General features: G+C 39.4%; 1 protein-coding gene across 3 annotated transcripts; it reads left to right on the plus strand.

Moving 5' to 3' along the window:
- Positions 1-8261: 8261 nt before the first annotated feature.
- PIK3C3 (phosphatidylinositol 3-kinase catalytic subunit type 3) lies at positions 8262-91175 on the plus strand. Of its 3 annotated transcripts, XM_013299644.3 has the most exons (26): positions 8262-8430; positions 10223-10411; positions 10909-11052; positions 13240-13372; positions 20604-20690; positions 22791-22886; positions 29268-29339; positions 29766-29855; positions 30428-30532; positions 30847-30939; positions 31587-31772; positions 33100-33254; positions 34499-34586; positions 35794-35861; positions 38934-39039; positions 39868-39984; positions 41559-41690; positions 43312-43440; positions 43767-43836; positions 44511-44575; positions 47620-47704; positions 48801-48875; positions 60534-60702; positions 66295-66385; positions 83369-83494; positions 90409-91175. In XM_013299644.3, the coding sequence occupies exons 1-26, from the start codon at positions 8363-8365 to the stop codon at positions 90421-90423; spliced, it is 2754 nt and encodes a 917-aa protein (XP_013155098.2). In that variant the 5' UTR covers positions 8262-8362; the 3' UTR covers positions 90424-91175. The 3 variants fall into 3 exon arrangements, 2 of the variants coding, with proteins under 2 accessions (XP_013155098.2, XP_013155099.2); XM_013299645.3 differs by lacking the exon at positions 29766-29855 and having other exon boundaries at positions 8264-8430; XR_008744770.1 differs by lacking the exons at positions 60534-60702; positions 90409-91175.
- The last annotated feature ends 53004 nt before the right edge of the window (positions 91176-144179 follow it).

Raw genomic sequence — 144179 nt, forward strand, 5'->3', positions numbered from 1 at the left:
CCATATTCATTTACATGTCTGTCTTTATCAGTCACTGCTGTATTTGCATCTCACCCTGGATAAAAGGTTAGCAAAGGCATTTATAATGAACACTTCCATTTTAAAACATTTAAATAGTCTGTAGTATAAATTGCATATTCTAACTGACTGCTCTGGTGTGAATTTCTGATTCCACTGAAAGGAAGAACGGCAGTATTTACCGTGTTTATGCAACATCTTCCTTTGCTTAATACCAGATTTGTCTGTGTCAAGGCTAAACCAGGATTAGCAGCAGAAACACTAAATGATGTTAGAATTCATGCAGTCCTGTCTAGCCCATGTAGAACACAGAGATACTGGTAACATCAGAAAAACCCAAACCAAAACAAACAGTTGTCATCAGTCCAATCTCTAAAACCAGGAGTTTCACATTAAAGATAAGTGCTGTCTAATGGCTGGAAAACAAGCCCAGAAATCAAGGCTTATCTCCCCTGTTCCTAACTCAGCTCGTGGTTCATCTGTCAGGAGCTAATGAAGGCTGAATACTGAGTATCCAGAATACTGAAATCCAGTGATTTCATCCAGAATTCTGTGACTTTGGGTTTTCTGAGCAGTCTGCCCGTACAACTTGTTCCTGAGCCCTGTAGGGTCAATTATGGTTTTGTCATCAGCTTCAGCTGCAGAAGAAAGCATTGAACTTTATATTCCCTGTATCTCAGCACCTCCCATCTGCGACATGGAAGCAACAAAATCCACTGCACCCTGAACAACTGGGAGGTGCCTGGTGCTTAGAGAACCAACACTTGCAGTGTGCTCTTTAGTGATGTGGTAGTTACAGAGAAAATACATAAACCTCAGCTTAAGGGTGAGAGATTCAGGTCATTTAATATTGGTTTATAAAAGCAGTGTTTTATACAAGTAGGTCATCTAGGTTCCCTTCACAATTTTTTCAGACAAACAAGATTGCGAACAGTGGCACATGCCCCCTCACACAATTGAAGGTGTGATTATATTGCTCATAAATGTTACTGTCCTCTTCCCTTGACTCTAATTTTGTCTTTACATGCATGGTCAAAACCTGTTTGTGTTGGGTACTTTTTTTTAAAAAATAGAAAGTTGCTATTGTTGCTTCTTATTTGGAACAACTTAAAAGAGATGTTCAGCTACTTTGGGGAAGCACGGGGTGCAGGTGAAAATATGACCCACTCTTATAAAAGAGTCAAACTTGTTTCCCCTAAGTTAGTTGAAAGTGATGTGCCCTCATTCCCATGGCAAGGAACATTACCTTTAGTGCAGCTGACAAGTTTTTCAAGGTGTTTCTGCACATCCTGTAGGGAAAGTAAATTGTCATCAAAATTGAAAATTCAGAATATGGTGGTTTTTTTTTTTTTTCCCCTGAAGGTCCTTAGGGCTCTTGAAATGCTAAGTAGAAAACTGAGCTCAATGCATATGGAGGAGATTTTCATATTTTAAAAGACAGACAGAGTGTCAGCCGGCAGACACAGCAACTCCAAGAATCTTCAAAAAGGCAGAAGCAGAAAAGTTTACTGCTTGTTCGGCGGACATATTATTTTAGCCTGTGTTCTGCAGATTGAGAGGCAGATTGCCTAGGGTCAGAGGGTGACCCTGCCCTGCAGCATAAGTATTATTCCTTTTTTTTTTTTTTTTAAGTGCAAATTTACATTTGGCTGCAACCTGCCTCCTTAATGACAGATCAGCCTTTTGTGCAGGTATAAGCTCTGATTGATGGGGCGTGGATATAGGAGAGGAGAACGGAGAAAACAAGTTTATAAATTTGACATAAGATTTGAATCGCAGCAGGAACTCTGCCAGTCTCCTTAGGCATAAAATTGGACTGGCTGGAGATATGTACTGCATGTGTGATGTTTCAGCACTTACTGCTTTCATTATATCTTTACTTACTCACTTAACAGACTACTGAATTTGCAAAATCTGGTGGAGTGGATTTTTTTAAAATAAATTTTATGATGGGAGAGGGGGAGGAAGAATTGGAAAAACCTGAAAATTACATACCAGATCTTCATCTCATGTAATCCATTACCATTTAATTAATTTCACTGGACTTACACTGTTTTTCTCTAGCTGATGACCTGACTCAGTATTTTTGTTTTTCTTTAGCTTCCTTGCACACCCCCACCCCCACCCCCTGCTTCTGAACAGGCTGTTGACATTTCATGTTTCCTATTATTATTACTATTCCTTCCCTTTCTTTGTTTGGGAATTATATGCCTTATTGACTAAACAGCATTAGAAAACTAAAGTTAATGGGCCAGACTCTTCCCTAGTGTAACTTTATTGAGTTCAAGTTATATAGTGATGAATGAGTTCAGGGACTTCTCCAAAGAGGGTTATTGCAAAGGCTGATTCTATAATAAAAGTGAAGTCCACAGCTTTGTTGTCATTTCAATGGAAATTAAATGTTGCAAGAAGCACAGTGCTTTTGTCTTCAGCTGATGTGATGAAACCTGAGGATACTGAGCACAAAAGGTAAAATCGTCCCTTGTTTTAGTGGATTAGAACAAATCCTTTAATATTATCATGAGTGCATTTAATAATGCTCCTGTCCATGTCCACCTGTTCCCTGGGGCACTCTGAGTTGTATGGCCAACCCGAATGGACATCTTCTCCACTCTATCTCTATCAATGGCAACTGAGGGAAGGGCTTATCAACTGGTATGACATCTGCCCCAAGAGCAAAGTGAGACTGTGAGGATCTGGCTCACTTAAAATAGCAGAAATGCAGCACCAATCTGGATCAGACTCAGAATAAATGGACTTTTATGGATGAGACAGAAAAAAGAATGTTGTTCCTAACCAAGTGTGGTTTAGGACAAGCTTCTTATGGTTTTCATGTAGCTGAAATCCTTTTTACTTGTAAGTGGAACTTACTGAGACAGTTAGTGCTGGTAATCATAAAAGACAAGACTGAATGTGTGGAGAGATGCCTGCAAGTCCTGGGTTTCTTTCTGTTGTTCTTAGACAGAAGTCTGGTGAAACAAGAACCTGGGAAGTTTATTCAGCAGTAGTATCACTTAGCGAGAAAAGGCCTGGCACACACAAGACTGAAAATACTGTACTTCTTGCTGTAGTATTTAGGAGCTAAGTCCTGCAATATCAAAGCACAGTAGATATGCAGGAGGGTAGATGACTTCTTCCTCCAAGAACTCTAATCTAAATGTAACAGTTGTTAGTTATGGAAAAATCTAAAATCAGCTGGAAAGTGAACCTTGTTAGGTGAAAACATCATTCCAGAAACCTCAGTTATTGGTGCTCCGAGTTTTTGAATAGAGCTTTATGCATGGCTTCATTTTATGTAGATGAGAATCCACAGGGCCACCCTTGTGAGAGCCTCAGCTCTCTGCAGGGGTATATGCTGCTGTCCAAACACTGTTTGACTTTGGACATTTGCTCCCTGCCTCAGATGGTCTAGATCTGAATGTTTTCTGAGCACGTTACAGGGGCAGCTTTATTCCAAGGCTAGAATTGTGAGAAGGATCAGCTTATGGACCCAAGTGATATTACTAAATCTGAACTTAACTCCAAATTAATGTAATGTTGGTTTTCTTTTTTTTTTAACAGCTAACTGTTGTTCTGCATGGGTACTTAAAATAATTCAGTATCTACAGTATATGAATCAATGACCTTTTAATGTACCTATAAATAAATGTAAAACGTACATTTGAGGAAAGAACAGGTGTGTTCTCTTCTTACACCCCATTCTTATCCATTTTTAAAGGAAATATGATAACGTTAACCGCCTCTCCATCATGGTCCCGAAAACACGCCTGTTATTCTGGTATCTGAACAGCAGAAACTCTCTCTGCTATACATCCAGTATGTAAAGTATTTCTCGGGACAATACTAGAGGGGAAAAAGGCAGTTTCCAACTTGGTTTTATTCCAGTTCATTAATGACCGGAAGTCACTACCATCCAACAGATGTACTAAGGTTATGTATAGTTCTTAGCTGTCTCAGTCCGGTTTCTAGTGAACAGATGACCACATCCAGTAAATATGAAACAAAGCAAGTCTGACAATGCAGCTACTTTCAGCAGCTTTGCTGAAGGTCTTTACCAAGAACATAGGATCTAGCTGAACATCTGAACTGATCAGTCCTCTTGCTTATCGTGGTAGTCTCACCCGCAGAAAATAGATAGTATAAGAGGAGGCAATGCCGTCCTCTGGAAGATGATATATATTTCTTACTAGGATTGTGAAGTTACATATTTCTCTGTGGTTATCAATTGAACATGAACTGTGAGTGATACTTTCACTTCAAAACAAGAAAAATAGCTCCATTCCCTCCAAAGAGAATTGTGTCAGCAGCAGAGCTCTCTATTGCTCCCACTGTTTTCTTGATGCTGCACCTCATCAGGCTTCCAGGACCTGACAAACTATCAGACTGAAAAAAGAAAAGAAATGGTGGAGATTTTAATGCATAAGCAAAGCAATGAAGAGTGTCAATCTCATGCTTGCTAGAGGTTTTCCAACGACAAGAATGGCATAATATCAGTAAGTAACTAAATCTAGGTGTAGCTAGCCAGTTACTTACACCTTCATGAGAAAAAAAAAATAGATTTCTTTTCGTGTATATTTCTTCAAAAACTTCATAAACACTCACATATCTTGAGTTAAATTGGTGTTTCAAGATCAAACACTCAGGTAAATGTTAGGGCATAGGAACATGTGGTTGGGCTATGCTGTGGCAGAAAGCCAGGACCTGTCCCACTGCCCCAGCCAGACAGCAGGGCAGACTGGGTGGTAGCCACAGCAGCTCCAGCCCTGGACATCAGGCACCTGCGTGGGGATGGGACATTAACCCAAAAGCAGGAGTTGGCTCAGTGGAGCCCATGGCTGGGCCAGGCAGGGCTGTGGTGGAGCATGACATTGGTATCTATTATGTAGCTGGGACATGGAACAATCTGAAATGGGGTCCTGGGCCATGAGCAGGGGAGATTGGTGACCATTAAGGCCTATTAGTCCTGCAGGTCCCTCTCAGTTTCACACTGTCTGGAAGGGACAGATCCTCTTTTTCTGTTGGCACGATGAAGGTCTGAGTTTGCTTTACAACATACTTGGAGCATCAGCAATCTTGACACTCTGGTTCTCTTCCAGAACTTGTTTCTGCTATCATGTATGTGCAGTTGCCTGTGCAGTGTATGTGCTAATTCACTCCTGGACTGCCTTCTGGTATATACTTATAAGTCTCCTTAAAGGAGAAACCCAGTTAGAGTTGTCAGGAGAGTTTGCTTATGGATGTGCTGCAGATCAGTAATAGGAGAACAGATGTGCCTTGTTTGACACCCAGGACTTGGAATAATCCTGCCCTATTTCACTAGACCAGAAACACTCAACAACCACAATGTGCCTTCATGCCATGCCCTAGATGACACACTACAAAAACCTTCCTGCAGGCTGCAAAACAACCCTTGCATTACATCAGGCACTTTGAGCTGGAAAAGGCACACATAAATAATTGTGTCTTTTGGCCACAAGAGTGGTCGCTGAAGCTTAGAGAAGAGACGGATCAAATATTATTGCAGCTGGGCTACAGATGGACCAGTCTGCAGGGGCCAAATCAAGACAGGGTAGATATGAATCACACGTACTGCTTACTTCAGGGGTAACCGCCTACGGTGATTCTTTTCAACAGTATAGATGTTGCCATGAATGCAGAGTGCCCTGAAGGATCCACAGAAGTGGCAGCAGAGAGTAAATGGGATAATACCCTTATCTAGCTCTGCATCTGCTCCATACCAAATGTCCCTGTTCAGCTTTAGTATACTACCTCAGTTGTAGCTGTGTGGCATGTCCTGCAGACACTGCACCCGCTTAGACATCTGTCACCTCTGGAAAGATACGTGTCAGCAGTGTAGGCAATGATTCCCAGATACGGATGGTATGTTCATCCTTCAAGGTGAAAAATACTCTTCCTATCTGCCCCTATGGCAGTGTTTGAGAACTTACAAATGTAAGGTGATTAATATGAGAAAGTAGTATGAAGTGACATTTTGGATTGAAATTGCATCTTTCTACAATTTTATTGTCAAAAATGTCTTTCCTAAACATCTTTTCTTCTCTTTTGCCTCCCACAGAGCTAATTTACTTATTTAGCTGGACACACTGGAATCTGAGAAAGTTGGGAAATATACCACTTTAAAAACTTTTTTTAATGCCAACTTCAGAGGTTCTCTGTAATTTTTTCTCTCAGTTATTTTTTTGAGAAACAAACACACCTTGAATGATGACCTAAAAATGTCTCTGTAATGGTGAAATTGATGATGAGATTATTTAACTGATACTGGTAATTCCATTAACTGAAAAATGATCCAACTTTTTCTTGAGCTATATACTAAAACAGGTACACACATATGAATAGGCTCACTATTTGTGTACACACAAAGATATACATTGCTTAGCTTTAAAAATGTGAGATGTATTTGTCTTTTAAATTTTTACAGTTTTATGTTTTATTTCTTCTTCACAGCCAAGAAGAGCAATACGTGTTTATCTTTGTTATGGAAAGCAGAGATTTTATGTAAAAAACTGGGCTGGAACCAAACTAACAAACAGAAGCCATCAAAAATTACAACACAGACAATAAATGAATAGCAGATGCCAGAACTATAGAAACTGTAAATGTGATCAAGAAGTAATAAAACGAGATACAAAAAGCTGGATAAAAGATTATATTTTAAAATTTTTTAAAAAGTTTTTTTAACATCATCTGTGCCAAGGAATTTGGTAATTTATTTATGTTCATTTTTTGCACTGATGACACATGCCAGCTTGGCACTGCTGGAAAGCAAAGGCTTCATTTTAGTATATATAGCTGTGGGTCACAGCCTCCTCTAATTTCCTAGCTGTTTTGTAGGAAAGGGAAAAAAAAGAAAAGAATTCCTGGTCACAGCACCTGAGGGGAAAAAAAAATAGTGCTGAGGCAAAACTGTACTTTTTTCCTTAAAGAAGTGTTCCTCCTTTGCTTTGGCCTCTTCCTGCATTGCTGCTGACTTGTAAGAGAAGAGTATTAGTGATGACATACCTTTCCAGATCCACCTGTTAATGGTTCTTACTGTGAAAAGGGAGGAAAATGTGCTGGTTCCAAACAATTATTATTTTTTTTTTAATATGAGCTGTATATGCTGGGAGAGAGCACCTCTGTCTTGGTGCTACCTCAGGACTAGCGCTGCTCTATGTATACTGAGCTACACCAAAACAGCACTTTTTATACTTTTTTTCAGCAGCGCTGAGAAGTTCAGCAGTTGTGGTGAATCATAAAACACAAACCTTACCTTTCGTGAGCCTTGGCTGCTTTGCCTACATAGAATAAGCGTAGGATAGTAATGGCGTGTACAGTTTTTGACACTTAAAGTGCCTGCAATCCTTATTAACTCTCGAAACACTAAGTTTTGTTTAAAATAATAAAATTATTTACAATATGTAAGTTGTGGGTGATTTTCAGTTGCCTGTGTCAGATGCAGAGCCACTCTGAATTTATATTTTACAATTAATTTTTTCCTGCAATGTGATAATCACTGATCACCTACTGCTGCGGACAGCTAAGGTTTCAGGAAAAATGAAACAAATGAGCAAAAAATACTCCCAAAGTAAGTGTGGCAAGACTCATGATAAAATCGCCACGATGAATTCAGCGATCAACCTGTACTGTCCTCATCCTGTGCAGCACATCTGCACAGCGTCGGGGCAATTGCCATTTCTCCTCAGCCTCCTCCAGGAGTGTCAGTAATGTAAAGGAAAAATCGTTCACTCTAAAATTACCCTGGGTCTGAATTGCCCTGGAAAAAACCATTAAGTCATACAGCCCCTTAGCCTCACAGAAGTAGCACCTGCCTTCTGAGGCACAGAAGGGTTTTGGACACCGGGGACTTGTCTGCAGTGTGGAGAATCGCAGTCTGAGGAGATAGTGTGAAATGTAGGTGAAGTGTTGGGCACTGAGCAGGGGTCACAGCCCTGACACCTTCAGACACATCACGATGGAGGCTGCTCCCGCGCAGCCCACCCCTCTCTGCCTTCGGGTGGGAGAACCCGCCATCTCGCACATAGCTGAGGTAGCGGCCATCTTGCCATGCCTCTCAGGGTGGCCGCCATCTTGCGTGCCGTACAGCCGGCGGCAACCATGGCAGTGAGAGAGATGTGGGCGCAGCCATCTTGTGGCCGCCCACTCGGTAGACGTAATGGCGGCCATCTTGATACAGGTCCATTACAGCGTGAGGCGGTGGCCTTGCTTCCCTGAAGCAAGATGGCGGCGGCGCATGCTCAGAGCGAGGGGGCGCTGATTGCCGCGGGCGGTTGTAGAGGCCTCAGCGCCGCTGAGCGGCGGTCGGGGACTGGCGACAGCAGCCATGGGCGAGACCGAGAAGCTTTATTATGTTTATAGCTGCGACCTGGACATTAACGTGCAGCTGAAGATGTAAGTGAGGGGGACCGGGGCTTGCAGCGTCCCCCTGCTCCGCAACGGGCGGCCAGGGCTGTGTGGGAAGCGGCCCGGTCGCTGCCGGCTTGGGGGGGGGGGGGGGGCTGGGCCACCCGCCTGTTCGCCGGGCCAGCGCAGGGTCCCGGAGCCTGGCTTTCCCACAGCAGTGCGGTTAGGGAGCTGGCTCTGCCTCCCCTCAGCAGCACCGGGAGCTCCTGGCTGCCGCCTGTTCCCTCAGGGCTGCCGGGCGGAGGTAGCGCTGCCACGTCCCTGTCAGCGTCCCCCGCGGCCGAGCGGCCCGTGGGCCGGGTAGGGATGGCGGCGGGAGGGCCGGGGGTGTAAGCTCTGCTCAGAGCGAGTTGTAAACGTGCACGGCCTTGGCTCCTGGCGTGCAGGGCGGTGCGTTACGGCAAAAATTGATTTGTCAGTTCAGCGCACCTGTCTCTGGTAAACTTTTCCCCTGCTGCTGTCACAGCTCACCCCTCAGTGTTAGGGGACGGACATAATCTTTCTCCTGCTTGTTTACGTGCTCCTTTGAAAGCTGGTTACTTTTAATCAGGTTCTTTGTTGTAGGCAAGTCGAGGTGTTGCAGCGTATGTACGTGCCTAACTGGGTATATGGGAAGCACTCCTGTTGGAGCTGGCATTATCACATTTTCTGGTTCATGTTTTAATTTTTAAGTTTGGAATTTTTCTGCCTCACAGCAGTGAGATGTTTACACTTGTGTAGGAGTGACGTGGCTGGCTTTAAAACGTAGTATATCTAATGTTGGTACATTAAGGTATATTGCAGTTTTTTTGGAAAACTTAACTTGGGGAAGCTTATTTGGGGTTCTTTAACTTCTGGATGGAAGATGATATCAGAAGTCAGATGGATGTGTCATTTTTGCTAATGCATTCTGCCAAACAAAACCCAAAAATATAACCAGTTTTTGTTTTGTTTGGTGTTTTTTTTGTTTGTTTTGTTTGTGTGTGTGTGTGCGTGCATTGGAGTATATGATGTGTTGGAATGTGCTGTGGAAACTTGTTCCATCAACTGAAGTGGTTTTGTGCTACTGATTTTTGTTTGCTGGAAGACTGATCTTGCGTGTTTTCCCATCACCACCATAATTCCTTTTTTGTTTTCACATGTGCATCCAGAGACAGATATTTAAACTGCATGATTGTTTTCATTGTGGTATAGCTGAGGCCTGAGAAATGTCATCTTTTTACTTTAGCATTCTGCAAATTGTTGCAAGGCTTTATTCAAGTTCAATTTGAATAGTCTTCTTAGTTGAACTAAGTTGGTTTGTTGTTGATTTGAGAAATGACTGTTATCTAAAGCCAGTCTTACGTTTCACATTTCATTCGGCTTAAAAATAAGGCTTCTTTTATAATGTGGTTTTGGTTTGGGTTTTTTTCCAAACAGTATTTGGAGCACATGTAATCTGATGTTTCGTTTGGTTTTTTAGTAATAGCACTGTACGTAGTTTCATTGTTGCCCTGCTTATTGTACCTCATTTGATGCTGTTTGAGAATATACAGGTTGTACAAGAAGTAGTAGTTCTTTCCTCCCCTGCTCTTTCCGCGCACTCACATGCCCCTTCCCACAAGTCAGTAGAGAAATAAATTCTGTATTTGTTCATCATTTCATGGCCTGAATTTCTCTCTGATGTTTGGATTTCACTACCACCTAGTAATGCAGAGTGAGGATAGCCTCAGTATTGGGCAATCAAAATATAAGCTATAGAAATCTAATAGGATTTTTTACTGTGGATAAAATACATTTTGGGTTATTTATCTCCCCGCAGAGGAAGTCTGGAAGGCAAAAGAGAACAGAAGAGTTACAAAGCTCTCTTAGAAGATCCAATGCTGAAGTTCTCAGGACTGTATCAAGAAACTTGCTCTGACTTGTATGTAACTTGTCAGGTGTTTGCAGAAGGGAAGCCTCTTGCTCTTCCAGTTAGAACTTCCTACAAGGCTTTTAGCACTAGATGGAAGTAAGTGACTGCCTTTTATTTCATATTGCTCTTAGTCACTGGGGCATCAAGTTATATAAATAAATATGCATGGGTTTTATTTGTTGGAAAGATTTGATTTCAAGAAACAAATGACTTATGTTTCTTGAAGTCTCTGTGTGGTTATTAAGTATTACCCTGACATCACAAAATCAGCGTTTTTGTGTAATGGGGAAAGTGATAAAATTGTTACTTGTGTGTTTGGCATGGCTTACTACTTAATTTCTGGGGCCTGGACTAGCATGTTTTCATACTGTTTACTGGACAGACTAATCTTTGATACTTAGTTATCAAACCAGAGTATTTTTCCTTAGGTCTCAGGCCTTTTAATCATGCTCAAGATGAGTATTTGCGGGTTTAAAACCTACAGGAAAGTAGTCCAACTGCCCTTAGAAATTTATATTCTAAGGAAAATCTGAGTTATATAAAGTAATGTGAATTCTAAGGCTTTATGACTAACAAGAAGTGTTTCTTTGCAGCTGGAATGAGTGGCTGAAACTGCCTGTGAAGTATCCAGACTTGCCTCGCAATTCACAAGTGGCTCTGACCATCTGGGATGTGTATGGACCTGGTAAAGCAGTTCCTGTGGGAGGAACAACAGTCTCACTCTTTGGGAAATACGGGTATACTGCTTTTTCTTCTGTGGTACAGATTTGAAGCTAGCAGTACTTATGAGAGGTGTTTTTTGTTTGTATTTTTGTAAACGAGTTTAACTGTTCTGTGTCTGAAAAATCAGATGCGTAGATGATCTGTTCTGTTTCTTCCAGAGTGCAGCTTCATACATGCTGCAGTGTTGTAAAAAAAGTCTTCTCTTGTATAACACCAAAATTTAGTCTTTTTGGTTTTTAAGATCTGTAAGCTTGGATTTTAGAATAGAAAATCCTGAAACCGCTTTGTATTTATACTTCAGTAATGCATGGGAGCCAGTACTGATTACTTAACATAATTGATTTAATTGGCTTGCAATTGAGTTGTTAATGCAGTCTTATTTATAAGGAATAAAATGTAACTCAGTAAATAAGGAATTTTCAAAATTAATCATCTGTGATCCACTAGAGGGTGGATTTAGTAAATTTGTAGATGATAATGCTGATATGGGAAGGATTACAAGTGGGCTGGAAGGTGAACGATGCATCAAAAGGATCTTGACTAAAGGAACTGAAAAAAAAAGGATGCACTTTTAAAAAAAGCATGAGACACTGGTACTTTTTGCAGTTGATTGTAGTCAAATACAGAATGGGGAGCAGCTGCCCAGGAAAACGGAGGAAAAGATTTGTGCTTTAGAGCAAATCTTAAGTTTTGCATGATCCAGCATTGCGATGCTCTTGTGAAATGTGCAAAGAGTATTGGATATATGAACAGGTTACAAGTATGCACGTCAGGGACAATGTTGTATCCTTCTCCATACTCATCCACTTGGCTGGGATACATTCAGTTCTATATAATTGACTTTAAGCAAGTTGCTGACTTCTGGGAGTCTAAGGGAATCAGTATCATTGAACATCTAGCAGATGGGTGTGGTGGAGGAAGAGTAAAGTGTAGTGAGGCTGAAAAGACTCTAGGAACACTTTTATAGTGTGTAGATTATGTTGGAAAATGGGTGTAAGTAGCCTTTTTTATCTTGTCAGATGGTAAGAAGTAATAAGCTGAACTGAAGTACAGGAAGAGTTTAGGTTACATTAGGAAAGCTGTTCTAATGATGCCTGAATGCAGAAAATGACGGTAGAGAGAGGTTGCATCTCTCTTGTTGAAGACAAAAAGATTGATGTTGTCTTAGGGCAGGAAATTGAACTGGATCAATTAGACTGTGCTCCAAGAACTGCTGGTAGTTTTTAAGGCATTGGAGCATAGTTCCTGGAAAAAGATACGGTTTATAAATGAAATTTACTTTTTATTTCCAGCATGTGGGGCCTGGGGGAAGTAAATGGGGAGAAAGCAACAAATAATTTTGGAATTTTGTATTTGCTTGTAAATGGAAACCCTTGTAGTACTATTCCACAAAGTGATGCATAAATTCAATGTCAAGAGGTCCTTCTAGTTGGCATTTCTCATTTTTAATGGTTGACTCTTTAGTGTTGCTTCCAGTTGTATTTACCTGAAGTTGTTAGAGTGAAGCGATCAGTTCTTACTGGCAAAAGCAATGCACTTGATTTCTTGGAGCATCTTTTATAGGTGGATCAGCACAAATATGCAAAGGAAGCACAGTTTCACAGAGGAAAGATGTGGTCAGTTACCCTGCAAAGTTCTGTTCACTGCACAGTTTCAATTACCAATTCAATTTCAAGCATAGATGGAGAAAATGGTGTGTTGAGGGTTGTGGGATATTTTTTTTTTTGGCAGCTTGGAAGGCTGCTTTGTATCAGTTGACCTTCAAATGAAACTTAGGTAGTTTTTTACTTGAATTTTTTTCAGACTGGCAGACCTAAAGTCAGTATTATAATTTGCAAGTCAAGAGGAATACTTTCTGCTTCATTACAAATAATAAAACTATGAAGGTCAGGCTCTGTCCTTAGTTTGTATGTTGTACCACCCCACTGACTTTGGGAATTACCCATTTTTCTTCCACTTGCCAAATAAGTTATCTCAGACTTACTAATTTTCTTTTGAACATCCTGGGCCAATAAAAATGAAGGCTGCAGAGGGCATAAGGTGTGAGGCGCTTTTGCAGTTCAGTTAAATTATGCATGGCAGTGCATGTTTGTAGATTTGGCAAAGGAAACTACTTCATTTTCTTGCTGCTGCTGTACTTCGATTCATGACAGCTGTATTATTTTGAATTTACTGAAGCAATTCTGCATTTTTCCCTGCAGTATGTTTCGTCAAGGAATGCATGATTTGAAAGTCTGGCCCAACGTAGAAGCTGATGGCTCAGAGCCCACCAAAACTCCTGGGAGAACCAGCAGCAGCACAGTCTCTGAAGATCAAATGAGCCGCTTGGCAAAGGTAATGAAATAGCAAGTAACCTTTTAAGATGTATGTGAAAAGCTTGCACTTTCACTGGAATGAAGACAGGCTTGTCATCTTGTTTTCTCATGTGAAAGCTATCTTCTTTTGATTGTTTAGCTATTTGACAGCATTTATTCAAATGAGTAAACTAGGTCATACTCATTTACTTCTGAAGTATTTTTTTAAAAGGGGACATATAAATACCTTTTAATACACATAGCATTCCCTTGTGACAACATCCTAATTCTTTGTAAAGAATGAAAATGTCAACATGCCTTGATACTTGAAGCCAAAATTCCATCAGGTTCAGTAAGAGCAGCTTCTAACTAATTTATGAGGACAGACTGCTTTTTTCAGTAGCCATCCTTCAGGTTTAAGGCTGTCTGGTGTAGTGTTCAGATGTGTATGACAATACCTCTACATAAGAAAGAGTTTGAATAGAACTGCAAAAATTAACCGAAGTTTCAATCATTAAAGCTCATGAATACATGTGTGTATTAGTATTTTATTCTCCCAGCATGATGGCAGAGTGTATTTTTGCTATCAAAGCTACTTCTGGAATGTAACAGTAGTGTTAGTTCTTGATTATTTTTTTTATTTGATTTTTTTGATCAGCTTTATCAGCTGATCTCTCATTCTTCAGGTAAGCTTACCCCAAGCTTGCCAAATTGCTCAACCCACTGAGCGTCCTTTCTTCTTAATCTTGGTCTCCTAGTTTTCATCCTCAACTTTGTGCAGCTCCTAGTGGAGGATAAGTCCAGTGCCATAAATATGTCCATTTCCTCATCTAGAGATTTATCACAGCAGTAAACCAACTTTCATTTAGGGTCTCTCTTTTATTAGTGTAGTTCACCTTGAATTTATAATAGAAAATCATTAAAGCTTTCTGCCAGTGGTGGTGCCCCATTTCTTGATGATGGTAGAATAAATCCCCTCTGGCCTAAGGAAGCTCTGTAGACAGACACTAAATATCAAGGCTTGTTTATAGTTCATTGAATGGTTGCATGAGGTACACAGTGTGTCTCTCAGAAAGGGTTTTGAAGTGTAGGCCTTCTCGTGTTAGTTCTGATGTGCAAACATGACCATACCATAGTGTCTTTTACTCTTCCCTTCCCTTCTTTTTGCTCCGTAGCTCAAGAAATACAAATAATGTAATTTATTTCTGTCTTAAAGTACCTGGGTCTGTTCTAGCCTGTTCTTCTGGTATGTGGGAGATGAAGGCTCAAAGCCTCTGAGGAAGGGACAGGAATTCTCCTTTCACATCTTGATTAAACTTTATAGTTAATAGCTGATAAAAAGCTGATAACGTAAGTGCCCCCATTCTTCTCTTCTGAAAGCTGTGTTGGGAGATAGTAATTCCTGAGAGAGTTTTTTCACTGGTATGTTGTTGTGTTCATTTACAAAAGCATTTTACCACCAGATACCAGTGAAGTGAATGGGATTTCTGGGTAGTGGTCTGTGAGAGCTTTGACTTGCACAGCTGTTTGCATAGCAGATGAGGTTCTTGTGATGTATCATTCCTAAATAGCCATTGTTCGAACACAATCAGCTTCAGTTTTTTAATGACTTACTCATCAATTGCTGAATGCTGCCTGATGCTACTCTGTGTGAAGGTATATTGAAATATAGGTAAGAGGAGTAGGACTAATTAAATACAAGATGAATCCCTGTGGATTCTGTTAGTTTTGGTTTAGTTTTTTCTGTTTGTTGAGCAGACATATAATTTGTGTTATGGTATTGAATGATGTCTGGTACTAGAGGCCAGGTTAATGTCCTCCAGATAATGAGTAACTTCTAAGAGCTTGCTAAAGGACCTTTTACCATCTAAAATATTCTTATATATAAATATACTATATTCTTGACAGGCTTTTGAGTTTGTGTGTGTGTATGTGTGTGGTACTTATAGAGAATTTTTGTAAAATCAATGACTTACTGCTATCCTTTTACCTTAAATTGATGCTATAGCAAGCCTTTCATTTCATGTTGAGATGCCATATAGTTGTGCTCTTACAAAACATTTGACTATTGCTTGTAAAATTGCTATGGATGAAAAAGGCATGAGTTTGCATCCTGGAGGTCATCATGAATGTGTCTTTTTCCTGTACTTATGCTGTGGTGGAGAGACAGGACGCAGCTTGATGCAAGCAAATGTCGATTTATTGTACAGAAGCACGAGTTTATATACACTTTCAGAAGCTGCGTGTTTTAAACAGATTGGTTCTTGAAGCTAAGCATTGCATACTAGGCAATCCCTGATTGGTGGTAAACTACCATCCATTAACAGCAAGGTGTTACCTCTCCTTGGCGCCATCCTTGGTGCCATCCGTCCCCCACTCCCCTATGCTCTCTCAGCATGACTCATCATGTTAATTGTTGTGTCTATACAAGCTTGAGCACATTCCCCTCAGCTAACTGATTGCCGCGCATGGTCCTAATTTCCAGCCCGCTCCTGCATACTTAGGGAATATTAATGGCTATTCCACTTTTGTGGAATACCTTAGCACATTCAAATGTAAATGACATAAAGATGTTTCTCCCATGAGTGGTGTGTTAATTTATTCTACTTAAACAAAAATTACTCTTTTAAGTTCTTTTTGATCAATTTATTTCCTTCACACCTTCTACTGGCTGAAGGAAAATGGATAATAACAATGGTGAGATAGTATCTAAAGGGGTGCCTCTTATTTAGTAGCAGATGAGTGCTTCTTTCCCTGAAGGGCATGCAGTATTTTCTCTGTTAAGCTTTATGTATTAATGGAAGAGAACGGCTCTTTGTGTCTGTGTGTGTGTATGTATGTTTACAGATCTTCTGGGTCTTGTATGCAGTCCTATCTAGCTGCTGTGTTACAGATTTTCTTGTCTACCGGGGAGGTTTGCAGCTCTAAGAGGTTAATAATTTTCCTCTTAAACATACATAATGAGATTTTTCTTTGTTCTCTAGTGTAGTGAATAAGAAAACAAACTTAGAATTTGTTAGACCAAGGTATCTAACATTATGTTTGCCAAGCCTTTGATAAGTGCTATCCTAAATCTGTGTATCGGTGCCGCATGTGAATATGTGGTATTTTGAGAATTTTGATGTATTGGTTTAAGGTAGTGAAGATGAGGGCTACCTTGAGTAAGAAAAAATATTTTCATTAGATAAAAAAACCAACATAAGGAGTAATTTAGAAGTGGCTAAAATGGTGGACATGTAAAGGTAAGAAATTTCTTCATTGCTGAGAATGAGCAGACCTTTTCTGTGAACTAGGTAGGACATTTGTGAAAGTGATGATGTCCTGCCTGCCTGAAACAGCATTTTGGGTTATAACTGGTCTGCATGCTGCTGTTCTCTACCTTTGAAATATATTATATAGTTGATATGGAGAAATAGTGTGAAATGGGGACAATGGACATCGACTGTGATTGTATATGTCTGCTCAAGGAATGTGGGTATGGTGACTGGTCATGGGTGAGGTGTCTGGTCACATAGGCACACAGCCTTGAGGAGACGCCTAGAGTTTGAGGAGACGCCTGCCCTTCTTCCTCTAACAAAGGGGCTATTTTAAAAAAGAATGAGAAAAGTATGAGAGATATTCCAATGCTATCTAGAGGGAGGGAGTGCTAAGTCTCCTTGCTGAAGAAGATCAGATGGTCACAAGAAAATGAATCACCTACAAACCTGCAAGACCACCACATTCCAGGCAAAGGACTGATAAGCTAATTAACATACAAAGCGGGTTTAGGTAATGAATATGTATAGGCATTAATTGAATATTCATTTGTTTTACTGTATAAATGTGAGATGGTTCGTCACTTTGGGCATGCGCGCTTGTGGAGGAGCAATCCCCTGTGCATCTGCGCGCAATAAACATACCTACTTTATAACTTTCGAGTTATAGAGTCTAATTCCGCACGTCATAGTCACATATAAGGCAAAGGCTGAGTCTTGTGTTATCCTGTTAGTACAATCCTAGCACATCCTGTCTCTAATATTGCTGAGATAGAGTGTGATTAACTGGCTACAGAACCATAACTGTGCTCCTGTTACAGTCTTGCTGATAAGTTAAAAGAACCCAGACACTGAGTTTCTGTGCTTTGGTTACATCCCATATCCTGAAACATAATTGAGTATTATACTTTGTCACCCTCCCTGCCTTTCCTTTTCCTTTTTTGCTGTTAAGTTTCTGAAGTATATTGAAGCTAATCTGAAGATTATTTGTCCCAGAGTTTATTGGAGACAACACAAATGAAAAAAAGCCCCTATTGTGTACTGAATGGAGTTAATTCCTAGAAGTTACAGTGATCTTCCAAGGTTTGCAGCAAAATATTATTACATCTGTCAAGCTATACTGTGGTCTAGAGCTTAAAGTAATGTGAGGTGAATCAGCTGCTTTAAGCAAACAGTCTCAGAGTTGTTATGGGATTATTTTTTGTGTTTCATGGAACAAGTTCAGAACAAGGTCATCCAATACTCATGGCTTCTTAAAATGTTCTTAGCAGATCTGGAAATAAGTTTAAAAGAAAAAGGGCAGGATTTTCCTCCCAGCTGAGTAGCTTTTTGACTGCTTTTTAAATTGTAACTGCTTTTGATTAGTTCTTTACTTTGTAGAGGCAGTAACTATAGTTATTATATAGGAAAATTTTAAACCTCATCTCTGCTAGACTTAGTAGGAACTGATTTAAAGAACGAAGTCAAAATTTCTTAGTGACTAAGTATCCTTTATTGACAGCGCTGGATGCACGGGGGATCCTTCCGCCTAACGTGCATACCCGAAGTGACAATCCATCTCACATTTATACAGTAAAACAAATGAATATTCAATTAACGCCTATACATATTCATTACCTAAACCCGCTTACTCTCGCTTTGTATGTTAATTAGCTTATCAGTCCTTTGCCTGGAATGTGATGGTCTTGCAGGTTTGTAGGTGATTCCTGTCCTTGTGACCATCTGATCTTCTTCAGCAAGAAGACTTAGCACTCCCTCCCTCTAGGTAACATTGGAATGTCTCTCATCCTTTTTTTATCCTTTTTATAAATAGCCCCTTTGTTAGAGGAAGAAGGGCAGGTGTCTCCTCAAGGCTGTGTGCCTATGTGACCAGACCCTCACCCATGACCAGTCACCATACCCACATTCCTGAGTAGACATATACAATCACAGTCGATGTCCATTGTCCCCATTTCACACTATTTCTCCATATCAGAACCAACAATCAGAAAAGCTGATTTAAGGTATGTATTTGTGAAGTGAGCAAGTATTGGCATTCAGAGCTAAATGTCATGCTTGCTTTTGTAAGTAATCTGCCTTAAATTTTAATTCAGGTTTTGAGAAGGGCGCAGAGGCCATGGTGTGGGCTGTACTGTATTCTCGCTCTTTCTAACAAACTGTTTCCAAGAAAACTAAATAGGAATTATTTTTTTTTTCCTACTTAGAGGCAAGAACCAGTATCCAAAGTCTTGTTAGACCATAACACCAAACTAACCTCTAGGGAGGTGAATAAGGAGGAAAAAAACACCCACCCAAACCACAGAGCAATGAACTTGTCTTAAACAGCAACTTTTGTGGAAAGTGAGCAAGCAAGATGATCTGTTGTTGGATATGAAGGGGCAGTTGATCAGAGTTTTAAAAGACAAGGATAAACGTTTACCAGCTGATCTCTGATAGATAATTCCACTGACACAAGAACACTGATAGAGGGAGACTGCAGAACACTGAAATTTCATTTCACTAATGATTTTAATGGCTGTTTACAGTCTTTTGGAGACTAGACAATTATTTGCTTGTTTTGCCAGTATTGCTTCTAAGATGTAAAAAGCTATTTGATTCTGCATAATTTCTGAAGCTCAACTTCGTGTGAGTTTGTCATGTGTGTGTTCTCCATATGAGTCAGGATCTGTACCTGGACATGAAGTTGATGCTTTTCTGAGAGTACATCGTGATGGGGTTTGTATTTAGCCTTGTACTGCTAAGATATCCATTTACTAGGAATTTGACTGAGGATAATGAAACAGTACTACTGGTGAAGGTGTGAACTCTTGACCTTTTTTGCTTCACAGTGATCTGACAAACTGTGCTACCTAGACAACTCCCTTAAGTCTTCTGTGTCTTTTTTTTTTTCTTTTTTTTTTTTGTGTAAACCTCTTTTCCAGTTCTATGTGGGAGGAGTAGGCTGTTGTGTTCTCCTGCATACAATACCTTCCATTCATATGCTCTCCTAGGTCTCTTTGTATATTGCCTGTCCTCTAGCTGTCAACTGGGCAAGAAATGGCAGTTGTTGTGACTGTATGGCATGTTCAGATTTAAATGCTTATGGGTGGGCAGGTTGCCCACAGAACAAAGCTGATGAAGTATTAGTTGTAACCCTTTTCTTAATAGGAATAATTTTGAGGATGTCTTCACTAGCTATTTTCTAGACAGGTAACTGATTTCTTTGAAATATGAAAGAATGTTTTCTAGTCCCTTTGCGTCTCTTGTGTATTGCAGGACTTACTGATATTTTTTTGTGTGGAGCACTTGTGATTTCTTAGGAGCTGAAAAGATTATTCCAACTCCTATTTGTGTGGTCTTCTGCTGAATTTTTCATAAACTGTTGTGTGTCAGTGCATCTGAAACTACAAGTAGTATAGCTCGTATCTTCTTTTCCTCTCTTCTACTGATAGGCAGTCCTTTAAACAACTCTTTCCTTGCTATTACTAGACCAATATGTAGACGTAGGAGTAAAACTTGAGCTACTTTTCAGATGACTAAGAGGAGAGGGAGAACTTGTGACTTGCTGTAAGTATTAACTGACATTTTGCAATGTTTAAGTCCAGTCTGAAAACTTGTTTAGGTAAGGCGAACAAGGGCAGAATTACTCAATTTGGATAGTTTTTGAAATATCTTTTTGTTTGACTTGGTAAATTTTTATGAAACTTAGTAATGCAAAAAAGGAAATATCTTCACTGTGTGACTTTGCTTAAAAAAAATAGGTTCCTGTTTTTAATGTCTTGAAAAGGCAAAGGTGATGTGCTTTGGATGTGGTTTTGGTCTTTGCTGTTACTGGTATTTTAAGTAGTAGGATTATATTTTTATGGCATGGCTTATCTGTTTACAAGGATCTACTGTGCATGTACTGTACAAGTATTTTTTCCAGTTCTTTTATTCTCTGTCCCGCCCCCCTCCCTTTCATGTTAGTGTCTGTGTTAAATTTTTATAATCTTTTTCTTGTTCTGAGCAATGTGAATGTTGTCATGTTTTTTCGTGCAGCTCACAAAGTCTCATCGACAAGGTCACATGGTGAAAGTGGACTGGCTGGACAGACTGACCTTTAGAGAAATAGAAATGATTAATGAGGTATGTCATCATACATCGGACTTTTAATTCTTTTTTTTTTTTTTCCTGAATCTTGCTAATATGGAACCTTTGCTTTCTTAGGAGACTAACTCTTAAGTATTTCTCCAATTTTTCTTGTACCACCAGTGTATATGATAAAAGGAAAAGGAAAAAATAATTCTTTAAGCTTCCAAAGTTGAATTTACTTTGGCAATAATGAGAATTGTAGAATGGTTTGGGTTAGAAGGGATCTTTAAAGCTCACTTAGTCCAATCCCCCTGCAGTGAGCATGGCCATCTTCAACTAGATCGGGTTGCTCGGAGCCCCATCCAGCCTGACCTTGAATATTTCCAAGGGTGCGTCTTCTACCACCTCTCTGGGCAACCCGTTTCAGATTTTCAGCACTCAATGAGAGTAAATGAGTACAACTCTTATATCTAGTCTAAATCTACCATCTTTCAGTTTAAAACCATTCCCCCTTGCCCTATCGCTACAGGCCCTACTAAGAAGTCTGTTCCCATCTTTACGATAAGCCCCCTTTTTAGGCACTGGAAGGTGCTACATGGTCTCTCTGGAGCCTTCTCTTCTCCAGGCTCAACAACCCCAGCTCTCTCAGCCTGACTTTGTAGGAGAGGTGCTCCAGCCTCTGATCATTTTCCTGGCCTCCTCTGAACTTGCTTCAACAGAGCCATGTCCTTCTTGTGTTGGGGGCCTCAGAGCTGAATGCAGTACTGCAGGTGGGGTCTCACGAGAGCAGAGGAGGAGAATCCCCTCCCTCGCCCTGCTGGTCACGCTTCTTTTGATGCATCCCAGGATATGGTTGGCTTTCTGGGCTTCGAGCACACATTGCATGCTCATATCCAGTGGTTTATCCACTAGAATAGACAGCTATCTTACATGTTTTCAACTTCAAGTGAACTTGATCACAGAAAACAGAATTTAACAACTTGGAATAGCTTGGAACAAGTGCTGTTAGGTATGATGAGCTTAACTCTAGGATTTAGATTCTGATGTGAAGCTTTTTGGACATATAGTCTGTTCCTTGGTTTTAGACCTGTTCAGCTTTATTGGTTTTGATTTTTGGGTGCTGAGGAGAAACACTTATAAGATTTGAATGAATAGTTAAAAAAAATAAAATCCGGTAGTTAAATACCTGAATGAGATGTTAACCGTCATTGAGAAAAATCACCCCCAACTGTTAACTTACTGGATCTTGCACTACAGCTCTTATGTTGTTTTCTGCTTTGTGTGCTGAGAATATTGTTGTCTGACTTATAACTACACCTCTGGGAATCTGATTATTTTTGAACTTAAATGAATTATGAGTATTTCTTTAGAGTTCAGCCTATCCAGGTTTTTTTGTCTCCTTCTCTTAGTTTCTGTAAAAATGTGCAAATCTAAAAATTACCGTTTGCCAGAGCTGTGCCTTAAATGCAGAGCAACTCTGCCTGTGCTGGGAAGTCAATCCATTATTAACACATGAAACAAACTTGAGTTGCTCATTATTAATGGGGATGCTTATTTTTTTTATTAAATGTGTGTTCCTGGTGGTGTTTATATATAACTTCTTGTTTCCCACCTAGACTTTAAAATTCTAAGCACTTTTTTCAAGGTAAAGCATTTAAAAAACGCATACATAAGCAAATCTTCATCTGAAAGTGAATGAGCTGCAAATTTAATCGTTTAGTCCAAGTGTAATTTGTCTCTTTCATGGTTTTATAAAAAAAAGTTGTTCTTTTTTTTTGTCTTCTGTTTTTTCAGTGACATGCATAATTGTGTGTAATGATTAAAAACAAAAATCCCAGCTGTCATCTGGTTATTCTTCATTGCCTTTATTCAGACCTTTAGCCCACCATCACAAGCCATTGATAAAAATAATTTTATCTGTTACGTGTGGATGTTTATCATTCACTGGGAATGTGAGGAAGTAAGAATGTCAGGAAGAAGATTATATGGTCTTGAGTAGTACTATGAAATGATTAACTGACTAATTGATACAACAACTGATAATCTAATTAATCAGTTACAGCATAAAGGAAGTAGGGTAATTGTTGTATTGAGAATGCTGAAAATTGATGCACTTTAATATATGATACACATCTGTGGTGGATCTCTCCTCAGAGGGAAAAACGAAGTTCTAATTTTATGTACCTGATGATTGAATTCCGTTGCGTCAAGTGTGATGATAAAGAATATGGAATAGTTTACTACGAAAAGGTATGTGCCTAGCAGGCTTTATGGTCTTCTTTAAAAATCAGCTTATGCACCTAAAATGGATGGGTTTTTCTGCTGAGGTGAAATATTCTGCTGCAGGATAGCGGCAGACAGCTGTCAGTGGCAACTGTTTATGTACATAAAAATCAAATACTGTAGATGCAACAGGATTGCAGAAGTCAATCATTCATGTAATACAGTTCAAGATTACAGAATTTAGTAAGTGTGAGTGATTAAAAACTTTTTGATTTATGGTTTCTTCAGTCATCCAGCAGTACTTTCAGAGTAGCTGTATGTAAAATTACGTCTTGTATCAGGAAGAAATGTACCATTATTTATTGGTAACTTTAGAAAAGGTAAGTTATTAAAACTTTGCCCAGGAGCTCTGCTGGTAAACGTTTTCTCTAAAATGAACAAATACAAAAAGTTTAGTTTTTCATGCTGCAAATGCTTTGGAAGTCAATTAAGTAAGACTTCTGGATTGAATGTCTTGCATCTTTTCTTCCTGTTTACAAAACAGGTCTCCAAATCAGTGCCTTTAGTGTTTTTTTTATGAGTTCAAATTTAATGAAACGAAGGATTAATAGTGTGCTTAAGACATCAGTGTGGCATTGCCAGGCATTATCAGTACTTAGATAATAAGATAATATAGAAAGTGTGTAGTGTGGAAAGACCCATTAAAATAGAAGAAGCAGTATATGTATAATCTGTTGCTTTTTTTAAAAAAAAACAACATTGTTACTAATTGCCTTTTAAAATTTTCAACCTGTTTAGATTCATAGGAAGTCAGAAAATTACTGAATAATGCAGATTTATGGGAAAGAGAAAGAAGGTAGAGAGACTGGAGCCCTGTTGAGATCAGAGGCACTAACTGTAAGCAGCATCTATTCTGAGAATTAAAAAAAATCTGTGATTCAGAATGCAGTTTGTTAATAAAATGGATTGCAAACATTTCTGTGTATGTGACAACATTACCAGTTGATCTGGACAGAAGAACTGGGATCTAATCTAAGATTCTTGAAGAAGGTAGTGAAAAATACAGTAATAAATTGCAAAAAGCAGGATTCCACCAAAAGTACTCTGAGGAGACACAAATCAGAATCTACCTCAACTGTATGATCTACTGCAAGTTAAAGCTTATGAATCTTTAGAAAAACTGCTTAAATGCTATTATTCTAGCCCTTTTGAATTAAGGTGTTATGAGTATCTGGAACTATTACAAACAGTAGTCTTAGAATTTAACAGAGATGTCACTGCATGAGAAGTTACGGTTGTTTTTCAAATTGCTGTGGTCATAACAAAAATGAGTGGCTGTTTGAGAAGTTTTTTAAGCCGTTGTAAGAGCTGTGTCTTGCAGACAAGGTATATAAATAGTACATGGGGATGTCCATGCGCTGTCCAGGTATCTCATGTAGTGGTGGTAGCTGCCTTTGTAATGCTTCTGGAGGAAGCAGCAGATCTACTTGGGACTCAGTGTCTCCTCCCACAGTCTGAGGCAAATGTGGGGTGTGTTTAGGGGGATGAAGTTTTGTTGTGGATTTTTTTTTTACTTTCTTATTTGTTTTTGTTGTGGTTTTTGTTTGCTTTTTCTTTTTTTGGGCGTGAGGGTGTTGTGGGGGAGGCTGGTGGTTTGGTTTTTGTGGGGTTTTTTTCCTATTTTTTAGTTTTGTGGTGGATTTTGGTAATTTTGACGAAACTGTGCCTTAGGCAGATGTGTAGGTTAGTTTTTTAGCATTTCTTTTAGCTGACTGGAGTCGACAATGGGACTCTCCCCACCCTTCCAAGTCTTTTTGCCTTTAGAAGGGCTAGTTTCATAGCACTTGTATACACTTATTCTTAGAACCAGCTATTGCAGAGGACCTTCGGATTACAAAACTCCCTTGTGTTACAAAACAGAATGAAACCTATAATGTGTCAGATTCCTCCGTGAAACAAAATAAAGTTACTTACTTTAGTGGAAATCAAGGAAATATTTTTCTGGGGAGCATAATGGAATATGATCAAAATACTGAAACATTTTACTAACCATTTTTACATTAGAATGACCTGTACTTTTCACAGGTTCAAACTGATGAACATGACTACTGTGTGGCTTTGTGTCCTGATGATCGTTTTAATTTTTATAGCTGAATGTGACATTCCTAAAAATGATTTCTTTCCCTTAGCTTACCTCCAGAAACCTCCCATTATAGATTAATTATTCCTGATTTACACATAATACTTTTTTGTCATCATTATGTTTTTTCAGATGGGCAAGGTGTGGGAAAGAAGGTCCAGACTTCAAGCATGCATCTCTCTTTTAACAGATGTTTCTGAAGCATGTTAAAAGTGCATGGAACAAAATAACTGTGAATTGGTTGCTCTTGTGGAAATGAAGTAATTGAATGTGTAATAGTACATATTAAAGCTATACCTAACTGCGGTTTGAGGGATTTGTTGTTACAAAGTAGCTTTTCAAGAAGTTCTTGATCCTTGTCTGGCAGCAGTAGGAAACTACTTAAATTAATGCCCATCTTCTCAGTTTTGTCATGCTTCCAATTACAGCGTACAGTATACGTATCTGGCATCACCAATCCAGTACATTGAGTCTAATGAAAGCAGGTTCTGTTGTCACCTGCCTGTGACCGATAGTCGAAGTGGAGATTACTTGTCACAGTTTTCTTGATAAATTTGTTTTCAAGTGTTTACGAAGAACTAGCCTGTTAAACAGTGGCGGATAGAATTTGAGATTCTTTCACTCAGCGTTCAATTACAATGAAGTGGCAGTGGCTTTTTCCGTGTTCTCTGTGAACTTAATTTTAATACAGCATTCAAGATGTGAAGGATAGCGGTCTGCTATTAACGAGAGCATCGCTTCTGGTTCTACATTTAGGCAAAAAATCAGTGTGATTTTCCAAGTGAAAATAACACCAGCATTTATCATTAATGTTTTCTTGTGCAGATTTCAAGTGGAACCGTTGTTCAAATGAATAAACTGATTGCACTGCTCCATCTAGTTTTTTGTTGTTGTTTTTTTTTAAGAAAGTCTGATTATCAGAGCCTTTTTGACGGCTTAAAAGAAAGAAAAAATAGTGTCTATAGCATTGGAGGTCTGGTTTTGCTGGGTTTTTTTTTGTGTGGGAGAAGTTGGATCCCATTGGCATTACTTGAAATGATGTTTTGAGTAAAGAATAAGATAAATAGAACCTCCTTCTTTATTGATGTTGTGAAACAGATTTTCAGGAGAGTCAGAACAACCTTGCTGATTCAGAGTAGTCTTCAAATTTTATAGACTTTTTAAAACGGACTCTACATACATACTAACCTTAATGTAGTAAAATACCTCTAAAGCTCTATAAGGTAGTAGTATTAAGCAAGTTAATACTTTGTAGTATTGATGCTGCTTTTGTTTCCCAGTGGCAAAATAGCTGGTTATCTCAGGTTCTGGCTCTGCTAGCAAGTAGTGCAGCCAAGAGGAGCAGATTTACAGAGTGAAGGGGTTGCTGAAGGCTCAGTGTCTGCACTGTATTTTATGCTTGGGACTAGATTTAATCAAGTCCCATGAGCTTGAATGACTGTTGACAGTGGGAAGTTACTAGGTATTGCTAAAAGTTCCCAGATGTGAACTAAAGCTCACTGGATGAGGATGATCAGGACACTTCAAAAGCACCCACCTGACCAAATTCTAATGCTAATTTAGTATTGACCCTCAGTTGTGGTGCAGTAAGTTTGTGTGGCCAGGGTTACAGTCCAGGTATGAGGAGAATTAGAGCTGCGTGTTAATGTAATCTGAGGGCAAGTTAAACAATTGACATCTTTCACAGGTAAACTAATGGCATTGTCCTTTCTTGATGATTTCGTTAAACTGTTCTGAAAATGTTGTTAATCCTTGATACTGTAACTTGTCCCACCAATGCTTGGCAAAATTTGGTTTCATAGCAAGTTTTGCTTCAAGCTTGCAGCTTTGTTCTAGAATGTAATAAAATGGAGGGAAGTTTTCTTACCTCTTAAGCTGAGTAACTAGAGCTTTTGAGCTTGGCTTGTCAGCATAATCTATGTTTGAGGAGTTTAAAGAACAGTCATTATAATATTTCATTTGAAAGGTTAAAAAGAAGATGGCAGCGATGAGTTCAGAAGTCATTCTTCTGTCACTAGTTTTGTAAAAATTCCCCAGTCTTTGGTTTAGAGGGTATTATAAACATTTTGACATGAGGCACTGGAAGACTGCATTTTTTTAGTTTTGTAAGTAAGCAAATTTTTGGCAACTGTACTTTTGTCATTCTGATCCTTGTAAGGTCTGAGTTGGTAATAGGTGTCATAGGCTTTTGATCGTGGGGTAGGTGTCCCATGTTTAGCAGCCTAAAAGATTTATCAGACTCCTCTTTTACAGCTATTTTGTCTGAATCTTTTCACTGTGAGAAAGTGTATATAGGGATATAGATGTTAGAAACAGTTTGGTAGACATTAGAACATTTATTGGTTGCTAATGAATCTACTCTCCTGTGTCAAGTTTTTTCCTACAGTGTTGTTATGCGAAGGGTCTAAACAGTGGAAACTTGTTTGTCACTGGGGTATTGGTAATTTGTTGTTTTATAGAGGTTAAATCAAATTGCAGCCTTATTATGTTTTTCATTAGGACAATAACCAATTAGTAGATAGAAATTGGTCTGGCATCTCTTGTCATCAGATGTGTTTTATTTTCAGAAGGATTACACACAGAGATTTATTTTTTTAATGCAGTTTGACTTTGTAAAACTAGTATAATGTGATCTGGAGGTTCTGTCTGAGGTGGCAAAGGTTTTAGTACAATGAATCTGTCACTGTGGCTTCAACTTAGTTCAGGCTACTTTTACAGTGATACATTAGTATTTTATTATAATTGAAATACTTTGGGAGTACTATTGGATTAAAGCTAAGTTCAGTATTGAGGCAGTATGCTTTTAAAACAGGGAAACTGTAAGCAAATGTCCTCTTTCTCCTTATCAGTGTTTGCATGCATACTTAAAGACTAATGGGAAAAGCAATCCTCCTCACATTCTGCAGGGATCATCAGCCACAGCCAGATTGTAGGTAGATTTCCTTTAACTTGGAGTGATGTGTGTGTAGTTATTGTCATTATTTTGGCTGTATAATTGTTACTTCAGAAAGGCATAGCACACTAAGAAATGCAGTGGAAGTGTCTTCCTGAATGTGGATTTTAATAAGAAGAAACCTTTTACTGTAGTCAGCAACACTAAATTTATGTAGCTAGGAAAAAAAAAAAAAGTTTCTTCTGAAAGGTTAATGGCAATGTTCACTCCTGTGTCTTGTTGGTGATGAATAATTTTGTTACTCCTTTTGATACAAGCCCCTCAGTCTTTTATGATTTTCGGAGATAACTTTCAAAGCAAAACCATCCCAATAGGCATATTTGGTTGGAAAAGTAGGAGGGGAAAAAAAAAAAAGAGGGTGAGGGCAGAAGCAAAACCCCAACAAGTTATTTCAAAACTTATGTTATTGAGGAATCTGTTGATACGTCAAAAAGGCTTTTTTTCTGAGCTGTAATTTACTCCAGAATAAATGAGAACAAACTAAGTATAAATACGGCATAGCACATATTATGCTGCTGTTGTCATGGTTTTTCTGTTTTACTGTTTTATACTATCTTTTAAATGAAATGTTCTTCTGTATATAATGTCAATTAATGTTTAATTACACTTCTAAGGTAAAAAATCCCAACCAGACAAAACCTGAACTGCTGGGTATGACTGGAAGATGGAAACAGTGTTGCTGTTCTTGGCCTGTTGTGACAGGCTTTGTATTTTTTTCTTTGTGCCTGGCTCAAACAGGCTTTTAGCTTCTCCTTTTCCTTATGTATGCAGCAGCAGGTTAGACTCCCCTAAGGAAAATTAGCAGGCTCCTGTCATACTGCTCCGGAGCATGACAGCACAAACTTTTAGAAGAGACTGTCACATTCCATGTGGAACCTGTATACAGACACACCTATATCTTCATAAATTAATCTCTCTTAAACTATTAGGAGATATTTTCTGCATCATGGCTGTTATTTCTAGGAAGTGGTTTATTTCCAGTGGAAATATGGGCGCTGATTTGGTTTCTTTTTGTGCTGCCAGAGGATGCATGTAATAATTAAGGCAAATTTCTCCACACACCTGTGTGCCAGCATGGTAGTGGGTTGCCAAGCTGCATCTCCTTAGATGAACTTTCATTTGTCTTCCCACCTTGTTTGTCATCTGGCAAAAACTAACAAGACAAAGAATCCATTTCTTATTTTCTGTTTTCCCCTTTATAACTTAAAAAGTGAGCAAGGTGTAGTTGCATAATTCACAATGCGTTAATATGACATGTTATTTTTTTTCCTAAAACTTTAGATGTTTAATAGACTTCTAACTTTTTGTCATTCAGGACGGTGATGAGTCATCTCCAATTTTAACAAGTTCTGAAATTGTTAAGATTCCAGATCCCCAGATGTCTATGGTAAGCATGCTCCATGTAATGCAATTTGTATTATAATGTTTTTTGTTGAAGTTTCCCTAAATGCAGATGAAAGCTTGCCTATATCGCTGTCTTCAGTATTTTAAAATTCCAGTGGAAAGATGTATTTGACCACTTGAGAAATGTCAGTGGGTTTGAATTTTAAAGTTGTTTTTCTGAAGTTGCTAGATTAAAATATAAGAATTGATTTCATGTTTACATTCATCTCTTCCTTTCCATATCTAATGTGCTTGCTTCTGAGATGTAGGGAAGCCAGGAGGGGGAACTGTTGGCAAAAGAGGTCAGAGGGTGGGAATAAAGGTAAGAGGGAGTTGAAAAAGAGAGATTTAGAGGATGGTGCAGTAACTCTTGGTCACTTTGTTAAAATATTTTCTCCCTACACTCTCTTGTATGTTGTTTTCCATGTAGACAGTGCCTAAGTACAGTTCTAGAAAAGATTTCCATTATTGTGGATGCCAATTCAGTGGGACTGGTATTGGCAGCTTTGGGAACCTTAATGTAAGTGGGCTTCTACTGGCGACACTGTTTGAGCACTGTGTAATCTAACACTGCAAGAGCAAGTCTGACTGCTGAAAACTGCCTTGGCTGCTGAAATCTTGTTGACACTGTGGCTCCTATTGTGGCTCCTACTGTTGCTAACATAATATTAACAGTGGGAAAACTTTTTGAGATGTTTTTCTTGCATACAAAGCTTTATACTGCAAACATAATCTTAAGTAATGTTTATAAAGTGGCTAGCACGTAAGTACTGAGAAATCATGGATGTGTTGACTGAAACGCTTACATTTTGCAGCAATTCACCAAAAGGCAAAGCAGGGTTTGTAAATTTTGTGAAGTAAAAAACCAAACCAAAACCTCAAAATTCCGAAAAACCCTCCTCATATTATTGAAGATTTTTCTAAAATAACCACAAAAAAGGCAATCCAGAAGACACCGTAGTTTTAGATGTGATTTTAATTGCCATGCATTTTTCAAGATACTGATAAGTCTTTGCTAGATGGTTTCATTTCAGTAGTAATTTTCTTTGGAGTTTGAGCATTTGTAAGTGCTAACTTGCCCTCTGCATTTAGGAGAACTTAGTAGAAAGCAAACATCACAAGCTTGCTCGAAGTTTAAGGAGTGGACCTTCTGACCATGATCTGAAGCCTAATGCAGCTACGCGAGATCAGCTTAATGTAAGTCAGTCATATGAAGGCTAAATTAAATTTTATTAGGTAGGTTGTCTTAATATATGGTGAAAATTTAAGGAAAATACAGTTCGTTTCAGTTTATAGAAAGTTATTAATGAAGAAATGTTGTAATCAACCACGTAACCATTGTTACGCATCTCCATGATAGCATGAGAACTTTGCACGGTTGGAAAGATTTTTTTTCCCCTAGCTATTTTTGTGTGTTGTTAGTGTTGTGCTTTGTCACAGTGTAGTCTGTTAATGTGTTGATTATGTCTGTTCATGCTTTTCAACTCACTTTCTGACTATGTATCTAATAGATCATAGTGAGTTACCCACCAACAAAGCAGCTAACATACGAGGAACAAGATCTAGTCTGGAAATTCAGATATTACCTTACTAATCAGGAGAAGGTAAGTTGAATGATTTGAGTGGACTTATTTTTGCAAGAGGTGCTTCATCAGGCACTTGTTCTACAACATCCTGTCCTTGCAGAGATACAGAGCTTCAGTGTCTTAGAAGCTAGTCAAGATTATTTTAAACTTATGTTACTGTTCTAAAAATTAGTGACTGTTTTTTCCTCTTAAATCATGTGAACTGGCTGTTACTACAGCAGTCTTTCTACAAATACTGGCTGTCAGCTTAAAATACCAGTATGGCCAATGTTGTCTTCAGCAAAGAAAAATTATGAGAGAAGCTTCTTCACCCGTTTTAGACGAAGGATAGCAGGATACCAGGATAAGTAGCACCACACCAAAAGCCCAAGTAAATTGAATAAATAATTCCCCAGCAACAGGCATTTTTTATGTAGTGGTAATTGTGGTAGAGCAGTAACCGCTGGCTTTACATTTTACTTAAGACAACTTCGCTGCAGGTTTTCTGGGACATGTTAAAACAATCCAGTATTGTATTGCCACTTAAATCAATAAGGCCTCCCAGGTCTGTGTTTATGTATGTATAGTCTGAATCTAGTTCTAAGTAAAGTGAAACACTTAATTTCTGAAATCATTTTTTCAGCTTGGATTTTCACTGATGAATTGTCCAATCTCTTTCTGTTTAGGCCTTGACAAAATTCTTAAAATGTGTCAACTGGGACCTACCACAAGAGGCAAAGCAAGCACTGGAGCTGTTGGGCAAATGGAAGCCCATGGATGTGGAAGACTCTCTAGAACTTCTGTCGTCTCACTTCACCAACCCAACAGTTCGGTGCTATGCTGTTGCCAGGCTTCAGCAGGCTGATGATGAGGTATTCATTGGTCTGTGGGTACATGTGAAGTTAGCTGGTGTCACAATTTTTAGTCTCATTGAGTACTTTTGAAATGTTTGCTATTTTTTAAGACATTTAAGTGAATAACATTGATGGAATAAAAAATTATCACTATGATGCTATGTACTAGAAGTTCTTTATGGAGCAAAGTCTTCATGTTATTAAATGGCCCTCATTGATAATTGCTTTAGTGTGACCAGCCAGTGATAGCTGGTTTTGACAAACAAAGTAAACCAACCCTATGTTCTTCCCAGAAGCCAGTGATAAATTTGGAATGGTAACCTCCATAAAAGTGCTCTGAACTTAAATAGTCTTCTAAAAGATTTTCAACAAATCCGCCTGGTAAATTGAAGCAGTATATCATCATACTCTTTTGCTAAAGAAAGTGAGTAGAAGAGCATCTGTGGAAATAAGGTGTTTCTAATTGTATACTGATTAGAATATGATGAGCTGTGATTTATGAGTGGAACCCACTTATTAGATGCTAATCTGTTAAATTTTAATTATTTATTTTCTTTTGACAGTAAAAAAAAACCCCAACTTACTCATTTCCGTAACTCTTGAATCCTTGGCAATCAATAGAGTTTAAAATAGGGAGCATAAATATATCAAATTTTTGCAAGCCTACCTCAATAGACAAGGTCATACTACTTTGACTTTAAAAATGTACCTTTTATAAAACATTTGAAGGGAACTAAACAGAACAAAATGAATAGTCGAGGGAACAACTTCATTATAAACAGCAAGTGAATAAAATTATGTTCTTCAATCTAAAATAGATCAGATGTGGGTTTCAAGGATCCCCAGCTACACAAGGTATTAAAAAACCCCCAAAACTTCATAAGAGAGATGAGAATATGAATTACTGGTACCATGGTCTAGATTTTATGCTTGAATTTTCTTCTTGGAGCGAAAAACTTAAGGGTTTATGTTGTGGACACTGGAAGCAAGTAGGGCAGCTTAACTAAAGAGAACTTTCAGAATCGCATTTGAATTTTTACTTAATTAGCACTTACTACCTCTGAGTAACAAAAAAGTAGTAGTGTAGTAATTCAGTATTTTTTGGGAGTCAAAATCCATCCTACATGAATTTTTCTACTGTATATTGCTTGCTAGAGAGACCCCAATTCCTGATCTCTAGGTCACTGTATTGTAGGTCACTAAACCCTAAGTTTTTCTATCAATTAGAATTTTCAAAACATGGTTTTCATATGGTCCTAGCCAGCTTTAACTGACCCCCTTAACTAATTTTGTGTTGGTTTTTGCTTTGTTTATTTTGTTTGCTTTTTTTTTTTTCCTTTATGAGGATTTGCTGATGTATCTGCTACAGTTAGTCCAGGCACTCAAATATGAAAACTTTGATGACATAAAGAATGGACTGGAACCTAGCAAGAGGGACTGTCAAGGTTCGATGTCAGAAAGCATGACAACATCTGGAACTAATGGTGCTGAAATAGACAGGTAAGAAGCTTAGATTTCCAGTAGAAAGGCAGAAACATGTAACATTTTAAGCCCTCAGATTCTTTCTCCTTTTTAGTAACCGTTGCATATGCAGCATCCTATTTTATAATCCCAAGTGGTGACATAAAATTAAAAAAATTAACCCCTGAGGTTTCATGGAATGTGTTTCCTGACTACAGATAGTTTAGAGCAAACATTCTTAATCTTGAAGTTGTGGCCTTGACCTTACTGCATGAAAGGAAGACAACTTCTGGAGAGCACAGGAAAAACACTGGCATTGCTTCTTTCTGTCCTTGCAAAAGTTAGGATGTCTTCACTGAAATTGTATGAGGCTCCACTTCCAAATTCATCAAATAATATGGATCTAAAAGTCCAGTCAGTCTGAAATGGAAATAGATTTCTTCCTGCTCCTGTAAAAGAAGGTGTAGAGAGAGTTCTGTGCATGTAAAAGAGCTGACGGAGCACAATTTTTATTCTTGCAGGAATCCAAAAGAAAGACTGAAATATCTAATTAATACAGTATTGAGCAAAGTGTAAACAAACCTGGTTAACTGAAGTCTCCTGTGAATATTCAATACAAATTTCCAGGATTTTTAGTTTTAAGCTTCAGTGTTTAATCACTTAGGGTTTATTTTAGTATTACAAGTGTATTGCTTCTATTGATCTTGCTACTAAGCTGTAGAGTGGGTGTCCTGGCATGTATGGTGTATTTGAGGCTGCAGCAACACTTAGACATTAGTAGAGCTGTCTGATTACTTCCTTTCAGGTAAATTTACTGTCTGATAATTTCTTCTTGCAAGCATTGGGTTTGTCTACTGTTATGTGTAATTGCATTACAGAGATGAGTGCTTGCAGGTGTTGTGTAGTAGCAAATTCATCTTAATAACATTTAAAAAAGCTTATCCTGAAAATGCATATTTGCTAAGTTCCCATCTATGTCTGCTTGTTTTTTGTGGAAGATAAACAAAATGCTGAGTTTGGTGTAAGTGAATGTCCTTCACAGCCGTAAACTATGTGGCTATCAAGGCACAGATTTTTGCCATTTTTAGGAACTACAGCTGTCAAAATTGCTGTTCATGCAGTTTGTTCTGAAACAGAATTGAGATACTGTCTTCAAAGATACTTCTAGTTTTCTGAATTTATTATGTTGTAGAAATGAAAATGCATTGCTATTTTCATGCATGCCCCTTTCCCCTCAAGCAAGAGCTTTGAATCATGCCAGTTACATGTTTTCCTTTATGTAGTTCCCAGATCATGAGTCCTATTCCACCTGTTTCCTCACTGCCTCTTACTTCTAAGACAAAGGAGCTTGCAGACAATGAAAACCTTGATGTAAGTCAAATGCTTTACCTTCTGTTTTTCATACATTTAATTTTTTTTTAGTGATCTGGTACTGGTTTTAGTTTTTGTTTGTGACTATTTTAAATCTTTGTACTGTATCTTGCTGAATGAAGAATATAAATGTAAACTAAACATTAAGAAAATAACAATAGCTTATCTGCATTTTTGTTTACAGATTTTTTTCAGATATTTTACAGATTCTTACAGATAATTTATGTAGACGGTCAGACTCTCCAAAACTGGGTGACTGGGCATTGAATTGTTCATAAAATTACAGTACTCTCCTTTAAAGGAGAAAACTACTGCAAAGGCTATCCACATAGTCATTAGATATTGAGAGTTGCATGTGTTTGAGGTATTTTAAAGCAGGTTTTTTGATGGAAAAGTTACCCAAATGTTTTAGTCTCTGCAGACTGTTCTTCCTGTAGCCATTCTTTGGTGTTGGTGTCATCTTCGTTGAACCTAAGCTATGTTGGTTTGCATCTGCCAAGGATTATGTTCAATTTATACCACAAGTAGAAGAGTAGTAATAAGAATGGGACTGCAGGCAAGGAAAGATAGAAGGTAGACAGTTTGAGGGAATCGGATTTTAATCTGATGTGCGGTTAATTGTTCTTTGTACTGAAGATCAATTCCCTGTTATTAATCTTTTTGAGTCTCAGTACTGCATAGAAAATAAGCCTCAAATTGAGCATGTCAGTGAAGGTACACAGATTTCTTGTTAGGGAAAATACTAAACCTTGAAAAAGCAGCTACATGGTGTGTATCTTCTACAGATATTTTTTTAATGTAGAATTTAAAGAGGTTCAGATCTTCTGGATGCAAAACAGGGTAGCAAATCCCTTTCAGGGTTGACACGCAGCGGGAGAAAATTGCATAGGAGGAGAGTGTAAGATACTGTAAATATAAACTATATTAAAGGTCTGTTGTTGCAAAACATCATGTACTTTTGACATGTTGGTAAATGTAATACTGTAATAGCATGCCTTTTTTTATATGTAGTGTTGTTGCTGGATTTGGAGAAATAAGAAAACTATTATGATTAAATATTAGGTTGGATTTGAGTCACATTTTAGAGGAGAATATATCTCTCAAAATTTCTTGCATTTATGTGGGCTGTTTCCTTAAATTTGTGTGTCTCTCAACTGTTTATAGACTCCTTTATAATTTAATTTTGTTCTTCTTAAATCCCTTCCAGCAAGATCTTTGCACTTTCTTGATATCACGAGCATGCAAAAATTCCATGTTGGCAAACTACTTGTATTGGTATGTTAGAAACTGTTTATTCATACTATATCAATGTGTAATTGAAATCAAAGCTATAATGCCCAGAAGGATGCACAGCAAAAGACGACCTGTCTTTAGAACTTCAGAATTTAGTTTTCTTACAGGATGGAGTAGTAGATTTAAAACAGTATGTGCTTGAACAGAATAATTAGTAAAAGGAGGGTGCTGGTTTTTAGTGTTTTACCATTAGAGAAAGGAAGTAGATTTGTAGGACATTCAGTACAGTGTTACAAAAAAAAAAAAGCCCAATTATAATTTATAGGTTGCCATTCAAATTGTTTATGGTGGTGGGGAGTAGATAAAGTTCATCTTCTGCTCTGCTTTTCTGATTGGTTTGTGTTTATAATTTTTGACAGTGTTGGCTAGAATATTTAAGTTATGCACTTTATTAATCAATAGTGTACTTTATGAAAGTTCATAAAGCACTAATTTTTTTGTGCTAACCTAATTATTTTTCCTGATTCCGTTTCTGGTTATCTTACGATCACAAACACAACATCATTGCAGATGTGTGCTTTATTAGGGGGAACTTTAGTTGTGTGTGAACTCTTTAATTTTTCTAGATAGTGGAGAGGTAAGATTACTTAGTTAAGTGGTTTAAAAATTAAATTAGATGTCTAAATTAGTCATCTGCATGCCTTCTGAGTAAGCAGTTGCATATAGGAATTATTTCATTTGAAGAAAGCTGAGATGAATAGAGCTGTACTTTGTGAAAGTGTGTTTATGTGTATATATTAATGTACATATATATGCATATACACAACACATACAGCTGTTTACTTACGTATACACATATTCTAAAATGGAGAGATTAGGTGCCTTTTACATGGCTAAACTTAAGTCAGTTCTTATTTGCATCCTTTGTAGATGCATCTCATTTAAAATAACTAGTAAACATGATCCTATGTTAATATGCTATGAATATTAACCACTGATAAGTCATGAATTTGGAATGGAACGTTCTATGTGATGTAAATCCGCCAAACTGTTCCTATAAAATTCTGAAAAGAATCTTAAACCTATCCTGAGAATGATTCTATTTGTAAATGTCTCAAAGTTTCATTGCTTTTTCATTAGCTTGAATTTAAGATGTTTAAAGTGCATGAGAACTACAGCTCATGAGTGTACATAACTTCTGTCACAGTAGTCAACGATAATGTTTGGCTTCAGGAAAAAGTACTATTAAATTTAAATTAATAAAGTAATTGTGGGCTGAATCGATATGGGTAGAAGCCAAATGCTTGACCTAATCAAATATTCTCTATTAAGACAAGTGTTAGTAGGTTAGCTTATTTCTATCACATTGATAGAAACTGTGCACTTCTATTTCGGCAACATCTCAGGCATTCAGTCTATAGAAAGTTCAAACATCCAGAAGTTTTTGTCTTATACCTTAAAAAACACCACAGACAAAGCAACCAAAAATAAATAACAAAAACCCCACCAAACGAAAACCCCCAGTCAATTTATTCTTTTTCTTTACAGACATCTCAATTTCTCAGTGACAAAATACAAATGTTGCAGCCACTGTTTGAGCTGACGTACCCATAAATCCTCTTGACTGCTGATCGATTGCTTGTTTCAACTATCCGGACACAGCATGCACCTAAAATAATCAATGGAAAAAGTCCAATAACCCTTGAAAATCAAACCTTCTGCTCAGTCCCATGTCACTGTAAAGCTCTCCTATCCTTATACTGTAACAGTGGCTACAGAAGTCAGTGCTGCTGCTTTTTCTGTCTCTTTGCATGTATGAGACACGTATCCCAAGTATGAGGCATTACTCTTACTCCTTTGTTGCAAGATAGCTCGGAGAAACTTATCTAGGGCTTTTTAACAAATGAAGATGAAAATGGCATGTTTCCATTCATTACTTCCTGTTTTCCTTGAAGTTTTGGTGCACAAATTTTGTAAATATGGACTTATTTTTATACACACATTACTGCAATCTAATTTTGTCACTTTAGTGAGGGAACAGTGTAGAACAATATATTAACAAAGTCCTAGAAGTAATCTTTAGTTATGGAATCATTGATATAAGTGTCATGGCATGTTACATCTGCCTTATTTTAATTTATAGTATGTTACTTATAAACAAGACCATTTATATATATTTATAACTTAAAGTTATTTATAAATAAGGCTAGTCAAATTTGATCAGCTGCAAATGATAGACCTCTAGTCTTGTCCCATAATCATTTAGTTGTGAAGAGATTCTACAGAAGAGAAGGGGTAATTCTAGCTGTCAGCATAAAGTCCAAGTCTGTGTGTTTGAATATGTAGTCACTTCTGAATCTAAATACAGTGTTTGAGAATCAACTTGACTTGCTAATTTCTTACTTTTTTTTTTATCTAGTGGGTTTATTTGTTTTTTTCTGGGTAGTAATAGGAGATACATTGATCAACAGAAAGACAGCCCTCTGTGGATAGCTGCTTTTTATTTGACTGTGTGTAGAAATTAGCACAAAAGCATTCCAAACAACTGCTTATCATATCAAAATAAATTTTCAGTATAACTGTCCCGAATTGTACTGTTTAAATGTCATGCCCAAATCATAATTTTAGAAATGAAAAATTATTTTGGGATGTAGACTTTGCAGAACTACTTCAGGACCAATATTGTCTCTTCCACCATTGCTAATGGTAAAACAGGGAGCAGGTGGGAAGAGACTCTTCTTGTTTTTACAAGTATTCTTGAATAGCAAGTTTGCAGCCACTGCATTATGTAGGAGGTAGTAGCACAGTGGAATGCCTGCTCCTCCCACGTGTACTGCTGGGTTGGAGTTTGTTCTTGTGATCTGGACTTCTGACTTGTCCTGTTTGAGGGATGCCACTTCACTGTAAGTGAAAGACCTCAGAAACTTTGATAGGCTCTCCTGATCCAGGTGGGAATTGGTGACTGCAATTTTTGAGAGTTCATCTGTTGGTTGAGATACAGATCTATTCAAAGAGGGACTTTTAGTTCCAGGCCTTTAATACAGGGCTAATGTATCTCACTCAAACTGTGTAGCACCGGGATACAGCATAACTTGGTTTGTTTTTATTCTGCAGGTATGTAATAGTGGAGTGTGAAGACCAAGACACTCAGCAGAGGGACCCAAAGACTCACGAAATGTACTTAAATGTGATGAGAAGATTTAGTCAGGCTTTGCTGAAGGTAATGCCTGTATGCAAGGAAATACATAGTGGTTTGGGATAGTAATTCTTTAAAAAGGCACAGGTGTGTAGGAGGATGACAGCTTTTTCTGTCCTATGTATTGAAATTTGAAAGCTTCTACTGCTTGAATTTGAGTTTGTAGTAAACCAGAGAAATTACTGAAAAAGAAAACAAGTATTGAGAACTTTTCTCTTGTTTTATTGCTTGTTCCTGGTTGTAACATGCAGGACCTAAAATTATCTGCCTTGTGTACGGAGTCTTTTTTATTTACTATTTCTTTATTGGAAGTACTTGTCCTTACGGTAAAAATTGAGACGAGACCTATCTTCTGGGTTCACAAAAAGTGCGGTTCTGTTTATCGGCAGCAGAGGGTGCTAGAGCAGCAGGAAAAAAAAAACCACCAGAAAACGTGTATTGCAAGCTCTAACTTGTAGCAGATGTACAGTCTTTCCTGATTTTCGTGTATCTCACACTGTATTAATTCTGACTTTAGGTATGTTATTCAAATATGACTCTTATGCTTAATAAGAATATTTCTTGTGCTTATCCTTACTAACTTATTTTGGCTGTGTGAATAGGTTTGTCATGCATGACTGTTCCTCACTGAAATTGTTGATGCAAATTGAAGTGTACTGGTAGGTCAGATAACTGATTGCCAGCTACAGTGATTCTGATAGCATTTTACAGAAAATACCTTTCAAATTGACAGGAAATTGATCATTATTCACTTACCTCTTAGAAGCCCAAAGGTCTAAGCATAAAGGAATAATTTCTAGGTAAAATAATTACAGAACAAAGAACTAATTCTGTTTCTTTTAATTCATTTAGGGTGATAAGTCTGTCAGAGTTATGCGTTCATTGTTGGCAGCCCAGCAGACATTTGTAGATCGGCTGGTTCACGTAATGAAAGCAGTGCAGCGTGAAAGTGGGAACCGTAAGAAAAAGGTAACTAAAGGATTGGGAAACTTATCTCTAGCTAGAATTTGACAATAGGAATGTTAGTTTTTCACTAAAAGTTCTTAGCACTGAGACTTATAACAGATGTCTATCTGTTCTGTAATAATTTTAGCCAAGTCTAAACAAACTTCGGAAGAGTTTAGATGGGTCAAAGTTCCAAGGTGTTCTGAAAGGTTGTAGATGATAAACAGAAGAGACCATTGAGAAAAATCTTGCAATATTTTCACAAAAAGAAGATATGAGAATAGTTGATGATGTAACAGTGACTAAGTTGTGGGCGACATAGGAAGGTAGCAGAGGTCATTATGGTGTGAGAATTAAGCCAGGGTAGATAATAAAGTTTGACTAGCAGCAACATTTCATTTTTTGCAAGCACAACAAAACTGTTCTTTTATAAGGTATGTGTTTAGCAGAACTTTGCCTTCTGTTGCATGTTCAGGAAAATTATTTCCATCATGGGTGCATTTTAAAAAGCTTTGTCCTTAGGATATTTTAGGTGAACTTGACAGATGGGTATGCGGAGAAAGCAAGAACGCCAAAGGGGATTTCTGTTCATGTATTTTCCTCTGACACACATCAGTATTTTCAAACATGGATTTTTCAATGTAATGGCTTTTGTCACCTTCTTTCTTTAAATCGGGGGAGGGGGTGTGTGTGTATATTTGCGCAGGAAAATGAAGCTTCAGTGTTGCATAATTTTTATGAGATTTTGTGAATGTTCTACATATCAGTAAAAAGGTACAATCACTAAAAGGGGAGGAGGGTTTTTCAATTCAGAAGAGTATATTTCCTGCTTGCACAACACATTGTTAGCGTTGTGTCATACATATTTTTGTATCTGCTATGATATTTCTGTAAAACTAAGGACTGCATGGCTTTCATTTTGGGATTAAAATCTAGCTAGCAGCAATTGACTGCTAGAACTATTACTAGCAGTAGTGGGCTACCTTGCTGTGAGTTTATGCCTCTTACATTCAGTAGGAGAAAAGACGAGAGACTTTTATGTGTTCAACATTTATTATGTAGGATATCAAGTGTAAAGTACTAGAAAATTGACTGGTATTGTGTTTCTGGTAACTACAGATGTAGGAATGTAGAGGAAGCCCTGAAATCAGACCTGTGCAAGCTGTTGGCAATTTGGTTCATTGGTGGTAGGGGATTTCCTTCAGTTCAGGGATTATAAAGGATCAGAGATAAAAGACTTGAATCAAGTTTCTGAAACAGAGCTAACATTTGATACTAGTATGGAAAACGTAATTCTGCCACTTGTGCAGGCAATTTAGAAATAAATTTTTGTAAGACTTACACCTGGCACTTATAAAATTGCTTGAATATACTCATACTAGGTGGAATATGTGCTTCCTTATTCAGGTTACTGCATAAAGAGAAATTTTGATTTCACTGGATTCTAAGAGCAAAACCTTGATTCTTTGGAAGAGTAAAGAATTGAATAAATTGGATACTTATTATTAATACGTCCTTTGTTAAGAGACTTTTCAACTGTTGCTATATGCCTAGTAGGTGGTTTGTTTGGTGTTTTAAATAAGTTTTTATTCTTTCAGAATGAGAGGCTTCAGGCATTGTTAGCAGATAATGAAAAGATGAATTTAGCAGATATGGAACTTATTCCACTTCCTCTGGAACCACAGGTGAAAATTAAAGGGATAATCCCTGAAAAAGCCACACTCTTCAAGGTAAATGACGTCTTCTGAACAGCTGAAATACACATTTTATGAGTGCTAAGCTTAAAATAATCAACTGAAAGATTTAAAGGGGCTGACATAGTTGAGGCTGATAAACAGTCAACATACTGTTGAAAAGGCTGGGGTTATTTTGCTTCCTTTTCTACTTGGAATGTAAGTTATTGCCAGTATCTAGTGATGTAGGACCTCTTCATAAATTTACTTTCAACTCATAGGTGACTGTGATGTAATTTTAAGATGGCCAAAATGTGCTTTACAAGTCAGGCCTGTATCTAGTAGGCATCCTCTGCCAGTTAAAAAATGTGCAAGCTGCTGTGATGACCAGTGTTAATCCGTCACCTCTACTAGGTCATAAATTTATTATGCCCAGTATGGTCAAACTGTGACAGGCTACTTGTTGACTGTGATATAATTTGTATTTACTTAAAATCAGAGATGAACTTTTTTTGCGTAGTCTTCTATCATAACATCTCTTGGTTTTTCAGCTTTGGCTTGCTTCTTTATATACCAGTTAGTCTCTTTGAAGAGTACACTTTTTCAGTTGCATGGTCTTGCACCTCAGGTTGGAGGCAACATTGGAAAGATCTTGTCATGAAAACAAGGTTTTGCAAATGTCAGTCAGCTTTTAGCAGGAATGTAATTTAAGGGTTGGGGGAAGAATGTTGACAAAAAGACTGCTGGAACAAAACCTAACTATTTCCTACCAAAAATAATACCTTGACTTGAAACATTCACTGCATGTGAAAATCTAATGTAACTGCTCAAATACCAAACTCTGTATCATTGCTTTTTTTTGTTGTTGTTGTTGATTTGGTTTTGAGGGAAGTGACTTGGTCAGTTGCAGTAGATGAAATCATTCATTCAGGTAATTGATTTCCTTCAACCCATTTTATGCAGAGAAATTGCAGGCAATTAAATTGGCTTTCTTAACAAACAATGTAAAAAGGCATTTTTGCTTTTACTAAATAGATTAAGGAAGCAATTAGTTGTTTAAGATGTCTTGCCCCTAGCATTTCTTTGATGTTTATTCTATAATTGTGTCTCTTTTTGATCTGGTCAGTTTAAATTTGTTTTGTTGTGACCTTTTGCATAGTGCTTCTATGTTGATTGGAATTACATGCGTACACACAAAACTTGAATATTTATATCCTTTCCTCTTCTGCTGCTGAGGATGGGGGGAGCGTGGGGAGTGGGGGAAGTATCCTTCACATTCCTTGCTAAAAAAGAAAAAAGAGGGAAGACTCTAAGGTATTTTTTTAAAAAGTATGCCTACATCACATTTAGGTAGCTGGAAGTGGTATGTTCTAACTGTTCAGTCCTAGACACTGAGTAGCTTCTTTTATAAGCTTCAGAATTGCTTCTTTGCTACCAAACTTGAAGAACACGGAAAGAGTTCTGGTGATCACTGACACTGGTGGTATTCAGATGGGACTAGTCTAAATCTTTTTGTAACTGGCTTTGATACAAGTATCCTGTGACCTGATACTTGCTTAATTCACTTCTGATCTACAGTGCAGTAAACAAAGATTTGTATTTTAGAACTCTGCTGTAGAAACATCTTAATACGAATGTTACTGTGAACCGGTTTAGTAGAGTAAGTTTCCTTTTCCAGAGTGCCTTAATGCCCGCTCAGTTATTCTTCAAGACAGAAGATGGAGGCAAATATCCTGTAATTTTTAAGCATGGTGATGATTTGCGTCAAGATCAACTTATTCTTCAGATTATTTCACTCATGGATAAGGTGAGAATTGTTAATTCACGTCCTTGTCCCTCTGTGTTCTTGATTTTTTTTCCTTGTCTAGAGCAAGGCTGTTAAAAACTGTTACTGCATCCTATGTTTCTAATACATTTAAGAATTCTCAAATCTTAGTTGGCTTTTTTTCTTTTCTTTATAGACATGCAATGATCCTGCATAGATGTAAATAAATTGACAAACAGGCTTTCACTCATTACTAATTTCAGTGAAGAACAGTGGAGATCAACATCCAACACAAATTGCTTTTTGGAATAGAAGCTGCCTTTTTGTTGCATTCATTTTTACTTTTTGTGTTGTTGTTTTCCCCCCAGCTGTTAAGAAAAGAGAATCTGGATTTGAAGCTGACGCCCTATAAAGTGCTGGCAACTAGTACAAAACATGGTATGAATACTTCTGTTTCCTAAAACTACAGCAATGGGAGGAATCTTCCCCCTCTCTTCATAGACTGTGTTGTGACACAGTCTGTTTTCATCAGAGGTTTTTTGCTTACATATAGCATTCTAAAAAGGAGCTCAAATGTGTAAGTAAATATTGTAATACAAGTCATGGAGTGACCTGAGTGACTACAGTATTGCACAGGTGACTCAACTATCTTAATTAAAAGAATCCTGGTCTGCATTTTGGACTATGTGAAAATCAGTAGTCTTATCTTTGCTGCTAGCTTGTGGTGTAATCTTGGACAAATAGCTTACAACACTCCTATTTATAGATCTTTGTATGAAGTGGGGGGGAAAAGAACAAGACAAAACAAAATCAGACTTGTCTTTGCTTTTAGGTACATTCTGGACAACTATTTAGAAAGCCACTGATTTTCTTTCTCTTCTCATGAAGACTTGGAACAACAGACCTTTTGCAAGCTAGTTTGGTGTTAATGACAAGTTGCTTTAAAACTACTGAAGGCAGAAAATTGGGGCAAAACATGTTTGGTGTTTCTTTGCTGAGAAGCAATTGATTGAAACTGTGTATTAGCATTGTCCTTTAATAAACATGTGTTACAGAGTGCCTTGAAAGCTGTATGCATTGGAGACTTTATTTTTGGTTGTTTTCTGTCACAGGCTTCATGCAGTTTATTCAGTCAGTACCAGTTGCAGAAGTTCTTGCTACAGAAGAAAGTATACAGGTATGTGATGGGGGATTTTTAAGTCTTCTAGTGATTAGTATAAAAAAACAGTATAATTTGCAGGCTTAGATCTCCTACAAAAGTCTTTAGTCTCTCAGCTGAATTTTGTATCTGTTAGAAGACAAATTGTGTCTTGAAACATTCACAGCAGATTTTTTGCTTTAAAAAAATACACTTAAATCACCACAAGTATTTCATGTCCTAAAACCAATACTGTTTAAATAATTAAAGTGTAATTTTAGTTGTGCTATTGAACGTCTGGCTTTGCTGTAACGATGAACGGAGGGTGCATGACACTTTTCTGTAGGGTTTTGTTTTAAAGTGTTTCTGTCATTCATTCAGTAGTTTTGCCTAGATACCTTGTCCAAGTATGTCTTACTGATATTTTTTTGATGGAACAGCTTAATAGTTTGTTCATATACTTTCTGAAGTCTGTTTCCCTGCCATGGTGGATGTATAGATACTGTGTAGGGTTTTGTTTTGTTTTGTTTTTTTACTTTAGCAAATTTTCTGTAACTGTCATGGAATTGAGTAGGGACATGTAATTGAGTAGTGGCACATAAAATTCATGCTAGTTTCAAGCACAACACACAAGCTGTGAGGCAGAGCTCAGCTGGTTGATATACATCTTGGAATGTTGTTATCTAACTACATATAACTAATAAGTTTTTAAGTGAAAACACAGCATGTTTATGTTGGATTCAATTTGTCACAGTACTTTTTTCCCTTTTTTTGTAGTTTACACTGGACACTTGCATTGTTCATAGCTCAGTAGCAGGGAGCCAAAGCAAAGAGCTCCCAGCTACTATAAACTACATATATTAAAAATACATAGATTAAAAAATACTCAGTATTTGACATTATCATTTGTTTAACAAATAAGCATATCAAGTGCTTATCTTCTTATCATTATCAGACAATGACCAGCATCAAGCTGCATAAGATTTTTTTGAGCTTCCCATTCCATAAAGGGAGTGATAAGGTACATGTACACATTCAGTAATCACACAGTTTAGAAAGTGTTTTCTTGGAAGTCCTTTGTAAACTTGGAAATGTACTGTTTATATTCTAGTCCATTACATGTTTTTATAAAGTAATACATGTAGTGTTGCTTGTGAAATTGTCATTTTGCAGTTATTTATAATATCATATTCTAAGCTGAAATAGGTGCCTGCTGTTTTACTCGCTGTGCAGGCGTAAGGAACAATTCTTCCTGTGAAAAATGCTAATCTAGACAGACAAGATGCCAAAGAATGTGATCTGACATTACTTCACAGATCAATAGCAAAATACATTATAGAGCTCTGATTTCCTGTACCAAAGCATGATAAAATAGATAGGCATTGTAGGTTACTTGGGAAGACAAAACTCCCTAACTCTGAATGTTGCCGTTATCCCCTTCCTCCTCATTCCCCCAGCTTTATATGCTGAGTGTGACATCTTATGGTACAGAATATCCCTGTGGTCAGTTGGGGTCAGCTGTCCCAGCTGTGTCCCCTCCCAGCTTCTTGTGCACCCCCTGCCTACTTTCTTGGTAGGACATGAGAAGTTGAAAAGTCCTTGACTTAGTCGTTGCTGTATAGTATTTATACTAAAACATCAGTGTTATGAATGTTATTCTCATCCTAAATTCAAAACCACAGTAGTGTATCTGCTACTGGTAAGAAAATTAGCTATCCTAGTTGAAGCAAGGACAAAACTGAATGAATGTTTTTAGGTGTGTGAAAGTTTGGTTTATTCTTTTTGTAAATGTTCATCTTGGGTGTCACAGCTGTTGTAATAAAGATGAACACTGTATATAAACATGAAAAAATGTTTCACTTCTGAAAAGATTTAAAGCAAATAATCTAGTATTGGCTGATAATACAGATGTGCAGGGAATAAAAAGTGTTACCTGCTATCAACAGTCTCGAAATTACAGTTCATGTTTTGGAGGTGTTTCTGTTCCACCTCTGCAGTTTAGCGTTTGGATGGTCTGAAGTCTGTGTTTTTCTGTTGGTTTTGGTTTTGAGTGCAGTTTTGTTGTTTGTTTTTACATACACCATGTAAAATTTTGGAGCACTGAAATACACCTCTCTAGTATCCTGTTAACCAGTTAAAAATTCCCTTCCGCGTTTTGCTTAGGGATTTCATTTAACGGAATCTTTCTACCCTGTCAGCTTTTTCTAACATCTCAGAAGGGCTTATTTCTGTGTAAGCAGAGATAATTAGAGCTTCCTCTAGGTCTTAAAACTATGATACACATTACAACAGGACTGCTTTTCTAGCAAAACTTTCTTAAGCAGCCTGCAGATACTTTCCTTCGGTACCACTCCTCTTTTATTAAGACTCCTTTCATTTTGTCATGATTTTAGTCATATGTCATCCAGATGCCTACAAAGCGCCTCTTACAGTGCTTGCTTAAATTTGTGTTTGCTTACTGGAAGAAACTTGTGCTATCTTGGATTCAATTTAGCTATCTTTTGTCTCAGTCAAGACAAAAACAGTTTCCTTCTGAGTAGTGGGAAGGACTGTTTTAGCCCTGTCCACATTTCATAGAAAATGTGAAGGTTCCATTTGATGACTTAGATTTTCATTTTAAACTCAGTAGCACTCAGTTATATTGTGGAATAGGGAGACCTGTAACAATGATAAACCTTACAAGAATGCGTGTCCCAGATTTAGTTACTAATCTAGACCGTTAGGCCTGTTTTAGTTTTGCATGATCTGGACTGAACAGTTTCCTGTGGAACTATTTGTACTCATTAATTAATAACTTTTCAATGCATTATTGATTTTCTGAAACTGTTAATAAAATAAACTGCTTTTCAGTTTGAACTTCAGATCTGTTTCTTTTGCGTATAAGAATGAGATGATTAAGGTAAAATAGATAAAAGCAATATAAAATTAAATTATATTTTACTGGGTTTTTTGGGAGGAGTTGCTAGTTTAACGGATTGTAATAATGGCCATTTGTGGTCTTGACATAAATCTTCTTTTCTACCAGTTCTAAAGATCTTGTTTCAGGTCATGTGGAATAACTATGTTAATGACTTCCCCTGCAGAACTTCTTCAGAAAACATGCACCTAGTGAGACTGGCCCTCATGGAATAAGTGCAGAGGTGATGGACACATACGTTAAGAGCTGCGGTAAGTTACAGGCTTACAGCTGGTAACTTATTATCTGAAGGTATATAGGACAGGGCTGATGAGGTATTAAGACATTTTCAGTTCAGATGACTGCAGATAGGGCACTATGCATGTACTTCCTGTCAGAATCCCTGTGAATAGTTTTAAGCTTGGCATGTCATACACAGTTCATCTCCTCAGTGCTCTTTTTGTTCTCCTTAAAGGAGACTGGAAGTTAAATACTTTTTGCTTTCTAGCAATAATCTTACCTCTGTCCCCTCCACATCATGAGTTAGGATCTTTATAATGCAGGGAGATGTAAGGCATTTGTATAATAATAAATCATCTGTATTTAAGGTAGAAAATTTCCATTTCTTTTTAAAACATTGGGTTCTCTGGGGATGAGGCTACATGCAGCGCAGTGTTCCATTTGGATGACAAGAAAAAGTGGTAGTGTAGTTCTTGTTCAGTAAAATGACAGCAGTATTGAAATACCACTTTTCCATTCTAAAAAATAATAATAATTAAAAAAAAAAAAAGGTTTTCGCTTCACAGTATCTTTTCTTTTCCCCTTCTCTTTCTGATGCCACATACTTTAGAACTGATTCACGCTGTTCTGGTTATCTGGTTAGAGGGTGAAAGTGACAATTTAAAAAGTTCAATACTGCCTGGCTTACTGCTGAGTTTGTGAATACTGCTGATAATATGCATTCAGATTTGTATCAATGTCTAATGCTTGTTTTACAGGTGTCTAAAATACTTCAGTGCAAAATGGTTATGCTCATTTTGCTCAGAACACTTCCTCTTCCTTTGAAGTATCTTAATCCTAATATTGAACGAATTTAGGCTTTTAGTGTTAGGCATGTAATTGTGTGGTAAGAAATTAAAATCTATGTAGTACTGAATAAATTTCAGAGTTTTAATTTGTTCATTTAAATGTTCTTCATAGTACTGATAATGTGGATTATTCTTCATCAGTACCACCTCTGCTCCCAGTTTGCATGGTATATTTATTACTAGTGAACAAGAACTAAGATAAGGCGGCTGTTAATTGTGTGGAACTTGTTGCTCTCCAGGAAAGGTGCTTATATTCATGTTTATAATTTACTTGTTACAGCTGGTTATTGTGTAATTACTTACATCCTTGGAGTTGGAGATAGACATCTGGATAATCTTTTGCTAACAAAAACAGGTAATTCTTTTTAGTAGTGTAATTTTATAACAGCAGTTGATTAATTTCTAATGTGTCGGTACTGTTTTGCTCCATTTCCTTTTGACTATAACCCACTTGAGTATTGTAGATTAGAATATATTTTTAAATGTAAAGTTACATTGTTTCATCTAAGGTAATATTTGATGCGGTAAATCAAAGTTTAGGTTTAAGCTATTAAACTGTTTTAAATTAGTGTGAGGTTGCAGTCAAAGAATAAGAACAAGTAGACTAATGACTAATTGCTCTCTAAACACATTAGTATACAAGATATAATGTGTATCTGATGTGGTTTTGGTGTCAGTTTAAGAGACTTTTATGTTTCTGCAGGTAGCATAAATTCAACTTAACCTCAACACAGACATGTTTATAAATACTGGGGGTTTTGTATAGTTTTCAGCTGGCTTATTTGAAAGGCCTGTGTTCTACTGTCACATTTTTTTCCATTTGAAAACTGGATGTGTAAGTTTTTTCTTTGTTAAACGCAAAAATTTTCTTGAGTGATGCTACCTCTTTTGAAAGTAGTATGGGCCCAGTATATGGTAGAATTTGACTGCCTTTACCTAAGATCAAGAGAGATTTCATTGTTATCTTAAACTTGGATAAAATAATAGTTACTTTTTTTTCAGAAATCTTGGTCCAAAGCTTTAAAAAAAGGATGCATTAAGAAGTATTTGTAAAATGACCCCAACCCCAGGTATCCTAATTGTGCTTACCAGGCCATTTAATTTTCATTAAATTGTTACATTCCTGTTCAGTAGCTTTTTTTAACATGCTATCAGAAAGCAAATTCAAGGTCTAATAATTAGATGCCAGTTATATTTTAATAGTTGCCAAATAATTCTGCTTTTTTAATGTATGCTATTCCAAATACAGTAGGTGGTTAGACAAGTATTATCAGTAGTCGTATGGAATTAGCTATTATCTTGATGACTTCACTGAGTTGTCCATGTGAATTCTTGTCTGAAATTTGACTTTCTTTTAATCAAAATCGTTCTGTGAGTTGTCCAGGTCTGTATGTTTTTCTAAGAAATTTACGTGTTATGTCCCAGAAGTGGGAATGTCAAGTGAGGCCTGTCAGTAGGATTCACTTAAGCATTTTCTATTCCCTAAGAATCTTGTGTTCTTGATGAAAACAAACCACTTTACACAAAAATCCAAGTGTTTCATCATCAGTCTAACTGAGCTGGCTGGACTGTTTAGCTCCAATTGAGATTTTATATAGATAGATAGATAGATATTTAAGCCTTTTTAAACACAAAGAAGGAAACAGGCTCTTTAGTGTCCTGCTCAATACAAATTCAGAACTGCAGGAGAGAAAGTAGAAGTTACTGTTTAATCAAGTACATCCTTTAATTTGCAGCAGAACCCATGTATCTTGAAAGTTCAAAATAGCAATATGCATTCTGACGCTCCTTAACTTGTTCTAACTTTTTAAATATTTTTTGTTGCCCTCTTTACAGATTCAGTAATAGACCAAGTAGAGTGAATAACTCTAATGGTAAATTAATAGAAGATTTCTCTACCAGAGGAAGTGAAGGATTTGAAAATTAAGCTACTTCAACTATTAAAATCAATGGCTTGGGGTGGAGGGAAGTTGAAGTGTTTTACTTGAAAATTAATTTGTATGTAGCTGCATGAACTTCATAGTTTCAACAAAGAAAAACATACCTTGTGGAGGAGAAAACTTTTGGTGGTTTTGTTTGTTGTTTTGGTTCATTTGCTTGGTTGCTTTTGAGCTACAGCTTCCCACAGGAGTTTGATTCCTTGAATACCTTCATTACATAATGATGAAGAGTTAGGAGTTGTGGCTAAGTGTTTATAATAGTGAAATGTTTATTAAATAGAAACATGTAAACAGAATACATGTAAATTAAATGGAAACATGTAAATAAAAAAGTAATTTTTAATATCCATGTGCAAGGCTTCCATGTGGAAGTTTACAGGTAAGGCTGAAGCATTTATAAGTTTGAATCAGCATGCTCTGTATGAAAGGCTAGAAAATTTAACTATTGGGCCTTGGTTAGAGTAAAAGGTCTCGCTCTAAGTGCGTGGGGTAGCAACTAAAGCCAGCGTATTTTTCCTTACCTGGTTGGAAGTGTATAAATGGGCATTTAAAAATCTGTCTTGATTTTTCGTCTGCCTTGTCTGTCATTTGTCTAAGGTGAGAGGTATAAATTTTTCACTAGCAGGCACTGCTTGCATGGTTAGAGTAGTAGTATTTTAGTGTTTTGTTGTGGGATAAAATACATCTTACCTTTCTGTTAAAAAGTAACAGCACAGTGGTGGTTTGGCTTGGTGGAAGAATTTAAACAGTACAGCAGAGGGCAGTGCAGATCTACGGTAGTTTCTGAAACTGTTTTCATCTGCTACCTATGCTCTGTCACATACAGAGTGAGATCTTTTTGAGCTACCAAGAGAAATTCTTAGGTTCCACGTACAACAAAGGCTTACTAAAAATGCTTGTTTCTTGCTACTAAGAATCCCTTAGACTTAAAGTTGGAAAAAGCTAACTTAATTCTTCTGTTGAAGAATGGAAGCTATATGTACCTTTCTTCAAAATTGCATGGCCGTATATGCATCCTTTCTTGATGATAATTATTTAATGAATTGAAGCTTTCCAACAGGGTAAAGAATGCTGAGTACCAGCAGTGGATTCACATACTTTTCTTGGATGTATATGGCAATAACATATGGTTACCTTTTTTGGCTCTACTTTTTAGCTTGGTGGATGTAGCCACATGTATGTTGGACTTCTTCCTATAGAATTATTGCATTATCTTCTAATATACAGATGTCTGTTTATAATAGATATGGTGTAATTTAAATATTAATAGATATTGAAGTTCTTAAAACCAAATTGTTTCCCATTCAGTGTTAGAAATGTATTTTTTTGCCCTATAGGATGAACATGTCGGGTCAAGTAATTTCTGTTGTCTTTCGTGACTGTTTTATGCCTGTAGTTCTGGAAGTAGGGTGACTGCCTTTAAGTCATCTTAAACAAGATACCTAGGCTTTCAGATTTTTAAATGCTGTCCCATTATACTTAAAGGACAGCTGCAGAAGTTTGCTTGGAAAGGAATATAGGGAACCTTCTGTCAAAACATCCCTAATCTGTGAGTGCTGTTAAAACTTACAAGTACGCTTGCATCTGTTTCACAAATGTGCATTAGCTTGTACCCTGAAGGTCACATTATATAGTTGCTGTTGCATGACAGGAATATTTGTTTTCTCTGAGAGCTTTCAACTTCCTACTTCTCTTGAAGATGAAAAATGTTATCAATTGCTAAGTTTTAATTTCTAGTTTCCAAATTATTAAGAGCAGGTATTACTGTGACTTGTAAATAACAAGACACTGGCAGCTGAATACTCAGCTTTAAGTAACATCAGTGCCTTGCTGTAGAATTACAGACCGATATGTATATAAATACCAGCATCTGACTTACCAGCTAATGTGCCCTTTGTTGCCTTGGAAGGAAGAGCTGGGTCATTGTGAAGCTGGATTGTGATACACAAGTTGCAGCATGTCCACTTACATGTCCAGTTAACTTTCGTGTAATATGTGTTATGTTAGTAACGTCATGTCTTCCTTTGAAACTACTCTCATTTGTTCCACTGGTTTTGACTGTAGAGTTGTGATTTAGCTACTTATCTTACACCTGGCATGGATGTCTTCATGATTGCTAGGCCTTTTAAAGTCTTAGGACAATCAGTACAGTCAAGCTTAGGTAGTGTTTGAGTTATGATAGACAAGTGAAGTCTCCTGTCCCATTTTGAGATATCTTAATAACTTGCTTTATCAGCAGACAGAGGTTTCGTAAAGGTCCTGTCATATTTGCAGGCTGTGTGTAGATATTTTAGGATATCCTAGATGTTGAAAAGGCATTCTTGAGCAGCACTGCATGTGTGTGTCTGACCAACTAATGCTCATCTTAGTGACTGGCCAGATGAATCTTTCAGTAACCTTTGGGGACCTACATGTAAATTGAAGTCCTCGTTATAGGTTCCCTAAATACAGGCACTTTGATCTGAACTCTACACCTGAAACTGCTGTAGCAGTAGAAAAAAATGCTACTTGGATAAAATTAGGTTATTAATATCTGAGGGCAGGTCAAAGACTGAGGGCTTGAAAACCACATTTGCTTTTAGCATCATGTGTAGATAGGTGAAAGAAGTGGGCTGTCTTCTCATGTAATGCTTAGAGGTAGAGCTATGGTCTGTCTTCAGTGTGAAGTGCAGCAGTTGACATCTGATTTATTCTTCAGTCTCAGAAAGGGTTGGCAGGTAAGACAGCAAAGATCTGAATAGTTCCATATGTGAGATGACACCATGTATTTGTACTTGCAGTGCTTTGCAGTTAAAACCATCTCTCCCAAAGCAGGTTGAAAGATGACAAAAGTGAAAAAGTATAGGATACAAACCCTTCTGCTATATCAGTGCTTAGATGAGTGTATTTATAAATATTATTAATGTTGCAAACTACTTTAGTATGTAAAATGCAGTGGAATTTTTAAGTATGTTTTTAAACGTTACTGGTCTTGATAAAGGAACATCTTTTAAAAAAAAAAAAAAATAAAAAAACCCTTAGCACATACTGTTACCCTTTAGATTTCTCTCTGCAACTCTAATTTGTGTGATGCCTGCCAAAAATAATATAAACTTCTAGCTGTTGGTCAGCTAAAACATTTTCTTATATAGGTATCTTGAACAGTATTTCTCATTGAACAATACTTACCTGACATCACCTTTTTTTTTCTTATACGCCTTCATGGAGTGTATTTTGAGAATGAACAGCTTGAGGTGTGAGGGGGAAAAATTACAGTTCTTAGTACAAGCTGGGCGCTTATCTGTTATATGGATGATGATGATAAACTTTACCTCCAGCTCTTGCTGCATACTGAGTTTAAAACCTGTATCTTGAATAAGTCCCTAATGTTTCATGCTACTTTCTTCCGTTTTTGTGCAATCTTAGAAAATTTACAATGTGTAGCTGGTTACAAGTGGTGTCAATAAATTAGGCGTTCTGATTTTTTTAACATGGCAGTGCTCTGTTAGCAAAGGAGAAATTTTGGTAACATTACAATTTGTTGTGAAGCTAGGAAACCACCCCATCCATCCACTCATTTTCATCAGAGAAATTTTTATCCTATTGCTTCAATTTTAAAATAAGAATCCAGTTAAAATGGTCACTAAATTCTACTTCTCTACAGGCCAGGTTAAAATTAGTGGCAGTTGTAGTTTACAGAAAGTACATTATAATTCAGTGCTGCAGGTTTTTGTGTTTGGGTTGGGGGTTTTCTTCCCCTCTTCCCAAACATGGGAAAAGGTCCATTTGAAATAATTTGTAGAAGTTTCTTACCTGTTAAAAGACGGTTGCCACCAGACTTAAAATTGGTTTACTACTTGCATCTGATTTGCCTTATGTTCTGCATTTTGTTTAAGGATTTCAGAGTTCTGTGCAGGTTTTCAGTAGTTTTCCCTAACAGTTCTCTGGTGAAATAAAACAACTTCTGTGCTGCTATATGGGAACGTTCTCTTGTATTAAAATCTAGGCATTAGCAGTAAAAGTGATGGACAAGTCAGCCTGTTGGGCTAGAGTTAGATGTTACTGGCTATTGCAAGCATCAGATACCAATTTTTAGTCTCCTCAGGTATGTGCTTCATTTAATCAAAGATCACTCTTAAGGCTGAAAGGAACTCAGATGGACTTTCAAATCCCTCATGCCCTGACTGCTACTCAGGGAAAGTTTTCATGTTTGATGCCATTTCCTCGGAACTCTCCAAGGGCCTGTCCTCTATATTCCATATGTTAGAAAACCAGGTGTTCAGTAGAAAAATGTAGTCAACATTGGGGAGGGGGGCACTTAAACATATAAAAGAGTATTAGCTTTTAGGTTTTGAACAAATTACTTTCTCTGTGTATGCTGTGTTATTGCATGTGCCTGGAAACATCTTGTCCTCTTCCAGTCAGTAAATGCCTCGATTCTTGCTTTTTCCACAGTGAAGTAGCTTAATTGAGGAGTGGAGAGTGATTATTAGGGCACTGTTTTTGAAGAAGAGACACTCCATTAAAAGTCTTTCCAGCAGAGATTTTGTTCCTGCTTCCTGAAAGCGTGCCAGTGTAATCTTGCGGACTTTGAGGAGTGAGCCACTTTCAGCATCAGAAATGTTTGTCCGAAGCTGTGTATCTTGAACTATATGTTCTTGTGCTGTCCCACCAAGGAGGGAGGAGTGACTCAGATTTGCTGGTTCTGTTGGTCGGAATAGGGTATACACAATACCAGAGGTCCATAGGTGAACAAAGACTGTTATTTCATAGTTAGGCTCATTGGTAGATAATTGGGTAGCAGAAATTCTTATCGCTTGCCATGCATATAAAGTTTCATGCCTTGCGTTACTAGAAAAAGGTAGAAGATAAGGAGAAAAAGAGGAGTGGGTGTGGGGGGAAGAGAGGGGGAGATCACCAGTTCTGGATCCAGTGCCAGGCCTGTCTGAGGGGTGTTTTTTGTAGGAGCACTCATCCAGAAGTCCCTTTATGTGTTACCCCTCCTAAAATATCACTTGCCTTCCTCTTTTATTCCTATCGTTCAATGTGGACTACCTTACTAAAATCAGCCTCACTTGCCTTGTAAATTAGCACACATGCTCCTTACAGGCATGGGAGGGGGGAGGGGCAAGTCTTTTTGGTCTTGAATTCAGTCAGTGTTCACATTCTCCCCCTGCCGCGTTTACCTTTCCCCCAGCTACTGCAGAAATCCGCTGACTTCGCTGCTTCTGGAGCCGTTATTCAGGGTTTAGCAGGCTGTTCCCTCTTAGCAGACTTAGTTCATACAAAGTAACCTTTTGTTGATCTTCCCAGTGTTTGAGACATTCCTGCAGTATCTGATTCCTTCCTTGCCAGGCTCAGGGCATCTCTACCCCCTGTTCCCTTAACGAGTTTCATCACCTGCTGACTGCACTCTTACCAGCTTTCCTAGGTGTTAGATTGTTTTTCCAGTTGGTCTCCTACATGTATAGATGCCTACACAGAAGTCCAGCTCCTAGCCTTGAGACAGGGCAGGAAGTTCTTGCATATTTGTCTGTGGTCTCAAGGTATTTCCTGAATTGTTATGTTTTGTTTTCTCAGATGCCTAAAATCCCCATTTTTATAGGGAATGCAGATTTTTAAATAGGTGCCTAAAGGTTTCAGTGTCTAAATGTTAGAAAGCCAAGGCCTTTGTATCTAGCTCTGCAAGAATGTAAGAATCTCAGAGGATGAAATCTGTTTCACCTGTTGTCTAAAGTAACTGCTCTTTTAGTTTAAAAGTGGACTTGAACAAAAAAAACCCATCACCCATATGGCTTAGCTGTCATTCAGGAACACTAATAAACCAAAACTAGAAGTCCAGTTTTGCCTTTCAGCATGACTGATTAGGAGCCCTTTAAATTGAGATGTAATAGATCTGAAGAAAATGGATTAGAAGCTGAGGTCTGAGAGACTCACATGATGGTCTGAGAGACTGAACGGTATGTGTTATGGCACTGGCACTATGTGTATATTGAAGGAAGGAAATGTAATAGTTTTATAAAACATAGAAGTTCAAAGCCTTTAGAAAAATACCGTTACACAAAGTTCACAAGCAGTCTTAATTTGCCAGGAGGATAGATGATAAGTGTATATAAATACCACACTGAGTATGAATTGTTACTCACGGTGAAGGTGATGAGGCACTGGAACAGGTTGCCCAAAGAGGTTGTAGAGTCTCCATCCTCGGAGATACTCAGAAACCATCCAGACATAGTCCTGGGCAAGGCAGCCCAGCAGGCCCTGTTCAACCAGGAGGTTGGACCAGATGTCCTTCAGAGGTCCCTTCCAAGTTCAACCGTTGTTTATAAAGGTTTAAAGAGTCGTCTTCTAAATTCAGTTGAGAAGGTATGCTTTTTCTCAGCCAAGTTACGTAACTTTCAGGAATTTTCAAATACAAACCACAGAAATCGTGTGACACTCCGGAACTAAAAAACCTCACTCAATACCTGCCCAAATGAGATGCTGATTCTCCTGTAGACTGTTTCTCAGCTGTGATTACTAGACAAGGTCGTTTTTTAAGTATTGTCATATACTTAAAGGCTGACAGATTTCAAATGTGTACAGTTTTGAGGAACTGTGCTCTTGAAGAAAAATACATGTTTAAATTTGTTGCTGGCAGTTTTTGCCTCTGTACAGATGTGTATCAGGAGTGATTGCTAACATCGGAGACAATATGCTATTCACAATGAAAGTCAACTCTTACAGACTAAAAATTCTTACTAAATGTATTTTTGTCCTCTTAAATTACAATTTCAGTAATTTCTAGATCAGGGTGATGTTTGTTTGTTTGTTTGTTTGTTTGATGTTCATATAATCTGCAACAGTGGTCCGAGTGTTGATATTCCTATTTTTATCCTGCTTTTTCTGCTACTACTAGTATTTTCTGGCACTACACCTTATCAAATAGGTACCAGAAACTTTCTCCAGTCTTGCTCTTATGAGAGAGCTTATACTGAGTGGTAGTCTAATCATTGCATTCATTAATATCGTGAAAGTGGGATGCTCAATGTTATGCCTTGATACAAATTTCACTTGGGATTGTCACTTGAGCTACTTGCAACTTTTTATCTTAGATTATACGTTTTCCAATAGTCAAGTTTATTAAATTGATGATTATTTATAAATAACAATGTAAATATTATAAAATATGTATAAAGACTATATACATCCTATATATATACTAATATAAATAATAATAATATAAGCTTCACTGAATTTTTAGTACTACATATACAACCAATTTCATTTGTCCAAAGCAGGCTTGCTGTTCAGTTGTTCACACTGTAATAAGGTCCTTGAGGAGAATGTAAGTCAGGCTTTTCCACAGAAAGCTCTAGAACTGCAGTACTCCCTCATGCTGCCTGGTAGTCTGTACTGTGTAGCATCCTCAGGCCAGCACCTAGGGGAACCTTCTGTAATACGGTATACTGGTTTGATTGAACCTGGAGAAGCTGCACAAATGAAAATGAGTTGTCTATTTAATACGTAAATTTGAAAAATGATTTAATGTATTTAAATGAAAGCTTTTGACATACATTTTGAGTCAGCTAAAAGTCTACCAAATTTTGAAGTACAGCTAGGAAAGCTATAATGCTAATGCAGGATGGCCTCATCTTATACTTTCTTTTACACTTGATTCCTAAAAATGCGTAAGTACAGTATTTGATATCTAATTTATATGAACCTATATCAGTCAGCTCTTAAAACGCTTTTGAATGTTTTAGGTGCATCATTTTTTACCAATTTAAATTATTAATCATTGCCTCTTACTGCCTATCTCTAGAGCAAACTAAAAAAAGGATTTAATTACTACCACAAGAGTTTCTGTTTTATTCAAAATGTTGTCTCTTGACTCTTCAAGGTGACAGGTTTGAATAATTGAACAGAAAACAGACCCCCCAAACTTTTTAATTAAACATTTCTTGTAACTTAAGGGTGAGAGGGGTTGTATATATCAGAGCGCCTACTTCAAGAAGTTAGTGCTCTAAAAGAAACTCCTGTAACAGCCTGAAAAACTATTGAAGGAACGGAGGGTTTGTTTTTTTTTTTTTTTTTAGCACAATAGGTATGCAAAATGTAATGGTTGTGGCATTTATCAACTAGCATATACTTTGCCTGCTTATTAAGCATCCTTGTGATCTCCCTTAGAAAATTGACTGTGATGGAATTTGTTTCTTGGGTTGAAGAAGAGTGCTTATGAGAGATCTCAAGCAGCCTTCTCTGATAGAACATTATTATTCAATGAAATGGTCAAAGAGGGGTGACTAATTGAAAAATACTGACTGTTCTTTTTGCCCCCCCCCGCCCCCCCCCCCCCAAGAGTGCTGAATACCTAAGTTTATGGTTAAAGTGAATACAGATGCTTCAGGTTAAGATACCGCTTGGCAAACAGTGTTCTGTCCATAATACTGTTCGGTTCCGTAATTCTGAAGCAAGACTCTGTATGTTCTGTGCTGTGACTGTCAGATAACAATCATGCTAATAATTTTCTACTTCCTTGTTTAAGAGATCTTCCATCTTGTATCTACATTTCATCCTCCTCTATAATTAGTCATATAAGATTTAAATTCATTAATGTCACTGGGTAGCTTCGCTTTGGATGCAAAACCTTTTGGTTCAAATATACATCAGCTTTTTGTGCCTCTTAATTTACGTCCTGACTACTCATTACTGCAAAGCTCAGGAAGATGGTTTCTCTCTGTCCTAAGGAAATCGCTTAACAGATTTCATTTATATGCATATTGTAAAAAATGTATTTAATATAAATATTTCTTGCATATCTGCATTCTTACTATCTTTTTGTAATGCAGCTCTGGTATGGCCCAATTCATTGTTTAAATGATGCATTTCAAACTGAAAATTTGTTTGCAGAACACTTTCAGAAACTTCTTTTTGCTTTGTGGGATCAGTATTTTCCACTTGAGCCAAGAATGTTCCTAGAAACTGCTTCCTAAGAGTTACGAATTTTCATTTTCTGTTGACAACAGAATTTTCCTATTTTCTGTTGACAACATTTTAGTTTGTGTATTTATATAATATTTAATCTTCAGATTATCTGGAAGGTTTTTGGAAACTTGCTAGTGTTTCAGTTATTCTTTTTACCACCTATTGCTTCTCACATGGTTTAGTACTATTGGAAGACAATGCAGTGAATACTCACCAACAAATATCTGAGCAATATTGTAAACAGCATGGCAGCACACAAGCTCTTCATAAGAAGGGAAGTGCTTTGTGCATTTGAAGCAAGATATATATAAGTTTTTGTCAAGTTAATGCTGCAGATACATTTTATATGTAGTCGTTGATCTGAGAAGGGAAAGGTAATGATCAACTCATAGAACTCTTGCATTTTAGTACTGAAAAAACAAAAGACAGACTTTGGCACATGGGAAATAAAATTTCAAATTTAGAATCATAGTGATGTTTCTTCAGTATGTATGAAAACTGTTGATAAATGTTAATCTTACTCAAATAACTAGGAAGAATTTTGAAATGGCTTTGAAATCTTCTTTGTTATTTAGCAGCTTCAAAAGGTCACTCATAGGATCATGAGTCTTGTTTTCCTTTTAGTAAATTTAAAACAACTAAAATAAGATACTTCATGCCACAGAAACAAAATGGGATACTAAAATTAATGCAGTTTGTGTGTTAATATTGTAATTTGCCAACAAATTCTAAAGAAAGCACAAAGAACTAGTAGTGTCTATTATATAACTGTGCATTTAGTATCTACTGACCAGTTTCAATATTCAGTCTTTGTGTATGTATTCCATGTAAAAAAAAAAAAGGCAGAAAATCTCAACTTGTTAGTTTTTTTTAAATTTAAAAAAAAAAAAGATTTTTAGTACTTTTAATTAATTTCAAATCAGCTTTACTTGTTTTAAACCCATAATTTCAAATTGGTAGCTGAAGATATAAAATACATACTTATAAGCCTTACAGAAAACAGTGAACTGTAATTTTTTGGGTTTTTTTTTTAGCTGCTTAGCATCTTCTGGAGATTGCATATAAAGGTGATAAATGTTTGCACCAAGATTTGATACAATGTGAAGTGTTTGCCTTTCCTTCTACAGGTAAACTATTTCACATTGACTTTGGTTATATTTTGGGTCGGGACCCTAAGCCTCTACCTCCCCCAATGAAGCTCAATAAGGAGATGGTGGAAGGTATGGGAGGCACGCAGAGTGAACAGTACCAGGAGTTCCGTAAGCAGTGCTACACAGCCTTTCTCCATCTCCGCAGGTAACAATACTAGGTTTATACTAACATTTATTAGAGCCACGTTAATACAGGAGAGGAGTAAATGAATCAGAGAAAATACTTTTGTTGAAAATTCAAAACTTGTTTGAAGTCTGAATGTAGACACAAGAATTTGTATGAAGCAATGGAATGAAAACATGATGGCATTGGTGTAACAGAGCTTGAGTGTAAATGTTCTTCATGTTAAGGCCCCCAGTAGTGGGGGTTTTAAGAACTCCTGTAGGGTGTAAATTATATCTTGCTTTTTTGATACGTTTTTGCCCTTAAGCAACTTTTTATCTCATTATTGATAATCAAGGAACCGTCTTTTTAAGTCACTATTCATTTCCTCCTCTATCTTTCTCCAGTTTAGATCAGTGATGACCAAATTTTTTGGCTTGAAGATGACACGTACATAAGCTTAGCTGGGTTCAGGGCCTGCGGGACAAAGATTAGCTACTTGTAGTGACAGGTACGTTAGCAGTTTCTGTAGATACCAAAAACTGTGACAGCAAAAACCTCTTTAGACTGTATCTACTTACAGGCCAACAGATCTTTACTTTAACTTGGATTCAGCTTCATTCTTTCACAGTGACTACGTTACTTACCATCAACTTTCTGAGCCAGATAGCTCAGCTATGTTCTGTTTGAACAGAACACAGGTAAGCAGTCTTGGTTTGTCCAGTGATTTGATTTAGTACGTGTTCAATGGAGATGAAAGAATTTCACTTACCAAGATTGCATAACATAAACCTCCAAATATGTGGAGAAAAATTAGTCATGTGAAAAGCCTATGTGACAAGTACATACAGTGTAAGAAGCAGGCAGTCAGGGATACCAATTAAAAATGTGGTTTTGTTAATCTTGCTGTAGTTTTCTTAAAAAGAGAGTAAGTAGTTGGTTTATGAACTGACTTTGTTAATGGATTAAAAGCAGTTCAGCAGCATGAAAAAACAATGGCATGTTATTAGCAAACAACATTCATGACTTCAGAGAAGAATCAGAAAGGTTATGTATAGTCCATGTTCTAAATGTTGCTCAAAACTTTTGTAATACTGTATATTTTTATTGTGAAGTACTGGAATTGTTGTTGTTTAAACTTAGATGTTTCAATGGAAAGGTCTGTTGTGTCAGTGAAAGATGATCCATGGCATGAATTTATGCAGTGATTTGCTACAAAGATCATAATTAACTGTGGAGTCTAGCAGTAGTTTGGGTATCAAACTAAACTGTAGGTTAAGGTGGTTTCATTTTTAATGTCTGGGATTGTAGTTGCAATTGTAGTTTCTCCAAAATTTATTCAGTTAAATAGGAAAGTATTTTTAGATGGTGCTGGATAAATATCTTAAAAGGTTTTCAACAAAGGTAGCATAGGATAATGTTAGTATTAGTGTAACTATTACTTTAAGCAACTAGAACTAAAAATTATTAAGATTACTTGTTGAAAAAGTATTGGAGGTGGAATGGCTTAGTTCTAACAGTTCTGCATGTTGACACAAACCCATTCACAGATAACTCTTCTGGCTAAGTAGTGTGAAATTATAACCTCTGATTGCTAAGACAAAATGCAAACTCTGACATCTCTGTCATCTTCTTTCTTCTTTATTTCCCTGGGGTACAGACAGTTCTGTATGTCTTCTAAGTGCTGTTTCTCAAGTGTTTCAGGATTCCTGGTGGAATGGGTGTTGCACAGTGAAACCAATTAAAACATTTTAAAACTTGCAAGTGGAAAAATAGTTCATTGGTTTAGGTTGAAGTAGTTTGGCATATGATCATTGATGTGCAGGTTTTTATTGGTTTTGTTTGTTTGTATTTTTTCCTGGAGGGTGTGGGCGGTGCTGTCCACTTTTTTGAACATCAGTCCTGTGTGTTTGTCAGCAGTGCTGTATCAAAGGCACAGCCTCTGCTTTTTCAATGTGTCACAGAGCAAATTGTGGCTGGCAACAGAGCTTGCATTGTCACTTGGGCTGTAGCAGCCTTTTACACCTTTGTTATACATGTTGAGCCTATTTAAAAATATTAAGTCCTGATATGTGTCAGCACGTCCCATCCTTTGAGAATCCCCAGTTTACACATTCTCAGCAGGATCCAGCCAAGAAGAATCCAGCCACACTTCAGAGTTGTTTCCAGAGTGAGGTTAGAGACTGTACTGTCCCTTCCCAAATAAGGGTTCCCCTGTGTTAGTCATGTGGGAATTTTGATGTTCAGTTTGAGTTAGTGGGCACAGATAAGGACAAAGGAGTAGGAAGTAATTAGGGAGAGAAGCTGTACTTTGGGATGAGATTGGCTCTGTATGGTTGGGGATATCCTGCTGGCTCAGACTTTTCCCCAATCTGTTCTCAGTGGTATAGTGGACAGAGGTGGCCATATAGATCTAAATGAAGAGTTCTGTAGGCAACAAGTGGAAAGCTGTGATGGCCCTTGGGAAGTGCTGATTCTTTGATAAGGTGGTAGCTAGGCAGTGCAGGGTCTGGATAGTCTTCTAGAAGCTGGAGCTACATTGTGAAGAGGAAAAACCAAAAGTGAAACTGGAAAGGATCAGGTCAGTTTTGCTCAAGTCTGGGCTGCAAGGAAATACTATTGGAGGAATAAATGCCATGGTTTATTGTAGCTAACTGGGTCATGATACTGATTGGGGGACTATATGTAGTCTTGACAAGAGATGGGTCCTGGGGGTTCCCAAGTTATACTGCGGAAAAGGTTATGACATTTTAAACTTAGGAATTTCTGTGTTAGACGAGGTAAACGGGGCTTTAGTTTGGTACTGCAGAAAACTGTATGCTGTGCTGTCCGGTCCTGTCTTTGTAGTGGAAGTTTGTGGCTTTGAATTTGATAGAAGTATTGCAATGTCAACAGCCTAAATACTCAGTTGGTTTAGGACATCTGTATGCAAAGAAGCCAGTAAATGCTGAAAAAAAAAAAATACATAAAGGAGTGCTTAGGATCAAGCATATATATTTGATGATATATTAAGCACTTAAAAAGAAAAAAGTTGCTTTTCTCAGAAAAGATTGCAGTGAGAATTGGAACTTCTGTCTAATGTGCATTTCTTTCTTGGTATGTATGAGGCCTCTTCTGTGTAGGAGTTATTTTGTTGGATTTCTTAAATTTTTACAAAACCTTGGTTTTTTTAGCACTTCATGTGGAAACTAGAAGTTTAATCAACCTCCAGTGTAGTTGAGTTCTCATTTAGTTTGCAAATTAATTTGTACTGAGCTTTGAGGAAAACAAAGAATGTATTTATGTGAAAAGGATTTAGAGTCAGATTTAGGTACTTAATTGAAGCTCCTTAAACCTAGAAAAACAGCTTCTGGTTCTTTCTGGCTGTGGATGGGGGTCAGCCGTTCCAGAGGTCTTTGTAACATAGATGTCAGAGTGATATGACTGGCCTGATGAAGGCATTTTGTTTTTCACAGGTCAGATTCCTAATGCAGGTGTTTCAGCAAAATGTCTAATCTTAGGATGAATTTTGGCTGTCAGTTGACCAGTTGTGAACCTCTTGGCGTATTTGTCAAGGATATTGCCCAAGGGAAGAATGACAGCCAGCTGTCTGAAGCAGGAATCTCTTACCTCTTGTCAAGTTCCAGTTTTTAAATACGCTTTCTAAAAATGTGTGGAATGTGACAAGGATCCTAGAGGCAGCTAACAAGTTTACTTAATAAGCTCTTTTTCATCCTTAGGCCTGCCATCTAGTTGATAACTGAGTTAAATGTCAGGGTGAGGGGCAGAGGAGAGACCTGAAGATACAGTGAGAAGCTCTTTCCTAATTTCTGTATCTTCTCGTTCTATACTCCCCCCCCAAAAAAAATTACCTGTCCTTGATTTTGTTTCTTTTTTTAAATTAGGGTCTTCAGATGATCTTATGCTTCTAGTGCTTTTACTTTTAAGCACCAAGAACAAAAAGACTTAATTCTGTGAAACAGAACCAGCTCTTAACTGGCGTCTAGCAATGTTACCTAGACCTGTGAAATCTCTGTTACAAACCTCCATCACTTAAATAACCTCAGTAACCTCTAGTGCTCATAAGCTTTTATCCTCTGTGTGGTTCAAGAGCAAAAGAGACTCTGAGACTCTGGACTCCTAGCTCAGTTCAAAGGGAGAACTACCAGCGGAAGCTACCAACAACCTAAGAAGAGACTTGAGAAAATGTAGCTGTAAGATTTAAACATGTTTAAAGTGAGATACACTTTTTTCAGGCAAATAGAAAAAAAATTCTTTAAAACCTGTGGTGTCTGTTCCTGGCACCAAAGCAACTTGACTGCCAGATTCCTTAGCCAGATCTGAAACAAAATGGTAGTGTAACTTTTCTCTGTCTGTCTGTCTGTCTGTCTTTCATAAAAGTTATTTTCCTGATTCCAGCCCCTTGCCCCTGGGAAGGTGAAGAAGAGTAGCTGAAGTAACTTAAGACAATGAAGATCTCTGCCCAAACAGTTTATGTTAAATATTTGTGTTACAAAGAGTTAAAACTTTTATTAGAGTGTGTTAGGTAATGCTAGTTCCAGATAATAATGAAGTGTCAAGAATTTTTGATAGAATTATGCTTTTTTAGAGAGACATTTAATTTTTTTGGAGTAGTATTTACTTTGTAAAATATGGCTATGCAGCAGTCGTTTTGTGTAGTTAAAATACTTCGTGCTACTTGAAATTGTCAGGTTACATATATTCAGCAGCTTGCTAATAAAGAAGTTTTGCTGCTAAGAATTCATTTTATATTATCTGTGAAGCTTCTAGTGCTCTTAGCAAAGCAGTATTTCAGATTTTGAAGTCAGTTATGTACTTTGTCTGTGAAAGGGGACTAGATCTCCTTGCAGAGGAAGTTCAGTGTATGTTGAACAGCTTGAAAATTATCCTTTCAAAAAACATCTCTACAGTTAATCTCCTGTGAGGGCAAAATGGTGTTCTTTGAAAGATTCGTGAGGACTTCAACACCATACTAAAACTTTAAACTGTGCACTGTCTTGTCTTTTTTAATGGTTATAAATGGTGTATTTGTACTTCATAAGTGTAGCACGCCATTGTTATTGCAGCTTAAGTGAGCAACTGCAGACTTGGATCTGGTTAAATCACTTATATTCAACTTGTTATGGCAAAAGCCCTTGCAACAACTTGAAAAATTGTTTCTTGTAATTGTGAAGACTTCAACTTTTTGAATGCTAATTTGTATAACACCGCTGTATCTCTGATATCTTTTTTTTAATATATAAAAAATAACCTTTACATCAATATTCCAGCATATGTTTATACTACTAGAGGTAGAAAATGGTATTAAATCTTACAATATACGAAATCACATTTTTTTATTCGATGTGTGTCTGAATAAATGTTCTGGCAATTTTTAGAAAATTGTAACAAAACCAAGCAGTCGTCAGTTTTGGCAGTTTGAGACAGTTTGAGGTTTAAACTTACACTGCGAATAGCAGATATCCTATGTTTTTAATATAAATACATCGAACTAAAGTGTTATTAATGCATCTCCCCTGAAGCATTACCAATTCATACTAAGATGATGATGGATTTCTTAAATGAAGTTGTTTACAAAATGTCTTTTGTATAGGTTACAAAGTGTTGTACCTAATTTGCTCTTCTTATGCTTAGGTATTCCAACTTGATTTTGAACTTATTTTCCCTCATGGTGGATGCCAACATTCCAGATATTGCTCTTGAACCTGACAAGACTGTTAAAAAGGTAACTGGAAACCTTTCCTTGTCTTTCAGTAACCAAAGTCATCATGGCATGAAGTTTTCAGTTACTTGTGGTAACTTACTTGTAACTGACCTGAAAGTACTTGCTCCTGTCTTAGAAATTCTCAGCGATTTCTAGAACATTAAAGTTAAAGGTAGGAGAATATACTTTTGAGATCACTTAGCACATGTGCCCATAAATGCGGAAGTGCTTTTTATCGTCTGTGCTGTAGTGAGGAGTCTGCTGTAGCACTCCATTCCAAGTGGTATTTTAGCATTCTGCTAAGAACAGTGATTCCACTGTATGAAACTTTTGATCAGTGAAGCAATCAACATGGACTGTATCATGAAAGATTGTTCCATCTAGTCTAGAATCCTGTAAGTCATGGATGGTTTTGTAAGACTAGTCTACTCGTAGGTATAAAACTGGTCTGCTGAAGATTTAAAGCCAGTAGACTTGTATATCTTCATCACAAAGACATTTTTGTTTATTGTGAAAACAAACTCATGTCCCATAATTCTTGCTTTGTCCCTTTGCACCAGCCTGTACCATTTTCCTCCATTTGATGTTTCAACAACAATTGACATCAAAGATACTGTATAAATGTTCATCTAGATTGCATTACACTAACATTTAGGCAAATGTTGGCTTTTTTTATAACCTGATTTACAGTGAAGGGCTATCTGTTTTAATTCTACAAAAGACTTTGTGGAGCCTGTATATCCAATGGAAATCAGTTCAGTGTAATTTTTATTCAAGCAGCGGGTTTTCTCTAAAATAGGCTTTTCTTGCGTGTTTTCAATAAGTTATGAAAACAGATATTCAGAATCTTTAATATTTCATGTTCCAATATGATTTCCTTAAAGAAAACTAAACTATGACTCCAACCTTATTTTTCCTTTAGCCTGCAAAAAGTTGAGGATTTCAGAGTTTCTTGGTTTCAAATTGATACAGAGTTCATGTAGCTATTCAATTCTGTTTTCAGGAAGGCTGAGCTAGCCAGAAGTATTTTGCGGTAAAGATGACAGCCCTCCCTGAACCTGGTTATTTTCCTGAGAAACCAACAGCTAGTTCTTTTTCCATATCAATATTTGAGCCACAACTTTGTCCCTAAATGCCTACAAAGGTTGAGTAGGTTACTTAAATAGAATGTGGGAGATAAAGGCTTACAGTAGAAGACCAAAATGTTTCAATACCTCCTAAGCTCTGGGGGTAACTACATTTTTGTAGACACACCTGTTTTTGAAGGGACATTCCTAACGGTATGCTTGCAACACATCTATAAATTTTTATAGAGGAGAGATGTGTAGTACTAGCAACCTATGGGAAAAATGGAAAGTACGTGGGATTTTTTTGGTTTACTTCCATGGTACAGTAAGGAGGGGAAAACCTTTTAGGTTGCAAAGTTTACAAATAGGTGCAAAATAAATCCTAGGAGAAATTGATGTATGTATCTGTACATAGGGCAGGGGCTAATTTTGGGAAGTTTGTTGTTGACTGAAGTAGTCATAAAGAGATCAAACTGACTGTTTCATTGAATTCCAGGAGTGCTGATTCTTTCATGTTTGCAGCAATAAGTTTTGAGACTCGGCACGCATTTTAACCTTACTCATCTTTGTCCAGAGTTCACTGTTGCTTGACGTGATAGTGTTCATTCTTGCCTGGAATGCTCTGTCTTCATGAGCTCTGACATTTTTCTTTTATCAGTTGGAGTCTCCCAGTGTTCACTCCCAATTAATATGCAATGTCCTTGTTTCTTAGTAGTATATTGGCATTTTATTCTTTAGTGGTAGACTCTGTAGAAGTGCTGTCCATGGGTATTTTGTTTTTTGTAATTAATAATAGGATGTCAGATTCTGTAAAATATTTATAAAGGATTGTTTCAGTGTAGCAACATTTGAGTATTTCAGATGCTTCTAGAAGTCTTTATATAAATTCCCGGTATAATTTTCTTGAAATAACAAATCAAGAAACAGAATTTAAAGCCAAGTCTTTTCTACAGCTGGTATGTTACAGTTCACTGTACAGTAGTTAAAAATCGAGATTGTGTAAAGCATATTTGTATTATACCCCACTGGAGATCATGGATGTTGGCAAAGTTTAAGAGGAAGTTCTAGGAGCTATGAATTAAATCAATGTGATTACTTGTAAATTCCCTTAAAAAATCTAAATAATAGTGCCACCTTCACATGAAAAATAACAAGCTTAGTTGCTACATGGGAAATCACGATTAGATCGAATGCTGTGGTTAGTTATTGGGATCCTGAGCTCCCACAGTGCTGCAGTTTGGTGAGCTGTGACTTTTACCCTCATGGTAGGTTCAAGCCTGTCTGTTCACAGAGGCTTTAAAATTTGAAAAGAGCTAGAACTGAACCAGTAAGGCGAGTTCTTTCTGATAAGGTATGTAAATCACTTTCACATTTTCAAATGGATTGAGAGGAAAAGGTTTTACAAGTTCTGTGGGTTCATTTACAGTTGCTTGTTCCTTTAAAAAACAAAACCAAACCCACACAGTAAGATATTACCAGAAAGATAACCAAATTGTTTAGATTATTCATAAATGTTTTATTTGTAATTCATAGAGTTTTCAGCCCTCCCCAAATATTGTTATTTTATATAAACTCTCTTCCTTTTTTTTTTTTTTTTTTTTTTTTTCTCTGACAGCTCAGCTGTTTATAACTCCTGTTAACAGTGCAGGTTTGGTCCTTTTGGTTCCAAAAGTATCCTTTGACTATACTCCTAGAAATTGTGCAAAAATAATGCATCATAATGGGATCCGTAAAGAGTAGGTGAACAGAGGACCCTTTGAGACAGTTCTGGGTATTGTGATCTACTGAATGCATACAACTATGTGCAAAGCCTCTAGGACAGTAATTGTTTTCTTTAGTTCTCAATTTTTAGTTTTACTTTTTTGCTTTAAAAAGAGCCTGATGGCAAATCTCCTGTAAATGGGCTAGGATCGGAGTCATCTTAATCCAATATACAATGATGTATGTAATTCTTTTGTTGTTGTTAATAATGTGTTAGAAAACTTGTTTTGGATATTAAAGACCCATTTGCCTGTCTTAAATCAGTTACGAGCTTTGTTAGTACTAATAAAAAAAAGGAACAAGGTGCCTTGCATCTCTTGGGCTGAGCAGTAAGTTTCTTCAGTCATTTGAAAAGATAATACTGTACCTTGTTGTAGGAAAATTAAATAAATGCTTTCAGCATCTCAATTGATTTTATTTTTTTTCTTTCTTAAAGCTTTAAACAAAAAATCCATATATATTTCAACAGACTCAAATTAGCTGAAGATCCATTTTGGACTGATCTGCAAAATTAAATTACCTTTGATGTGTGAGTTGAGTCAATAGCCATTTCAACTACGATACACTTTCGTGGGAAACAAAAGTGGAGATTTACAAATGTTTCTGTATCTAGGAAGGTATCCTGCTTCATTACACAGAGGGAAGTTCATAGGCACCATTTTCCTTATTGGTGCCGTAGTAAACTTGTTTTGTGAAACCTTCATTTTTGGTTTAGTGGACGGATGAGCCAGTGAGGCTCTGGTCTCACAGGCAGCTAAAGTCAAGTCACTGAGGTAACTAGATAAGTTACCTTTATACCTAAATTTGGTGATAAATCAGAATACTAGTGTATGATTAAACTACAAGGAAGATTATATAGTAGAAAAAAATATTCTTGTTTTTAAACAAAGGAGTGCTTACTGAAGGGAGTTAATTATACTTAAGTTATTGTGGCAAACAATTAATTTGTCATAGAGATCTTTGATACTGGATTTTTTTCAGTAGGTGCAGCTATACTGCTGTTACTAAGTGGGCGTTAATTATTTTAAAGATTATTTCTGAGGAAATATATTTCTTCAGTGGTCAGAGTTTTCGTTCCTCTGAGTGGAAGCATTGCGATGTTAGATGGTAGCTCAAGTTCCAGTCTAATCCTTGGCTTCACAAGGTGTCATAACATCATCTTCATTTCTGATAGGCAGGACAATACTTTGTTGCAGGAAATACCTGCCTGCGAAAAATACACCCAGATGTGAGAAGTTGCTACCACATAAAGCTGCCTTTGGGAATATTTTTGGTGTTCCCCATGTGTGAACTTTCAGAAAATAATATTCTGAGTTTTAGAGCCAGAACAAGGGTATGATTTTTGTAATCATATACATATTATAATTTTTTTAAAAAGTTGCATATACCACATGATAATGATGGCTAGAATAAAACAAATTTAAATAATGAATAGTAACGGCACTTTGTATGGCTTGATTTCTTGTACTGTCTTGTTACTTCCTGTGACATATATATATTATAACAGGATGCTTGCTAGTTAGAATAGAAAAGAAGGCTGAAAATCAGCAATCCTTGGGCTTTCTTATGTTCAGGCGAAAAAGGAAACAAGATCATGAAGGAGAATTATGTGGAGCATGTTCTCTTCAGTGAGGCATTGGGTGATTTGAATTGTGATTTTTTTAATTTTTTTTTTAAGAATTTCAGTGTTAAATGAGACTTTTTCTAGAAAAATTTGAGTGCTGAAAGCGTTCTTGAGTATTATTACTAACCTATGGAACGAAAGGGCAGGTAGGATCTTTTAATTGGAGACTGGTTTTGCCAAAACAGTCATCTACCTTCCAGTAACAATGTTACTTCTCAAGGAGCTAACTGGCAGAATCTAGTTGTATAATCAAGTTGAAAATCTGACTGGAAGCATATTGTCCACTTGTTATTTCTGTCCAGTCATTGTGAAATATCTTGGGAGAAATACGTATCGAATACGTTTGAACGCAGAATTGGAACAGCAGCTTGTGTCATGTACAGCTTTCTGGGAAATAAGTATAGCTTATACCTGTTTGACATGGTTTATGGCACAGGATGGTGTTAATAAGCAGAGCTGGGTGCTCTGTTCCTGTCATCTGAAGGTACTTTCACATTCTTTTTGTTCAAAAGAGAGCAAGCTCTACACAAACTGATTTTACTTACCAGAGAAAGATGACAATGTGGATACTTCCTTCCTGGTAGTGTGAAAACAGCCAGAAATTCCTAATGACCTCAACTGGAGATGTGGCTTTAGAGCATACCAAAATTTCACAATACATTTTTACTTACATTTGTTTTCAGAAGTTGTATCAGTGAGTGCTGACCTTAATGATGTATTCTCACATCTAAAACTGGACTCAAAATGAGTTAGTCAGCATTGGCCTGAAAACTAAAAAGCTCTGTTTGGAGTTTCACAACTATTTTTTGAGCGTGTATGGAAAAATGTTTTCCAGCCAGCTATCCACCTTCAGTTTGTATACCCACTACATAAATTGGCTAGTACCTTTCAACTGTAAAAAAAAAAACTTTAGTGACTCACTTCCCTCAATGCAGTGTTGATCACTACTCTTCCCCACCGAAAACCCCAGAAGACAGTGATTACCAACTGCACAAAATCGTCCATCCTCAAAACCGTGGGAACACTCTTCAAATTCTTGGTGTTTTGTTTAATAGTAAAGCATTTGTCAATTTTTGACCAAGAGAAGGTAGCTGCAGAGCTTAAAATTAGTTGTCTTTTTGATCCTTTCATCTCTTTTTGTCCTCTCCGTACTATTTATAAAGAAAAGTGTCAGTCTAGTGTGTTTCACCTCGTGGTTCACGGTACCATCTCCTACTGGCACTCTCTGATTTAGGCTGTTTGAAAACTTGCTTTGGTTCAAAAATGTCACAAAATGGAATTAAATTGACAAGTAGTGGAAGATTCTCCCCAGTTTGCCTCTCCCTTTCTGTGGCCTCTGAGGTAATTGCCTTTAGATTTTCCACTCTTTGCTTATGCTTTTCCACTTCTCAGTTTTCAGGAAAAAGGCTGGGCTGAAACCTCTTTATGTTGACTTGTCAATGTAACTGGTAATACAATGAAGATTTCCCCACACACCTTTTTTCTACTTGCTTTTTAATTTCTAGTACAGCTGCAGCACTAATAGCTAATTGTTGGCCTTTTTTAAGTTAGCCAGTGCTATAAAATTAAGTAGTAATGACTAAAATCTGGAGTCAATTATAGAGCCAGTTCTGTGTAAGGAAGAGGTAGACCGTCACTTTTTAGATGTAGCTAATGTATTCAGCATTGTCACCTTCTAACAAAAAAAAGCTTTTGATTTTTCTACGGGAAAGCCAGATGATTTCTATCTGTCCTTCATAGCAAAAAAATTGACCTTTAAATTAGAAAACATTAGGGACCAGTGATTCATTGGTGCACAAAAGGACTCGGCAGGCATTAAAGGACAGTGTCCTAATTGACTGAACTGTGTTTCAGATGCTCATTGATCGAAGAAGGTGCTGCAAAGATGCTGCAAGAGTTTCATTTACAGGGGAGGTTATTGTGAGCATAGATGGCACAAATACCTGGCTTCCAGCAAGCATTTGGTATCTGCTGTTTGTGAAAGTAGCCCCATTCACTTTTGATAGTGCCTTTGGGTATTTAACACAAACCATTCAGAAGAGTAGAGAATTTTCTTCCTATGGAGTTTAACACTGAGAGCACCCTCTGTGTTTCTAAGTCTATGCAAACATTGACCAGATCTCATGCCCCTCAATAAAAAAATGGGTAACATAAGTGTTTGGAAACTAGGAAGAAGAGAGAGCAGACATATTTTGTTCCTTTTACATTAAACATATTGAAGTAAATTTATTTTTGTTCTACAGGTGTAAAAGGTAGAGCAGGGGTGATGTGACTGGAGGTACAGAAAGAGTTTCTGAGCTACATTTTTTCTAAGCCCTGTTTCAAAGAATGTCTTCAGAATTTCTTAGTGATTAAGTATTCTTTATTGTTGGCGCCGGGTGTACGGGGGATCCTTCCACCAATCGTACACACCCAGAGGGGCAGATTATCTTATATTTATAGAATGAAACAATGAATATTCCATTAATGCCTATACATATTCATCACCTGAACCCGCCTACCCTCGCTTCGTATGCTAATTAGCTTATCAGTCCTTCACGCTTGCGCAGATTCTTCCAAAAATTGTGGGCCGGGGTCTTTAGAATGTGGGCAGTGGTCTATGGGAGGAAGGCCGTAGGTCTTCCTCATGGTGTACTTTTCACCTTAGGTCTCAAAAGTGATGAGTTGGCAGACTTGTAGAAATCTTTCCCAGGGTTTTTACAATACCCCTTGTAATTTTACTCAAGGCCATCCTGCTGTCCCATTATCTCCTTGGTAGGGCAGCTTGCTTTGCAGATAAGGAGGACAGCTCCCCTTTCAGAGATTTGCAACTTTCTTGCCAGAACAGTCTATATGATCTTTCAGACATTTTAACCCCTTTGTCGCTATACAATTACAAGCTTATTTATGCATTAAAATGAATATTGGTTTATGAATACAAACTTGACCATATTATTTACAGCTTATTCACATCAGCCTGAGCTAATTTTGCCAGTTTCTTCATCCCTGTTGTAGTAAAACGCCCTGCACTCCTTCCCCCTTCTCTATCCTCCCCAGGAGTTAGCCATTGGCTAGTTGAGAGTTGAGTTTGTAAATTAGTGAAATGTAAAGGACTTTAATTTGGTGCTTCATGTGCCTTTTTAGACAGTGGGTATCTGTCCCTTTTCACCTGCCTGAAAATACAAGTATTTGTTAAAAGGCGTAGCTGAGAAACGCTTCTGAGATACATTAATGCTAAGACAAAGTTTACTTTTATAGGAGAAGGAAACTCAGTTTTGCCTGGTTAGAGTGTTTGTTTCAGTATTTATATTTGCTTGTTGCTCTGGGGAGGTTTATTCTTTTAAAAACTGTCACATTGATATGGAGCTTATTTTGTCTATGCAGATGTTCATGTTTCTGTCCATTTGGGTAATGATGATGCAGCTGCACTCTCAGCTTTTCTGTTACTAGACTGTTGGTCTTGCAACTAAATTAATTAATTTGAAAATAAAATAATAAAAGGTGGAATAAACATCACACCATGAATCGAGTGTGAGAACACTCCTGTATTCCTGTTGCTTTATCTCATGCTATTTGATTATAAAGTCTTGGCCAATGTGATGAAATTCTGAACTGGGACAGTATCATCTTTGCGTACTGCAGCAACTGAATCCCTGATTTTCAAGGAAATTCAGTTTAGAGATGTTCACTAACATCTTTACTGGCTTCTGTTTACCAAAAAAAAACCCCCAAAACAACAAAAAAACCCCAACCCCCCCAACAAAACGAAACAAAAAACCCCAAAAAAACAAAATTAGAGAAGCCTATATAGCCTTATTTAGAAACTGTAGTTTATTCAAATCAAAACCTTGAAAACAAAAGCTATTGTTGGAACAGTCTTTCAGATTAAATTATTCATGCAAATAGAGCATCTGAATAGTTTGTACTGTGAGTTGTTTGGACTGCAAGCAGCAGGGAAAGCAAGAAAGTCTTTTGCTGAAAAAGCTGAAACGTGATAGGGGTTAAGCCAAGCATTTAATACCCATTTCTGTTACATGAATTTTGGATGCTGATTCTTGGCAAGTTATAAGACAAACCAGGAAAAACAATCACGAAAACCCCACTAAATATTGTTGTTTTCTTTTTTGACTGTCAGTTGATTTTTGCCTGAGATTTTAGTTGTTATCAGGGTGCTTGTATCCAACGCATATTGTGACCCAATGAAAAAGGACACTGAAATTTCTCTTAAATTCTAGCAGCTGACTGCAATGAGCAATCCCATATTAGAATGATAAAATTATGTAGCTAGTAGTCATAGAAAACACAAGCAGCACTGCTTAATGTTGCTGCGAGAATAAATACTAGAACAGTCACAAGTCTTCAGATTGGCTGACTCACAATTTGCCTGAAAACTAAACAGGATTGAGAAATGTTTCTCATATGTACCGTGAAGTGTTACCTCAAAATTCATTACTGATTTCTTCAGTAATTGCGAAAAACATAGCTACAAACATTCATGAACTTTGGATTTAAATACTGTCCTGCAGTTCATAAAAGCTTCATAAGGTTTTCTAAAAAGCTTGTCTTAACCTTGAGCCTGAAGTACCTAATCCACATTGGCTAATATTTTAGCAGTGAGAAGATGCTTGCTGGTAAAAAAGAAAAATTCGTGAGTTTCATACAAGGATAACTACGCCCTATACTGTTCAGTAGGCCAAACTTTAGGACAAAAAAAACCCCCAAAAATAAAAAATCTTGGTGATAGGGAAAAGGGCAGTCTTGTGGTTAAGGAGCAAAAAGCATAAGTGAAAATCTTGGAGCTTTGGAATGAAGTGCACTTAGCTGCGCTAGCACTTAATCCAGCTGAGTTTGTGTATGATCTCTTCTAAGCTTGTCACACTTCCAAAAATACAAAATACCAAAAAAGAGAAGGATAAACTTGGAGATTCATTCAACTGAATGAAGATGCAAGCCTGCCATTGTCTCAGACCTTTAGCTGCAGTTTTTGATATGATGATTAGGGTTTTCTTGAGTATTGCACCTCCTCTTTATTGCTGTCTTGATTTTTGTATGGTACACAGCTCTTGGACCTGACTGGGAGCTTTCTGTGAAATCAGCCTCATACAACATGTTTGATACAATTTTCAAAACAGTAGTCTTTAGTTCTCCGTGAAGATGCTTTAAGGAAAAAGAATGTGGAAGTTTACCAGCAGTTAACATGGCCTGTTATTCTGGTAGATGTTATGCTCTTTCCCTTTCAGTTAACTTCACAACTTCCATTTTTATAATGAAATATCCCAATTGTAAATAGATGTAAAGTTTACAGGTTTTGAAATTTCATATTTATAAAACAGATATTTTTGGTGCATTGGTGTTTGTTTTGTTTTATGTGGTTTTTGTTGTTTGTTTTTTTGGTTTTGTTTTTTTTTTTGTGGGAAATATCAGTGTTTTGCATGAAATAGTTTAATTTCTGCATGTGGGAAAATCACTTGGAGAGGTGAAATTATAGAAAAATAAGAGACCTAATAGAAATTGCAGTATTATAACAACCCTGTTTAGGGAAAAATAGAGTTGCCACTTTCAGGATGGTTAGTGTGCATGGAATCTACTCCGCCGTGCTTCCCTAAGCAACACAACCTGCTGTCCTAGAGGAGCAGTGGAGGGTGGAGCGGAGTGGAGACCCCAAGGCCAGGCTCTGCTCTGCTCTGCTCCCTGCAGGATTGGGAACTTGATGGTACCGTACAGCCGATAAGCTGCATAGCGGCTGTCAAATGGAAAATACATGAGATGTCCGTTGCTGGGCCAACAGCTGTGGTGAAACTGTTCTCCTTAGAATGAACCTTGCTCATTATGAACTCGTTAGTATTAATACTAACACACACCTCCATCCCAAAGTTACCCACCTCCAGTGCACGACCACCCCTCACCAAGCATGCGCTATTTCTTATCAACTATGTCTTTAAATAAAAACGAGAGAAGTTTACACCAATCAATAATGAAAGAATGTATGGCTAGAGTCATTCAGGTTCCACCTGAGAGCAAAGAAAGTGTAAAAAGTGAATGAATCAGGGGAGGAGTTAGGGAAGACTTCATCGTACTTCTGGGATGAGTCGATGGGCTGAACCTGTCTTCTTCCCCATAGAGGCGCCTGTTGGGTAAGAAATTTGTTTTATGTTTGCTAAATAACTAACTCATGCTAGCTGTTACTAGTAAGTAAGGATTTGGTTGTATATAATTTGGTTGTGTATCATTTCAAGCTTGTTTTTGCAGATAGTCCCTATCATTGGCAATCACAGATCTTAACTTGTTACCGTTTTATTATGAAGAGTGTTATTCCGTAAATGGCTAGTGTGAGTCATTTGTGGACACTTTCATTTGCCGGCAGCAGGTAACACATTCAGGTGAAGTGGGCAGACCCGCTGAGAACAAGGCAGTCGAATCACCCTCTGATCCAGCTTGACTGTTCAGTGAAGGGTCCCCGCAACAGGGTGCTACCAGACTGGTCGGGCACAAGGGTCTCAGCTTTCCTGGGGGGCTGACAGATGAAACACCTGGGGTTGGGAGGATTTCCCCACTGCCCCCTGCCCCCCCCCCCCCCCCCCCTCCCCGCCTTCCCCCGTGACACTGCTGCAGTCTTATCTCTCATGATGTTCTGCTTCACCACCACAGTATTTGTAGTGTGGAACTTCCTTTACCTACCCCAGAATTCAAGATGTGGGGTTCTGGCTAGTGTTTGCTGTGAGCAGGCTGTGTCATCAGAGGATCCTGGGTTTTTCTTACAATAGATGAAGTAGCCCAATAATTTTGTGTTGAGGTGTTTTGTTTGATTTTGGTAGGTAGAGGAAGAGAGGAAGTTAGTTCTAATGCTGGCTGGGATCTCACACCAGGTTTTTGTGGTTTGGGTTTGGGGTTTTTTGTTGTTGTTGGGTGGGTGGGTTTTGCTTGCTTGGTTTTCAGCAAAAGTGTGGTCAAAACTGTCTGGTTTTGTTATTTTGTTATTTCAAACACACACACTCATGTATCTTAGCACCTTAATCCTTAGTTTAAACTGTTCTGGAAAGCATAATAATGTATCTGCAAACTGTGACCTGATTATAAATAAGAAGTGTAAATGAAACTTTAGACCATATTAAAAATAAGTACTGTGTAAATTCATTTTTGCATTAAAAGAAGGAGACTCTTTAGTTAATGCTTTAATTTGCAATCTCTGCAGGCACTGAGAAATTAATTGCATGGAATGTGTGGAGTAATGTATGTAGTGGAATGTGTGAAGAGCTTTGATATGTATCAGTTAGGGGGGCGGGGGCAGGGGGAACCAACAATGAAAAAAAAAAAATCCCAACAAAAAACCCCACCACCAAAACCCCACTGTATCTGTTATTGTATTGGTTTTGTACACTGTGCTGGAAGGTGAGGGAGCTACCTAGTATCCAGTTCCTTCTCTTGTAGTTCTTTTTGCTTTGAGCTTGTTTCAACTATAGTTGAAACAAACCAGTAATTTTAGGTGGGATAGTCATGATGCAAAGTAGTGTTTCTTGTGGGTTTACTGTAAAACATTTTTTTTCCTTTTTTTCACTCGTTACTTTGCTAAGTTCCTATTCTCTTTGTGATTCTGCAGCAAGTGATGATCACTTTGCTTTCTTTCCTCATCATCAGTTTGGCTCCAAGTAATTTATACTTAAATGCTTCTCCCCTTACCTCCTGGTATTTTCTTCTGAAATGTCCCTCATGGTTTGTACTCTCTTCCCCTTTTAATTTTTTATTTTCTTTGTGTTTTGAAAAAAAAAGAGCTCTGTCATGATAATTGACAGTAGCTTTCTTACAGGATGCTTCAAATTTTACTGAAGTATAAAAAAAATGCAATCATGCAGATTCATATAACTGTGCAATCCTGTTCTCTTATGCTTTATTATGAAACTGCATTGTACAGGGGGATAGGAGGTGGACAACTTGAAAGCTTCACGTTGATGTCAATATCTTCATGGACTCTCTAGATCTTTATCCAGCTTTTTCATCCTTAAACATTCAAATTCTGCCGTTGAGACCTGATGTTTAAAATCAATGTATGTATACATTGTGCTGTTTAAAACTTTCCTTTCTGGAAACAAAACAGAGGTTTAAGCGGATTCATCAAGTATGTTTCTTTTCTCTTTGACAAATGCTGATGGCTGAACTAAAACAATTCACTTAATTTGAATGCCAAAGTGAGCATTCTAAGTAAATAATTCAAGTGGGACATTTTTGATGCCTTCAGGGTAGCCATTCTTTTTAAGTGTGTGGAATGAGATAATCCTGTAACTCATCAGAATTCGACTCCCCAGATTCATGTTTTGGGTTTTTTTTCACACCATGCAAAAATCTCCTTCTAGTTGCACCTCCTCTGTGAGAAACTGTTGGCTTTTAGAATACATGGCTTACTTTGAAACTCAGAGATTTCAATTAAGAATTACTACTGGTTTTGTTACAAGAACTGTAAGTCAGTGCATATTAATCTTGTTGCTGCTGTTGCAGCTCAAGAGGTGATTTGTTGTCTCACCGTGTTTCTTCTCAGCTAGGCTGCAGCAGTCTGTTTTAATTGTACTGCTGGAAAACTTCCATGCAAAGATCTAGTACTCGGCAGTATTTGATTTTCCTGTTAATTGCAAACTGATTTTAAGATCTAACTGTGGATAGATTTCTTTCCCTGTGTATCAAGTGTGCCAGTTTGTTCCTGGGGAAGGTGGGAAGTGGGTTTAAGTAGTCTTTATTTCAGTAGAATGACACTGCATCTGAACATCATTAACTGCAACACTTTCTGAGAAGTTCTTTTATAAACAAATTAGAAGATAGCTGAAATGCTTGATTACTAGAGTTGTACGAGTGTTACAGCACTTTACTGCCCACTCCCCCAAAAACCTGCAGTTAGCAGTTTTCCTGAATTCTCATTACGTCACCTTTTCTACGAACAAGAGAATAGATCTGATAGAAGTCTGTGCTCTAATTTGGGGACGTATTTAAGCTTGTGCATAATCGTAAGCATGTGGATAGTCCATTAAATTCAGTTGGATTCGAATCGACTGTGTGCTTCATTGGCTGTCAAACTTCTAATATGTCTGTGGAGAGATAATAAACTTCCTTCTCATCATTTGTGTTATGCAGATAAAAGTTCTATAATATTAGCCTAAAATATCTTCTAAATCTCTCTTTGGTACTTGCTTCCTTGAGAGTTTGAACTTTTTCAGCTTAATCTATGCTTTCATATTGGTCAGGCATCCTTTTGCAGGGAAGTTAAGGAAATACTCAATTTATGCGTACTTCAAACATTCCAGCAACAGAGTTACAAACAGTGTTTTCAGTGAAACAACGTTATCTTCCCATACTTGGCAAGCTAGCTTATGCTTTTTATTGCAGTGCTGAAGGGCACTACTCTGGAATACATTGCCTTTGAAAAGAATGCAGAGCAATACTAAACTGAAATCTCAGAAAATTTTGCTATCAGAAAGAATATGTGGTATCCTTGGTGCGTAGAAATAATACAAAATGTGAAGAAATGGTAGAATCTTCTCACAAATAACGACCTTATTAGCAACATTGTTGAAATACTTTGGCTCACATTTTTCTCAATGCTTACAAAAAAGTGAATGCATGGAAAATGTTCAGGAAGGACTTCATTCAGTCGTAACAGTTAGTCTGTTTAATCATATCCAGGAGGAAGTTAAGAAGCAACTTAAATCATTTCATATTTACCTACATAAGAGAGATTTCTGATGGACAGTTCTTTTAATATAAAAAGTTTTAATGAGTTCAACTGTTTGAGGTGGAAATTGGACAAATTCAGACAGGTAATAAGTCGTGATTGTTAAATAGGACAATTAATCATTGCAACAATTTACCTAGGATGTGAAACACTCTGTCTAGGTGTAAAGACTCCGTAAAAAAGATTCTCACAGATAAACCTCAAGTTACATACTTGATGCAAAAATTGTTGGATACCATTTTACCTAGTTCATTATGCAGGAGACTGAAGTAGATTAATATGATGGGCTCCACAGGAGCTCACATAATTTGAAATTTATCTTTATGATAATAAAGCACATGATAAAATGGCAGCAATTAATTTTCTGCAAGTAATGTGAATTTGCTGGGCAATTTTCATATTGTGATCAGCACTACTTTGGAAGGTGACTAGTAGTTTTAAACTTTGGGGATAGGATTGATTAGAGAACACTAGGATCTAGGCTCATTGAAAGAGCTTTAGATTTAAAGGAAGAAAGGGATAAACCCAGGCTCGCAGAGATGAGACTGGGGGCAGCACACCAGTGTCTCAGGGGCAGTGTGTTAGCAGGGTCCATTGTTCAGTCTGCCGTCTCAGTGGAGGCAGGGAATGGAGATCCATGTGGCACCAAAGATGTAAAGGGTTATTGATGTGTTAGAAACCACAGAAGTGTCTGAGAATGGTCACATGGGAATTAGGGCTTCTCCCCACCAAAAAGTGGTGGAATCAATAGGCCAACTGAAGTGCATCTACCCAGGAGGAGCTGGAAGCCATTGTGCAGCAGGAAAACTGTATTGCCATCATGGAAACATGGTGAGATGATTTGCACCACTGGAGCGCTGCACCTCAAATCCTGTGTTCAGTTTTGGGTCCCTCACTCCAAGACAGACCTTGCGGTGCTGGAGCGTGTCCAGAGACGGGCAATGAGGCTGGTGCAGGGTCTGGAGCACGTGTCTTATGAGGAGCAGCTGAGGGAACTGGGGGTGTTTGGCCTGGAGAGGAGGAGTCTCAGGGGAGACCTGATCACTCTTCACAACTACCCAAAAGGAGGTTGTAGTATGGTGGAGGTCAGTCTGTTCTCCCAAGTACAAGCGATAGGACAAAAGGGAATGGCCTGAAGTTGCTCTCGGGGAGGTTTTAATTGGATATTAGGGAAAATTTGTTCACTGAAAGGGTGGCCAAGCATTGGAACAGTCTTCTCAGGGAAGTGATTGAGTCACCATCCCTGGAGGTGTTTAAAATATGTGTAAATGTGGCCCTTAGGGACATGGTTTAGGGATGGACTTGCCAGTGTTAGGTTTACAGTTGGACTTTATTCTATGATTCTGTCTTAGACTAGTTCATTCTGAGAGTTACGGACTCACTAGGAGGTCTTTAACAGCACAAATGGGTTTTGGAAATTGAGTGCCTAAAGTTAGCATTGTTGTCCAAAAAATAGAATAGAGCAGAGCAGACTGTTTCAGTTGGAAGGGACCTACAGTGATCATCTAGTCCAACTGCCTGATGAATTCAGGGATGACCAAGTTAAAGCATGTTGTTAAGAACATTGTCCAGATGTCTCTTAAACACTGACAGGCTTGGGGTATTGACCACCTCTTTAGAAGCATTTTCTAGTGTTTGGCCACCCTGTTGGTAAAGAAATGCTTCCTAATACCAGTCATAACCTCCCCTGGTGCAGTTTTGAACCATTGTGGTGGTTTATTTTCTTTTTGTCCAGAAAGAATCTGAGCACTTGCCATTCCTATATACACACTTGCTGCACAGCCGGCACTTAGAAAACTTAGAAAAAAATGTTTTGATACCTGTAGCACTTCCTCAGATCCTTGCATCAGATTGTACTTGTCCAAAGTGCTTATTTATGCATCTGCCTTCTTACAAATGTGGTGAGGGATAAGGCATGTCTGCAAAACTTAGCTTTACAGGAGCCAAGTAAGTTTTCTTTTTTTGGTTTCGGGTATTTTTCCCCCTAAAGATCTTTCTAAGCTTTTGCCAGTTCTATGTACAGAGGTTTTTGAGTATGAGCAAAGGATCGTCTGTGGTAATGGTGCTTGTGAAATGTTGCTGTCTGGAGCAGTTCTGAACAATTGCCATGGAATTAGTTGGAATTCACAGGAAGGTATCCACTGAACCTTCGTAAATATTCATGGATCAAGGCTTTGCTGAGGCTGATATAGGAGAGCGTAGATGTTGCTGTATTCTTGATTATAGTGCATTCAGCTTTTTAATTTATATAGAATTTTCAAATACTAGGCAAAATACATTATTGTTACAATAGTTAAAATATGTTGCTGTCAAAAGAAAAAGCAACGTAAGGGGTAGCAGTGTCTCCAACCAACTGTTTATGGATGGTGGATATAATCAAAGTTAATGAAATTCTCAACTTCAAATTCAACTTTCAAAAATTGTTAGAATCATCCAGACCCTTCCAACTTTGTATGTAATATGCAAAGTTGTGTGTTTTTTCTCCAATGACATTTCATTCTTGTTTAGTGAATGTTGAGTATTTTCTCTTTTTCTCATAGAATTTTAGTTCTGTTTAAACTCTTGTGTCCAAATACTTCTTTTGACTTTCTGGCCTTGAGCTTTGAAATTACTGACTTGGGGGGGATGAGGCGAAGGGGGGCTGTTTCTAGCTTATTTAAATACTCATTTTTTTGAAAATAGGTGTTTTATGTAACATTGCAAATTTCCTATAATCTGCTGTAACTTAGAAGTAAAAGAGACATTCTCTACTACACTTTCATAACTGAAGTAATTATGTCTGCTGCTATATACTTCAGATAGATTAATGTTAGTTTTAACCGTTTAATTTATTTTTGTCATCTCTGCCTCCGTTGCAGGTGCAGGACAAGTTCCGTTTGGACCTGTCTGATGAGGAAGCTGTCCATTATATGCAGAGTCTAATTGATGAAAGTGTCCATGCCCTCTTTGCAGCTGTGGTGGAACAGATACACAAGTTTGCACAGGTGAGATACGTTCTTAGTTGGTGGTCTCTGTGAAAGCTGAATAAAGTGAGAGATTGTGAGTGGTAGGTTCAAGACGTCATTGTTTATGATGTTTTAGTTCATTTTTCAACAAGTTGAAAGAGTCTCCTTGCTGCCAGGACTGGAGAGCAAGCTCTTAGTGATGATAGAAGATTTTTTTAAAGCACCTTAGCGAACATGCTGAGTGGGATGTAACTGGTTGTATTACTGAAGGTAAGAACTGCGAATCAGTGAGCTGGAGTTCTGAGGGTAGGATCCAGAACTTCCTTAGCTTTCATTCCCAAAGTAAACGTGTGAAGATAAACTTCCTTTCTTTTTGTACCTTTGCTAGACTTCCTTAATTGTGCACTCCAGCTAGTTAGCTTGATCATTAACAGACATAGCAGCTTGCACAGAAGGGGCCAGGAACTCTGCTCATAACAGCATCCACATCTTCTGCAGTGTTGACACTGTACCCCAGAACATGGCCCCAGTGGCTGTGGGAGCAGCTATCCCCTATGTCAGAGCCTTCAGCACTGGTGGAGATCGTAAGGAATAATGCAGTTTTTCAGATATGGGGCTGCAGGCATGGCTGAGACCTCTTGCTGGGGCAGTGAGCATTGGGCTCCTCGCTTGCAGGAGGTGTGCAGTGGTGGAATGTCTGCATCCCAAAGTAAAAGAGCTGTGGGAGGAGGTCAGCAAATGGCACAATATCAGGGCTGACAAGAAGGAGATTGACCAGATCTTCTCCAAGACCTTGGAGATAGAAGAGCTTGAACCTTCAGCTGCACTGAGGGAAGAGCAAGAATACATTGTGCTCATCAGGTTAGGATATGAAGACTCCAGGATGGTGACAACTGGAACCTTGAGACTTCTAGTGTTAGGAGGGATGGCTTCTGCTCTTACCTGCAGATCTACTGAATAGGTTCAAGGTGGCTGGGAGTAGTCAGCGTGGACTTAAAAAATGGAAATCATGGCTGACCAACCTGACAGCCTTCTGTGATAAAATGGTTAGCTCAGTGGGTTACAGCTGTAGATATTCTCTGTCTTGGCTTTCACAAGCTTCTGATGCTGTCATCCATAATATCCTCATAAACAGACTGGTGCGATATGGACTAGAGAAATGGATACTGATGTAGATTGGGAACTGGCTGTTGTACTGGGGTTGGAAGGTTGTGATCAGTGGCACAAACTCCATCTGAAGGCCAGTCACTAGGGATGTACTCCCAAGGTTTCATACTGAGGTCAAACTGTTTAGTGTCTTCATTAATGACCTGGGCAGTGGGACAAACTGCACCCTCAGCAGGTTTGCAGAAAATGCAAAACTGTGAATAGTAGCTGGTACACCAGAGAATTTTGCTGACATTCAGAGGGGCATTGACAGGCTCGAGAAATGACCACACAGGAACCTTATTATGTTCACCAAAGGGAAGTGCCAGGTGCTGCACCTACTGTAGAACAAGCCCATGCAGAAGCATGGGCAAGGTGGGACGGGTGATGATGTGGGAAGCAGCTTTTCAGAGGAAGCCCTGAATGTTCTGGTTGACAAGTTGCACATGATGCTGACCAGTAGCAGTGATCAACGGCTCAATATCTGGAAGGAGGTCAGTGACAAGTGGTGTCCCTCAGTGGTCTGTACTGGGACCAGTACTGTTTAATATCTTCATCAGTAACATAGACAGTGGGATTGAGTGCATGCTTAGCAAATGTGCAGACATCACCAAGCTGAGTGGTGCAGTTGACACGCCTGAGGGACAGGGTGCCATCCAGAGGGACTTGGACAAGCTCCAGAAGTGGGCCCATTTGAACCTCATGAGGTTCAACAAGGCCAAGTGCAAGATCCGGCACATGGGTTAGGGCAACCCCTGGTATCAATAGAGGCTGGGGGATGAAGGGATGGAGAGCAGCCCTGCGGAGAAGGACTTGGGAGTACTGGTGGGTGAAGAGCTGGGCATGAGCCAGCAATGTGTGCTCACAGCCCAGAAAGCCCGCTGTATCCTGGGCCACATAAAAAGCATGGCCAGCAGGTTGAGGGAGGTGATTCTGTCCCTCTGCTTTGGTGAGACCCTAGCTGCAGTACTGTGTCCGGTTCTAGAGACCTCAGTTCAGGAAAGACATGGACCTGTTGGAGTGGGTTCAGAGGAGGGCCACAAAAATGATCAGTGGGATGGAACACCTCTCTTATAAAGACAGGCTGAGAGAGGTGGAGTCGTTCAGCCTGGAGAACAGAATGCTCTGGGGAGACCTTATAGCAGCCTGTAAGTACTAAAAGGTGGCTTATAAGAATCATAGAATCGTTTAGGTTGGAAAAGGCCTTTAAGACCATGAAGTCCAACCATTAACCCAGCGCTGCTAAGTCCACCACTAAACCATGTTTCTAAGTGCCACATCTGCATGTCTTTTAAATACCTTCAGGACTCATCCACTTCCCTGGGCAGCCTGTCCCAATGCTTGACGTTCTTTCTGGTGAAGCTGATCAGCTCAGTATCAGCCTCAGTAGTAATATCCAAGGGCCACCACTGACATGCAGGAGCCACTGGACCTCTGCATGGCTGTTCAGACCATGGTGCCTGGCTGTCCAGTCAGTTCAGCATCAACTTTGTCACCTTCTTACCCAGTCTGTATCTCACTAGCTTGGTCATAAGGATATTATGTGAAAAAAATCACACCAAAAGCCTTATTTAAGGCAAGGTAAACACCATCCACTGTTCTGTCCCCGTCCACAGAGCCAGCCATCTCATCACCTTGTTCAGCAACAGCTTACCTTTGGTAAATCCACCCGGGCTGTCCCCAGAAAAATAACATTCAGGACACACTTAGTAGGGCCTGTAGCAATAGGAAAAGGGGGAATGTTTAAAACTAAAAGAGCGTAGATGTACACTAGATATAAGAAAGACTTTTTTTATGATGAGGGTGTGAAACACTGGCACAGGTTGCCCAGATGGGTGGTCAATGCCCCAACCTTGGAAACATTCAAGGTCAGGCTGGGCGGGGCTCTGAGCAACCTGATGTAGTTGAAGATGTCCCTGCTCATGGCAGGGCGTTGGACTAGGTGGCCTTTAAAAGCTCCCTTCCAACCCTAACTATTTTATGGTTCTGTGCAGCAATATGATCTCATGGTGAAGAAGAGCCACCAGCTTCCTTGACCACAGTGGCTGGAGTGTTTCTAGCCGGTGGAAGGAGGTGATTCTTTCCATGTATCCAGTGCTATGTGAGACGCATCTGGAGTCCTGTGCCCCTTTTAGGCTGCCCAGTACAGGAGAGAGGTGAACATGCTGGAGCAAGTCCAGCAAAAGGCCATGGAAGTGATCAAGCAGTCGGAGTGTCTGTCATACAAGGAGAAGCTGAGAGAGCTGAGATCGTTTGGCCTGGAGAAGAGAAGGCTCAGGGGGATTTTACCAATATGTATAAATACCTGGTGGAAGGGAGAAAAAAAGATGAAGTTGGCCTCTTTTCAGTAGTGCCTGGTGATGGGACAAGAGACAGTAGGTGCAAACTGAAAGACAGGAAAATTCATCTGAATATACTGTGAGGGTAATTGGACACTAGGACAGGTGTCTCGGAGAGGTGGCAGTCTCCAGCTGTGGAGATACTTAAAATTCAACAGCACAATGTCCTGAGCCACCTGCTGTGTGTTTCATACTGCTTGAGCAGGAGGCTTGTGCTAAATGATCTGCAGAGGTCCCATGCACCCTCATGCCTTACCTGATTCTTGGCAGTGGTCTGCAGTGTCAGTAAATTATTGTCTCCCCTATTTTTAGTATTCATGGAAAATGGAGAATGAAACGTTTAACCACATGTAGGTGTACTGTCTTACCACAACCCACAGTATGACAATAAAATGTTTAATTCTCATGTTGAGTAAAACTATGTTCACAGAAGCATTTCTTCTTTGAATGTATGATGGGTTTTTTCCCTAAAACCATCTGACATTTAGTTTATGTTTGTCGGGGATTTAAGGTTTTAGACTGTTTACCTCAATTATTAGACTCACAACAATGAAATGAGTTGAGAGGTAAAATGAAACCAATCTGAAAAGCCAGTCATTATCCCAGGGTTTTTATTGATTCTTTCTTCAGAAGACTAACCAGATTTTGATACAAACTCAGGAGAACTGTTTTTAGGGCTATTTGCTTTGCTAAAGGTCTTCCAACTAATCTGTTGTTTCCTGCAAACTTAATTTTTATTTTGAAGAAATGTACTGTAATGCAGGGTAAGAAGCAAAAATGTCATTCCATCTGCATATATATTTAATAAACATGATCTTTTACATGATACGAAAAAAAGGAGTGTAATTATATGAAAATGTTGCAAAATCTGTTGTCATTCATTACGGATTACTTTGGTCATAGGCTGCAGGATGGTAATTTCATAAGGCAGTGAAGAATGCCTAGCATCTACCTTGGGGTTAAAAAAAATAATAAAAAAAGCAATTACAAAGATTCAAGATGAAAATTTTAAGTGCCTCCAATATGTGTATATACCTTTTTTTTAAACACATGCTGACAGTCACTTTTTTTAAGATACGTCTTTTTACTTCGCTGGTTTTAGGTGACTGCCAGACTCTCCCGGGTAGTTGTTACTGCATTTGTGAAACTGTATTAGTAAGTCAGAGTTTACAGGTTTGATTTAGGTGACCTTTTCTTTTTTCCGTTCAGACTTGTTCTTGCTTGACCTTTCTTCAGCACTTACAACTGCATTTAAAATCACAGGACAGATTTGTTCAGAGTATTTAAAAGTACCCAGGAATTGGAAACTCAGGCTTCTAGCTTCCAGGCATGCCGTTCTACGCAACAGGCTGATATATACAGCAGCAGGCACCGACTGCACCATCCATTCCTGTTCTGGGGAGTTAAAAAGCAAGCCTGCAGTGTGTCTTGCACTTTGGGTACCACATAGGCAGATGTGACAGCCACTAGTGCAAGCCTGATCCCTTTGTCTCATTTTTGTGTTTTTACCTCTCCAGCTGGCTGCTGCTGCTGAGTTCCAGCATGGAGCGTTTGGGGCTGTTTTTCCTGAGGCCCTGAACTCTCCCCATGTGCTGCTGCAGAGTTTGCTACCTATGTGCTTTTAGCTTTCCTGTCTACTTTTGGGATCGGGTGCCTAAAATGGAAACAATACTGTGTTGCTTTGTAAGTGCTGAAGGCACCTCTTTGCTCCATGTGATGTAGGATTCTTCTGCTAGTGTAGAATTCAGATTATTGCCTTCGTTCCTGTTCTACAAACAGTTACACTTCTAGGCTTCCCTCTGAAAGAATTGCTTAGAAATGTGAGGAGGATACAAAAAGAATAGTTACAAATTAATCAGCAGCTGACAAGTCTGAAGAATATGCACTCTCTATATTTTTTAACAAAACTTACAAAAAATCCATCAAAATAAAACGTAATTAATGTCTATTTTCTTTATACTACATTAATGTCTATTTTCTTTATACTACAAGGATAATTTTTAGTGATATTTAGTAATTCATTAGTCAAAATCATTATCTTTCCTTTTTGTCTGAGGCAGTCTTTAAGAATTTGCTGCTGGAGCCTTCACAGAGTCTGTGAATCGTTGAACAAATGAACAATTAATGCATCATTGAATTTGCTGTAAAGGGGTCATCTTACACAATGGCCAATTGAAGCTTTCAATTTGTTCATGTATAATGCTGCATTCAGTTGCCAGTGGCTTTGCCCTTAATAATATAAGTTGTCTAAAAAAACCCACACTACTACACAGGTATTATGACACATGCTTAAACAGCAGATTTGGGCCTAATGTCACACAATTTTTCATTTGAAATGCCCTTCAATGTGCTTTTTTGTTTTATCAATAGATATTTATTCTCTTTACTGCCTCCAAAATAGGCCTACAAGGAATCTGGGCTGTCTACTGCAGCAGTTAAGAGCTTTTTAATAAGGTTGGTTATTATAGCAACCATTGTGTATCAGTATTCTGTATGTCAGTCTTTAGTAAGTAAAGCTCTTGGATAAAGCAATCTAGCCATCAGGTTGGTGTATTGTTCTTTTGTAGCAGTATTGTAAATTGAGTTCAGTTCAAAGCTGTGTTACGAAGCCTTTGGTTTAGTTTCTAATGCATCTCTAATCTATTACCTTATCAGGTATTTTACAGACCTTTTTATGTAGTACTTGTCTCCGTAATGGTTATCAAAAAAACTGTCTCAAAAGTAAATAAATCTAACATTTCGAATAAGTTAATGGTGTTGTACAATAGTGCTCAAGAGGAGAAAAACTGCATACTAATTTTGGTGATACTGATGAAGGCTGGATAGCCATTTCTCCCTGGAGAGTCATTTTCATTTTAGCAGAATTATTTATTTCTGCAGAGGAAGGAAACAATCTCCAATTGAAGTGTCTAATTTCACATTTTATTTCCCTTGTAAATTTACAACTCAAGTCAGTTGCATTCAGGGCTCATGTTAAACAGTGATTTAAAAAGTGAAAGCTTGGGGAATGAGGGGTGTCCCACCCGAAATGTAGCTATATAATTTGGGGTTCTGCTAATGCCTGGCTGCTGTCTGCTTAGGAGCAAACTCCGTCTATGCTGTAAATGTTACGTGGCTTTAGAATGTCTTTAAGCTGTGCTCCCAGTGCTGCTGCATCCCAGAATGCAGCTGTGGTTCCTTTCCCTCATGACAGGGCTTCTGTTTTCCTTCTACTGGATGCCAAAATAAAACACAGAATATCTACCAGCAGGATTGTGTAGCTTGGATGAAACTGTCGAGGGGCAGATAGAGTTGGTTTCCATGCTGTTTGTTCTCCTGAAGGATTGTGAAAACTGCCTGCCTTCAGGCATTTCACCATGTTTCTAACACACAGTTCAATTTATGCATAACTTTCGTTGTTCGGGAGTAAACCAAGTTGAATAAATGCTGTGCTATGTGATTTTTATTTTTTTTTTTTTTTTTTTTTAGTATTGGAGAAAATAAGCCTTTTGCCTACCTGTGGTGGAAACAAGCAAATGCTACAGAAAGAGACTATTTCTCAAGCCTTTGTTGGACTTCAACAGTTTTGGAAGGCAAAACCTGCAGGTTGGGTAGCATGGGGAATTGAGAGCTCAGGAGGTGGTGAAGCTTTTTGAGTCTCTGTTCACTGAAGGTTTAAAACCAACCATTTTGTAATGGAAAATGGATGTTTATATCAGATGCTGTTGCATTTCTTTCCACTGAAAATGTTTGAGCCTCAAAAGTTGAAGTAAGCAACTTCTTCTCAAGCCAAAGATAACTGGAAGAGGCTGGATTTGATGGTAAATTCTTGGACCTGTTAATATATTTTCTTATTTAAAAATGGAAATCATTGCTGTGCTGAGCATGAGTACGTACAAAATTGCAGCAGTGAGGCTACAGTTCCTCAGTGCAAAACACCCACAAAACTATGGCAGTCTCCCCTCTCCTCTTCACATCAACTTTGTTCCTTGAGTGAGTTTTAAATGTAATTCATATGATCCTTTATTTCCCACCTTGGGCAACGTTCTCTTTAGAAAGGACAATCATTTCTTCCCTGCTTACAAAAATGTTCTTAAGTGCTGATAAGTTAGCCAGCTGTAGGCAGCCAATTAAATCATCACTAACAGGCTCAGCAACAAGAATACAAAGTGAGAGGTTCAGTATTTCACACTTTAACTCCTAATGTTTTCTGTACAGTGATTATATATTCTTGGCTCTAATAAACTGTTATTGCAGTCTTGAGGTGTTCTGTTTTGTGTTTTTAATCTTACCTGCTGAGACATGGCATATGAGAGGATTATGTTCGTAACTCTTGGCTTTTCGCAAGGATTTTCATTTCTTGGTTTGCTTGCTGGAGGAATAAGACCACTCATAAAATGACCTTTATGCCACATGTTGAGTTCATAACGAGTCTGTTTTGAATGATCAACAATGTAATTAGCTCGTCATAAATGTGTGGGTCTCTTCAAAGAGTGCTCTTATACTCCTGTATGTTTTTTTAGTAACAATTTAAGTCAGGAAGAAATCCCTCCCAATTACAAAAATAAAAAGGACTGGTTTGAATCTGAATCTGCCTGGTATTTGAGTTGGCCTTGCTTTGTGCTGCTTCTGCTAGCAAACACTGGAAGGGCTGTGATGGAGGAAAATCCAGTAGGGCTGTGATGGGCCCTTCATTATTTCAGCGTATTACCCAGATTTGCCAGTTAAGCACAAGACTGGTTCAGCCCCTCTTTTCCCCTGTATGCGTGGCTTACAGGAACTGTATTACCCTCGTTACTTAGTGCTTGTTTTAGCTGGCAAAAGGTGATGCCACGGAGGAGCCACAGTAGTACCTCTTATGTTTAGTTGACTCTTCTTTGGAGAAGTGGCAGTTATCATTTTCTTGTGGGTATTTTGGGGCCTTGCTTTATCTGGCAGAAATATATATTTCTGTTGCCTGCATTTCTCATGAACTCATTCTACATACAGTACTGTGTGGTGTCTTCCAAGGATATTTCTGAAAGCATGGACTTTGCAGACATTCAGAGAAAATTCTGCAAAAAAAAAAAAAAAAAGGTCTTTTTTTCTTCTTCTAATTTGTTTTGAAGGAGCATCCTATGTGCTCACACAACTTTGTTTTGTACGGTGTAGCCCCCCTGTATTGGATGGAGTTCTTGACTCCTGATCCCCAGACATTTCTACTATGTAGTCTAGGATTTTTCCTCTTACTTACTTTGAAGAAAACTTTCCCCTGCCCAAGACTTAACTAGGAAGCATATGGGCATGAGCCACTCCGTACCAGTTGACCAGACAGGCCAAGGATGACTCCCAGTTAAAACCCAAAAGGTGTCATCAGCCTGATCCTACAGCACATTCCACCTTGCAGAGAGCTGTAAAGTGTTAAATAAAAGTTTTGTAAGCATGCTATGAATTAATACATGGTTGTTCACCATGTCTTGTGATTTAAAATTAGTATAATAACCTGTTCATATGCTGGACTATTCAACAGCCTATTAAAACTCTACACTAAGTCATTTATAAATGTTAACATGTGAATCCAAATGGAATCGCAGTATGATAGGTCAGGCTTAGGAAGACCCTGACTTCACTGTGAATCACTGAGCACTTTATAAATGGAGAACATCAGACACAAAAATGGAGAAGCTTGCCTGAGTCAGTGGAACATAGTCCAGCCACTGTGTTCATCGTTGTTTCTGCTTGTTGAGTGACCCAGCATATATTTTCAGTGTGTTTTCCAAAGAATGTTGTAGAACACGTACCAGCTGAGCACTGCCAAACTGGATGTCTCTGAACCAACTGGTGACTTTTGGGGGGCTGATCTGCGTATTCTGTTCCCTGCTCTTATGAACCCTTACATAGCATGAAGAACTGGGACTGCTACAACATACTAGATGTAAGTAAATTTATTACTTTAAGGCTTCTAAATACCAAATATTGTTGAAAATTGTTAGAAAGCAACACATCTATAGATATTTTTTTTAATCCTCATATAAAAAGTAAGTTCTGACTTTTATTTTGTAAAATCTGATGGCTCTTAGCACTTCATGCAACAGCATCTATTTAAAATAGAACAAAACAAAAACAGCAAAAAGCGAAACTGGGAGAATAAGCTATTTTGTTTTAAATGAAGGGGTTTTTGATATGTTAGTCTAAAGCTTTGACTTACTGGAGTACGAATGAGTGATAGGTTGTTGTGGCTTGATGTCTCTGTGTGATCTAGTACTGTGAGTGTATTATGTGCCTGTCTCTAATAACTGCTGAATCACTTGAATAACTAGTACCAGTTTTGTCTTGAGGACTACAAGTCTTAAAGGTGAAATCCTTCTATGTTTCACAAAGGTAGAACTCCAGTCAGGCGCAGATCCCCAGGGCAATGTCAGACAACAGTTTCACCCTGCACATATATCTGTTTATATGCATATGCAGGGGATGCGCGCGCGCACACAAAATTCCGTATAGAGTCTGAAGCTGTGAGCTCCATCATGTGCATCAGAGCATGATGCAGTAGCTGGTAGGAAACCAGGCTTTACCAGTTGTGTCACAGAATAACTTGTCAAAATTCCTCCTGTTAAGTCTCTCCAGGAAACATTACAGCGAAAACGAAATGGAACAGTCAAAAAATAATTTTGCCGTAGGCTTGTTTTACCCAGCAGTTGTATTTTTTTTATAACTAGAGATAAAAATTAAAACATAAAAAGCTTTTAGAGGTAATGCCAGCTTGTGGGTGCTTTATTTGCCTTTCAGCATCCATCTTGGTTTCATCCTGATTTTATTTTCTTCTGGAATCTGGTGGTCTTTCTGTTGGGACTGAGGGTGAGGGAAGCAAAGTAAGTTGTTCCTTTTTTATTGGGTTTTTTTATTTGTTTTCCCCTCGTCTGTCTATACACTGTCACTGCTTGTTTTCAACTGCCAGTGCATCAGGAGCAGAAAGTGGCATAGTTGTCTTTTTTTCTTTTTCAGGGGGAAGAAGCAGTAATTGCCAATGTATTTTGGGGTGGAAGAGAGGGGTTGAGCACTTTGCTTTCAAGCAAAAGTCATATATTCTTTCAGGAAGAAATGTCCCCATTCTGATAAACAGTTTCCTGGCTTTGTTGTTCTTGTGTGCAATCTAAAATAACAAGCACTTTTGCAAGGCTTTGGAGGATTAATGGCTTAGGAAAAGGGAAGAAGGAACAAAGCATGGGAATCTTAACACCACCTCACAGAGTGGGGGTAGCAGCAGAGAGGTCGTATGGCTAAATGGCCTCCTGCCTTTTGTAGTCAGCAGAGGTTTTACTCACAAGACCCAGTATCATCAATGGATGGTAAAGTACCGTGGTTGTTAGGAAGTATCTGAAGGCGTACATTTAAGGAGTCTTAAGGGAGTCATTGAAAACAGATTGCAGGTGGGTTGTGTTAAAATACATTTTTGTAACCTCTTCAGCTGATGTGATGGTGCCTTGTAATACTGAAGCTACTTGAAGTGCAATACTGGTGTCCTCCTGTCCCTCCAAGCATCCGTGATTTAGATCAGACTCTGCCGGGGGGGAAAAAATTCTCTTTGGAGGGTAAAATACGTAACCCCAGTTGCTTATAGGGTATTGAGCAGTGAAGGGTCGCCTGCATGGGTTCAAACCCGAGACAGCAAGAGCACTGCTTGGAGAGGAATTCGTAGCTCACCTACACCCCGGCGTTAATCAGTTAAGCTGTGTGTGGCACGGTCCTTTCCAAAGTGGATTAAGCTGTACTGCAGGGAGGTACTTAAATTCCAAATAAAACCTCTCCACAATTAGAAGCTGTGCAAAATTTAACAGAGCCGCTTTGAATTCCTTCCCTTGATAGAAAAATTCCTTCCCTTAATAGAAACATGTTTGTCCTGATATTTTTTCCCCACCCCACCCTCTTCATCAATGGTGAGGGATCAGAAGGTGGCCTCATAGACTCACTCAAGGGAAGGTGTTCAATTCATCAACTGCAACCACAAAGCGATGTGAAGGGAGGGCTGAGCCAATGTGGGGACGCTGGGGGGCTCCGGGATCGGTTCTTCCACAGGTGAGCCGTTCGGTTTGTTCCAGCCTGTAGTCCTCATAGTGACAAATAATGGCACTTGCCTCACCTTGCTAGGTGCTCGGGCGTTAATTGGAATATGTAATGGGTAAATCATACAGATACACATGCCACAGTATCAAACAAACTGGTTCGTCTGTCCTTGATCTATAAAATGGGAAGAGTTTTTGCACAGTCCTTTTTTTAGTGTGGGGTTTTTTCACTGGGAATCAGATTGTGAAGTTAATTGTAACCAAAGGCTTTTCTCTCCCATGTCTCTTTAATGCAACATCTCTCGCTGATTAGAGGCTGAATCACCCATATTGCAAAATAAAGAGGGCTTTTTGTTGTTCTTAATAGTTTTCTTTTCTGGCAGAGTCGTATATCAACAGTTTTCTAGCTGAGAAGATGGGATGTAATGAGAGAAAATCTCTGCTTTTAACAAACCATTCACAAACTGCGTCCCTTTGACCTTCAGGTGCAGTAACAAGCTGCATGGCTGCTTGGGAGCGGTATGGAGAGGTGCCTATTCATCTTGCCTGGCTGGTGGCACAGCACCCTGTGACAGGGCCACTGTAGCAACAGGACAGGGACAGAGCTTTTTTTTTCTCTTCCAGTAAACACTGAATTGTTCTTTTTCCCCATATTTGTGATGTCAAATGTACTCATACACTCCAGCCAGTCATCTGTCACCTTTCTAATGCTTTGCCAGTCCTGAGTTAATTGTTGGACTTGATGATCTTAAAAGTCTTTCCAACCTAAAGGATTCTGTGATTCTATTCTATGGTCATCATCAGCTGGCATACGAGGGAGAATTTCTGACAAAAGCACAACTGGTCTGGTAGCAGTGTCTGTTCCCTGAAGCAGGCAGCTTCCCTTTTAGCTTAAACTTGGGATTATTATTTTTTTTTCCCTTAAGTCGTCCCAGCTGGGAGCAATTCTTGTTTATTATAATAATTAAGATATTATAATAATTAAGATAACTGGCTTCTGACGCTCAGGTCTGATCGTGCAGTGACTAACTTGGATACTAAGTTCTGGGACCCAGCAGAGGTGAAGGGGAGAGGGCTGGTGCTGTAATGATTGCCTGATTCATTCACCAGCCTCAGGAGCGAGGACGGCAGCTTGCAGGCAGGAAGCTCTTGCTTTGAAGAAGTGATTCAGCTGAGGTCTCTGACCAGACGCTGCCAAGGAGGCGTTATACTGTAAGCTAATTCAATTCCTTTTCCAAGGGAAAGCACAGCAAAATACCTTGAGATAATGATGAGTTCTTCTTAAAATTGAGGTACGTGGCAGAGAGCTGGCTGCCATAAGAACTGTACTAAATCCTACATGGGGGAAGAAATGTGGTTATATAGTTCAGAGGTGTTTTGTGTGGTTAGTCCCCACCATTTACTACAACCTGTAGGTGGGATCTTTTCAAGGATATTGGGCCGTATTGCATTTATCTTCCCCGAGTTGCAAACAACGTGCCAGTAACGAGGTGCTGAGTGGCATCTTACCCTGCAAATGAAGAGATGACAAGTCTTAGCTCCCATTCTGCTAACTTGACAGATGCTACTGTTGAAACAAGAGCTGAGACTGTGTTACAGCCCTGGCTGGGGCTGTTGTTGTCCACTGGCCTTGAAAATGTTTCTCTTTTTGAACTTCTATTTCCCTCACACCTGTCTAAACTCAGTGGTGCAGGACCCATTTGTAACTTGTCTCACACAAGAAATACCATAGCTTGGGGCTTTAATTTCAGATAGATGTGGAAAGTGCCATTATATTCTGCCAAAGAGCAATGTCTTTTGATTGCATTTTGCATTCAGCCTTGGTTTGTTGCCTTGTATTTGTTCCATACCTTAGAGCTGAAAGATGCCTGAAGAAATGTACTTGCTGGAACTCCTGTTCCTGTCAAGCACTGTTCTGGCAGTTCTTTCCATCCTTCTGTCTTAGAAAGCTGGGATAAAAATAGGGAGAAGGAAAATGTTTCTTTGCTTTCATTAACTAATCCGGAAGTTTGGTACATGCAAAAAGAAAGCTTAACTGAAGTACAGCAAAATAAGATGATCAGTTTTTCAACCGAAGCAAGCCATAGCCACAAGACACGTTGTCAGGCCCGTTTTATCAGGGTCCGTGTTTTCTGCATCTGCATCATCCAGCGTAATGGGTACCTGATCCTGATTTAACACACTGCAACACATAAATTCTTGTATTCAATGAAGAGAGATAGCCAGGAGGATAGCTAAAAGCTGTACATTTTTTTTCTGGTTTAACAACGTACGGATTGTAAATGGGTGTGTACAGGAACAACCGAGAATTATGAGTCCTAAGGATTGTTTTCTCATTTACAGTTTGAGCTGTATAATAAACAAGAAAACCAACTCATTTAAGCCTTGTAAATCAGCATAAATCGGGACACCCACTGTTCAGTCTTACATCTCCATTATGTATGTATACAAAAGGTTACTTAGCATATGTTTTTTCACTAGTTCATTATTTTATTGCCCATGTTAATATTCCTGGTCATGTACCTACTAATGGTTCTCAATAGCAATTTTAGTGTTGAGCCTTTTGTTCAGTCATAAAGATTGTTCTTTTTGTAACTCAGTTTTCTGTATGTTGAGTTCTAGTTCATTACTATTGTAGCTTGCCATTTTTCAGCCATGGTGTTGGTACTAGGGCAAAGGCAAGCAAGCACCGGTGACATGTTTTGGAGCAATTAATCCTACTAGATTAAAGCTGCCAGGTATACACAGGTTCTGATCCTGTAGATTGCAGTATCTGCAGGATCCTGTTCAGTTCTTCGCTGCCCTTGGGTAACTACTGATGAATCTATTCCTTCCCGTTTGTCTTGCCAAGCAAGCAGGTAAGGATCATCAGCCCTTAGCTTTATAGTGTGATATTTGAATCACAGATTAGGATTTCTAAAGTAAATTTAAGGTGGTTCCCAGATCTAACCAGTATCCCTCCGGGACTCTAGCGATTGCTCTAGAAGAGCATAGTTTACCCATATTTTCCATGTTATATGTGCCAGTCTGCCACAGAGGTCCTAGCTACCCCAGGCTGTTTCAAATGGCACTGTGAGCTCAGTTTTAGCCGAACTGAATCAAGGTTTATGAGGTTTAGGATGAGCAGACTGTACTGAGTAGATTTCCACGGACTTTGCAGACGCAGGTATTTATATGAAGCTGAAATATACACATGGCAGTTCTGTTTTCCAGCACTGCCATGTTCCTTTGCAAGGACCAAACAGAGGGCATCCCTGACTGGATCTCCCAGTTGTGGGAAGTTTGGATAATTTTAAGGGAGTCTGAGGCCCTACTAGTCTTCGGGGGAGAAGTTCAAGGTACTAGGCTGCTTCCTTATCTAAGAGGAGGTCGCGGTCATTGGCATGCAGATGTTATGTTACTCCCTGAGCAGTGGAATTCACCGTGAGATGTGGGTTAAGTGTGTCTCCAAATCACATTTAGGCTTTAATTTGACTGCATGATCACAGAGTTGTTTTTTGAGAGGAGTCATATAGGTACAGGAATGTTCAGAGGACGGGTTAACCTGTCACATTTTCATCCAGCTGGTTCCCTTGAAAAGATCACGGTTTCCCTAAGTCCAACTTCTGCAGGAGTTCAGAGCTTCACGTATAGGGAAGTGTTAGGAGCACAGCTCCATCACTGAACGCTGAGGTCCTTTCCCCACATTCAAATGCCTATGAACTTAATTAGCCTGGGAGGTCTCCCCCCCACCACCGCAGGAGACGGGACTGTCCCGAGAAGACAGACTGCTTGTACCTAAATTTACAAGTGGATGATGTTGCAGCAGAGGGTACCACCTTTTAGAAATGCCATCTTCTCAGAAGCTGGAGAAGAGTCAAACGCATTTTACAAAACTAGGCACATCAACCAAGCTTAAATCACAGAGTAGATAATTACATTGCTCTAGGAAATCAACTAGCTGCTCCGTTATGGCCGGCTTCGGGCTCTAAATCTTCGTGCAGCATCCAATTGCCATGGTAGCTAGGCTTCAGTTGTGCTTGCTCTGGTCCCTACTTCACCTGCTTTCAGGTGGTTTGAGAAGCTTAAAATAACAAACATATTCAGGTCCTGGTAGTGGAAAGATGCCAAATGAGGCATAAATATGTTAATTTTTGTTAGGTATAGATTGTATAGATTTGCATGAATTATCTGAAGTTGAACTGGATTTTGTACTGATGCTGCAGTTTTTGAGTGCCTCTTGAGGATTTTATTGATTATTCCCCTTCTATTTTGTTTAATTCCATAAAATCCAGCATGATTGAGGGTGAGAAGGAGGCTTTCATTAATTTATTTAAGCATTTATTTATTTATTGTTTTCAATCTAAATAATTTAAGAATTGGGCTTTACGTGAATTTGAAATCATTACAGTGAATTTCTGCTGGCATAATAAAGGACAGACTTGATCCCAGTGCTACACAGATATCATGCCAGCTGTTTGCCATTTGGTGTGCATGAAGTTTATCCAGTCTCTTTTAAATCCTGTATATCTAGCATCAGAGATTCACATGGTTCTTATTTCATCTGTTGCATCCATCTGTGTTTGCTTCTCTTGACCTTTTAAGCTTGTAAGCTTTTCTGAGCAAGGATCATACCATTATATTTGTAATTTTCAGCAAAGGTCTAGAATCTCTGAGTATTCCTATAATGCAAATACTTCCAGAAGAAACCAGCAATCCAAGCTCAAATTAGAAGACACATGTAAATAATACAGCTGGATCTTTATAGTTAAATTACCTGTAAAATGAGAAGGGACACTGGACAGCTGCACAGAAGGCAGGAGAAGCCCTCTGAAGAAAACCTGTATCTTCTACTAGAAATAATTCAACTCACACATTTTCACTTTGGTCAACCTGAAAATATCAGAAAAGAAATGAGAGGTTTGTTTTCTAAATCCAAGTGGTAACAACTGTCAACTATTTTTGTTAAACCAAACTCTATAAGCACCCAGTGAAATCCTTCAAGTCAGCCTGCTAGGCTGTGCCAGATAACTTCTGGTGGAGACCAAAGCAGTTAATGCATTCATTATCATTGTGTAGGGTAGAGCTGGACAGAAATGTCCTGTCTAAAACTTCAGTCAGAAAAACGTTAGTGTTAAGGTGGCAGTAACGCATCCCTGTCAGCTTCTGACTCACGGATAGCCAAGTTTTGTTGGTAACAAAATCGTAGAGTCACAGAACGGTTTGGGTTGGAAGGGACCTTCAAAAGTCACCTAGCCCACCCCCCCTGCCATGAGCAGGGACATCTTCAACTGGATCAGGTTGCTCAGAGCCCCGTCCAGCCTGACCTTGAATCACCAGGATGGGCCATTGACCACCCATCTGGGCAACCTCTGCCAGTGTTCCACCACCCTCATCATAAAAATGTCTTCCTTATATCTAGTCTAAATCTACGCTCTTCTGGTTTAAAACCGTCACCCCTTGTCCTGTCGCTAAGGGCTTTATTAAAAAGTTTGTCCCCATCTTTCTTATAAGCCCCCTTTAGGTACTGGGAGGCTGCTGTAAGGTCTCCCTGGAGCCTTCTCTTCTCCAGGCTGAACAACCCCATCTCTCTCATCCTGTCTTCATAGGTGAGATGCTCCAGCCTCTGATCACAAAACAGTTGTGCCCTTGGCCTCGAGTGCATTTTGAGTGCTTCTTGCCCTTTTGGAATGAAATCCTCAACTACTCCAAGTCCTACCTCATTCGTAGCGTGACGCGCCTCCTCTGCCTCTTAACAAACAGCCACTTCTGATCAAATCCCAAGGGGGTTTGTATCCACTGATCTTCATGTCAGGATTTAAACAAGGCTTGTGTAGAAATGTGAAAAGAAGGAAAACTGCAGGGAGTTACAATAAAGCAGTCTCTATGCATGTCTGTCTTGTGCTAGGAGATCCAACATACTTCAGACCCCTCCAGGCATCTGTTCAGAGGTCATAGTAGCCAACTTGGCTTTGAAAAGCAAGTTACATAGCAGAAGTAGGTAGAGCAGGTAGGGAAGACAGGGCTGTTCAGCTCCCTTCTCTGTTTTACAAGCCAAAAGTTGTCAGCCCTTGGACTACTTGCTTTATTTATATCTAAAATTTGTGCCCACAATGTTGATAATGTGTCTGAATTCTTCTGTCATTGCATAGACTAGCGTGTGAGTGTAGCAAGCATTCCCATAAGCTATGCTGTAACTATCTTTAAAAGAAAATCACTTGTAGGATCAATGCTTTACTTCAATATTCCATCTTTACCCATAGTTTCTACCATTTTTTTCCTTCTCTTCCCACCCCACATTCACTTTTCTGTTTTGCCATAGGAAAATAATCGAAAGGGGGAAAAAATGCTAATGCAAAATCAATTCCTTTTTCAGTTTTTGTTTAAAAAAGCAAAGCAAAACCTGAAGGAAGAGTAGGAGGGAGCATCTGAAAGTGATTCTAATAATAATAATAATACCATAAGGGAAAACTTGCATTATACAACCCCATCTGTTAAAAGGCTTATTCAGGAAAGAGATCGCAGAGTTCTGACACAGTTTTAGGAAAACATCTTTTTATGCTCAGTAGCAGTCAAAGAAAAGTGAATATTAGATTTGTTAGAAAAGAAATCGAGAAGGTACAGACAACATCCTCATGCCATTGTGTGTGTGCATGTGCATCCACACACAACGCAGGCAAAGCTACGGTCCCATCCCAGAGTGGGTATATTGGATCTAGACAACATAAGGATGAGTAAAAATGTTAAGCAAGGGAAGAAAATTACTCCCAACACAGATGCAATAGGTGAACCAGGAAGCTTCAGTCTGGAAAAGAGATGGCTGAGGAACAATATGACAGAGGTCTTTGAAATCTGTGTTCCTGTGTCCAGTTCTGGGCTCCCTGGTCCAGGAAAGATACAGACTTACTGAAGCAAGTCCACCAAAGGGTCACAATGATGCGGTCCCCTCTTTCCGGTAAGGACAGGCTGAAAGAGCTGGGGCTGTTCAGCCTGCAGAAGAGAAGGCTCTGGGGGATCTTATCAACATGTATAAATACCTGGTGGGAGGGAATGAAGAGGAGGGTGTCAGGGTCTTCTCAGTAGCACCTGGTAATGGAACAAGAGGCAAAGGTTACAAATTCAAAGAACAGGTAAATCAATGTGAACACAGGAAAACATGGTTGTTTGGTTTTGGTTTTGTCGTTGGGCTGGGTTTTTTTTGGGGTTGTTTTTTTTTTTTTACTGTAAGGTAGTTAAATTTGGGTTTGGTTGCCCAGAGAAGCTTTGAAGTCTCTGTTAGGGGAGATGCACAAAACCCAACTGGACAACCTGCTCCAGGTGACCATGCTTGAGCAGGATGGTTGGGCTAGGTGGTCTCAAGAACCTCCTTCTATCCTAAGCTGTTCTGTGAAAATCCTGAGTAATATGGGGAAAAAGTGAACAAGAATGATTGTTTTCTCTCTTTCTTAATGAACAGATGGTGTCAAAAGGAAATTAGCAAGAGAAAGGTTGGACAAATAAAAGGAGGTGTTTTTTTACACAGTGCGTAATTAAACTATGAAGCTCTTTATCATCCTGTTTTATGGATGCTAAATAGCAATTAGATAAATGCATGGAAGAAACATTCATCAAGGTTAGTTAAACTTGACATTACCCACAGTACCTGAATTTCCTGAACCTACAAGTCATTGAAAGCTGAGATACTAAAACAGAGAAATATTAATATATTCTTACCCTTCCCGTCACTCTTCTTTTGACTGTTGTTAGTGGTCACAGTTGAAGACATGACATGATACAGCTGACCTTGCATAGCTGGTCGTATGTTTAGCTGGATAATATTAGCATGTGTGCTTTGTGATCCATTTCATTGCACATACAAAAGCATAAGGGAGAAATGGGTGTCTTATCTTAGAAGAAGAAAATACTCCTTGAACACAGAAAGAAATTATTTGCAGAGGGCAGATTTGTTGAGCAAGAAAAGTCCACTCTCATGCCTGCTCTTGATGAATCCTATATTTTAAGACTTTTTTTAAAAATTAAGATTTAATATATAATACAGGAAATTCCATACTGAAAACTATTCAAGCACAAGTGAAAGTTTAATATGCTTTTTCAGAAGCTCGCTGTAATTCTGAAGATTATAAGTATAAATAAAATTACTTAAATGACTTAGAATCAAATGGGAATTAGGAAATCTGTTCCTTTTGCAAAACACAGGAGTATAGCTGTACATTAGGAAACTGAAGAGTTTCCTGTTTTAGAAGGCAAATCTTACAGTTTTCAGGAAATCTGGAGCATATGCTGAAGAAATGTTTCATCGTAATTAATTCTTAGGCAAAATAGTGAAGAACTTGATTTGCACAAGCCAGAAAACTGGCAGTCTCTGTAACAGGCTAAAATTGAGGAGACTGAGCCATGGGGGTTATTTTTTTGTTTTGATTATGACAAATAAAGCAAATCAAAAAGCAGCTACAGTCTTCATTAACAGCACAGGGAAGGAAAAGTCTGGAAAATAAAGTTTTTTTAATTTTCTTTTTGGCTGAAGACCTGTATGTGCGAACTGAGAAGAGAGAACAAGCGGAAGTGACAGGATTTTGTGCAAAGAATCTCTACGAGATTGAAAATGTTGAAAAATTAGACAGCATGGGGATTAATTGAAGTCTGGGCAAGAAAGTTCTCCCTTGAAGATGAGAGCAGCTGAAGCTGCCTTTGAACTGATGTCAGTGGGACCCTGTGATTAAATACATCTTGTTTTTAAAGTGCTGCCGGTCCCTGTGGAGCAGTGATTAGGAATCCAGATCAATTATATGTCAGTATTGGTTTAAGATTGCTTTCTTCCTGCTGTTGCCTGCATTGCCAGCCCTTGGAATGAGCTGGTAAAAGGGAGGAACACCAGGTTACTAACCTGGAAAGGCTGTTAGTTTTGTTTGAGCAGGAAAAGCCCCATGGAATATCACATCTATTTCTTTCTCTAAGTTCATTTAGGATAGTTCAGTGCTTTTTTTTTTTTTTTTTTTTCCCTCTTTCCGCCCCCACCCCCACCTGCCCTGGGTGGGTACTGACCTGCTGTGGCCAGCAACTGAGCCTGATACACACTGTGCCTTCAATCTGTCATGAGCTTCATCTGGAGAGCAGAACGCAGCTGTAAATATTCTAAGTCCCTTTGTCTGTAGTTTGATTGCTTTGATAATATTCTTGCATCATGTGTAATGACAATTAAAGAACATTTAAAGCATCAGACACAAAGGAAACATGAAGCAGTGCTAGAAGCAGGATAAAATTTGTTTTTATTTAAATATTGAGAACTTAGGGAAAGGAAGAGGAGGAACACGTGTGCTTAAAATGGCTTTTAGGCAGAATTTGAGTGTCTGTGGTGCTGACACCACCCACTGAGTCAGGCAGGACTCTGACAGATCTCTCAGTTGCTCTCTTTGACCTTGAAGTTTGTGCCTCAGGATGAGCACAATATTATGCCTGTATTGCTAGGTTTAAACAACACTAAAACTAAAGCAGGACTCTCAGAGCTGGTGACCCTCCCGGTTTGTGACAGGCTTAATCGGATGGGTTTGCTCCAAGGAAGTACAAAGAAATGCCCTTCAGGAAAACTGGACATCATACAGAGTCACACCAGCCCCATCACACCCGTCCTCTGCTACTGATAAAACTTCTCCAGAGGAAGGAAGGTCAAAACGTGTTCCCTTTCTGGGCTCCAGGCTGCACACCAGGAGCTGATGTCCCTTTGTGAGCACTGCTTGTTTCTGTAGGCTGTCCTGCGATTTCCCTCGGACGCCCCTCTACTGGATGACTAAGCGCAAACCCACCATTAGCCCCGGGGCTACAGCAAGGACGTGGCCAGAACCCCTCCCTGCGGTATGATCCGCCAAGCTGTTGGACTCCTCGGTAATTAGAACTCACAAAAGCAGTGAGTTTTGATGACTGATTGATATTAATTACCTTTAGGATATAATCCCTCCTGTCTCTGACTATTCAAATACTCGCCTGAAAAGTCAAGCAAGAAAAAGAGGGAAAATTCCCTCTTGGAAATTGTTTCTATATCCATTATTCTTAGCCCATTGGCTGCTAATTATTCACTGTGTGTGAGCTCACATTATCGTACGTTGCAGAAAAGGCACCATAAAAGATGTTATAGATAGCATTTATGAACACAAAGAGCTTTGAAAAAACACTTTTAGTCTCGAACAGTCAAGTCAAGCCTACACTCCAGTGAGTCAATTGCCACTCATACAGTTTGGACAGTCTTTTCTAAAACTCAGCATAAAGTGATTTTGTTCTCTTTAATCATTCTTCCATGGAGGGACTTGCTATGAAAGCAAACCCTCGCCATGCTGACAAATGGAACGGAGGGTGCTGGGGGTTTCTCCTTTTCCTGAAAGGAGTCAAAGCTGTAGCTATATTTTTTTCATGTATATTTAGTTCAAGTTTGGTTTTGGTGCAATGTTTTTAACTGATGGAGCCGTTCTGTTCAGCAGCTTAACTATAGTGTATGGAAATAATATTTGCTACAGGAAAAATACCCATAGTGACACAGTGGTACATGAGAGGCTGCTATGGGAGGAACGGATTTCCCCCAAAGGCAGTAGAGCTCATTCCAGGATTCCACAGTATAACCATGTGATGTGGTCTCTCAGCATGTAAAAGAGACCCCTATCAGAAGGAAATTACTGTCTGTGGATCACATGGTCTGAGAGACCTGAAAAATGGTGCTCTGCTTCCAGGGGCAATGATTTACTGGTTCAGCACAGGGGCCAAAGAAAAAGGACTTATTTAATTCTGTTTCTTCCTAAAGGATGAGAAGAGGACACCTGTGCTGTGGCTTAGAATACTATTTCAGATCTTACTCAGAAAGACTTTCCATGTGAGATTTTCTCTAGCAGCAAAGCAGTTTAGGATCACCTTTTCTTTCCACTGTCCCAAGGGCTCATGCTTGCCTCTGTGTGATATTGTATGCTTGTGTGTGATTAAATCACCTGAATTAACACAAAATGCAGTAAAAAATCCAGGAGTCTTCTGAGAGAATTTAACTCTGAGACGTGAGGAATGGAGTTAAAGTGCCAGTAGTCAAAAGGAAGATATGCATTGTTAGCACTTAAATGGACATAAACAAGTTTCTGTGCACTGCTTAGGGCTCCCCAGAAAAGCTGTCATACGAGTGGAGATGGCTCCCTGTGTGACAAGGAATGCAGGTAGCCACAGAGCAGTGCTATGGGAGGACAGGGCGACCCCAGAGCTTCTCCTTCCCCAGCCCTTGGAGAATGTCTCTCCACTTTGGAAACGTGTAGCTGTTCCTGATCACACATTACTTCTCAGCGATAATAAGGATGCCTGACCTTGCCATCCAGAAGCCTGCATGCATCTGCTGTCCATCTCACCCAGTCCTCGAAGAGCACCACTGCTAGAGTTCTCCCTGCTAGGGCAAGTGAAACTGAATGCAACAATGTCATGCTTCCCTCCTCTAGAAGTGCCTGAGATGTCCCTTTCCAAACAAGTCCAGTCCTTTCTCCATCATCCTGCCACCTTCTAAGGGCTTTCTGGCAGTGGCTGAAATACTTTGCAAAAATTTCATCGTGGACTGAAGATGGTTTAAGAGATTTGCGCCCATTCATCTTGATGCATTTAATTTTAACTATCAAATAATCCAGTGGGATGACTCAAAGGCATAGAGTCCTTCAATGAGATGGGTTAAACTTCTTGAAAACAAGGGGTTTAACAGCTGTTAGAAGCCATTAGGCTTCCTTATTTGCCTCAGGCATGCCAGCAAAATTGTGGGAGACTGCTCTAGAGTTTCAATGGGTTGAACTAAGGCTGTTTTCCAGGAGACATGCACATGTGAAGAAAGCTAAGCAAAATACACCAGAATCAGTTACAAAAGGAGACAAAAGATAAGAGCAACCGAAAGACCCCAAAGAGGTCTCGGGTTAACTTCTGGCCTCAGGAGTCCTGTTGTTTGTAGGCAGCTACGCTACAGCTCAGTTTCTGTTTTGTGGAAGAAGAGGCTTGGAATCACCAAACAGGTCTTTAAGACCTCCCTGATCTACCAGATTTAGCTGAAACTGGTGAACAGCTTCAGCAGTTACACTGCTAGGGAAGGACAGATGGATGAAAAGTGATAACATAAACTTTCCAGCTTCACCATAACATCACTAAAAATGTTGTTCTTAGATTTCATGTCTGTCAAACAGAATTACAGCAACTAATTTTTTTTTCCCTACCAATACCCAAAATAAGGATTATTAGGGGGTTGGACTTTATAAAAAATGAATTTATGAACCCAACATGTTGAGTTGCTGAAAAATACTATTTTATCATTTTGAATCCAGAGAGGCAGCCTTCATCTTTGCTAGGAAACATTAAGCCTCACTTCTTCTCACCTGCACTGAACAAATTATTTTGTTATACCTTTTCTTATGGCTAATATTAAATTTAAAACACTCAACAATTTCTGCAGTTTCATCTTCTGAGGATGCCCTTTCCACTGTCCTTTTGAAGACCATGGGGCAAATTTGTGCAGTGGTTCCATGGATACAAATTTAAAATATCTGTGATACAGTCTTGACCTATCCCCTGAACATCCTTATCTGCAATTTATTGCAAACAACTTGAGCAGTCGAGCGTAATGAAGATTTAAAAATCCTGCTATGCAGCTTGAAGGAGCCCCTCAAACACATAACCAGCCCAAACAGGGCAAAGAGCTACACATTGCTGGGTTTACACAGAGTTCAATCAAGGTGCAACAGTTAGAAAGCCTCCACCCAGCTTTGCAATTCTGGCTCCAATTGTTCCAATAAACAGGGCAATGAAGCTGGTGAAGGGTCTAGAGAACAAGTCTTATGAGGAGCAGCTGAGGGAACATGGGATGTTTAGTCTGGAGAGGAGAAGGTCACGGGGGAACCTTATTGCTCTCTACAGCTCCCTGAAAGGAGCTTGTAGGCAGGTGGGGTCGGTCTCTTCTCCCAAGTGACAAGGGATAGGACAAGACAAAACGGCTTCAAGTTGCACCACAGGTAATTTAGATTGGATATTAGGAAAAAATTCTTCAACGAAAGGGTGGTCAAGCACTGGAACAGGCTGCCCATAACGGTGGTTGAGTCACCATCCCTGGAGGTATTTAAAATACATGTAGACGTTGGACTTAGGGACACGGCTTGGTGGTGGGCTTGGCAGTGCTGGGTTAACGATTGGATCTGATGATCTCAAAGGTCTTTTCCAACTGAAATGATTTCCTGCTTCTGTGATAAATTACTGTTTCCAAAGCCTTGATGGTTTGTGATTTCACTTCTCTCACAGAGGACCCATTTTTTCCAAGCTTCACCATCTCTGAAGGGATTTAAAAGGCATGTGGATGTGGCACTTAGGGACATGGTTCAGTGATGGGCTTGGCAACGCTGGCTTAACAGTTGGATGTGATGATTGTAAAAGTCTTTTCTAACCTAAAAGATTCTATGGTTCTGTCATCTGCAGAGAGGTTGAGGCATTGTAGGCAAGACGAGGAGGCAGAGAATGATCCCTCCGGCTGAGGCAGGTACAGTTAAGGGCACAATAATCTCTTTCTCTCTGAGAAGTGATGGAAAAGCTCCATAATGGAGCAGACATTTCCCGAACTGTACAGATGTCACATTAATGCCGTACCCAGGTGTACAATGGAAAATAATTGAGGCAATCGAGCAAAAGATTGGTGGATCGCAGAATATGTCAGTCCGGCACGCAGAACCCAGGTGTTCTGTGGGAGCTAATTAGATCAGGGAGTGAAGGCGAGATGAGGCTTTGACAGGGGAGGCAGGAGGCCTGGGAGGAAGAAAAATGAAAGAAAGGAATAATTAAATTAAGGAGTTTGGTGCAGCATGGAGGGGGAATAGCACTGAACAAAATGCACAGCACGTGGCTCAGTGCAGCGCTTCGGGGCTGTCAGCAGGAGGTGATGGAGACCCCACCAGGATATGCAGGAAGGGCGGCAACTCACTGAGGCTCCCCGATGCCGTTGGTGCTGCTCTTGTTGCAGATTGTCTTAAAGTTTTTCTGAACCTTTCTGTATTTTGTGTTTGTGAAACAGCTATAGAAACACCTTGATTTTAAGGAGTTAACCTCCATGTTAACATTATGTTAGCAGTTATTAACCAACGATGTATGGGTTGCTGTGCTGCTTGTTATCCAAGACCGTGTAACTTGAAGTCACTATCCTATAGACCATAATAACCCTAGTCCTTACTCTCTAGACCATAACCAGAGCACCTATGTTCTGTGTATAGGATGGGTTATTGGACAGCTTGGCAAGGCAAGGCCAATATCCAGCCACGCAACTTGTCAACAAAACTTACTTTTAAGGTGTCCCAAAGTGAACTACCTTCATTATAATACTAAAAAACACACCCACGGGTCAAGAAGACCCTTGTCCAGGTGAAGACCTTTCCCCCTGCGCAAGCGTAGTAACAGAAGAGGATGACAGAGCAGATATTATAATTAGACACAAATTACAAATTACCAGTCATTGTAACTGTGAGTGTAGACCTTGTAATTTTTGCGTATGAATGTAGCGATGAAATCTGCGTGGGTGTGCTTGACTTGTGGCGATGCCACCGGGCACCCAGCGCTGCAACACAGCAGTGCCTGCTTCTTACTGCTACAGTGGGGTTAAGGGGTTTGATTCCCGATTTTGATGGTGCTCTGGCAGGTGCTCAGTGGCCGTGTTTGCAAGTGACTTCCTTCCAGAAGAGACTGGGCATGCAGTCTGGGAGGGGAGGGAAGGGCTGGGGAGGCCCTACAGTCCCCATCACCTCCAGCTGAAATTATTCTCGAGAAGACAGCAGTAACAGTCCTGCCTTCCTGATGGAGGCATGTTTCTAAAGCATTCCTCACGCCCCGTTTGGAGGTTACTCTTCTCCATGTACCAGCCGGCACGAGGGCTGCTCTGAGGTGCTGCTGGAGGACAGACCTGTTGTCCATGAAGGATGTGGGGAGCTGGGCACACCAAGGGCTGGGCTCTTCCCACCTCCAGCCTGAGGGCATGTGGAGTGGCAGCCTGCGGCTCTCTTCCCCTTGATTGCAAAGGGAAACCAAACCCCCTAGCGCAGGTAAGGTGTCGCAGCGTTAGGCCTGCCAGCTTAAGGTGAGACACATCCTGACCAAGGGGCAATATCTGTTTCTTATCAGGTAAGTATGGCAACCAGAAAGTTTTTCTGCATCAGGTTACCGGTGCTGTAGGATGTTGTAACATCTGCCTGGAAAATTAGTTTGCAGTCCATGGGGTTACCCACTGTCATTTTCAGCTGTTTTCAGGCTGAATGTTCGCTTTGTGCATATTAAACTATTTTACTGCTTTTTCTTACTGATGTAACATAACAATGATGAGAAATTGGTGTCAGTTCTGAGTTTCCCATGGAATTTGGCTTGTTTTGCCACCATCTGTCAGTATTACTGACTTTCAAAACTGTAGGCTGTGAGATAAAGACTGATAGTTTGTCAAGCCACCTCTCCGGTGTTTAGCTTTTTTCAGGCAAACTGATAAAAACACATGTTGAATCCTAGTCATGTCTTAAAGGTGGAGAGTAAGCCCTAAAGTAATCAAGTAACAACTATTGTGTAATGCCCTAGAAAAAGCTACTGATGTGTTTCAGACCTCTGTGTGCCAGCTCTTGTATGGCTCTCTATCTTCTTCAAACAAGGTGGTTAAAAAAAATAATAATACAAAAGGCAGGGGGAGGAGTGGTTTATTTCTCTGAACAATGGTTTGTTTTAAAAAACAAAAAAGCTCTGTAGAGGGTATGATGGCACTTTCTTTTTGTACTGGACCTTCAAGTGGTTTCTGACACCTACATACCAAGAAATACATCCAGCTTCTCATTTGTTGTAGGCATCTGATGGTGCTGCAATGATTGCAGACCTGGGAAATACTCTGGGCTCCGTATTTTTAATTTATAGAAGATGCTAACAAAGGTGAGTTCTGTGTTGTTTTATACATGAGTGGTCTTCAGACAGTAAGATTTCTAACTTACCTTCTACTTTGTTGTTCAGGGAGACAGTATTGTTTCCGCTGTTTCCATTGTGTAATAAATTGAGAATTTATCTAATTAATAGTAATTTTATGATATGGTGTCTTGGGTCTTTAGGTGACTCCTCGGACTGCCATATTTTCCTGTATATTTTCCTCTTACCCTCATTTAGATTCTGTAAAGTCAAAATTGTATTACAGACTCTAGTTTTAAAAGATATTTTATGTACATGAGCTCATGGGGAAAAAAAACCCACCGCACAACACTTTGGCATTGAGCAAGGCACCAACTGCCGTGCAATCACATTGAACTGAATCTGCCCTGAATTTTGCTCTCTCCAGGCAGGATGGGCATGGCAAACCATTTGGCGGAACGGCTCCAATGGGAGTAGTTATGTGCTACATTTTTTCTGCAGCATGCAAAGTTCCTTGCTGTCCCTTCAGCTGCACTGATACAGCTGTGCGGGGTTGCAGTTTAAACCAGGGCTCTGAGATTATCTGGGTTAAAACAAAACAGCACAACCTTGTACTCCAATTTGTTTTATCTTTTTTGTACATTTTTGCATTGCCTGTCATCACAGTAGACTCTTGAGCTGGTACACCAGAGGGGCAGGGAGAGGGGCAGGCAGGACTGAATGGCAGGGGATGGCAGGAAAGAGCATGGAAGGGCAGGGAAGGGCAGGGAAGGGCAGGGAAGGGCAGGGAAGGGAAGGGAAGAGCAGGGAAGGGCAGGGAAGGGAAGGGAAGGGCAGGGAAGGGAAGGGAAGGGAAGGGAAGGGAAGGGAAGGGCAGGGAAGGGAAGGGAAGGGAAGGGAAGGGAAGGGAAGGGAAGGGAAGGGAAGGGAAGGGAAGGGAAGGGAAGGGAAGGGAAGGGCAGGGAAGGGAAGGGAAGGGAAGGGAAGGGAAGGGAAGGGAAGGGCAGGGAAGGGAAGGGAAGGGAAGGGCAGGGAAGGGAAGGGAAGGGAAGGGAAGGGAAGGGCAGGGAAGGGAAGGGAAGGGAAGGGCAGGGAAGGGAAGGGAAGGGAAGGGAAGGGAAGGGAAGGGAAGGGCAGGGAAGGGAAGGGAAGGGAAGGGAAGGGAAGGGAAGGGAAGTGAAGGGAAGGGAAGGGAAGGGAAGGGCAGGGCAGGGCAGGGAAGGGAAGGGAAGGGAAGGGAAGGGAAGGGAAGGGAAGGGAAGGGAAGGGAAGGGAAGGGAAGGGAAGGGAAGGGAAGGGAAGGGAAGGGAAGGGAAGGGAAGGGAAGGGAAGGGAAGGGAAAGGAAGGGAAGGGCAGGGCAGGGCAGGGCAGGGCAGGGAAGGGAAGGGAAGGGAAGGGAAGGGCAGGGAAGGGAAGGGAAGGGCAGGGAAGGGAAGGGCAGGGAAGGGAAGGGAAGGGAAGGGAAGGGAAGGGCAGGGCAGGGAAGGGAAGGGCAGGGCAGGGCAGGGCAGGGCAGGGCAGGGAAGGGAAGGGAAGGGAAGGGAAGGGAAGGGAAGGGAAGGGAAGGGCAGGGCAGGGCAGGGCAGGGCAGGGCAGGGAAGGGAAGGGCAGGGAAGGGAAGGGAAGGGAAGGGAAGGGAAGGGAAGGGAAGGGAAGGGCAGGGCAGGGCAGGGCAGGGAAGGGAAGGGCAGGGAAGGGAAGGGAAGGGAAGGGAAGGGAAGGGAAGGGAAGGGAAGGGCAGGGAAGGGAAGGGAAGGGAAGGGAAGGGAAGGGAAGGGAAGGGAAGGGAAGGGCAGGGCAGGGAAGGGCAGGGCAGGGAAGGGAAGGGCAGGGAAGGGAAGGGAAGGGAAGGGCAGGGAAGGGAAGGGAAGGGAAGGGAAGGACATCGGCAATGAGAAAGTCTTTACAGAAGGAGACTGAAGGAGCGTGTGTAGTTTCCTCCTTGCTTTCTGTGTTCTTTGCTTTCTTGATAGGCAGTGATTTGAGCTGGGCACATCAGTAATAGCCAGTTCCCTTTGAAAGGGAAAAAAGATGGACTGTGAACTCAAGTTAGAAAGGAAGGACCAGCGCAGGAGTGCTGTATAATGCATGCATTTTCCTGGCTCGTATGATGAATTATGTTTTAATACCCCCAGCACTTTGTAATTTGAACTGCTGCCTGCTATTTATTTTACTTTAATTTGTGTCATTTTTCTGTTTTTTTATCTTCCTTCCCACTGTCCCTCAAGTTATGTATTTCTAGCCAGTATGCTATAATTTTGAGAATTTTGAAGAAGGGGGGCTGGGTTTGTGGGGAGGGAAAATTCAGTAAATTATCCATGCAATTTGTAACTGTCAGAGTACAAAACACAAAGTACTTTAAAAAAATAAAATAAAACAAATGTTTATATTTACATTCCATACTGGGAACTTACATTTTAAACTAAAACTAAACCCTTTATCTGAACTGTCAGTGTTATAGATGGTGCCTTTTTATATAAAGATTTGCATAGTTTTTATCAGTGATGCACTTAGCTGATTTAATGTTCCAGCCTTTTATTTAGGAAGGGGGGGAAGATAATATTTTTAAAAGAGTAGGAAAAATGGATCACCTTTATTCAGGCCAGTGCATTAATCTGTCTTGCATTAGGTCAGTTCAGACACAGTAGCTCTTTCTGGTGGTTGTTCAGGATATACTTTCTTGAGACGGATTCTGGGTCTGGACTTCCACCTCGGTTTTCAAACTTCTTCTATAAAGCGTCACTTCTCCCATGTTCTTTTGATATCAGAAGTCCTGCATATGGTGGTGAATGCCTTGACCTAATTTAGGAGTCACCACTTGAAGCAACGAGTTTTGTTTTGTTTTGTTTTGTTTTGTTTTGTTTTGTTTGTTTTGTTTTGTTTTGTTTTGTTTTGTTTTGTTTTGTTTTGTTTTGTTTTGTTTTGTTTTGGTTTGGTTTGGTTTGGTTTGGTTTGGTTTGGTTTGGTTTGGTTTGGTTTGGTTTGGTTTGGTTTGGTTTGGTTTGAATTGGTTTGGATTGGTTTGGATCGGATTGGATTGGTTTGGATTGGATTGGATTGGATTGGATTGGATTGGATTGGATTGGATTGGATTGGATTGGGTTTTTTTGTACCCCTGCATTAGGTTCAGAATTACATCTTCGGATCTTGAGATCTTTTTAACTTACCGGTCACTGTGTGTTGTGTGACCATGTTCCACAGATGGTGCAAATCTACTGCAGTTCTCTCGAATTGTGAATACACCTCAGCCTAACTCGGTCTGTCACAGCTGCCTTTCCCTGTCCCAGCACTGGGTAAGTCATATGTCTACCCAGTTCAGGACCAAGCCAACAAAAACCTGATCCATCACTTTTATAGTATCGGATTTCTTACGGCTAAACACACTGAACTGGTTTACTCAGAGAGCTCATGAACACGAGGGTAGGTCAAGTAGGGCAGGGTGTCTGTGGCAGTCCCAGTGTAGCTTATCCTGCCACGGAGCAGCACCTTTGAGCTATCTCAGACTGTCGACGCAGAAGATCTTAGGACTGGTGTCCATTTCGACTCCTGGTGCCTGGTGTGTGATGGTTTGTGTAACAGTCTTAACCAGGAAATTATACTAAGGGGTATGCAATTCAGTGCACTAAAGCATAATACAATTGGATAGCGAGGAGTTTAGGTCAAATAAATTCAAATGGGAAAGAATGAATTCTGTCAAGGTGTTTAAGTACTTTGTAAGTTTACCAAAGATGGTGGTAAATTCACAGTGGAGCATTTACGCCAAGCCTGGATGTCTTACTTAACAGTAAGGTATGGTTCAGCCACCAGCAAGTTATTGGGCTTGATAGTGTTCAGTTAGGAAGAAAGAAAGAATAATTCCCTCCGCCACGGTGGGTGAAATCCTATGGCCTGTGTTAAATGGAAGGTCATGTTTGCAGAGGGCTATGATCAATTCTCTTTTGAGATCTATGAATCTCTGCTGGTAGGTGTTTTAAGTTTGCCATTTGCTCTGTGTTTTACGGAATATGTGAAGGGAAATCCCAGACCTCCATATGTGAAATTGGCTGCCGTTGTATTACCATCTCAAAAATTATCTAGCCTTTGAAGACTTGTACCTCAACACAAACAGTAACAAACTACAATGTCGTCTAGGCACTCTCACGTTGCTAGAGCCCTAGAATTTGCATGGTATCAAAGGGTTAAATTCTGTTTCTGAGAAGGAAGTGGAAATCAGACACAGACTCTTTTAAATTGAGGGGTTTGTCCCCATCACCCAAATGGGCTCTACAGCATCATTATTAGGGCCCTGGGTTCCCATCTGGGAGAATCCAGTGACTGAAAGAGATGGGTGCAACTTCTCAAAGTGGAGCAGATGAGAACACATAGTAGGTGAGATGTGTCTGAAAGCCATAGGCATGTATGGAAAGTCCAACTCTGGAATCCTCTCTGGAGAGCAGGCACTTCCCCCCATCCACCCACCCACCCACCCAAACAAACAAACAAAAAACAACTGAAAAAAAAAAAAACAAACAAAAAAAGTGATGGTTTCCACCCTTTTGGCTGATGTTCTGTGTCCATTACTCAATTAGGAGTGGGAGTTCAAACTCTACTTGGCTGGGTTGGTGGAGTTAATCCAAAGCACCAGGCTCTCCATAAGCATCGGGTAACATCCAGTCTTTCTGATGAAGGTCCAACTCTCAGCCAGAGGGAAAAAAACCAAACAAAGACTGAAACAACAAAAAAAACCCCAACAACCTAACAACCCACCCATGTTCTTTTCTATTATGAAATTAACCTCTTCATTATAAAATTAACCTCTCCATTGTCTTCAGTCTTCATTGAAGTCTGGGCTGTTCCTGAAGCCTCCCCAGAAGTTCGATATGAAGACAGGATCAGGACTAAAAGATTATTCTAAGTTGGTCTGCTAAAATTGTCCCCAGGTTTCACAGGTCCATGGAAATAAATACTAACCCAGTGAGCACATTCCTCTTTCTCTCTCTCTAGACCATACTGACAGCTTCCTGAGAGTGTTAGTAACATTGGAAGGCCTTCTAGACAGTGTGTTGTCCACCAAAACGTGACAGAAGTGTTATGGGCTCCCATGCCCTTTGTATATAAAGGCCTGACAGCTGGGTTCAGCTTATTCGTGTAAGAATCTTTGATTTATTTTTTAAAGATGACAATCTCTCTCTCTTTCAGTTGCAGAGAAAAGTTCACAATCTCCATACGAGAGGAAGCTGAAGGCTGCACACCGCAACACAAGGATTTTCTTTTCTTTTTGAATATTGTGATTCTTACACTTGATCTCACAATTTCTGGGGTGGGGAATGGCCGACCAGTATAGTTATCCTGCTTCTCTCAAATGCCTATCTCTCCTGCTATTTACCGCTGCTTTGGTAAAGAGTGAGTTTTACTACTTGTCACAATTACGTGAATCCAACACAATGGCAGTTACGACGTGTTATGGCAGCTCTGGGCACAGGGCTGTGGTTCTCCCGTGGGCAAAAATCCCTCACTGCTGTCTCTTCCAAAGCAGCAAATGTCTCATCCATTTCCTTGTTTCCTCTCTTTGATGCTCTTACTGAAATTAATCACTTGACAGCAGCAAAGGCTTGCTGCTGGCCTCCTGTGACTTAGCGATCTATCATGGATTTTATTTAATATGATAGTACAAAACCTTCTTGCATTCAAATCTGTTTTGATGTTTGTTTAGGACATTCATGAGTTATTATCTCCCTCCCTGCACCTGCTCAAACCATGTAGAGCTTAGGAATTGCTGGTTATCTGTTCGCAGCCATGGTAGACATCTGAAGCGCTGCTATTAACCATTGCTATTAACCTAAGCTCGCCCTGCTCCTCAAGCCTTATGGCCTGGTAGGGGTGACAGAGAATCTCTCCAACAGCTTTGCACAGAGCCTGTGAGATGCACCACGGTGGCAGCAGTTGTGTCCTGCAGTGCACATCTTGGTCTAGGAATGGTTCTTTCTGCTGCATGTTTGTTGGGCTGTGATCTCTCTGAAACAAAAACCCTGGCACAATCCTGAAACAAGTCTGGAGCATAACTCCCCACTGAAAAACAGGGCAGGGAGCCAAGGTGCATGTTAACAGCATCAAAAGCTAGGCATTTAGTCCTAGCTGTCATTTGCTGGAGAAACAGATACGTGGTCTTGAACCAGCTGTCCAACAGGAGCACAAGGAGCCCATCTGACTGGCTTGGACTAGACAGTCACGAACTGAAGCTAAGTCAGAAGAATTGCAACCCGCATGATCTACCCAAGTTCGTGCAGTAAATGCGTGTCTTGTTGGAGAAACCTGAATGTGTCCTTGCCACTGCCTGAACAAGGAGGCCATTGTCTCCTTCCCTGTCCCTCTGAAATCAGTGGGATCTGAACTGCTCTGATAACTGAACTAGTGACAAAGGAAAAGGAGGCTATTGGGGGATCTGCCTCCAAATCGTGCTACAGCTCCAAAGCAAATCACCGCAACCAGTGTCAAACAAAAGTCTGGAATCTTGTTTTCATTTCTTACAGGAATATAGCAGAAGGCCATGTTTCTACTAGAGACAGCCCCAGAAAAAACGCCAAACCAGTTCTCCATAACACAGGATTGTCAGGGCTCCCATTTCAAGACCATTTCTGCTCTGTCCAAAAATACCATGATGCAAAGAAGTGTATGTGTTTCCTCTCTGTAGCAACTGGCTTCCTAAGCCTGTTGCTTAACAATGAGAAATTATCCCAGCATTTTAATCCTGTGGTGGTGAGACACAAATTATTTTTATTATTTTATTTTTATATTTGTATATTTATTATTATGTTATTTTAATATTATAAATTACATTTACTTTTTTTTTTCCTGAAAGTGTTTTAATAGGAAACACCTATTGGAACAGATGAAGTGGAACATTAACGGGATCAGTAACTGGGGAAAACAACATTAAAAAAACACTGAGGAGTGTTTTTACCAAAAGATTTCCATAATTACTCTTAAAAGAGGGTAAGTTTTTCAGTCAGCTGATGGAATGGCAGTTCAGCACTGTTTAATTCTTTGTGAAAGTTTTGTCACTGGTTATAGAGAGAAGACTACTTGGTCAAGGAGTTTTGGAAGTTAGGACCAGAGCTCTGAAGTGATGCAAGATAGAAAGAACAGCCTATTTTTTAAGAGAACCGAGATGATATTTGAAGGATCAAGCTTCTCAGCTTTGATTCAGATTGACTGTGTCTTTCTGGGTAGATAATTTGGGTTTATGTAGTGGAGACAGCCAAGTTAGACCATAGTCATCCTGTTCTCAGTGGAGATAGGTGCCTCCAGAGGAAGCGTGGGGTCACTAACGCTGCTTTTGGAACTCCCTGGTTTGGTTTGGGGTTTTTTTGGATGTTTTTTTTTTTGTTGTTGTTTTTTTTTTTGTTAATGTTGTAGGGAGTCTAAGTTGAACTAGGGGGGAAGAGAAAAGACCCCAAATGTTGTAATCATATATAAAACATAAACTGATAAAACCATAAAAGCTTCTGGAAGTGTTTTGAGAGCAAAAGCCATGGGAATTAATCATTAGTTTCTGCTCCTGAATTTTTATCTGAGAAAAAAAAATGAAATCTAGAAATAATAATAATCAAAAGGAACTGCTAAAACCCACTGAGAGAACAGCCATGAAAAGGAAGCTGCATTGGAAATAATATATCGGTCTCATTGGTGTATATTTGTTTACTTAATTTAATTAATTTTCAAGATCTCATGTCTGTTGTATTGGCTGAAATATTGGCAACACTCCTTACTATCAAAGACCTTTCATTTCTTCTGGAGACTTCTCCCTGCTGCAGCTGGTGTGTCAGACAGAAATGGATTCTTGAGTTTTCTTCCGTGACACAAAACCTTAACAACTGACATGTAGGGATTGAAGTGCTGGACATGTTGAATATTCAGAGCATGTGAGTTCATGTACCTGTTGACTCCAGAGGCAGAGCAAACAAAAATAGCCCTGATGAAATCTGGTGTTTTACATAAGAAACAGGGTTTTCATGTTCTTTCATATTGCCAATGGCTGAACCTGGATTTTGTATTTTTATTCAATTTAAAGAAGAGCTGTACTCCACAGGTGTTTAAATACCATTATGTGAGTAATATTGATGACACCTGAACAATTCCCTAAAATAGACAACTTTTAGTGATTCAGTGAGTGGATTCTGTGTTAGAGAAAGACTGTCATTCCAAAGCCACAGTTACACGTGCATAAAACATCACTTCTGTTTGAGTCCTCAGGGAGATTCTCTGTTCCACAGCAAAACCAGAGGGTGGTAATTCAGAACAACCACACTGAAGTATTAATAGTGGTGAGAGTTGAGGAGGGATGTTAAAATCACACAACAGGAGCTAGATTTTTTAGTCTAAGCCAATTGCCTGTTAGATTTCTCCCAAGAAATGCTACCAGTAGACCAGCAGAACCACATGTGTGGATATTTGCTTCCTTTACCTTCTGGGTCAACAACGTGTTGTTCGTACAACACCAGTAGGGTCTTCCCAGAAGGAAAACACCTCTGTTAAATTCAACCAAATTTAATCTACTACCGACCTTGTAATTCAATTTCATTATGTATTGCATTAATGCATTGATTTGATCATTCTGAGTCTATTGATTTACTGATTTAATTTTAATTGTGACCTTAATGTGACCATTGCGTTGTTTGGTCTGTAATTGTTCTAGTAAAAATGTAGTAGATTAGCTCACTAATAGGCACTCTTAAGTGAACATTTGCTTGCTCATCCTTTTAAATAAATCCATTAAAAGTATACAGAACTGTTTTACTCTGCCTGCCTGCAATGTGGGTCACATGTTCTGAAGATACAATTAACCTCAAGTGAGAAATCTGCAAGCCACTAAGTTATTGAATTGAAAAATTAAAGCAAGGTCTTTTCACCTTATTATGTAAGACACTAAAAAGCCTTCAGTTTCTTGCTGGAGACAGAATTCCAGAGCAGAGATTAAAAGAGAGGATGAAATGAACCGAAACGTTGAAGTTTGGAGTTTTGTTTTTCTTTTCCATGAAGCTATCACTCAGGGAATACAGTACCACCAAGGGCCCATCTGGTGGCACTGTTAGCTGAGGTCTTTGCTCCACAGACAGACGCGAAACCTTACACAAGAAAAAGAAGGAAAAGCACAATTCTTGCTAATGTCGCTCTTCATGTTGCAGCGATCAAGTGATACGGTCAAGCCTCATTTTACGTGCCTGTACCAGCACGCTCTCTTCGGTCCCATTCCCAGGATTCCTACACGTGGAAGGATCTAACTTTTTTCTCCTTTTCTTTTTCTTTTTTCTTTCCTTTTTTTTTTTTTTTTTTAAACTTACATCAAATACTAGAGAACAGAAAAATGTCCCTTGTTAAATAAATGCCCAAATGTATGATCATGATCACCTACAGCTATACGTGTGTGTGTGTCACTAGCTTTGTTCCTGTAGTGTCAGAAATTTGGTAACACTGAGTCTAATAAGCTTTTTAACAATCCTGAACAGACATTTAGAAATATGAAATGCAGATGTGCTGAACATAAATGGAAATACTTTATTTCTTAGTTCCTATTATATACCTTAAAAAGCATTAAATATGGTCTTACTTGGAACTGCTTGTAAAGACACCCTTGCTTTTCCACATTTTATGCATTAATGAAGGGTTCATATAAACCCTTTTCTTGGACTAAATACATCCTTTTAAAATCATTGTGATTACAGAATTTTTAGTGGCATGAATTGAGGTCACTGGTGGAGAGATTCAGGTGCCTAAACCTAGATGTTCAGGGCCATTTTAGATGCCGTAGGGTAGTAAAGATGCCTCTGCTGTGCTGCAGATCTAAGACACAGGAAATCTGGGGCACCCACATCCCTTTGGAAAGTGTATGGGCACCAAGTGCGAAACCACGTGGGATTATCTCTCCCTGCATGTTACAAGACCTTTGTAAACCTAGGGTGCCTCAGTCCTGAAGGGAACAAATGCAAAGGATGCTCACATCAGTGTCTACATGTGGCACTGGGGTAGGAGGACCTTCCACACCTGGGTTTCTTCTTCTGTCACTTGTTTAATGCTGCCTTTGGCATTCTTAGGGCTTTTGCATGAGCTGGTTTACCTCACTAAAATGAAACCAAAATGTCTCGGGGAGGGAAGAGTGGGTAGTTTTCAGCTATTTTATTTAATTGAATTGGTACAGCACAGGTCCAGGATCAGCTCAAGGGAGGGTGGGACCTCATGGCTGTGCAAGAGGGACAAGGAGGAAGGATGGAACCTCCTCTACTGGCAGCAGAAGTCCATGGTGGCATTTTCCTGCATTTGAATCAGCACCTTTTGTGTTTCCCCTTGGAAGGTTTTGGCACTCTCTCCGCCAGGCCAGCTGGCTGTTTTCAGGCCCCAAGCCAGCAGCTCTCCCCCAGATTTGATGTGGGAGGATATTTGGCATCTCCCTTAGCATGGCTTAGACCCCCTGCAGAGCCATGCACCCAGCTTTGTGGTGCTGGGTGAGTCTTGCGGCTTCTGAAGATGGGATTTAGCTGCTAGTATGAGAAAAGTACACCACACCAAAAATGCAGCTAGATGTCTTCGGGCATTTCTGAAAGCAACAGCAAATTGGGCATGTAATTCTGGATGAACACTTGAAATGTCTTGACGTAGTGTCCAACTTCTTGCTCAAAGAGATGTGATAGCTCAGCCCAGGACTACTTACTTACTCCTCTTAGGTAACTTAGGTACTTAGCCCCTAAAATACTCATTAAGTCAATAGGGATAGTCATTTGTCGTTGCTGTGAAAGTTTCCTGAGTTTAGGTCCCCTTCTTAATCAAGCCATTAACTTTTAAAGAAGCAGTAGAGAAGAGTAAAATATAAGAGCAATAAAAATAATTAGGGTTGGAAATGGGTCTTTGTTGCTGTCTGGCAATTTGCAGAGGAAATCTGAGTTTTGACATACACTATTATTGTCATGCTGCATTGATATTCAGACTGAGGGTTGCTCAGTGAATATCTCTCTCCTTTTCCCAGTATAATGTGAGACAAATCTACACAAGATGAGAATATCTATGTGTTCAAAATGCAGACTTTGAGCCTGATACAGTAAGAAAGGAAGTTTGTAATTGAAAATTAATTCATACTGGAAAGTGTAGTCAATAGACAATTACTGAGATACAGCTTGTGTTTATTGCTTGAGGAATTTTACACAAGATTTATAACAACTAAAAGCAATTACCTTTACATGTAAAGAACAGTCTAAAAAGATGAAACTTAATTACCATAGGAGCCTTCAAACATTCTTTATCTCATGTAAATAATCACCAACCAGACAGTAATTAAAAAAAAATTAGATGTGAAAGTCAGCATGTTATCCATGTCAAAAAAGGTTACAGAAGAATCCCCATATTGGCCACAATTCTTGTTCTATGAGTTTTACAGAATTCTTGCACTACTGTTTTACTCCAGATGTAAGAGGTGAAAATCGGATATTGTTTGTGAAATTGAAGCCAAGTAGGCACAAATTCTTCAGCGCACCACTGCCTGTTCCACCCTCTATCCCCACTCTTTAGACTCCACTGACACTCTCAAAAATGTGGGAGTTACATTCTTCATGTGGATACTTCTGAAGGAGCTTCCCTGGGTGTATTAATTCCCATCTGTGGCAAAAGAAAAAACTGAGAACTGACCCAAGCTGGAATCAATGGCCTGCTCCGACCTCTGTCTGGTAAGAAATTCCTTATGGCATCAAAATGGAATTCTACTCCTGATCCCCTTTTGCCTGACCCAGCAGTCGTGTTCATGTTCATTGGAAATAATTCCTTGGGACAAGTTATGGTGAGGATAAGGTGCCTGATACAATGAAAAATGTGTGCTACCTTGGAAAGTGAGATACTGAATGCATGGCACGAATACATTTAAAAAATGTCAGAGATGAAGGATCTGTAAAGACACGAACGCAAAGGAGCCAGATACAACTGGCAGTCCCAACATCACATATAAAAGATAGTTCAGACTGTGAAGACCACCTTAGCACAGCAGGAGACCAAGGGTATTGCCCAAATTGGAATAATATTGAAGAATGGAAAGGTGGATCCTTTTTATCCAGAGTCCTGGGTTGTTTGTTTCCACATCCCCCAAAACACCCCCTGCTGGATTCAGGTCTGGAAAGAGGTTTTTCCCTAGGCTTTGTTTCTGGGAATTGCTGTTTTGGGTTCAGATTTTGGGGGAGTATGAGTTCTTTCAGTATTTGATTTGTTGGTGGTGTTTTTTGGGGTGGGTTTTTTTGCGTTATGGCATGGCTCACATACTGAACAGATCCTGGGCATTGGTACTGTCTTTGTCTTTCTTTTTTTTTCTCTGTGATAGACAACAGTTTAGACTCTCAGGGACTGAAATGCCTAACTGTAACTGAGTCGTGGGATCAGGATAACATATGGAAGACACATGCAATGGTCTGTAGAATGTGAAAAGTCTGATAGAATAAAGTAATAGTTCCTTTTTTCTTTTTTTTTTTTTAATTCAATTCAACCTGTGTATTTTGGTCTTTTGCTGTGTTTGTGTACATGTTTAATGCCTTATGCTTAATATAATGAAGATCTCCAGTCTGAAACCCTGTGAATAGATTGTGGTGATTGCAGGGGAGTTTTGACTGCATCCACAGGTACACGGAAGAGGAACAGTGAGAACTGCAGTACATTTTCACCCTGGAGTGAAATGAAGCTGTAAATTGGTTATACAGAGAGAAGTATGTATGTGAGTAGAAATTTTCCTCTGATCTTCCCTCTGCAAATTACTTCTGAGATTAAAAGAGTAATTATTAAAAAAAAAAAAAAAAAAAAGACACAAGAATATTTATTGGTCAGTGAGTCTAGAGCTCAGGGTTTATCCTGTTTTTGTTGGAGCTGCAGCAACCTTTTCGTTTCTCTTAGATGCTGGGAAGGCATCTTTAGCAACCAAGCAACTGCACTGAAACAGAAGGTCATGCTGAAGTGACCCAGGAGAGGGAAAAATGTGCTCAGGGAACGTGGCTGCTCCTGTGATTGCCTTCACAGCAGCATGTCATTGGGCTCAGCGGGATGAGCTTTCCTCTGTGGGACTCAGGACTCCCTTGCTGAGCGAGGGAGGTGTCCTGCCTGTCCCTGCCTCCCTGGCTTCCTAAGGGGGGCATGTAGCATCAGAAAAACAGAGACAGACAGACGAAACACCACCCTCCTGCTGTAGCCCCTTCCTGAGTTTCAGATCTGAGAGCAAAATGTAATGCTGTGCAATTACAGAATATAGTTGAAGGTTTTTCTGGTTATCTGACCAGGTGCAATGGAGGGCTGCCACAGCTGGAGGGGCCGCAGTAGGGCCAGACCCCCTGCAAAAGTGCAGAGCTGTCCTGCCGTGGTCAGCCTGCTCCTTTGTCGTGGCTGAGGGGGCATGAGTACTCTAGGGCAGGACAGATTTGGTCCTTTGTGAGTGGGTTTGGCACAAAAGGCAAAACGTACATGTGGGCTTTGACACACAAACCTCTTGGATGACTTCTCAGCACTTGATTACATTTTAATTATTTTGGTAATGTGAGAGAGCCTGCTCTCCTGAGTAGAAATAACTGTTTCTATTAATCTAACAGGTTACAGCAGAGGATCAGCAATTAGCTGTGTGCTTTTTATTATGCTATAATTATTAATAACAAGGGGCCTACAGGAGCTTCATTTTCCATAACAAATCCCATTCGATGGAGCAGTCAGATGGTTTGCTGTGGCCTGGGTTTGACAGATGGATCGAAGGTGGTGTGAGCTGTGATGGACCGAGCGGAGCCTGGGCAGGTATTCCTACCTGATGTCTCCTGTGTATCACGGTAGCACTAAGGGCACCAGCTCTGGGTACTCCACAAACAGGTTGAAAGGTCCCTGCAAAAATACAACTCACAATCTGATCAAGGAGCTGCCTGCCTTCATTTCTGTCGTTATTATGAGCAGCACAGATGGACTCTCCAGCAGTTAAAGCTACCTTTACTGCTACTCAATTGAATCCAGATGGAGACCATTTGCAGGGTGTATCATAAATGCTGGTCCTTATTCTCTAGTCATGTGCAAACAGCCAGCCCTGGAGCCCAGAGTGTGGTGTGTGCTCCTGTACCTGTCACAACACCATGTTTCAAGCCACCTATGACTTGCCCAAAGTTTATTCCACCTTACATTTTCCAGGCCAGATGTCTTCAGCTGTGTCTCGGAACCAACTCAGGGAGAAGTATTTTAAAAATATTTCCTTTTTACAGAGGCAAAACCCATTCTTACCACTGTTTTACTGAAAACACATAGTTACTCAGAATTTCTCCAAGGGAGACTGAAGTGCTGGTGGGCAAGTAAATGTGGTATCAGAATTTGTACGTCGGGTCTGAAAAATACCGTATGTGCAAAAGAGATTTTGTGAAGTACATTTCTGAACACCTTTATTTGGGTAGAACATGCCTTGTGGCTGGATCTCCCTTTGGTGCTGTCCTTTGGAGGGACTGTTCCTGCTTCTTCCCAGGGTGGCTGAGGCTGAGAAATAATTTTCCCTGCCATGGCTGTTGCTTGGTGTGAAAATGTAGTTTGTGGGAAAGAAAAAGCATATATGACCAGATAACATAAATATACAGAAAAGACTGTGAACTAAACCCTCAGTTCTAGCTTAGCTAAATTTTTCAGATCTTAATACTGTAGCCTAATTATTCTTCTAAGAGTGTGTCCTGATTTCACCTGGGACAGAGTTAATTTTCTTCGCAGTAGCTGGTGCAGGGCTGTGTTTTGGATTTGGTGTGAGAACGATGTTGACAACACAGGGATGCTTTAGTTGTTGCTCAGTGGTGCCTACCCTGAGTCAAGGGCTTTTTGGTTTCCCGTGCTCTGCCCATGAGGAGGGGCACAAGGGGCCGGGAGGGGACACAGCCAGGACAGCTGACCCGAACTAGCCAAAGGGATATTCCATAGCACAGAACATCGTGCTCAGTGTATAAACTGGGGGAGCTGGCTGGGGGGGTGACTGCTGCTGGGGGACTGGCTGGGCATTGGTGACAAGAGGGTGAGAAATCCTATTGTGCATCACTTGTCTGTCTTGGGGGTTATTCCTGTCTCTTTTTTTGTTCTCTTCCTTTGCATTATGATGATGATGATGACGATTGTTATTTTGTTGTATATTACTGCATCTTATTTCAATTATTAAACTGTTCCTACCTCAACCTGTGGATTTTACATTTTTTTTCCTGGTTCTCCTCCCCATCCCACTGGGGGTGGCAGGGGAGTGAGTGAGCAGCTGCATGGTACTTAGTTGCTGGCTGGGCTTAAACCATGACAGAGTGTTTTTGGTGATTGTTTCTGGACCTAGTAACTGCCAGGAAAATGGAGAATTTAACAACTATAATTTTATTAAGGAGTCCTGCTTCTATTGGATAACTTCTGCTAGGAAAAGAGCTTTACAAGATTAGTGTCCCTCTAAGCAATTAAGTAGCAGGGTCCCCTAATCTCTGAAGTCATACACAAAACAAATAGAGTAGTAGATGTTGCTTCTCTGGGATCATAACAATTATTTATTGCTTTTAATAAGTTTGAGTTTGCTCGGATCTGTCAGGATATCCTTTTGTACTCATGTCAATGGGAGTAATTCTAAGGGTCAGGGGAGCTGATAAGTGAAATCAGAATGATGACCAATGTATTTTTTACTTTCTTGCATGATGAAGGAAAAAAGACAGCTTAGAAAAACTCTGGGGAACTTCAAACCCTGTGGTTTTCTAGCTTTTTCATAAAATCCTGTTATTTAAAAGTTTCAGGTTTATAAAGCTTCTCTCGCTTTTCCACTATAAATCAGTTTTATAGCGAACTTGCACTTGTCAAAGTAGTACAGGACAGAAAGCCATGTATGTTGATCTTTTTTCATGTGTGTTTGGTTTTTTTGTTTGTGTGTTTGTTTGTGGGGTTTTTTTTAGGTTTTCATCACCTGTAGCATTAGCCACAGTGCAGCTGTGACCAGGAAGGTGGGAAGGACCTAGCAATGCTATTTCCCTCTCACACAAGTTGGAATGGGTGTCCCTAAGGAGATGGACTGTAACAGTTTACATCATTAATTTACCATATATTGCAGTATTTGATTAACAGGGGTGTATTTGAGCACAAGAATGGCAGTTACTTCAATAATTGCTGAAAGTGTAAATAGGAAGAAATGTAGTCTGAATGATGGAGGAACTCATGAATACATATTTTTGAAACTAATGAGCTTCCCTCCATGTTTTCAAGCAGGCAGGGGGACTCCGGCTCTGGGCTTTTTTTGCCCTGGGCGGCTGCAACATTACCTGTACCCGGTTTTACTTGATGAAGATGCTTGATCACCTCACCTGTTTGGGCAGGAAAAGTGCTTTCAGTGGTTTTGGCTTGATAGTGTTTGCCTCTCAGAACCACTTGATGGCAGTCATTAGCATAATAAAATTGCATATACACCCACATGTGTTTGCATGCATTTAGAATAGATAGTAGAAATAATTTCTTAGGATCAACAACAGTCTATTCTCTGCTTCACTGTGCTTAGTGTGGTAACTGTCTTTTATACACAATGATTCTCCATGTATTTTCCTCTATTTCTGCAGCATTTACAAAGCATTTGCCAGCTTCTCAGAGCTCTTCACCAAAAGCCAATTGCTCATCAGTTGTCACACACTCTCTATGAAGCCACACTGTTCTTGAAGAGTGAAAGTCTGAAAACATATTTTCATAGCCATCAAGATAAATTAGATTCATGACACAGGCTTCGAGACTTGTAAGTTTTATTTGTATGACACTTGGATAATACTTGAATGTAATCTACATCCTCCTATGCAAAATGTGTTCTCCTGGAAACTGTGTGTGCAGAAGCAGACAACCATTATGTACCAGCACAGCCTTCTAAGGATAATCTGTAAGGGATGGAAACATCAGGTTATCAGGCAGAGGAGACTTCTCACTGAATAACTATTCTATCTGGCCTCTCAGTCCCGAATCTCAAGGGAAAGCTAGTGTAACACCCCACACCCTCCAAAAAAACCCACCCAAAATCCTTCAAAAAATTATTCTGTGAATTGTAATACAAAACTGCACTGGCTACTAAACCCCTTGCACTCAGGAGGGACACTGGGTAAAGGTGTGTTTCGGTTTCCTGCGCTGTCCTCTTGCCACCTCCTGCCTTTCCCAAAGGTGATAAATCCCTGGCTCTGCTCTCCCCATAGGACACAATGGCCTCTTCACCTTTTTCCCTGCAAACACTTGTTTTTTTCTTTACAGACACCAGCAACATTTTCTCTCAGATGATTTAACTAATTACTGTATCAAGTTCAACTGAGAACAATTGTTCTCAGCCTGAATGTAACACTGACAGTCGCTGCCTCTTTTTCAGACCAAAAGAAGAGCCTGTGTGTCAGAAAGCTTGACTATTTCTCCATCTATAGCAGATCTTCCTTTTCCCTAAGCCCCCACTAGCCCTTAGAAATATGCAAGAGCTCTTGGGCTGTTCTTCCAAGGGCCATGTTTCACGCCCTGAGGATTATAGCAAGCATTTTAAATGCAATTACTTGATACTGTGATTTTAAATGAATAAATTACCTTTCCCTATCTGAGTCCAGGCCAAATCTTCATGAAAGGAACAAAGACATTTGTTCCAAGGTGGCTCTGCTGACCATATCAGGAGTGCTGGACCACGGGGGCTGTGAGGCTGAGCAGTTAAGTAGTGCCTGGGGGCAGGAATAAAGCATGGGAAATAAAAGGAAAAGGGGATAAAAGGGGCCTGTCAAGTGGAGACAGGTGGCTGAGCACCTTGCCCTGTGCTTGTCCTCTGTCCTTACCAAATGCTATTTCTGTGTTTTGTACAGGCATGTTCCCAGAGGATGCATGTGTGACATCAGCCAAATTCAGGCTGGACTAGCCAGCAGCAGAATAAGACGTCTGAGTACAGACCCTGGTGCAAGGCCACAAGTCTCAAGGGCTTGAGGATCCAGGTGCCAGCAGCTGGCTGGGGACAGGGGACTAGAGCAGCCCAGCTTTCTGGGGCTGTCGGGGGTGGCAGAAACTCCCCTGTGTCCCATAGCCCACACAGTCAGCAACTTAATTCCTCAGTAGTAGTTCCCTCCTTGTTTTTTTAAGGACCAAAAATTATGGAGGAGAGAGTCTTCTGGAAAAACGATGTTCTTCAGCCTTAATGGCTTCATGAACTATGAGACAGCCTCTCTGAAACTGTGCCGTTATGTCCCACCCGTCCTGGAGATGAATTTGCTTCCTCATCTGAAGTTTACTGAAAGGTTTATGTCAGGATGTGTGCTGTTATTTCTGTCAAGTTTAATGGTGTTTAAAATATAACTGTTCCAATAGCAAGATGCTGCTCAGTGAATATTATGCTGAGGGTTTCTATTAAATCCCCATGAACAGAAGTATCACTGTAGCTGTCCTTCATGTCATCAGCCTAAATACAAGCAAGATTAAATGTATTGTAGAATTGAAAAAACCCATGTGGGCTCATTTAGTTGTCTGGCAAGAGGGATGGCCTGACGTCCAGAAAGGACTTGAAAAATTCAGCTCAAGCCCCTCCTGATGTAAAGTTGGGCAAGACCATACGTGCTAGTTGCACAGAAAACTTTTGACACTGGACTGTCATGAGTAGCAGGCACATAAATTTAGAGAAGCCCCATCTCCATGGGAACAAAGATTCCAGTTCCCCAGTGCCTGAAGTTTTTCTTCTGGACCTGTTCAGGAGTGAGTGATGTGGTGTCTGAGCTGTGTCAGTAGTCACCAGCAGCATTTCTCCACCAGAATAGCCCTTAATGGTGGCTGTTTCCATCCTTTCTCTATATCTCAGGATACCAGGCAGTATCCTGGGCACATAAATAGTATTTGGAGATTAGACCTGAACTCACTGACATGACCTATCCTGAACAACTGGGCATCATGACATACCAGAAAAACTGCATTTCCCAAAATGAGTATTTCAGGGTTTGGATGACATTTTCTTCTGAAATTCTGGAATGCCTATGAGGCTGCTAGATGAAAAAAAAAATGTTTTGGGGTTTTTATTAACATTTCTAAGAATAATAACTCATAACTCTCTAATAAAGATGCAGGTTTACAAAATACCTTGTTTATAGTCTCTTTTGGCACCCTTGGGAAATTAACTATTTGAGAGGATTCTGACATGTATCAACAAAGGGAATTAGGCCTGAAGCCAGGTGTAGCCAAAAAAAGCAATTTGAATGTTTTCTGAGATTCTGACTATGTGCCTATAGTTCTCCAGAAAGAGTGGCCCAAAGTCAACCCCTAGGTACTGATTTGTAGGTACATCACAATGATTAGTTTTAAATAGGAACCCAAGTTGTGATTTGGATGTCTCAATTTAGACACCAAACGTTTTAAAAATGCTAAACACAAATCAGCTTGGATAAAAATCAGTGATCAGCAGCTCTGAAAATCCATCACTTCTTTCTACGCTGCCATGCTATTCTTTCCCTTGTTTTTCAAACAGGAAAAGTGAATTTCATTTATTAGGACATGATCACATATGTTCCTCCTGAAAGCCTAAAGATATAGACTGTAGAGGCAGTTGAAGGGAACAGGAATTTTCAAGGAATCGTGCAATAGAGGGATAGTCCAGAGTAACCAGCTGACCACCCTCCCTCATGTACCTCACTCGCATGCATGCACATGATGTACAGCATGTTCCATCACAGCTGGGATTTATCATAAAATCTCAGAAACCTTATTGCAGGTATTAGATAAGATGGCAGAAGATGTGGGTCTGTCAGGAGCCTGTAACACCATGGAGTTTGCCAGTTTACATTCTGAGCTGGCAATAGGGATTCATATCCCCAGGTAGGAAGGAAGGGAAAAGGGAATGAGGGAAAGGAGATTCTACCAGTTTTATGGAAGGAAAGCCTTCTGCTATAAATCTGGTTCAGCTCCAAGAGCATGAATAGACACCAACCAGTCAGCAGAAAGTTCTGGACATTGTGAGTGCCCATAACCCTGTAGCCCAGGACACAGCAGCACCATTCCCAGGGACAGGTTGTGGGCTGGGCTGGCAGAGCCCCAGGATGGAGGCTTGTCCAGCCTGCTCTGCTGGAGCTCTCCTTCCCCTGCCTGCAGCTTTGTTTTACTTGGTTAGGCTGCAACTGCAGCTGTTCTAACTGGTTTTCATGGATAATATGGTTTACTTTTGTATGTCTTTGTGTGGTGCCACCATGGTTTGTTTTATGACTCTAACATGTTAGGAAATGGGGACACAGGGTGTGGTGTTGGGTGGGCTGGCACTGGAGACCCCACGTCTGGAAACACCTCACCAATGGTTAAAGAAATGCACATCTGCATATGGATGAAGGTGGGTTTAGGAGTAAAAAAAGAGAACAAATTTAGCATATGGAAAAGGTAGCATATATAGTAAGTTCACATGTCATGTGGAGCTGTAAATCTATGAAGAAAGATGAATTTGAAAAAGTCTGCTAGGAAACTTAAAATGACCCCAAGTGGGACCTAGAGTCATTCTATTTCTCCCAGCAAAGGACTACAGATGCTGATGACACCATAAGACCATCCCCTGCCATGCCACCACCACCACCAGAGAGAAACCACCAGCCCTGAGACCCAAAGCAGCAGGGTAAAAGTGAGTGCAACAGCAGGAAAAAGGGTAAAAAGCAAAGTGTACGTATAACATTTTTTACTTTATTAGTAGTATTTATTACTATTACTACTATTACTATTATTATTTTTTAAAAAAAAAACACACATGTTTTCTGTGTAGAATAATATTTCTCTTTCAGTAATCATTATATCTGGGCTAATAATGATTCTAAGGTTAGACCTTTAACATTTCAGTTATAGTAACCACAAACTCTTGGCTTTATACGTGATGTGTGTTTCTTGTTTGCACATAAGCAAGATTTTGACGTAACACCTCTGGCCAGCTCTCCTGTTCCTCCCTACACCTATCGCATTTCTTATGTCACTGGCGGTGCTGGAGAAAAAGGTTTTTTGTGTTCTGAGGTGACTGACAACGTATGTAGATGCACCTACATGGCTGTATCTTGCCGAGAAAATCCAGGAATCATCAAGTTCCTACTGAATGCAGCCCCAGTTGAGTTTCATGTCTGTTTGTCTGGCTTCTTTTTGTCTTGCCATCTTTGCTTGCCCTCTTTACTAATAGTTCCAATTGATAACTAAATGACGGGTACTGAGGATCGTTAGACCCAGACACACATAACCTATTTTTAGCTAAACTGTGAACAAGTTAAAGCTTGGAATTCAGGACTCCTCACTTCTCAAAATGCGTTTTTTTGTTCTCTGATTGCATTACAAGTCTTGACAGCTATGCATCTCCTTTATTTACGTTTCAGTACACTCAGAGCAGATAAAATGGAAGAGGACTTGGAGCTGTGTGTTCTGTCTCTCCAACCAAGGCAAAAGTTTCTTCCACCAGTGGTACTTAAGCTGTGGTGTGCAGGCAGCAAATGACCCATGAGGTGGTCCTTAATTGGTCTTCAGAATCATAATAACCCATACAATTCCTTGTATATGTTTTCCAGACAAAAATTCTGATACTAGGGAAGTGTGATATTGCAGGAAAAATCTTGAGCCTTAGTAGTCATCTACCAATTTGGAAGCTTTGGTAAACCTGCCAGTGCCTTGTTGCATCCCATGTGATGTTACTAATCCCTTCTTTACTGTATAATTTAGAAAACATTTAAGATGGGTGGTAAGTGTCATTTGAAATTATTTCAAAAAGCTGTTTTAATGGGAAAATGTTATATTTAATATTTTTCCAGAAGAATCACTAGGTTTTTCAAAGTTTTTTTCTTTGCAAGTAGTCAGGTGGTGTGGGTGTGTTTATATGCGTGTGCTTTTTTTTTCCCCTTTCATTATGTTGCATTTTAGGAGAGGAGGGAAAATATCCTACTGTAAGTATCATCAATTTGAGACAAGGTGTAAAAAAAATAAAAAAAAGGCAAAACAAATCTAATCTTTAAAAAATTTCTTAATTAGTTTGTAAAAATGGGTTTTTTTTTTTCCCTTTTATTATCTTTAGTTTAAGATAATTTGTGTTAGAGTTTATTCTATTTGTCCTAAATGTTAACTATGGGGTCATACCTGCTGAAAAAACCCCAAACCCCAGGGATCTAATCTGATGGCTAATCTGATTAGGTCAGCCAAGCTTTATCTAAAATCTCTGTGCCTTCAGAACATGCAGTGATTTCACCATTACTGAGTCTGGATTACTTTCATCCATTTTTCTTCTGGGAATTTAGCAATACCCTTTGTTGCAAGGCTGTTTTCGTCTCAGTGGTGTTGCTATATATACTGGCCTTTGATAATCCAATCTTGTCTCCTAGATGGTCTGCATCCATTTGCAGGGGACATCCTGATTTAATTACAGTGGCTGGATTTACCCTGGGTGGTGACATCCAAAACCACAGAACTCTAAGCTTCCCTTGCTTCTCCCAAACCGAAACAGATTGTTTTTCAAGTTTACAGGTTGAGGTGGAGTTCCCAGTTGTACAGCTTAATTTGCAGTTATCTTTTTTGTCAGGAACTAGCTGGTACCCCGCTCTGAGCAGGGGTAAGGAGAGGCACCACTCCTGCAGGTCTCCCCCTGAAGGTCTGGAAGGTTCTGCTGGTGTCTGGGAGCCGTGAAAAATGTGGCATTTCCCTCTTAGGAAAAAAAAAAGGGGGGACGGGGGAAAGGAAAAATCAATATATAGAAAATAATGTGCCTTTGTGAAGATTCAAAACAGATGGGGAAAAGGTCAAGGATTCTTTGTTGCTAAGTGCGTTTCTATGACAACTGAGATGTGTATGTTATGAGTGAGCAATCATTTGTTCCAGCTGCCGGATCATTAAAGGGGCAGCATTTCCCACAGCCCTGGGAATGTTGTTCATAGCATATTTATTTTGTCTTTACCCCTCTTTAAACCAAAGTTCAACAGGTAAGACTCAGCGAGTACCTGAAAGCTTCAGGCGATGGCAGCATGATACAGTATAGGTCTGGCTGAGTCTGGATGGCATAGGACCTGCCTTAGAGGATGCTGGGGGAGCTTAGTGAGGAGATAAGGGAGATAATTTAGATCCAGTCATGCAACTCAGCCTGGACCCTCATGGTGAGATACTCTATGATTCTATGATGCCGCGTTGTGTTGGATGTGTTTATGTAGTATTTATTGTATGACTTGAGAGACACATGTGACTTGTCTCACATGGAATAATAGTATGCCCGGAGACTTAGAAAATGTTTGGATATTACCTTAGAAAAAGTTTATTAACAAGGGATGATGGTAGAAAACTACTCTTTTCTTCACACACTGAAATGAAAGGATATGGCCACATCATCATGGCTTTGGTCCATTGTTCCAACAGCATGGCAATCTGGTCCAAGAATTAAAGGTTTTATTGTTCATAGGAGTCAAACTCGGGAAACCTTTCAATTTACATCACATTACTTATTTTTTCTCCTAATGTTTTCATTTAAAAAGCCCCAAACAACAAACCAACACTACAACAGGGTTGATGCAGGGTTAATATCCATTGCCAGAGACACTGAAGAACATCTTGGGTAATATTTCTGTTCTGTGAATTGTGTATCTGGAAAAGCTTACCACTTTGGTGTCTCTGAGCTTATTGGTCACTTCTGGTGGCATGGGCACCCCACTGTTGTCCCTGCACTGGAGGGCAGCATTCCAGCTGACAGTCAGAAAACGCATCTGTAACTTTCAATACAACATCTTGTTGGCTTCTGGCTGCTTGTACAGTTGTAAAGTTTGCCATTTTTCAACAAACAAGGCTTTTTTTTTTTTTTTTCTATGTCAATGCAGTAGAAAACATCAACTTCTACATATTGATTAAAAGACAAGGGAAAACCAGACAGTCCCAAAGAAAATTCTGTGACCACTGGGACTGACTTTTTTCCTAGACTGATATCTTCTTTTTGATCTTGTCAAGGAATTGAAATGTCTTCCACTGTTCATGGCTTTATAAGATTTGTTTAAAAAAACCCTCACTATGCAAACATATTAATCCCGAGAAATGAAATTTAAGGGTGATGAATGTTGGGGAAAAGCTTTATGCAAAAGCATTAAGAATCTCTGAATTTGCACATTGGTGGGTATGACAGTCCGGTTGCCATCAAAAGACTGGTAGCAGGAGAGAGAGAAATTGTTCTGTTGCCATGACTTGTTTGCCCAGGCAGCAGAGTTAGCGTTATTTAGTTGGGAAGTAGAAGCTGCAATAAAACCAGGCCTTGGATATCAGAAAGCCATGTCAAAATATAAGCTTGGCTAACAACACTTTTGTCTGTCTTCCGACAAATAGTCTTTCTCTTCCACACAGATTTTTTTTTTTTTCCCCTCACACTTTCTTTGTTGCAGCTGGTGGAAGAAGAACAAAGCGAAGCGGCTTCTCTGTGTGTTGGATCCTGTCCATCTTGCCTTGCTTCACCATATGGAGTGATAATGGACTCCGCTATTCAGATCTTGTTTTGTTCTTCGAGAAATATGGAGACGGAGGTATTTATTAAATTCTGTCGAGAGTGGCAGGCACAAAGCTAAGCATCCTGGAAACTGAGCATCCCTCAGTGATTTATCATCTGTGTAGTTGACTGTCTTTCTGGAAGACTGGGCTCAGCTGCCCTCTGCATCACAACTCTTTATCCCTCAGTTTAGGCTTTTCACAGCCAGTCATAATGCAAATTTTTCCATGCCACCTCATATAATTTTGCTTGGTAAAACAAGAGTTTATTCCCCACCTTGCAGCAACAGCCTGGTGAATTAACTAATTACAGCAGTGGTTTCAGCTTGATGTCTGTGCTTGTAGGCACAAAGATCTGGGCTCACATCTGCTCCAAACAGAGTAGGCACAGGGCAGTTTAATAGCACAGTGTTGGACTGAAATATCACAACGGTTGTTCCCGTACTGGGTCACTTGCAGTTAGAGAATGGGAACTAGGAGATGTGGGAAAAGAAATTTGGTGGGGGACGTGTCTGCTGAGAGTACAGCTGACGGGGGGCTGGAACAACAGCTACGAAGGTACAGAGATGGGGTGAAAACTGGTGCACTGCTATCTCAGTACATCTCAGATTTGCTGTCTCAGATGAACTACTCAAGGTGAACGGCTGCGAAAAGGTGGCTGAAGGAAATGAGACTGAAATATCAGCTTTGGAAAAATAAAGCAGAATTGGGAGAGTCCTCCAGACAATGCTGGTTTCTAAAGCCTTGAAGCTGAAGTCAAGTTCCTGAGCCTTGTCAGCTGCAGCCAGAAAAAATATCTTGTTTTCATGTGGGTATATCCAAGAAGGTAAGATGACAGTTTATTACTTCTGCCAGTTATTCCTCTACCTAAAGTATCTTCTGTGACACAGTCCTCTAAAAGAAGATGTTCTTGACCCATTTTAGAGTGACTGAATTTGATTGTTGACTTCCTCTAAAAATCTTGGAAGCGGTTTTAATTTTCTTCCCTTTACAGACGCTAATTACACAAAATCTTGATTAGAGTATGTAAACATTTTACCGTCACTATAATATCTAAAAGCCTCACAGGTAGTGATGTCCTTTGCCACTTTGCGCTTTAGTATGTGGAAAAGCTAGGCAAAAAAATCATATTTATATTGTTCCCAGTGTAGCCTAGATACATTTTAGCTAGCTGGATACGAGTTGCTTGAGCCACATGCGATCTGCCCGTACTCCTGTAGCGTGGCTCTCAGGGTGCTAAGCCTTAAGCTGTGCACAGGTGGAGGACAGGACAATGAGGATCAACGTCTCTGAAACCTTAGTCTTCATAGTAAAAAGTTAAGGCTTAAAAAAATATTACTTTTCTTTCTCTTCCTGAACGCCCCGTTAAAACCAGTTCTAAAAATACAGCTGTTGACTGAGAGCTGCTGATCCATGCACCCACTCCCTTGCTCCATCACATTTCAATGGCTGAGCAGCTCCTGCTGTCTGTCTGACCTGACCAAATACGAGTTGTAAAATTATTTCCTGACCTGCTGTTCTTACTTCCACCAACTTTTACAGGCCTGGATTTACCAAGGGATAGAAAACACTCTCCTGAGACCCATGTTATTTTCCTTGCTGCCTGCCTTCCTCAGCAGCCAGGCAGGGATTTGGGCTCTGATCTTCCAGTTTATTAGTAGTTCTCAGAGGCTTTGCTGTGCCTATATGTGTACACATTTCAGATGCAGCGTTGCTTGCAGACTAACACATTTGTGAGTCCTTTAGGAAAAGTTTCCTTAGTGAAACTTTTATTCATTGAAAAGGCTATGAAGAAAGCAACAAAATGAAACACTAGTTAGAGCAATAATCAACATGTCTGAGGATGGAGCTAAGTATTGTGTTCAGAAATGTGAATATTAAGAAGCATTTGCCAGGAAAAATCAGTCATTTTGCAGGGCATATGCTGTAAAATGAAAATGTATTCAGTTAAAAAGGAAGAAATGTGACAAAAAAAAAAAACCAAACAACCAAACAAAACCTTAGGATATACTAATCACAACACAGTATAATTCTAAGGGTTGTTTTGGTTTATTTATTTTCCTTTTTTAGCCACTGCAGAACCTCAGGGGCTCAGATATGATAAGAAAGGTCTGAGAAGAGTCAAAGCTAAAAGAGCAGAACCTACCAAGCGGTGAAGGAGGCACAGTCACCTCTCCCCTGTGAGCTCCCTGGATGGCTCCCACAGTTTCCGAAACAGTTACAAAAATTAATTAGGACAGAGGAGTTACAAGAGCAAGCTGTAGTAACAGCTAATTAATCCTCAAATAAGAGGGAATGGGATCACAGCTCTTAGGGCTTTGAAGAAGGGCACCGTCATCAGGTGGTGGCTGAGCCTCTGTGGATGCCGGAGCAACACAGAGTTCTGCCAGGCTAATGCAAGGGCATCTCCCACTCCATCAGACTGGGAAGCTGTATCTACAATGCTGGAGGACAGCCCTGCCACTGGAAAAAGTGCCCAGCAGTGGGTCCAGGGATACTGGGTGCAGTGTCAAGCTCTTGGAAGCTTTAGGCAGCTGTTTTAGAAGCCCCAAAAGCAACTGGCCTCAGGACTGCACCAACAGGTTGGGAAATCGCAAGCTGCCAGCTTGACTGGAAGGTAACCTAAGGCAACATACTCTAAATGTCATAAACACCAGTCACATTATTTGCTCTTCATCAGTTTTTGTTATTTTTTTAAAAAAGAAATGTCTCAGCTGAAAAGATTTACAATATTTATTTTGTTAATTGCTTAAAATTTTTATTGATACTCAGCTCCAGGGTGCACCTTTCCTGATTTACTGCTTATCATAGTTGTGAAATACTTTTCTTAAATTCAATAATTTCAAAACAGCTCTCTAATGACAGGGTGTTTTCATTGCAATCAGTAATAAAATTCTCCTTAATTTAGGGGAATTGATAAGCAAATGTTCTGTGTGTTACCATTACTTTCCTTGAAGAATTTTCTCATTCTAGTTCCAAGCTTGTCTTTTTTTTAAAAAAATAATAATATTGCTGTAAGAAACCCAAGTAAAGTTTCTCTGTTTTAGGACTTCTAGCAAAGAATTCAAGTAGGCATAAGCTCAAAACAGCAGGCAGAAAAGAAATCCATCTTAAATGGAGGATGATATCTCACTCTTCAAAATTAAAACTGGAAGGTTTTTACTTTTGAGGAGCTTAACAGTTTTTCATTAATGCAAACACTTCTTTTTTCAAGACATTATGAAGGTTAATTGTGCATTTCTGAGCTAGAACGTGCTCGAGAAGTGCAGACTGTCACTGACACTTGCTAACAATTTAGCCTGAGCCTTTCAATTATTTAGAGCAAGAAATTACTTACAAGAGTACTGTTATCATAATCCTTACCTACCTCTGCTGATGTCAGTATGAATTTCAGCTCTCTAGGAGAGTTTTTACTCTCTATATTATTTCCTTTGTCTCACAATTATCAAATTCTTTTACGTTTAGCTCAATACATCTGCAAGGCACTAGGAAAAAGCCCCACTGCTGGATCCCACAGAGGTTTTCCTCACAGCAGTCAAATTTTGTGAGTCAAGAAAGAAAATAAGCTAATGATGTGGTGAGGCTCTGGTTGATTTTGCAGGCTGAACCTCGAAGGGATATAAATATGAAAAGGAGTTTGCGCTGAAAGTACTGCTGATTTCGGTAATAGGCTTTCAAGAGTGTGCATGAGTATTTGCAGAGGTGTGAATGCATTTGCTGCAAATTCAATGACAAAAAAGAAGAGGAAAAATATTTGACACACAAGGCCTAAGTGCTGTTCATGCTGAAGGAGTTAAGAGTTAAAAGTACTCTGGTGTAGGACAAGGCCTCAAGGACAAGAGTCCAAGTCCTGATAGCCTGATGAATAGAGACTTGCTAGAACTTGTAGGGCACAAGCCCTGGGAACAAAGGAACAAGCTAACTGCAGACCCCTGAGCCGTCACAGTTGAGGAGGCAGCCAGAGGGACAGAGAAACAAGTAGCCAGATAAGGGAACGGATAGCGCCGATATGTAGCTTTGTTAATCAAGAAAGCCGCTTAGAAAGAAACCCCCTAATTTTGGAATAGAAATTGTTGCTATGTCAAGGTAAACTAATAAGTTCCTATTGTTTTAACGGTGTGCCTTAAATAAACCAATCAGTGTTTTTTACGCTTAAGATTTAACCAATCAGTGTGCAATATGTAGAAGGTAGAAACGTATATAATTGTAAGAAAATCACTAATAAACCGACAACTTGCTTGCATCAAGCTGCGTCCCGTCTCTTCATTCGCCGCACTCTGGGGTAAGAATGTGCCTGTGAAGATCTGAGAAAGTAAGTAATTAATAATAAAACAGAATGATTGAGTTGGGATATACCTGACCTGGAAGGAAGATAGTACAGGCACGTGCTAAACGTCTGAAGAAAGGAATCTATAGAAGTTGAACCACTACCTTTGTTTCCATGATCTTACCTGATAGGTCATGATTTTAACTGGTATGCTTTAAAGACAGTATTTGTTTTTGAATAATAAAAAAATGAAAAAAAAAACCCAACTCATTCATGTTATTACAATATTGGACATCACAGCTACTGATGGAAAAAATTAATGTGAGGAATATAAATATTGGTTTTAACAAGTCTCAGTGGTAAAACATATTTTATCAAGAAAATATGATGGGTTTTAAATTTTTTTTTTCTGCATTTGGTATCACAACGCTGCAATAGATTTGACAATTGCTAAGGTTACATTCCTAGGTTAAGAGTCAGCATGCAAACCAACATTAATAGGAGTAATGATTTTCAATGCTTAAAAAGTCAATATGGTATGGTTCTTTCACTGGCAAAGTAAAACACATTTTGGAGACACGCAGTGATATTAAGCCATGCAGATCACCATTCTACTGTCAGGAAAGCAGGCTTTTCATTAACTGCTATTTAAGTATCTTCAATATGTTTAAATAGCTGATTAACCATCCAGCATCCTTTGACTTTCTGGGTAGAACAGGAGCTAATGATTTCTCAAGTGTCAGTGGCCGAAGTCTAACATGTTTAATGGGATGCATGCTTTTTAATTTTTTTGCAGGCTTGATAAATTCAGGGGAAATGGCTGTAGCCAGAGATTTGGTGCTACAGTCACTGGGAGGATGCAGGTGGTTGCCCAGGAGGCAGGAGAAGGTGGTCTACTACCACTAGTATGACCAGGAGTTTTAGCAAGAGGGAGGTGGAGTTAAGCTAAGAGAGTGAGAGGTATTTCAGTGAAAAACCTCCTTGGAGTAAAAGCAGTAGTTGGGGACATTCAAATGTGAAGGAAGCTCTAGAAGAGTGTGGGCTAGAAGGTTAAGGGCTGTAGCAGGTTAAGTAGCAAACAGGTCTTTGGGGGTTTTGTAGAAAATGCATGCTCTTGTCTTGGTCAGCACTTTGATCCCTTGAAAAGTCCATATTGTACCTCACTGCATCTTTGTGTGTATAAAAGGCGTGTCTCCCACATGATACACTCAGGTTTTGAGATTAGCGAATGTCACCTTACGAAGCATTCTCAGCCTGCAACTGTAGCTAAAAGCAGCTCTGAAATAAATCAAGTATCCTAAGTGAGCCGAGATTTCACTACATGAAGGAAAACAGAAGTTACCTGTGAGGCTCTTCCCTGTCTCATAAGTCACCACATGTTTTCCATCTCTCTTCTCTCACTCTCTCATAATGCTCCAGGGTGAAATCTTACTCTTTCTGAAGCAAATGGGAGGTTTTACTTTGATTCCACTCACCTAGAATCTAACCCTTTAGCTCTGTGCTGCCTTTTGTCAGCTTAGTTTCCTTCCTTCCAGTCCTACCACAGCAAAAACTGTACGTTAGAACCAATTAACTCAATTGCAGAAAAGGATAATTTAGGGATTCTAGTTTCACATTGTTGTTTTGATGCAAGGAAGTCCCAGCTAAGATTTGGACTCCTTACCAGAGTGTACAATGAAAGGGTAAATAAGCTGGCTGCAGTTTTGGGGGCTGAATGTTTGGAAGCAGACTCTTGCATAGAGAGACATGACAGGTGCTTTACAGGTGGATCTGCAAGGCAAGAGCTGTTAGTGTGAAAGAACATGACTATTTCTTGGCATAGTTTATATCCCCATTTGGTGCAAACTGTCTTTTCACTGTACTCGATGAAACAATATGTGTTTCAAATAAACTTGGGCTTGTCCTTATTTATGTTACCTTTGAATAATATTATGGGCAAGTCCAAGAGTTTAATTGGACTTCTGTTATTTTCTGCATGAACTTGTACCGCTTCATTTGTAGCTAGAAGGGGATCCTAAAATTACAAATCAGAATAAATATGAATCAGGTATTATAATTATATATATTATATTATATATGATAAGAATAAATCAGAATAAAAGAGATCCAAATAAATGTCTTTTTACTGGTGGTTTAGTAACCCTTATACAAGGTGATCCATTATATTGACATCTCTAAGGATACTTGTGTGAGTAAAGCCTCCTTATAGCAGACCAAAGCTCTGAACAGTGATCTATGTAAATAGCTTGCTGCCAGCACTCACCGTTTTATCTTGGATATCAGTGCTGGGTTATTTTTAAATGCCCCAAGTTCATGGATAATGCAGTGACTTGAGAATTGTATTATTTCTTTAAAAATCAAGTAAAAAAAATCAGACAGCCAAAAAGCAAAAGCCTGACCCCTACCTGGGACCTCAGAGGAAACGCAGCTGCAGCTGCAGGTTTAACTCAAACCAAGGCACAGTAGAGTTAAGAAGGCTGTTTCCTGCCTTAGTAGATTAAAGGTGCCTATCAGGATTGTTTTCTGAAGGATCAGTTTCACAATGCAACCAATTTCTAATATACCTGGCATCACTGTGATAACCCGTCAAAAAGTCCCATTGTACCGTAAATACAAAGGATTAAGCTTGGGTTTTGTGCCTCAGGCTTTTTCATCTCCTGTAACTGGTCATGTAGTTCTTTTTGTTGTGATCTCACAATCTGTTCTTGTTCCTTGGGTTCTGCTTTATTTTTCCTGTTGTTTTAGTTGGGAATATTGTAATACTGTTAGAGTTTATTCAGCTGAGAAAAAAATGCGAGCGCAGCTTTGGCTTATTTTTTCAATACAGGATAGCATCGCTATGTGTTAAGAAGTGTGCAGGCAAACTGATGTACCCAACTATTTCATCTCTGCTGTGCGCATAAGCTATGAAGAGCAAAAATGCTGCTTTTGCTATTACTTGCTTTAGGAAGAAAGAGCTAGCTTCCAATAGCCTATCAAAGTGGCTGATAGCTAATTCTGATGTCTGCAGAACTCTACAAAGAACAACTAACAGTTCATTGATGTGCTAATATAAGCAAATAGATAACACCTTCTGTGATTTTAGATACAGCTGGAAGGCACGTTTAACCAACTGTGTCCTCTTTAAGTGTCTGGTGCCCAACCCTGACTTGGAGAAATGGCTTAGGACATGATTATGAGCTGAATGGAATTCAATAACTGAGGCATTACCGACAAAATGAGATGCTAGGTAAGTGTGAAAATACTATGCCATCTTACTGCTCTTTCCTGATTTCAAGAAATATGATTTAGAAGTATTTTCCTATAATAAGCCCACAATCTGAATAAGCATTTTACTTCTCCCATCTCTGCATCCTTTTATTTATTTGTTGTATTACAGCAAGGCAGAGGCAAAGTGATCTTTCTGTAGACACACACAAAAATACAAAGTAGTTTGAAATATGGATGTACTTCATTCTATCGCGTGTGGTAGAAATACAGACCTTTGAATAAGCTGGCACACAAAGACATCTGCCGTTTGAAATGAAATGTTACCTGCAGCTTCATGTGGTCAGCTGGCAAAAGCATAACAGAAAAGAGACAATGAGCAAAAATATGTGTTTAGAGTGAGAATCACTGATGTGGAAACAAGAAGGGAGTTCCAGCTGTTTGGACACATCTTCTGGGTAAAAGAAGACTGGCTGTTACAGGCTGCTCTTTGGCCTGAAAAGTGGCAGCAGTCACCATGGGGGAATCAGCTAAGTCATACACCAGAAAAATCAGGGATTTAAAGATACTGTATGTCAAAGCACAGAAAGGAGCTAGCTATGGAGCTAGTAGAATCTGTGAGACTGATTCATCTATGGAATGGGGGAGGAAGGCTTGTTAACAGTGCTTGAGGCTCTTCTCACTTGATGTTGCACAAACACATAGTGCGAAGCTGAAACAGCCTCACAAAGATGATGGTGTTGAAATTAAAAACCCAAACCCTCAGCATCTTTAATTTATGGATGAAGAACTGAAAAATAGTCATGACACCTATATTGCTGTGTTTTCTTGGGCTTGGTCCTGATTTCAACATGAACATTCAGATGGTCTGAGCTACCTAAATTTTACTTATGTTCTGCTTTGGGTGGAGAGCAAGTAAAAGGAGCCTCAGAACAAGGTGAAGATCAACTCCTGCTCTTGCTCTGCCTGTGCACACAATATAGGTGCAAAAAGCTTGATCCAGGTAACTCTGAGGTATTTGATCCAATCTCAGTGTACTGGAGCTGTGTATTCCCAAAAGAACATAGATATAGCCACAGAAACTAAATCAGTATTCTTCATATTTTGGAAGACACCTTGTTGATGGAGGAGCTAATGCCAGTTTTAACTGGGAAGCTCAGTATTTTCTTCAATTAACTTTCATGAGCCAACTAAGCACAAGTGCTATCTCAGTGGAGATGTAGAGCTCAGTTGTTCACACATAGTATCCAGAACTATCTGGATGTCTTAGGGTGTTGCCTGAGTTTCAAGTACTGCTGAAAAATGGTGGAGCCTCCTACAGATCCCATAGGACAACCACCTTCCACAAATGTTTGGTGTCACCAGAAGGCTGCATGTAGGTGACTAAAGCCTGAACCCAGTGACTAGTTTGCTGAATAGCTCA

This window comes from Falco peregrinus, chromosome Z (assembly GCF_023634155.1).
Source record: "Falco peregrinus isolate bFalPer1 chromosome Z, bFalPer1.pri, whole genome shotgun sequence".
Taxonomy (NCBI): Eukaryota; Metazoa; Chordata; class Aves; order Falconiformes; family Falconidae; genus Falco; species Falco peregrinus.

Excerpts from the sequence above, each read along its gene's own strand:
- PIK3C3 (XM_013299644.3), top strand. The coding sequence starts at position 8,363 with ATGGGCGAGACCGAGAAGCTTTATTATGTTTATAGCTGCGACCTGGAC. Across the intron at positions 33,255-34,498 it reads AATGGTGCTGAAATAGACAG|TTCCCAGATCATGAGTCCTA; the intron begins GTAAGAAGCTTA and ends TCCTTTATGTAG. Across the intron at positions 44,576-47,619 it reads CTACAGAAGAAAGTATACAG|AACTTCTTCAGAAAACATGC; the intron begins GTATGTGATGGG and ends CTTCCCCTGCAG.